The sequence below is a fragment of the Mustela erminea genome, chromosome 12 (assembly GCF_009829155.1).
Source record: "Mustela erminea isolate mMusErm1 chromosome 12, mMusErm1.Pri, whole genome shotgun sequence".
NCBI classification, from domain to species: Eukaryota; Metazoa; Chordata; class Mammalia; order Carnivora; family Mustelidae; genus Mustela; species Mustela erminea.
In genome coordinates, this window is record NC_045625.1 from 2,370,078 (window position 1) to 2,504,677 (window position 134,600).

Below are 134,600 nucleotides of genomic sequence, written 5' to 3' on the forward strand. Positions count from 1 at the left end.
CTCAGGGGGTGCCAGGGATGGTGGATGGAGAGAGGGACTCCATCTGTGCGATGGTGGCGTGGTGGGCGCGTGCCACGGTACTACCGCCTAATACCATCCTCTGCAAATGTGTCTTCACGTTGCTGTGAACCCAAGACTGCTTAGCAAGAAATCTGTTCAATTAAATTCTAAGAGAGAAGCCAAAGGCAAGAAGCCAGAGGGTGGCAGTTCCAGCCACAGGTGGGTGACCGGCCATCTGCACAGGACCGGTGCCACCCAGCACGGCCTGGGATGTCTTCAGTCACGTGGCCTCCTGTGAGGGCCGTGGGAGGGCTGGGGGCTGCAGAGCCACCACGCAGTTTTCCGAGGACGTCACTCACCTCCCTGAGTCAGCGCCCAGGCCGGCATCCGCTCGTTCACCGGAGTGCTGACGGCGTGCCCTTCCTCCTCATGGGCACTGACTCATAGACTCGCTCTGTCCATCAGCCCTTTTGTATCTGAAGAGAAAGCAAATACTGGCTTGAGCCAGCCCCAGACACAATGTCTGTGAACCCTAATTATGGCTGTCAGGATTAATGAGGTTTCTCGGATTCTCATTACCAGGGAAATATTTCAGAAAAGCTGTCCGCAGTACAGTGAAGGGTGAGGGGGGTCTACCACATGCCAGGAAGGAGCTCCTCGCCCAGATGAGCCGTCCAGAGAAGGTCAGGTCTGCAAACAGCCCCTCAGAGGGGACACTGGTCCCCAGCAGAGTGCGTCCAGGAGCTGGCCCGCCAGCTGGAGCAGGGGCATCCTGGCAGGAGCGAGGGCCCCAGGCCTGATCGGCTGGCGTGCGTCCCAGCCTGTAACCCTCGTTTCTTGGGCTACTACCTACAGAGGACTAACAGACATCCAGTGGCTCGTCTGTGCCTTTTAATTAACTAATTCATATCTCTGCACTCACTCACCGGCCATGGGTGCATATTTCAAGTGTTTAATGAACGTCTGCTCTGCGCCAAGCACCTTCATAATGAGCCTACACACTTATTTATGAATCAACGCAACCACAGCCTTGGGGCATTCACGGGGGCTTGGGGCTTGCAGGGACGCTCCTCGGGGCTCTGGGAGTCCAGCTCCAAGAGCGGGGAGGCCGGGCCCCGCCCTCGTCGGAGGGAAAGCTGCCACCGCACGAGTAAAGTTCAGCACCAAGGACAGCGAGCCCTCTGCCGCCCTGCCCCCCACTGGTGACTCCTGGGAGGGAGGGGCCTCTTGGCCTCTGGAGCCCGACGTGCCAGCTGCGAGTTGGGGGGGGCCCATACGTCCATGGGACCTGCTGGCTTGGCCTCCCCACGCCCCGTGATGTGCACAGCGCCGCGGGAGCCTCGAGGGCTCGCTTTACAATGAAATATTCATCACTGCGGGCCAAGCCTGGCCCTGAAACACAGTTTGGAGAAGAAAAAAAGAGTCATCAGGCATTTAATAGTGGTGTTAACAATGCTTTATTTGGAAATGAATTCATTCTGACAGAGTCCCAGCCAGCAAGTCAGGGCCGGGCCAACCTGTCCTGCCAGCTCCAGGATGATCTCTGGTTTCTGTGACATCGAGGAGACGGCCCGCCAGCGGGAGACACACCTGGGCCAGGCACAGATCCTCCGCTTAAGGGGAGCCCATGAAATTTTAACAATATCCTGAGGTTTGCCAAAAGCATCCTTTTACGTGGAAAGCGAGAAGTGCCCTGCGTGGAGACGGGCATCTCCAGTCCAGCTGAGCTGAGGGGGCTGAGGCGAACTACTCGTCTACCAAACCAGCTGCCCCGGGCGGGGGGAGCAACCTGCACCAGCCGCCTCCGTCTCCCCCCACAGCTGCGTGGGTGTCCCCGGGTCACTGCTCCCGAGGCACGTGTGCCCAAACTCAGGATCCTGCGCAACTCCAGCTGAGTCCCTGCTTTGAGTTCTGTTCCCTTGGAAGCCCCTCCCCAAGGCAAAGGCACCCTCGTCCCAAAGCCCTTCTGGAGAGGACCCTCCCGGGCCCATGTGCCCTTTGGAAGTGCTTTTGGGGAGTCATTGGCAAGCAGCGAGAACACAGAAGCACCACGCATTCGGGGTTTGCCATCCGCCTGTCTGGGCCAGCAGAGGTCACGTTTGCTTTCCCCACAGATGGTGCAAATTAACAACCAGACAAGATCTGGGGGAACTTTCAGACGCCGGAGCAGGTCCTGGGGCGCCACCGGCATCTCCACACACGTGGGGGGCACTAATTACCAGTCTTTCTTTCCCTGCCGGCCGTGGAGGTCCGCAAAGGGCAGCCAGGGGCCCCATGTGTGGCCTCTCACGGGGGCTCCGAGAGGCCCCAGAGTGGTCCTGGGAGGGCAACACTCAGAGCAGACCCCATGTCCGAGGGGGTGGCTCCCCATGTCAGACGGTGAAGACACACGGAGACCGCCAGGCCCCGCTACCCCAGGGGCACCTTCGTAATGTGTGCAGAGAAAGGGGACGCAGGCCAGAAATCAGAACCTCCAGGCAGGAACTGGACTCCCTTCTCTTCTCGGCCAAATCCCAGCCCATCTGGGAGACCCGGAGCACAAGACAAAGGGGCCCTTCTCCTTTGTAAATTGTGGTTTCCTGGGGTCAAGACAGAGGGGCCGGGAGAGGAGCATGGTGTCCCTAGAAGGTGTCCTTGAGGCCACACAGCGAGGTTGGACAGTGGGAGTCATGGAAGGCTAAGGAGCAGGCGCCTATGAGGGGGAAGAGGGCAGAGGGGCAGGGGGGCTGGAGGACAGGGACGGAGACAGGAGTGGGCCCTGGGAAACGTGAGCTCGTAGGTGGGCGGGGACATGGGTCAGAGCTACACTGGGGGGCCCAGAGCAAAGTGGAAATGCAGGGCTCTGGCTGAACGAAGTGGGAGAATGGGCCGGTGACGGGCCTGAAGTTCAGAGTTTGCTCCTTTCTTCCACATGATGTGTTTCATTCACTATTTACCGTCGTCTCAAGAAACATCCTAAATGTAAAGTATTAGCCACATTCTTCCTTATCTCTTACCTGATTGTGCATCAGAGCATCTAACTCCCGTGTAAAATCACAGAAATTACACAATTTGTTTTTCTCGGCTCGTTCCTGAGGAAGGCCTCCGCGTAGCTGGACCCAGGAGGGTTGGAAGGAGGAAGAGGGTCCCCCAGGCAGGAGACACCCCAAGGTGCACTCCCTCGGACACTCGAGGTGAGTGCAGGCGAGCCTGGAGGGGCGTCCCAGCTGTGGGGTCCCCCTCCCGCCACTGCCACGGAGGGAGGCACCAGGACCACATCCGAAGAGGGGTGGCCTCTCTGCTCCCCTGGGGCCCCAGCCCAGTGCCACCAGGCGAGTCTGGGGGTACAGCAGCCGCACTCCGGGTTGCCCACCCAGCTGGTCTGGGTTGGTGCCGTGGCTCAGAGCGCGCCCACCTGAGGCACACTGGGCACACACCTACCTCAGGGCTCCAGGGCCCAGGGCCTGCCAGGACAGACGGCAGTGGTGATCCCCAGGGCCAGGATGGGTGGGCGAAAGTGAGACGGGGGTCTGATGGGGAGCCCCGGTGGGGCCTGGTCCTGTCAGTCTCTAGGACACTGGATCCTGGGAGGAGAGAGGAGGAGGGAGAGAGCAAAGAAGCAGCGGAAGAGAGAGGAGGGGACAGGGGAGAGGAAAGAGGGAGGAGGCGGAGGGGGAGCAGGGAGGGAGCGAGGGAGAAAGAGAGAGAGAAACGGTGGCGTGCTGCTCCGGGCAGGAGGGCAGGGGGAGCAGGGCTGGGGAGCAGGGCTGGGGGGAGCAGGGCTGGGGGGAGCAGGGCTGGGGGAGCAGGGCTGGGGGGAGCAGGGCTGGGGAGCAGGGCTGGGGGAGCAGGGCTGGGGAGCAGGGCTGGGGGAGAGCAAGGCTGGGGGAGCAGGGCTGGGGGGAGCAGGGCTGGGGGGAGCAGGGCTGGGGAGCAGGGCTGGGGGAGCAGGGCTGGGGAGCAGGGCTGGGGAGCAGGGCTGGGGGGAGCAGGGCTGGGGAGCAGGGCTGGGGAGCAGGGCTGGGGGGAGCAGGGCTGGGGAGCAGGGCTGGGGGGAGCAGGGCTGGGGGAGCAGGGCTGTGGGGAGCAGGGCTGGGGGAGAGCAGGGCTGGGGAGCAGGGCTGGGGAGCAGGGCCTGGGAGACCAGATGGGCTCTGGCAGGTGCTTCCAGCTCTGGCTCGCACCACGACCCTGGGAGGGACACGTGCATGTCTGAACCCCTCGGGGCACAGGGTTGCCCCTCCCCTGCCATCCTGCGCCAGTGCTGTGGCCTGGACACTCACTTAGCCTCTCCTGGGGATGTCCTGCCTCAGGGTGCTCTGTTTGACGGTGTAACCGAGCCGGGAGGGTGGGGGTGTCTGGTTCTGGGCTCCTCCCCTTGCTGGGAAACCCTTGGCCTGTAGACACGCCCCACCACAGCCCCGACCCTGTCGTGCCTCCCACGGGGGAAGCTTGGCTGCAGACGCCCTGTGTCCTCCAGACCCAGGCCCTGCGCGCCCCCCACCCCACTCTCTCCTGAGACCCGGCTCTGTCTCTACCTCTCCACACCTTCCACTGCCCTATGGAATATTCCTTCGTGTCTCTCCGGCTTGCAAGTCCACATGCCCTGTGAGCGGGAGCACGGCTTTCCCACCCTGGTCTCCCGGCATCCTGCAGGTGCCGGCCTCCAGACAGGTACCCACTCGTGGCCGGAGGGGGCAGTACAGGGGTGGGGGGGCGCGGACGGGGCAGCTCCTGATGAAACCCACCCTCCTGGGCAGCATCGCCAGCGAGCCAGGCAGGCGTCCACACTGGGACCACTGCATCTCTGCCGGGGAGGGGGGCGGTGAGCAAGGAGAGGGCGCCCTCTCCCCATCTGACCGCAGAACCCCTTCCCTGGGAGCGGTCGGACCCCTGCGTCCCCATTTCTCTCATTTCAATAATTCTTTCAGCCCGTGTTGAGTAAATAAAATTATTCTTCCCAAAAAAAATCACGAGCCGGGCCCGACAGTAATTCACGTGCAATCTGTGTAGTTAGTGCACGTAATGCGGGGCGTCGCGGGGCCCGTGTGCTAATCACTCCTCAGCTCCTGGCACATAATTAAACCTCTTCCTGCTCCTCGCCTCCGGGAGCCTCCACGAAGACACAATCCAGCAGGAACGCTGCGGTCATCCTTCATCTTCCGAGATTTTCGGAGGATGCGGTTCCACTGTATCTTTCCCTTTCCTTCCCAGCACCCCCAGCCCCCGCCCCACAGTCCCATCCCCCTGTGACGGTCACTCCTGACAGCTGCCACCAGTGTCTTAAGGGCAGAGGCAGAGGGAGATGTGACACCAGAGAGGAGAAGCCACAGGCAGAGGCCGGAGGGATGTGGCCCCAAGCAGAGGGACGCCTGGAGCCCAGCAGCTGCAGGGGACAAGGAATGAGCCTTGTTCCCCCGAGCCTCCAGCAGAGCGCAATCCTTGAGTCTGGACCCGTGGCCTCAGAACAGGGAGAATAAATCTCGGATCCCTGTTGTGCTGAGCTAACGGCAGCCGTGGGAAACCCATACACCCAACGCATCAGAATCTGAGTGTTAACAAGACCCCCAGGCGCTGGGAGGCTGGTGACAGCTGCCTGGAGCCCGGGGCCACCTTCAGCGGAGCAGGACTTGGGTCTGAGTTCGTGGCAGCTGACACCAGGACTGCGCACTTCCCGTGTGCCTGCCCCCTCCCCTATATGGCCCTCCTGATCCTCACCATCTCATACTGTAAAACACACCCCAGACGGAAACTGAGGCAGGAGCAACACACCTGGCACGTGGCTGCGGGGGGACCTGCACCGGGACTCTGTGTGCGTGCCAGGCCCTTGTCCACAGGGTGTGGGGCGCAGAGGGTAACAAGGCCACCTGTCTCGGCATCCGCACCGTCCACTCGGCACGTAGGAGCTGGGACGGGGAAGCGGAAAGCAGGCAGCTGCACTGGGCTTACGAGGAGAGGGGCAAGCTCTGTCTTCTGAGTGCAGGGTGCCTGAGAAGGGACGCGTGGAAATGAGCCACCGTGCCCCCTTGTCCTGTTGTCGGCTGAGATCAGGTAAGGCGAGTGTCTCCTGACCCCAGTTCCCTCCAGCCGCCCCCGAGACACCAAGCAGATGCTAACCCCACTGCGGTGCAGCATGGCTCCATCCCCCCACCACAGGTATGCTGGGGGGACTCTGTCCCTGAGTCAGAGATGGGTGTGCAGGAGGTTCAAGGTGGGTGGCCCCAGGAGGAGCCCCTGGGTGGAGGGAGGAGGCGGGATCCCCAGAGGACTCAGCTCTGACACGGTCTTGACCCCAGGCTGTCGCCCATCCTGCAGGTGCTCAAAGCTGCCCCCAGGCCCAGGCTCGGGGCCCAGACCGTCCACACCCCACCTGCATCAGTCCGGATGCTGGCCGCCGGCAGAAGCAGCCAGGGAAGGGGGACAGGCTGCTCTCTTCAGCCAAGGGCCGGGCTGCAGAGGGTCCCCGAGGGCCCTTGTTGACTGCCAGCCCCCCGCAGCAGCAGGGGGGTGCAGGGCTCCGCTCCAGGGTCCCCGGGCAGCAGGGCCCAGCACCTGCCACACTTGCTTCCCCACCTTCATCCGGGTACCCTCCGCGGAGCTGCCCAGCACACCATCATGGTGACCCCCGTTCCCAGTCAGCACAGAGGCCCTGGGTCCCCAGAAGAGGGACCATGCAGAGCTCGGGGGTCAGAGCCGCTGCTCGACCTGGCCTGGGGGGTCAGAAGCACTCATGGCCACCGGCCCCCTCACCCTCCACACGCACCGAAACCGGGCGTCCTGCCAAGCCTGTCTCCAGCAATTTCCTCGTGTTAATAATGCTCCCATTAGCCCCATGCAGCAAATCTGTCACAAGCAGCCCCCTTCTGGGCCGTATTTTTTACTTTTAATTATGATCAGATGTGGAATATTGAGTACTTTGATGCATTCTAGGCGCCTTCCGAGAGTTCTTTTTAATAATGCAATTGTAAGACTCTGAAGGCTCGTAGCCTGGGTCGTTACTGAAATACGTATTCGGTGGTGTCAAAGTCGGATATTCCCCCCAACAGGGAAGTTCGGGGGCCGAGTCCAAGGGCCCGACTCAACCAGGTGAGTCACCACTGAGGCCTGGAGCGTCTCAGGCCCCCGAGCACACGCTCCCTCCTGCCCGCGTGGGCGACTGCCGTGATTGCTCTGTGGCCCGCACCAGGACATCAGATCACCTGCTGCCCGGTTCCCCCATTCTCCGCACACGGACGCGCATACCTCCATCAGAGCAGGACAGCTGCGGGTCGAGGGGGCTCTGGGCCAGGCAGGCGTGGGCGTTGGGTGGGTCAGCGAAATCCACCCGCAGCCAGGCCTGGCTGGCGGCAAGTCAGTCCCCCTCCTGGGCCGCCGGCACTGTGCAAAGCAGGGTCAGGAAGCTCAGTGTGGAGTCTGAGCCCCGGGTCTTCCCAGCTCAGGGAAAGATGCGCGAGGCGCCTAGATCAGAAGCTTCTAGGGTGTGGAAGGTAGACAGTGGGGGAGGGGAAGGTCAAGGTCAAGGACACTTGGAACTAAGTGCATCTCTCGGTGCTGCGGGCTGTGTGCCCCAGGGGAGCGGAGTCTCAGGGCCCCTAAAATAGGGGTGTGCAAATCCATTCTCAGGAAGAGGGCCCTGTCAACCCTGAAGGGCGGGGCAACCAGAGCTGGGGGTGAGTTGCTGCTGGCCTGGGAGGGAAGAGGTTTGGTTTGTTCCGGTAACAGAATGAACCTCCCCAGACCCGCCCTCCGCCACCCTCTGGGCAGCTGGCTCAGGTGTCCCGTGGTTGGGGGGGGGGGGTGTTCTGCCCCTGCACCTCCCCAGGGCTGCCAGCCCTCCCAATGTCTCCCACACCCACCCTGCGTACATTCATCATTTAACAAAAACGTACGGAGCACCTACTGTGTGCCGGGCGCTGGCCACCAAGAGGCACATTCTGGGGACGGCGGGGAAGGGCAGACTGTGCCAGTGAATCCCCAGACTGCTGTGGTCCCGGCGGCTCCCCACTGCCCGGTGCACCGGACACCTCGGCGGAGCCCCACCCACCCAGGGCAGAGCCCCGCCCCCGTGAGGTGAGAGCCCCGCCCCTCCAGGTCGGAGCCCCGCCCCCGTGAGGTCAGAGTCCCGCCTTCTCTCCCGGAGGCGGGCTCTCCTGGGCAGCGCCACGCCCCGTCACTAGGGCCTCGGTCTCAGCTGCTAAGCGGCCCCGCGCCCTAGGAAAGGCCGCCAGTAAGACTCAGGGTGCGTGTCCTGGCTGTGACCCAGCGCGCTGGGACCCTCAGGGCAGGAAGTCTCTGAACCATCTTTGCAACTTTTCTATAAATCCAAACCCCGTCCAAAGTACTTTTTAAAAAAACATTCAGTCTTGTCTGAGGAAAACCCCCAGTCTCAACACTAATTGAGAGCCCCTTCCCCTGACTCAGGCCGGGAGGGGCTCCCCGGAGCCTGGAGTGGGGGCTTCTGCTGGCTCCCCGGGGCTCTCCCTCACCCTGTTCCTGGGGGAGGGGCAGCCTCCGGCTTCCCAGGTGAAGGGGCTCTCGCTGCCCCAACCCCCCCCCCCCACCGTGTTCCCCTCTCTGGGGCCCCAAGGGCCTCAATCTTGGGCAGGAAGAGTAGGGGACAGAGAAAACACTGAATAGAAAATGCTTTCACGTGGCGGGACACACAGAGGGTGCACCAAGGTAGTGAGATTTAGACTTTCGATAATTCCACTTAGTCCCGGTGGGAGGCCCAAGACGGTCCCCTTCGGTCAGGAGTTCCCTCTGGGGAAGCATCTTGCCGCAGGGTAGAACCAGCAGATTCCTTGGCTGCGGGTCCCACCCCCTGTGAGCCGGGCCCTAGGGCTTCAGCACAAAGCCCGGGGCCTGGAGCAACCCCGCAGCTCTCCTGACAGTCAACCCAAGCCACCAGCTGGCCAGTCTCCCAGTGAGCAGGGGCCTCTCCAGGGCTCCTCCCCGGCCTGGGTTGCCTGATGGTTGGACGCTGGGTGGTAGCCACAGCTGACTCTTTCCTGGGCCCGTGGGGGGCTCCCTCTCCACCACGGTGGCCACTGGTCCTTGTGGTCTCCCTGCTGGTGCTGGGTGACATCCCCCTCCTGAGTCACATCGTCTTCCCGGATCTTGAGGCCCCTCTGTTGGCTTTAACTTGGGAAACCTGGAGCCATGGCCCTCTCTCCCCACACGCCCGTCCCCAAGACTTCCTTGCTCCGGGCCATACTGGGCAGGCTTCTCCTGAGAAACAGAACCATAAGACAAGCTGCTAGATCAATGACAGACAGACAGACAGATGATTGACAGATTGGTAGGTAAGGATCGGCCCATCTGGCTCGGGAGGCTGAGAAGTCCCACAAGCCGGTGGCGTCAGCTCCAGTCTGAGCGCCAGAGGGGACCCATGTCCCAGCTCAAACAGACAGAAAGCCGGTTCTCCCTCACCCCAACTGTTGTTCTAGTCAGGCCTTCAACTGATTGGACGAGGCCCACCAGCACTGGGGAGGGTCATCTGCTTCACTCAGTCCGTGGATTCAAACGTCCGTCCCATCCCGAAACCCTCACAGACACACCCAGCGTGGTGTTCAACCAGGTACCTAGGTACTGCCTGGCCCGCGAGGCTGATACGTCGCACCAATCCCGTGTCTTTCCCTCAGGCCACAGGCCAACTGGCCAGGCCAATTGCCCCTGTCCGAGAGTCCTTTGATGTTCTACCCTTGGGCCACTTCTCTTCCCACAGGGAGGATGAGCGGATGCGGTGCCTGGTTCTGCTCCTTGAGCATCAGCCCTCACTCCTGCCGTGCCAGGCCTCCCCTGGATGAGCCAGGGGGTGGCTTACCTCTGGGGCCTCTCTCGCCATGAGACTCGGGGCCTGGCCGTGGGGTCTCCGCCGCAGAGCAGGGGCTCCAGCCATGAGAGCAGCGGGGAGCCCAGGGCTTCTGAGGACCGCATCCCTCAGGTCCCACAACCTAGCCTCCTCTGCCTTCTGGGGACCCAGCACATCGGGGGGACCAACCCAGATTCCAGGCAGCCGGACACGGAGGCCACCTCTGAATGGGAAGAGAATGAAGACGTGGCAGCACAAGTAATTGACTGAAGCAGCTCGGCCAGGCCAGGGCCCCCACCTGCCACGCCCCAGTGAGCCAGAAGGACCCCCCCCGCCCTGGGGCTGCAGGCTGCCAGCGCCCTGTCCTCGCTTTCCTGGACGTTAGCACCTTGTTGCAGGCTCTGTGGGGCTGCAGAGGACCCCGCAGGGCGGGGCAGGGCTCCCCAGGGCTTCCCTGTGTGGCTCTGTGCACGTATCTGGGTCTGGGATCCCTGCCCACCTTTTCCTGGCCACCGTCAGCCTTGGACAGCGACCCTGATGCTCGCCTTCAGTTGTGCACAGGGCGGGAGGGCACACAGCCGGACTCCCGCACAGAATCTCCACCCCGTTACGGCTCACAGCAGCAGCCCTTCCCTCCCCCCACCGCCCGCAGCCCCAGCACGCACACGCATGCCGCATGCCGGCTGGGGCACGAGTGAGGCGCTAATAGCTCTAAATACAGCCTCGATTTATGGCTCTTTCCCTGCAAAAAAAGCTGCTGGGCTCCCTGAAGACCCCTAACTTCCTTCCTGCAGCTCCATTTGTCACCCCGCGCCTGAGCACAGCACAGCGTGGCCGCCTGCTTCCCCGCCCCGGGGCTGGCCGGGGAGCCTGCCGCGCTCAGCTCCCGCCTCGCCTCGGCCGAGAACACAGGCTGTCCCCCACTGTTCCCAGCTCCCCAACACCCGGTACTCCACAACAACCAGTCCCGTGCAGGTAAACGGCGCCAAAGGCCGAGCCAAGGCACATGTCCGAGTGGCCGGCGTCCCCGCTTGATCTGTTGGCCCTGGGGCCGTGTGTAGCCTCTCAGGGGCTTGGCTGCTCCCGACATACTCCCCCGTTTGCGCTCCCTGCACGGTGACTGCCATCGGGCCCTTGCCCTGGCCCGGACGCAGTCTCTGCTGTGGCCCCCGGGCATCCTGTCCACTCTTGGGTGAGGCTCTCTCTGAGGCAGGCTAGTGACCCCTTTCCTGGCGGGATGTCACCTCTTCCGATGTGCGCCTGGAGCTGAGAACTGTCAGCCGGGTGTTTATCTGGGAGCCAGTATGACAGTCTCCAAGCGGCCCGCACGCCCTCCGGCCGGCTGCCAACCTGCCCTCCCGCACCTCCGACCCTGTAAGAGGACATTGGGAGTCTGCTGGGTTGGGAGAGCAGGACTGGCATTTCCCTGAAGAAAACGTTGCCGTGTGTTGTGTCCTGGATCCCCCAGAATGGGAAGGACGTGGGTACTCCTCCTGTCACCGTGAGTCAAGCCAGGGGACCCCAGGCCTGGACACCCATGCCTGAGCTGCCCGAGGCTGGGGGCTGTGGCTAGAAACCCTGTGACAGAGAGTAAGGAGTCACACTGCATGCAGCAGGGTTGCAGGGCCCTGTTTGGGGGCAAAGACTCGAGTGGGCTTCTCCAGGAGGGGATCCGGGCTTGGGTCATCTTGAAAGAGCGCTTCCCATCCTCATCCACTTGAAGTGGCCAGGTGACCTCAGGAGAAGGGACAATGCTAGGTGGCCAGCTGGCAGGCTTCCCCATGTCAAGGAGAGATGCCCCACCCATGAGAGATCCTTGGAGGCGGGATCTCCCACACCCACATGGGGGCCCCCAGCGTGTAAGGCGCCCATCCAGGGTACCTCTCTGCTCCTTGCTTCTCCTGGTCTCTGCCGCAGCCGGGTCCTGGGAAGACCGGGCAGGGCTGAGAGCCTCCACGACGGCCCCCCAGAAGCCCCTGCCTCCCATCCAGAGGGGCCCAGAACCAAGGGCTTGACATCAGGTGAGTGTCCAGAGGTGTATGACTATGGGGCCAGACGGCACGAGAGAAGTCCAGGGCATGGACAGGGCAGGTGGGGAAGAGCTTGGCCAGCAAGGGTGAGAAGGCACCAAAGGTCCCCCCCTCGCCTGCCCGGTTCTTTCCGTGAGACCATGAGGAGTCCACACGTTCACCCAGGGGTGATGGATACATGCACTTGGTAGGTCCGTACAACGGAATATGACAGCACCTCTAAAAGGAAGGAAATCCTGATAAAACATGGACAAGCCCGGAGGACACTGTATTCGGTGAAGTAGCCGGTCTCCAGAGCGCCAGCTCTGTAAGGTCCCGTTTACAGGAGTTAGCCGGGGGAGTGGGAGCCGCGGACGCAGGAGGGCGGGGCGGCCAGCTGGGGGCCGGGGGAGGCGAGGGCCGAGTGGATCGGGGACAGGGTTCAGTCTGGGAAGATGGGGCGTCCTGGAGCCCGACAGGGGGCTCACACAAGCAGGCGAATGAGCACGATGCCATGGAACCGCATTTAAAAATAGCCAGAACGGTAGACTTGGTGTAATTCATCCCACCACAACTTTAAACGTTATGTAAACCCATTCCACACGTCTTTATTTTTATCAGAACGTCCCTGGAAGCATGTGTGCCGAATGAGGGCACGCTTATTTCTGGCCGGGCGCTGACGGCTGGCCACGGTCCCCCTCCAGCCCAGTCGCCTGTGCCTCGGTTTTCCACATGAACACACGCGCTCGAGGATGGCAACAAGCCCGCGCGTAGGCCAGTCCGCCCTGCGGAACGGGTGGGGTACAGGCGGCCAGACGGTTGGGGGGACGCGGAGACCAGACCCCGGGGTGCCCAGCATGCCCAGGCCTGCAGGCAGGGGTCTGACCTGCCCCCCCGGGACCCGGTGTGTGACTAAAGCACTGGAGCAAGGAGCAGGGACGGCGACCTTCCCCAGCCGTCCAGCTGCCCAGTCCCCACCCGGAGCCCGGAAGGGCCTGTGGGCAGAGCCAGCTTTCAGCGGAGCCGCCCAGAAGGAACCAACACCTGCAAATTGCTCTCCACCAGCTGGAGCAAGTGTGTCCTCGGGCCATCAATAAATGATGAGTGGTTGCCACGGCAACAGCCCGGCCCATCCTTCATCTCCTGGAGGTTCCGGAGAGCTGAGGCTCTGGGGGAGCCACGAAGGGCAGGGTGGAGAGGGAAGGGGCCTGGACTTTCGCCTTTGCACCAGCCAGACCCAGGGGGCTGTGAGCGCAGGGGTGGGGGGGGGCGCTGCCCGAGATGGGGGGCCAGGGGACAGAAGAGATGGGTTTGGTGCCGGAGGAGCGGGGAGCAGCGCCACTCAGGAGTGGAAGGGGCTGGATTCAGCCCTGGGCCGGCGCCCACTCTGGCCCTCCAGCCGCAGTTCCCTTATCGGTAGAACGGAGATGGGAACGGCGCCTGCCCCGTCGGGTTTCTGCGGAAATGGAACGGGAGGGCCGGGCCCCTGGCAGCACCTAGTGGTGATCTGAGCACGGGGAGAGGAGCCGCGCTGCGCCCCCACGGTCTGCGGCCCGCGCTCCTCCCGGACACCAGTCCTCTTCCTGGATGACGCCTCAGGGCTCCTTGCGGTCAGCCTCTTGGGGACCGGCCCCCTCTGCTCTGTGCCCCTGTCACCTTCGTCTCTGACGGAGCCTCCCCGAGTGTAGACCCCAGGTCGTGACCTCTGTCCTCCCTCCTGGTGTCCATGACAAATCCCTTCTCCACATCGGCCGCCGCCAGTCCGTCAGTCCGTCAGTCCGTCAGTCCGCCAGTCCGCCAGTCCGCCAGTCCGTCAGTCCGCCAGTCCGTCAGTCCGTCAGCCGCCAGTCCGTCAGTCCGCCAGTCCGCCAGTCCGCCAGTCCGTCAGTCCGCCAGTCCGTCAGTCCGTCAGCCGCCAGTCCGTCAGTCCGCCAGTCCGCCAGTCCGCCAGTCCGCCAGTCCGCCAGTCCGTCAGTCCGTCAGTCCGCCAGTCCGTCAGTCCGCCAGTCCGCCAGTCCGTCAGTCCGCCAGTCCGCCAGTCCGCCAGTCCGTCAGTCCGCCAGTCCGCCAGTCCGTCAGTCCGTCAGTCTGCCAGTCCGCCAGTCCGCCAGTCCGACTTGCCCTGGTGTCACAGGCTTGAGTGACAGGCTTGTGATGTGTCCAGCTGGGGTTTCGTCAAGCTCCAGTGCCTGGGGCTCTCCGGGCGTCCCGAATCCGTGGGGTCACGGCTGCGTCAGACTTGGACCCTCATGGGCCATGATTTCTCCCGACGTCTCCTGCTCCCGCCCCTCCCTCTCCCTCGGGGACCCCGTGGCATGTACCTGGGTACCCGACGTGGATCCCCAGCTGCCCGATGGGCCGCTGCTATTTCCGACGGCTCTTCCGCTGTCCCGTCTCCATGCTGCCACTGGGTCTTCGAGTTCACTCATCCTTGCCCTGCGAGATGGAGTCCCATCGGCGTCCTCATCCCAGACACGGCCCTGTGCTCGGAGTCCGACCCGGCCTTTAGCTGCTTCCCCCGCCCCTGGCTCTGGGGACGCCTGGAACACCGTCCTGGCAGCGGATTTCACACACACACACACACACCCTGCCAACTCTAACACCTTGGGCGGTCCTGGGTTGGTATCGCAGACTGGGTTTCTCCTCCTCGGGGCTCGTACTTCCCTGCCTCTGGGGTGCCTGCTCGTTTCTTGTTGAATGCCCAGCGTCGTGAAGTTCCCCTTTTTGGGTGCTGAAGCTTTTTTATTCATATCAATCGACCTGAGCTTTGTTCCGGGACGCATTTACTTTGAAACACTTGGAACGCTTCGCTCTTGCTTTTCGGCTTTAGTACACACGACCGGAAAGTGCTTAATCAGGTCGGTCACTCCCCATGACGAGGAGAGACCCTTCTGAGGTCGCCCAGTGACCCGCGACCCACGAGGCCTCCCCTCCGGCTGGTGGGGACGGGTGCGTCTCCCCGTCCTCTCTGCGTCGGCTCCCGGGGCTGTTCGCTCTTGTCCTCCAGGTAGGGGTCTCCTCCCGGGCCCTGGAAGCTCTCCAGGCGCGCACAGTGACCGGCGCTCGGATGACGGCTCCAGGCTCTCCCACAGTCCTCCTCCGCGCCATGCCCTCTCCTCTCTCCGCCCTCGCCAGGTGCCCTGGTCTCCCTGGGCCCACGGCCTGGGAGCCCCATCAAGGACACGACCGAGCACAGCCAGGCGCTCCCTCATTGGCTTCCGCTCCCCAGAAGTCACCATCCTTTGCTGCCCGGCATCCAAGGTCCTAAAAACTGTGCCTTCCCCGATGACGTCTGGCTTTGGGGAGGGGGAGGGAAGTTGTTGAAGCAGGTTCCTCCCGGGACCACGGGTTGGTCCTGAGTCCCACGCACGGGGCCGTGGAGACCGCGGCGCCGGTCCCGCCAGCATCTGCACCAAAGCTGCCCTCGACATTCTACCCCAGGGCAGAGATGTGCCACTGGCCGCGTCCTCACCCATCCTCACCTCCTGGGGCTCCGGAGAGGGTGAATGGCTCAGGGTCTGCCGAGCCTGCGTGTGAACCAGGGGACCGTGCACACGTTTCCGAGGCCACTCGGAGGAAGGAGCGACAGCCAGGCAGGCTTAGAGCGTGGAAGTGCGTGGTCGCGTCACGAAGACGGAGGTCCATGGTGGAGCTGGACACCCATCCCATGCCCAGCACCTGCCAGACCAGGGGCCGGGAAGAGGGTCTGGAAGCCCCGAAGAGAAGGGAGGGGGCTGTCTGCCCTGGCGCAGAGAGGAAAGGAAGCTTGAGAAAGCCGGGCCTGCGTGCTGTGGTTTCCGTCACGGGCACCGTCGTGTGCAGCCTACCACCCCAGCCGCTCCTTCTCTGCCCTGCCCACCTGGCCCCTGCCGCGGCTGGTCCTTCCCCACCCTGCCCCACCGGTCCCTGCCCTGGCCAGGTCTGCAGGCTGGAGCCTTTGGCGGCCGTCTCTGGACACAGGTCTGGGTACATGCCCGGCCCTGTGTCCCTGGCCATGCCTCTCCCCATGTCCTCGGAGAGACACACCGAGCCACTGACCTCTAGCCAATGGGTCTCTCTAGTAAAATGTTACCGCCGGCCCATGAATGGTGTGAATGCCGTATTTCACTACTAAAACTTGAGAGGAGCCGACCCCTTCTGGAGGATTTTCCTGGATACACAGAGGCATTTTATAGATCAAAGCCATAGAATAAAATAAATACGACCGTCGAGCTGTAAGGAGCGGGAGGTCCTGTCCAGGCTAGAGCTCCTGTGGGTCTGGGGCCATGAGGGGAGCACACACAGGCCTGAGGGAGAAGCAGCCTAGACCTCGGCCCCTCCCAGTGCAGACTTGGCTCCAGGGACAGGCAGCCGGAACCCTGCCCGGGCTCCGAGTGTTGTCCTCAGCCCTCCCGACACAAGGACCGTCAAGCCTCCGATTCCCTGATGAGGAGCCTGAGTTCCGAAGGGCTCCCACGCCCTGCTCACGGCCCCACGGCTCTCTGTGGCCGAGACGGTCTTGAGCCCGTGTGAACCCAAACCCCGCTCCTGCCTCCCATGCCTCAGCCCCCGGGTCGACACCGCAGAGACCCCCGACGTTGTGAGGGAGGCTGAGGAAACGCCGGCCCCACACTTCTTCCCGTCTGTGTGTCCACCGAGCATCACCCTCGTGGCCGTTGGTCCGAATCCTTTGTGCTTGGTTTCAAGAGCAGCGGGGCCCTCGCTGACCGCGGACAGGTCTGCTGCTGCCCTCCCGCCCCGGAAGAGGCCCTGGAGGTGAGTTAAGGACGTGGGCCCAGGACAGGGCGGCCTCTGGGGGCTGGCGGCCTCGTGTCCCCGCACTCGTGTCCACGTTCCGCTCTTGTGCGCCAGACTCCGTAACAACGTCGGACAAAAGACCTTGTTTCCTCCTGCACCGGAGCCCCGTCCCGACACGCGGCAAGGAAGGGTCTCTAGAAGGGTTCCAGCCCCTCCCCGGCTGCAAGGGTAGGTGGGGGGCTAGGGGTGACCCATGGGGGACACAGAGGGTTCAGGGGGCACCGGGAGCAGTGGCTGCTACAGAGGAGTCTGAGCTCTAGCAGAGGCAGACAGCGGGGCTCCCAGCGGCTGTCAGGGTGGGAATGGGGGCGGCCCACAGCTCTGTCAGGGCCGCGGGTGGAGGTCAAGGGACACGTGGCAGCACGGGGTTCCAATCAGACTCGCCTGGGCAGACGGGGCAGGTGCATCTGAGTGCAGAGGGCGGTCTTAGCAGGAGACCTCCCCTCTGGCCTGGGGCTCAGGGGGCACAGTGCCCCCCTTAGGGGTGAAGTCCGTACAGTGCTGGGCCCAGCTCGATAGACCCCGATTCTGAGCTCCTTCTACATGTAGGGGCCTCCCAGAGACCGCAGACGCCGGCCCCCAGCCAGGAGACACACACTCCCACCAAATGAAGCCGGCCCTCGCCTGGCAGAGGGCCCCAGAGATGCGAGACCGGCTGGCCTCTCCCTCCGGGGCTTTCTCTCCACTTGGCACTCCTTGCGAGACCCAGGCGGCAGGTTCAAAGACTCACAGTACAAAAGCCAAAATTAATAAAAGAAATTCGGGCCTTTATGCGTTGTATAAAAGACTGAACTGACCCGAATCAGTTTCCTCCCACAACCCCCCCCCCAGCTCGGGCTCCAGAGAGAGGTGCCCCAACAAGTCCCCTCCCAGAGTCTGCGGGCCCCTCGCCCTCCTGGCGCCTGGACCACATCACCTCGCTGTCTTGTTCCTCTGCCACCTGCCCGCCTGTCCTTGTCCTTCAGGCACCCGACCCAGTGCCCCTCGCCTCCCCACACGAGGGCCCAGGCCGTCACGCCCGGAGCAGCCCTCCCGGGCAAACCCCTGTCCTGCACTCCTGGCAGGGAAGACAGGAGGCCAGATGAGGAGATTGCTCCCCACTGCGGTGGACAACACGGATTCTTGGTGGTCCCCCAGAATCCCAGCTCCCCTGGGCAGCCCTGAAGGATGGGACGGCTCAGAAGGGGATGTCAGCTCCACCAGGGACCAGAAGAGCCCAGGGGCCTGCAATGTCTCCAGGACCTGTGGCCCAGCCCCCAACCTCAGCTGGGGCGTGCCCTGCACTTCTCTGCACTGGGAGGTGGGGCGCCGCCTCCCTGCAGCCCTCCATGCTCCCCAGCAGAGACACCCGAGGTGCCAAGGTACCACTGAGGCCTGACGGGCCCCAGCCCAGCACACTAGCCTGCCCACTGCCTCCCGCCGTGGCAGTTCCCCTCCCCCAGGGCCGGGCAGGGAAGCAGCTGCTAATTCCAAGGCCTTTCTGCTCTGTGTCCTTTCTAATGACGCTCTGGGTCTGAGCCTTTATCGCCACCTTCAGTGATCAGGGGCCAGGCGTCTGCCTCCTCCATGGCCCCTGCCTGCGGCAGATGGGGCAGGTGCATCTGAGTGCAGAGGCAAAGCCGGCAAGAGATGGAAAGGCAAGCCGCCGCCCTCCAGACCGAGGGTGCTTCCATGGGCAGGACACTGTGCCTGACTCCCTGGGCCCTTCTCCCAGCCTCCCCGGCTCAGCAAGGGCTCCATCCTCCCCCAGATGCCCCGGACCCCGTCTCCAGATCTCCCTTCCCCCACCGCTAGCCCGTGGGCCCGATCACCAAGGGGCCTCCTCTTGCCCTTCCTGCCGCCTCTCTGTGACTCAAGCAGACTGTCCCCTTCGTGGACTGTGAGCTCCAGGAAGGCAGGCGGGGCTAGTCCACGGCCATAAACCAGCCGTCCTCAGTGGGCTCTGTGCCCCTCTGGGGGACACTCAGCAACGTCTGCAGACAGCTTAATGTTGTGGGGGGGGACGCGTCCCTGCCATCTAGGGCTGCTGCCACGCACCCTACAACACACAGGACCCACGACCAAGAACGCAGCCCCACAGGGGGAGAAATCCGCCGGAGATGGGCCACTGGGACAGGTCAAGCCCCGAGCAGGAGCTCAACCCCTGAACGGCTGAACGGTCCCGCAGATGGCGAGCGAGCGCGAGTGAGCCCGTCCCAGCCACAGGCAGGGCCTCTGTGCGTCTCACGCGCGCGTGCACATGCACACACAGGCGCGCGTGTAAAAAGCTCACCAGGGTGCAGGGCTCACTGCTCCTACGCCGGGGCCCTCTCCCACCTGTGTCCCTGCACCCCTCGCCCTCCCCAAGCCCCACCCACGGCCAGGCCTTGGGCCCCCCCCACCCCCGCAACCCCGGCTGCACAGATCACAGGTGCCGCAGGGCAGAAGCCTGAGGCCTATCCCTGGGCCCTCTGTGCCAGGGACAAGCCGCCCGCTCCCTAGATCTGGTTTCCACTTCTGTGAGGCAGCCTTGGTCGCCTCCTTGTGGCCTCCCAGGACGGCCACAGAAACAAACCTCCTAAACTGTCAAGTGCGGTGTCCCCAGGGGGAGCCTCCCTGCGGGGCCTTTGGGCTCTCCAGGCCCAGCCCCGTCTCCATCAGGACGAGAGACCCTCCCCCGCCCCCAAATCCCAGACCCCGCGGGGCAGGAGTCCGGGGCCCACGTGTGCCGCTGACAACTGTGCTGGGAGCCGGGCAGCCCACGGGCTCGGGCGCACTCGCTCAGGGAACGAAAAGAGGCAGATGGCTCGTGGGCAGGCTGGTCGCGCCACCCGTGCGGGCGGGCGACGCAGACTTCGTGCAGCCTCCTCCGCACGTATCGGGAGACGCCACGGGAAGAACCGGCCCGGGAGAGGGGCCTCCAGGATCTCAGCGAAGCCATCGTCCTCCAGGAAGCCCTCCGCCATCAGGCTGCATCAGCCCCTGCACTGCCCTCCCCCTCGCCGGGACCCCTGCCACGGGGACAGCCCTCTGGCTCGACCACCAGCCTCTGGCTCTGTGAGCACAGGTACCCAGTTGTCTCCCTCCGGGTCTGTCCCTCCCCACTCGCGGCCCGGGAGTGGCATCGTGACTCGCCCGAGGAGAGCATTTATAGCACGAGGGGCCGGAGGGACAGCTGCGCGGAGGAGCGGCCGACGGAGGCCGGCGGGGGAGTGGGCGGGCGCGCGGCTGCACCAGCACGTGGCTGGACGGGCCGTGGGCGGGCGGACCGACAGACGGAACCATGGACAGGAGGATAGATGGTTGGGCGGGGAACTGGGTGGAGAGCTAAACGGCAGACCGGCGCGTGGACAGACGGATGCATGAGCCCGCCAGCTGGGCCCACGGCGGAGGGCTGATGCCGCAAAGGGGGAGGTAGTCGGGGGCAGGGCCCAGACCTGGAGCCAAGGCCGGAGGCTGGAGGACAGCAGGCCCAGGGAGGCAGGGCGGGGAGCCAGGAGTAATTAAGCCTGTGTGCTCAGCCCCGAAGCCCCAGCAGCCCTGCCTTCATTAACGTGTGATGAGGAAGATCTCCTGAGAACAGGGAGCGAGGTGTGAGCCGCTCCGGGCCCTGGCACCGTGGCCTGACGCACCGTCTCCCCCACAGCCCTGGGGCCACACCACGCCCCGGGACCCGGGGCCAAGCCTGAGCTCTGCACCCCGACCTCAGCTCCCTTGAAGGGAGAGGCTGGAGGCCAAACCCTGTCCGAGGCCTCTTCCAGCTCTGGGGGTGGAGAGCTCCGTCCTGGAGCTGCCGTGCAGCTTCCCCAGAGCCCGCCCGTTTCTGGAACTCTCGGAGTGCAGGACCAGGCGTGCAGAGGGTCAGCTCCGCGGGAGCCTCCAGTGCGATCAAAGGCACAAGAGCCACTTCATGGGAAAAAATTGTGAGTTTGAGCCAGCTAAGGACTTCTTTGCTTGGTGACCCAATTTCTCAAGGTGGGGGGTGGGGATGGGAGTTGTGTCAAGTTAGAACAAATTAAAACGCATTTGTCTTCCATTCGGAAGGAATCCAGCCCAGCGGGGAAGCGAGGCGCTGTCTTATTCCAGTATGCCCGGTGCCAAGTCAATTTACAGGGAGCGACACACTTCTGGCTGGAGGACAGAGCCGCGGACGCTCAGGGCGGGGCTGTGGCCGATCCCAGGCGGGAGCCCGCAGGCCGGACCAAGCCCTGGCCACTGTGCCTCTCGGAAGCCTTGTCCACGCTCTGCCCGCGGCCATGGTGACCCAAGCTTGGGGATGGCACTACCCGCTTCCTCGAGGTGCCTGCTGCCGACCGGGGGACAGCCCAGTGAGTTGCAGGCACAGGGCCAGCACGACGAGTTCTGGCCGTGGTCTGAGCTTGTGCCTGTGGTGGATGAGCTGACCTTGGCAGAGGCCACGCAGAGGGCACATTTGACCCTCACAACAAACACTGCTCCTGCCAGCTTCGCAGGTGGGACACTGAGGCTCAGAGGCCCGGCCACTCCGGGAGGTTCTCTGTTCATTCATTCATCAGACATTTTTGTGTGCCTGGAAGCCGTGTCCGGGCCGGGGCCCGGGGCCTGGGTAGAGCAGACGGCCCCCACCCCCGTGGGCTGCATCGGGGCAGGCAGCATGGGACGTACACACACAGCTCTGTTATTACCTCGAGGCCACAGGGAGTAAGGTCGGGTGCGGGCAAAGCAGATGGGCCTGGATCTAAGCCCATCCTGGGGCCGAGAAACTGCCCTAGGGAAGCGATGGAGAGATCGCAGGAGCCCTGAAGGCCAGAGAGGCCAGCAGCTAAGGGGAGGGCAGAGGGACGTGAGATGGGGCAGGGGGACGCCAGGCGGTGACAGCCAGGATGGACCTCAGAGCTCCACAGCCAGGAAGGAAGTCCCGGCGGCTGCTGCACCAGGAAGGGACCAGGAGTGCGGGACGGGGACACCCTGGACCTGGGCTGGAGTGGCAGGCGGCTAGAGACAAGGGGCAGATGTGCTGGGTGCCCCCTGGGGATGGGTTGGGGGAGGGGAATGCGGACCCACCCCTGCACCACCATCGCCCCCGGAGAAGAGGGGCCCCGAGCTGCTCAGGCTCACATGCACCGAGTGCTCCCCGCACCGTCCTCCATCGGCCTTCTGCACAGGACGGCCCGGGGCTGCCCCAGGCTCTGTGACCCCAGGCCGTCTCCCGGCGTGCCCCCCGCCTGCTTCCAGGAGGACCCCCTGTCCGCCCCACCCACGGACCCGCTCCGACTCACGTCTTGGGCCCCCTCTCAGGTGGGAGGAGCGGCCTCCTCTGACCTCTGGGGCTTCTTTTTCTCACGGAGGACTTAGGACCGCGCTGGGGGCACCTCGCCTCCTCCCTCCCATCCCCCCCCCAATCCCAGCCGCAGCTTCCTGGCCGGGACCACCTCCAGGCCCTGCTGTCTGCGCCCCACCTCACGCCCCATCTCAGCCACCGCCCCCCACCCCGTGAACCTCGGCCCTGTTCCCACCCGTCTCCCCTGCCTGACCCCTGCAAAGAAAACAGACGGCCCCTCGGCCGGGGAGTGGCCCCAAGGCTTCCCGGGTGAACCACAAACACAGACGCAGGCTCCCGAGGGCGCAGGAACCGGGGTTTTCACCGGGCGCCTGGGTCACGCCCATGAGAGCTGGGGCTGAGGGACACAGGGCCGAGGGCAGACCCGGGAGACCCGGGCGCATGCAGGCCGTTGGGGTCCCAGACTAAAAGGCACGGGGAGGGCAGGGCAGAGCTGGCCACCTGCCCTGGGCCCGCCCCACTCCTGACCTGCGCCATCAGGGGCTGCTTCGGCCGCCCTGGCCCACTGCCCCCGGGCCCCCATTTCCGTGTGGACAAGCATGCACCCGCACACTCCCACTGGGGCCTCCTGCACGCCCGCACCCTCCTCCCCGCCCCATCCCCAGGCCACGCGGCCTCCGTGGGTGGGCTCTCAGCGCCCCCTCGTGGGCAAACACAGGCTGACCGGTTGCCAGAAATCCTGGGCCGAGGCCGGCTGTGCCCGCCCCGCACCCCCCCACCCCCCCGGCTGCCCCACACAGGGAGGGGCCCCAGAAGACTGAGGGAAGGTGGGGACGGTCTCGGCAGGGGTGGGATGGAGCTCACAGCGGGTGGAGGTTGGGAGTCCTGAGTGGGGGGTGACCCCCGAGGCTCCCACCCACGGCAGCCGTGATTCTGGCATTTTAGGGCCCCGGGGGCCCCAGGGTCATTGTTCACATGTTCATTTAAGCCGCATTTTACGGAGAACCCATGGTGCCAAGACCTCCATCGGGGACCAGGCTCAGTGGCCTTGCTCATGGAACACCAGTATGAGGGAGACAGAGGTGTGAGCTGAGCTGTGTGGTCGCCCTGGTCGAGAGGCTCACGGGGCCCCACGGGAGCCCCCATGGGGGGAGTCCATCCCGTCCAAACCAGGTCATTGGGAGGGGGGGACACACCAGGCTAGGGGGGCTGCAGGGATCGGGGGCAGGACCAGTGGTCAGCATCATGGGAGTGAGCAGGGAGGGACACTCACTCTGGGAGGCTTGGGGGTGGGGAGCTGCAGGGTTCTGAGCAGAGACTGACGAGGCCAGACTGAGTTCAGGAGAGGACTCTGGTGGCCTGGGGAGGCTCACCGCGGGGGAGGGGACAGTCATGGCGCCCAGGGCTGGTGGGGCACAACCCGGGGCAATAGGGTGGGCATAGCATGCTGTGACGGGCAGGGGCGGGGGGTGGGGACAGCAGTGGGGACCCCGGGCCAGGGCAGGAGCCGCAGGCGAGCTCTCAGGGAGGAAGAGTTGGGGTCATTCGGGTGGCCTGGGGGAGAGGCCCAGGACCCTAGGGCCCCGGCTTGGGCCCAGTGGGGCCTCACAGCCCCACCTCCTGCTGCCGTCACTCTCTCTGACTCGAAGCAGAGACCCCGAGGGCACGGGCTCAGCTCTGCAGTCCACACGCTGCGGCCCCAGCACCTGCCTCCGCACCCCGGCAGGAAAGCAGAGGAGGCGTCGTGTACCGAAAGCATGAGAGCAGCTGAGGTTGGTGTGAGCCCGCCCCCGGGAGCGCGTCCGGTGGAATGTGGGGGCGGGGTTCTGCCGGGACACCGTCAGGGAGGGATCTGTTCCTGTGGACCTCCAGCCGCTGTGGCAGGAGAGGGCCCCCCGGAGGTGTGGCTCCCCTAAACTCTGTTGCCCAATCTCCGTGTGTCCACAGGGACAGCAGCGGCCGGGCTCCCTCACCCAGGAGGACGGACAGAAGGGACCTTCCTCAGTCCCTGAGCAGGAGCAGGAGTCCCTCTGGGAAGCTGTGGGGGAAGCCGGGACCATGAGCAAGGAAAGCCTGTGCGCCTGGGCAGCCATGGGGAAGGGGACACCACTGGCAAGGGGCAGTCACAGGGAAGGGAAAAGACTGGGGAAGGGAGCAGCCACAGGGCAGGGGGCGGCTGGGAATCAGGCCAAGCCTCCCCGCCTGCACTGAGGGCCCCGTCCTCAGCCTCCACCAGAGCCGCACCCAGAGGGCCCAGGACCGAGGACCGGGCACATCCCTGCTTTTATCACCAGCACCTCCTCCGGGGTCTGTCCTGGCTCTTCTCCAGGGCAGTCCTAGGTGCTCTGGCCTCCTGTGCCCGCCTCGCCCCCTCAGGCATTAGATGGGACACTGCCATCAGGCCTGCCCAGCTCAGGCCCGGAGGACTTCGTCCCGATGCTGGGACTGCCCCAGCCTATCAGTCATTCTCCGGAGGCCAGCTGCGGGCAAGCAGGCCAGGCTGCTCTGGGCTGGACACGGGCGCAGAGGCTGGAAGGGAGGCAGCCTCACCACAAGCCGGGGGGCCGGGGGTCCATAGCAGGCACCTGGGCAGAGAGCCTCCCACAGGACAACCAGGGTGCAGGGCCCCTCACCCAACCCCTTGGCAAGACACAAGCCGGTCTCCAAACTCACGGCCCACCCTGATCCTGTCCAGGAGGAGTGACCCCAGCAACACTCCAGGGCCCTCCAAAGCCACCTTTGCTAGGACTTATGCAGGTGACAGCCAGCCCTGCCTGAGCCCAAGACAGGTCACTGCCCAGGCTCCTGCTCCCTATCCCCCGAGGAGCCGGATCCAGCCACTGGCGCTCCACACAGCACAGCACCGGACACACAAGCTTGCTGACTAGTAACGGGAAGCGGTGGGTCCTGTTCCCGGCTTGGCCGAGGGCCGGGCATGGCTCTCCACAGGCCCTAGGGCCCAGACCCCCGAACCCTGCACACTGCAGCCTCGTCCCCAGCCTTCGGCCCTATGGCTCCCCACGCCCACAGCCAGGTCCCTCCACATTGGGACGCTCGTGACCCAAACAGGCTCCACTCTGGGGGTCGGACTTGTGTCATGTCAAGCTACCCTGGACCGAAGGGAAAAGTGTGCTGTTTGGAGGCGGATAGAACCGACCCCCTTCCTAGGCCACTGCCTGTGTGACTGGGACAGACTCCGTTGGCCCAGGCCTGCCCCAGCCGGGGCCTGCGTGCCCCCTCCGGAGACCAAGGCAGTGAGGTCCCCCACATTCCCAGTGTGTGCTCAAACCCTAACCAAGAGGTGACCGAGGGGACAGCCCAGGGCAGGGGTGCCCGTGGAAGAGAGCCAGGACTCTCTGAGAACACTGGCCATGACCTAGGGTAACCCACCCCACTCCCCTAGGCCAAGCCCCTCCCCTTCATCTGGGGGGCGAGGTCCCATCTAGAGACGGAGGGTGGGCAAGCTCCACCAGGGACAGCATGTCCAGAGTGGGATCCTTCTGGCGTCTTCCCAGGAAACCTCCCTTGGGGTAGAAACACCTGAAAGTCCATGCTGGGCCCCCACAGCAAGTCCCGAAGTGGCTGGGAAGCAGGGGGACACCAATCCCCAGATCCGACTTAAACCCTTTCCTCCCTGGCTTGCCTACGCACATCCCAGAACAGGCACTCTGAGCAGGGCACTCGGAAGGGTCTGCCAGATGGGGTCTTAGAGCTAGTCTGCACCCTGAGCTATCGTCTGCCGTCCTGGTGTCCCCACTGGGGCCCCCGCCGGCCCACGCTCAGCACAAGAAAGAGATGAGTGGGGCCATGTCCGTCCGCGGGACCTCCATTCTGGGCAGCCCACACGGGGACAGGGAACCTTCAGCCCAGTGGAGCTGCTCACACCCGTGTCCATGTGGGTCAGAACCAGATGCGCCACCAAATGGACTTTCCAGAAACAGAGACCGGCAGGCCGCCTTCCCACAAGCCGGGAGGGGGACACAGAGCACAACTGACAGACAGACAGGAGGCCCCCGAGCCCCTGACTTTCCCTCCTGTGAAGGCGTGTCTGCGTGTAAACAGATGTCTGAAGGGACCAGCTACAGGGTCACCCTGTGGCCTCGGGCCAGCCTCCCCACCGTGCCTGGTTCTCACCCGCGGACACCGAGCTAGACTCTGGGAAAACCTGGAGAAGACACACAGAACGCGTGGATGCCCAATGGGGCAGCCCGTGTTAGGTCGGTTCCACGTCTTAACCCCAAGCAGGCATCAGGTTCCGGGCGGATGGTACGCACGTCCGTGTGCCGTCCGGACTCACACTCGGACGCGAGGAACATACTCTCCACGGAGCACTTGACAGGTGCCCGGAGCCAGAGGGGACAGCGGATGGGCTGCGCCCTGGCAGAGGGCCGGCGGGACAGCTGAGGACTGACCTCACCCACTACCAAGACCCGGGTGCCACCGGGCCCCCAGAACCTGTGAGCCCCAGGAGAAGCACAAGGGTGACGTGGAAGGCATCGATGGCTCCTGACAAGGGCCGGGAGAAGCCCTAAAAGGGACGCGGTCACCATGCACCATGCGCGGGGTGGGACCCTCGGAGCCCAGGCTGCTCACAGGGGAAGAGGTTCGCCGCCTCCCTGCTGACGCGCGCCCCTGCTCCAGCTTCGGGCTGTGGCACCTGGAAGGACACGCGGTCCTCCCCACTGTGGTCACCACTGTTGATGCTGCCGCAGAGGGAGGGGCTTCCTGGGGGCACACCAGGAGTCCCTGTCGGGTGTCAGAGGCCAGGCGTGCTGGGACGCCTCGCATGGGACACCTTCCCTCGGGGCCTGCTGCCCCCTCTACGGCAGGAAGGAACCACCTCCGGGAGGCGGAGTGCACGCCCCACACACAGCGGGGACCAGGGCAGAGCTGGTGTCCCCAGGCTCACAGCTGGGAGCCGCAGGCCCTCCCACACCCCCGGGCCTGCGCCAATCCCGGCAACAAGCTCAGCCGCGGAGGGGAGGCGGCTCGAGGATGCCATCACACCCGCACCCAGGGCCGCAGCAGCCTAGCTCTCCCCGGCCGCGCTCACAAGCCTCCTGCTTTGCCCAGACTGGCAAAGAGCCACAGTGCAGGGCACGGAATCGGCTTCCAGGGGCTCGGGGCCAACCCAGGCCAAGCAGGGAGAGGGACAGGCTTTGACCAACAAGACACAGGACACAGGAGCCAGCCAGGGGACAGCATCCGTACCTTCCACCCCCGATGGACAGCTCCGAAGCGGGGCTTCCCTCCCCACACCTCGCGTGGCCGCTCCCGGACCACCTGCACCCCACGTGCCCTGCGTCCCCGTCCTTTGGCTCCACGCTTGCTGGCCTGGAACCACACCTCCTGTTGTGGGCCCATCTGGGCAGCCCCGTATTTCTGTGGGAGTCCTGACTCCCAGCACGTTAGGACGCAACTGTGTGTGGAGACACGGTCTTCACAGAGGTGGTCAAGGAGAAATGAGGTCATGAGGGTGACATTCAGCCTGACTGGGGGCCTGCTAGGACAGAGACTAGGACAGAGACGCGCAGGGGGATGACCGTGTGCGGGCACAGGGAGGACACGGCCATCTGCAAGCCCAGGACGGAGGCCTCGGGAGGAGCCAGCCCTGCCCGCACCTCCTAGAACTCCAGCCTCCGGGAGGTGAGGCCAGCCGCGTGCTGTCTGCGCCGCCCTCTGTGGGACAACGTAACCACTGCCCCAGCAGACAAACGACCACCCGATCGGCCTCATCTCCTGCTGCTTTCTAGGGACGCCGGCGCCCTGAGAGGTCTCCGCAAAGCCCCAGGCGTTTCTTCCCGTTGCTGAGAAAGTTCTAGAAATGGGCCTGAGGTCAGACAAGGCAGATCCCTGGGGACTGGGTGCTCCCTCCCGGGTACGGATGGAAGCCTTTGCGGCCTCTGACCGCGCCCTCCTGACGAGGACTCCAAGGACTCCGTGCTGCCTTCCCCCACGGCCGAGTGGGCCCAGCTTGTCCCAAGCCCCTGGAAAGCCACGAAGACAGCGTTGCAGGTCACCCTGTCTCCAGCCCCTGTCTCTCCTCCTCCCCAGGATTTCCTTCACCCAAACCTGCCCACGTGGGCTTCTGCAGAGTCAGCAGAGCTGGGAGGGAGTGAGCTTTATCTGTCAGCTCGGCCACAGGTGCCGTGGGAGCTCTGGGGGTTCCCGGGGCAGAATCTGGGTCCGCACCGGGTCTGAGATCCGGTCTCCTTCTGTTCGCTGCGCCATGTCCCCGCGGCTGAAAGGGACTGCGTGGGCATCTGCTGCCCATGGGACCTCCCTCCACGGCTCCTACCGGCCCCCTCCGCATGCCCCCCAAGTCCCCCGATGTCCAGCTGCCGTCTGCCACCAAGCTAAGGCCTGATGGAGGTGCTAGCGGGGGAGGCCACACGGGTCCGCATGGCAGGCGTGTGCAGCAAGTGTTAGCTGAGGGAGCAGTCCTCATGGGCCTCTGCCCCGACCTGCCCAGCCCAGGCCCGCTGAGGTGGTGGGCCCCCCATGCCCCCTGCACACCTGACACCCTGGGGCTCCTTCTACCTGGAAGCCCCGCCTCCTGCCCTTTCTGCCCACCTAAAAGCTCCCTTCGGGCATCACCTCCTCTGTGAGTCCCGCACTGGACCTCTCACCGGCCTCCAGGCTGTCAGGTGCCCCCTGTTCTGTCCCCACATGATGCCCCCTGGTGATAGGCGGTCACGGTTGCCACATGGTCCTGCCGCTCACCGGGTGCTCTGCGGGACTGGGAACTCACCCAGAGCCCGGCACGGGCCTGCAGAGTCAGCAGCTCAATCTGGCTGTCCTCAGAGCACCCGGCTGCCAGTGCCGTCAGATGTGGAGGGGGGCTGCCTCAGGGAGCAGGGGTCAGGGAGCGGGTTCTGGGAGCTGCCTCCACTGCAGGGGACACGTCAAGGCGTCCTGCCCCCACGCCCTCCTGCGTTGGGAGAGGAGCCCTGCCCAAGGAGCGGGCTGCTCCCATGGGGCCTCGGGGTGCAGTCCTCCTGGGGTGATGGCAGCAGCACCGCCTCCGCAGGCCGACAGAACAGTCTTCCCGGCCCCCGGCTCCCGGGGCAGTGCTGTGCCGCATTTAAAAAGGCGAGAACAAGGGAGAGGAGTTGCAGGAACAGATTCCCTTCAGCCAGGACACCCCGTTCTCGCCAGCGCGACCCCACCTATGTGAACACACTGTGAGCGACTTTGCATTTTCCCTAAGTGGAAAGGCCGAGGTGTGCGGGTCGCTCACACCCACGGTCCCCGCTCCGTCGTCCCATGGAGGGGGCAGCACGGACCAAAGATCCCTCCTCCCGCACCTGCCAGGGGCGAGGACGCGAACCAGAAAAGCCACAGAGGCCCTTTTTGAAAAGAGAAGCGCCTGGTCGATGCCAGGAAACGCAGGAAGGACTTGCTCCGGGTCCCGGAGCTGGATGGCTCAGGCTCGGGAGCCAACAGCCCTGCGCCTCCCGCACCTGGGCCTCTTCCGCCAGACATCCTGGGCCCCAGCGGGTAGAGCCGGCATTTCCGCCCAAGGCCGCTCCTGGGGCTCTGACAGGTGCCTTCAGACCCCGTGGCTGGGGGGTGGGGGCAGGGGTCAGAGGTGTGGCCCTGCAACAAGCAGGTCCAGGGGTGTCACTGGTCATCGGGCCACACCGCATGTTTGAAAGCCACTAGGGTCCTGTAATGATGCAAAGTGACAGACGGTCACCGGACAGCGCCGCAGTCACGCTGCTGTAAGGAACCGCGGACACCACGGACACCTGACATTAACAACATATCATATGCCAATTACAGCTCTAATCTTGTTTAAAAAAACAAAAGGAGCCTCTGGGAAGGGAAGGCCAGCGAGGCACCTGCCTTGAGCACAGGATAACTGAAAACACCAAAAATCTCATGAAGGGGAATTTTGTAAATATATTTAATGTAATTTTTAAATCTAAGTTGATGCGAAAGGATCACACAGGGCAAAATATCAAACGTTAAGTAAATGCGGATGGGCACGCGGCAGGTAGGGGTGGGGTGAGGCCCTTCTCAGCCCCCCGAGATTGCCCTGGGTTCACCCGGCACCAGAGGTGTTTCCAGAAGAAGGGGCGCGTTAATCTGGGGAGATCCCACACGCGGGGCGCCTAAAACTCACAGCTGGGTTTTCTCAGTTCCAGAGGCCAGAAGTCCCAGATCAGGGGCCGGTGAACTTGGTTTCTGGTGAAGCCTGGCCTGCTGGCGTAGGGACACCGCCTCCTGGCCATGGCCTCCCGTGGCCCTTCCTCGGAGCAGGCTCGCAGACACGGGGTCTGCTGTCTCTCTCTCATAAGGACACCGGCCCTGTGGCATCAAGGCCCCACCTCATGACCTCATTTAAGCTTAGGTGCCCGCTCAAGGCCTAGCCATAGTCGCTCTGGGGCTTAGGGCTCCAACCCGGGAGCGTAGACCAGCCGCCGGCCCAGCAGCTGCCTGGCACCCAGCACCCTTTGGCTAAGTTGTGGGTGAAGCGTGGGCCCCGCCGGCTCTTCTATGTCTCTCTCTCTCTCTCTCTCTCTCCTTCTCAAGGGCTCTCCCAAAATGACTGACAGCAGACATTCAGACAGAAACCTCCCCACCCACCTTCAGAGCAGCGCTATTCACAACAGCCAAAATATGAAAACAGCCCAAATGTCCCTCCGTGGGGAGACGGATAAACCCAACAACGGAGTGTCACTCGGCCATGGACAGACCTCAAACACCACGCTAGGGGCAGGAGGGGGACACGGAGGCCACATGTTCTAGGACCCCTGCCCCTGAAGTATGCCCAGAACAAGCCAGTCCCCAGAGAAGGTACACGGGGGCTCCCGGGGAGGGAAACAGGACGATGGGATGTTCCAGAGCCAGAGACAGAACATCGTTGCAGAAACTGTGCCATGTAAAATGCCACGGAATAGTGTTCTTTAAGAAGATTCCTTTTATGTTTCATGAATTTCACCTCAAACTTTTTTTAAGTGCTTTCACTCTTGGAGGGTGCTCTGAGCGGCCACAGGGACCCAGCTTTGAAGGCTGGGGTGATTTAAAGATCCGGAGAGCTCCCGGTTTGGCGGTGCGCTCTGGATGTCACCATTCATTCGCAGTGTCCGGACCTATGATCCCTTCCATCCCCAGACATGAAGGACAGCGTGCGTTCTCTCGCTAGGAATTTTTCCTTGAAGCTACATTCCAGGCTTGAAGACATCTTAGGGACTCACGCACGGTGGCCAAAAAACGTGGCCCCGAAGCCTGTGACCCTCTTCCCTTTGAGCAGCAGGGTCTCTGCCCTTCTCCCCAGAGTGGGGTGGGCTTCCTCCCACAGACGATGGGCAGGGGAGCCACAAGACATGGGAAGCCCTCACCAGATGCTCCTGGAACACCAGCTCTGGGGACGGTCCCTCTGGGAATGGTCCCTCCCTGAACCTGGCCCGGCCGGGAGAGGCCCCCGCCCAGGGGAGCGGCAGAGAGCAGGTGCCCCCACCCTGGGGATGGCTCCCTGCAGGGCCCCGGACGTCATGGGAAAACCATCCCCCACAGCAAAGGCTGGGAGACAGTCACATCAGCTCTTCATGACCAACGGCTGTCCCATCGCTTCCCTTTTGAACAACCCAATACTGGTTCGCTTCCCATCTAGACACTCACGTCTTGCAAATGTCTGAGCTGCCCCGTGTAAAGCCCTCGTGAACAGCGATATCCACAGGAAGTGCAGAGCCTGCTAGAAAAGCTCTACCCTCCACAAGAGGCAGAGATGCAGACTCGCAGGCTCACGCGGAAGGAAGCTTCCAGCAGCCTGGAGGCAGCCTCGGCTGGGGTTCGCAGACCAAGCAGAGGCTCTGGGGCGCTTCTGCCTCCCTCTTTCTCAGGGTCCTGGGATCGAGCCCTGCATCGGGCTCTCTGCTCAGCAGGGGCCTGCTTCCCTTCCTCTCTCTGCCTGCCTCTCTCTGCCTGCTTGTGACCTCTCCCTCTGTCAAATAAATAAAATCTTTAAAAAAAAAAATACACTTAACAGAGGGAAGCATTTGCACCAAAACATGCAAAGCCCTGCTGAAAACCGTTTCACTTGCTGCCCCGCTGTTGGGAGGTGTGGGGTTAGAGAGCATTTTCCTCACCCGCCCGTCCTCCTGTGGGAGGGCCCCTGAGGGCCCGTGCCCCGGCCGGCGGTCCAGCTGTGACAGCAGGGTTGCCGGTCCCCCCTGGGAGTCGGGGCTCGTGCCCTGCCCCCTCGCCGTGCCCGCCAGGCCTGCGCAGCCTTGTTTATCCCACGAAGAGTTGTGGACCACCTTTCCTATGGCAGATCACATCCATCAGCTGAAACTCGCCTTCGGGTTGGAACATTTAAACCAATTAATTCTCCTGGTGCCATAAATCAGTCAGGATAGACGAGCGGCCACCCTTCCCGATTCCAGGAGGCTCTGCCAGGCGGGAGTTCGCTGGGGAGGGGAGCTCTTCCCTCAGTAGTAAACATATGTTTGCACAAAACTATAAAACCTCTTCTATGTCTTCCTGCCAAAATTCAGACGGCCGCTCTGCTTTTCCTGAGAGAGTCACAGAAAGCCGGGTCCCCAGCCGCAGCCCCCCCACCCCGGGGGTTGTGTGGTTTCCCGCCGGGCTCCCCGAGAGGCCTCCGATGAGAACTGCTAGTTGGGCGGGCATTCTTTTCTCAGATGGTGGATCTTTCCTGAGTCTGGTTGGAGGGACCCGTGCGCTCAGCCGGGGGCAGGTGTTTGTGAATCACCTTTACAAAGCGCGTGTCCCACAGGGAGGGCTCCCGCGGGACAGACCGTGGCGGGTGCACGTCGGACCGGCGTCCCCCATCACGTGCATGCCTCCATTTCCCTCATTTTCTCCATCAGTGTGGGAGAAGCCTCGGGTTCCCACTTGGGGCCCAGCTTTGTCATTCCGGACACATTTTCAACAGCCTCTTCCACCCGGCAGGTGTGGGTGAAGTGGCCGGTTGAGGGGAGGGGGATCTGAAGCTGGGGCCTTCCGTGTCCAGTGGACCCTGGAAGGAGCGCTCCCGTCGGAGAGGCCCCCTGGACACGGAGGAGCACATGGCTCCCGGAGAGGAGGCCGGGCCGGGCTGGGCGGGAGCGACGTCCCAGGACCCTGCCTCATTCCTGAGGAACAAGTGTTAACACCAAAGCATCCAGGAAGGAGGAGGCGCGCCCGGTTCTTTTTTCTTTTTAAAAATAAAAATGTAATGACCTGTGTCCTCTCCGTGCACAGTACCGGATGGATTTGTTTAAAGTATTTGCACTTAATTAACTTAATAAGGTGCTCAAAGTAAGTAAGAGTCGACCTGGAATTATCAATGGGGCTGGGGGGGGGGGGCAGGGGGGCCGGGGCCGGGCTGGGGAAGCAGAGAGTCTGGGCAGGAAATACCCCCAGACACCAGCATCCGGAAGGACGAAGTTACAGGGACGGGAAAGGGCGGCACAGGATGCTAACCGAAGGAAGTCTGTGCCGCTCTACTGACATTAGGAAACTAAACTCTAAAAAAGCCAAAAGCATCACTGGAGATCAGGAGAAACGCTTCGAACTGATGAGACCATCCATCCATCAGGGAGATGGAACAATTCTGAATTTTTATGTTCCTAATAAAATAGCTTCAGAATACATAAAGCAAAGACTTCCAAATAAACAAAGAAAAACAGACAAATCTGCAATCATAACGGGAGATTTCAACATATCCTCTCAGTAAATAGAACAATCAGTCAGATGATCGGTGTGGACATTGATCAACGTGCAAACAAAATTGACTGACGTTTTATTACTTCCCATGACTACAGAGTACACATGCCTCTCAAATGCTTCCAAAAATGAATCATAGAGTCTCAAAAAAAATGTGACTGAGATCGTGCAGAGTATGTTCTCTGACTACAATGAGTGCAACAGATCGTATTTTCCAAAAATGGCTACAATGCTGCTTTTTTTTTTTTTAAAGATTTTATTCATTTATTTGACAGACAGATCACAAGCAGGCAGAGAGACAGGCAGCAAGAGAGAGGGAAGCAGGCTCCCCGCTGAGCAGAGAGCCCGATGTGGGACTCGATCCCAGAACCCTGAGATCATGACCTGAGCCGAAGGCAGCGGCTTAACCCACTGAGCCACCCAGGCGCCCCTACAATGCTGCTTCTTTTCCAGAGTTTTCCAGAACCTTGGCACTTCCTATTAAGAGAGAAGCCTAATTCCCTGGCTTTGAACCTGATGGGTCATTGCGGCTGCCTCGAGGACAGGAATCCAGTGGAACTGATGCTAGGGGACACCCGAGGCAAAGTTTAAAAGGTGACCCCACTTCCAGCTGGCTCTTTCTCAGAACGATCTTCCTGTCAAGCCAGCCTGGTTCTGTGAGGAAGTTAAGGACTCATGAGGACACTTGAGAACACCTTTGAAGATGTTCTGCCGGGGACCCCCAGCAGTGGACCGTCAATGGCTAGACAGGGGACAGGATGGACCCATGAGAGGATGCACCCCAGCCTCTGAGTCCCACCCACTGAGCCGCCCCCAAACTTCTAGTCCTGAGCAAAGTCAATGCAATTTGCTGTTGTCATTTTAAACCACCTTTTTGGGATAATTTGTCAAAAGCGACATGTAAACAAAACAGTGAAATTAAGATGGAATTCTTTTATTTACTTATTTTTTTTTAATTTCAGAAATGCCCATGCTCAGAAATTACTATAAAGTTACTAGAAAAATATTTTTAACTGAATGATAATAAAGACCTAATATATCAAAACTTGAGATGCAAGAGCACCTGGGTGGTTCGGTAGGTTAAGCAGCTGCCCTCTGCTCAGGTCATGATCTCAGGGTCCTGGGCTCAAGCCCCAACCTGGGCTCGCTGCTCAGTGAGGAGCCTGCTTCTGCCACTGCCCCTGCTTGTGCGCTCTCTCTCACTCACTCTCTCTTGCTCTTGCTCTCTCTCAAATAAATAAATAAGGAATCCTTAAATTAAAAAATTTTTTTAAAAACTTGAGGTGCAGCTTAGGTCATGCCTAGAAATTTATAGCCCTGGGAAGTATGTAAAAATAAATAAGAAATATTAAAAATTGATGACTAAGCATTCATTTAAAAAAAGAAGAAGAAGAGTAAACTAAGCCCAAAGCAAATGGAAGGAATAATGCCAATAATAGTAGAAATGAATGAACTAGAAAACCACTTCCTAGAAAGTGGACAAAGTCAAATACTTGGTTCTTCCAAAAAATGACTGTAAGTGACACATCCACGGTGGGATCGATATTGAAAACAGAGAGAAGGCACCAGGCACAAGGTAACCAACACTGAAAATGGAAAGGGGTCATCACTTCAAATCTCATCCACGTGCCAAAGACTTACAGGGGTCTTACACCCGCCAAAGACTTACAGGGGTCTTGCACCCAAGCTTTAGTCCGCAAGGTTCGAAAACTACATGACACAGGCAGATTCTAAGAAAAACGCATCTTTCCAAAACTGCTACAAATATACATTCTAAATATTCCTAAAATTCCTTTAAAAAGAAAAAAAGTTTAAAAACGTCCACAAGCTGTTCGAAGACAGACGAGGAACGCACAGGGGGAGAACTGCTCCTCCCTGGTGTCAGGACAGCCAACAAGACGAGCTGGCAGAAAGGCGGACACGTCCGTCTGTGGGATGACGTAGAGAACCAGACACAGACGTAAAACACGCACGACCACCTCCTCTTCAGCCGAAGTGTCAAGGCAGTTTCACAGAGACGGGAGCTTCATGGTGCTAGGACCGTTAGCTCGACCCATATGCTGAAAGAAAGAATCTTGCCCGTACCTTGAACCATGCACGGAAGCTAATTTGGAATGGCTCATAAGCCTAACGTCCAACTTTAAACTCCAATTTCCTCAAGAAAACATAGGAGAAAATCTTAATGTCTCTTAATGGATTTCTCAGGTGTGACATCAAAAGTATAAATCATAAAAGAAAAATATTGCAAATTATACGTCCCCAAAACTGAAAAATATCAGGGCGCCTGGGAGGCTCAGCCTTTAAGCATCTCCCTTCAGCTCAGGTCATGATCCCAGGGTCGGGGATCGAGCCCTGCGTCCGGCTCTCTGCTCTGCAAGGAGCCTGCTTCCCCCTCTCCTGCTCCCCCCGCTGGTGTTCCTTCTCTCACCGCCTCTTTCTGTTAAATAAATAAATAAAATCTTTTTTTAAAAAATGAAAAATGTCAGCTCTTCTAAACACACCGTTAAGCAAGTGAACAGAGAAGCCAGAAGCTGGACGTTTTTGCAACATGCGTAACGGATGGACGACCTGAGTATCCAGAATATAGAACAACTTCAAAGTCAGCGTGAAAACACAACAATTTGTTAACCTTAACACCGGGGGGGGGGACTCACTGAAGAAGGTCGGTGGATGACAGAACAGCACACGAAACGAGACTCGCCGTCTCTTGTCATTAGGAGACGCAGAGCGAGACCGCGGCGAGAGGCTCCGGCACGCCACTCGGAATCACTGAGACCCACGCGCGCGCAGAGGACGGAGGAGGGCGTGGAGAGACTGGAACTCCCCCTCGCTGCCGGGAGGAAGGCAGCTACCCTAGCAGACAATTTGGCGATTTCGTGAAAATGCACCGTATGACCCAATCATGTCACTCTCTGATATCCACCCAAGAAAAGGGGACATAGGGGTGTGTTACTCGTAATAGCCTCAAACTGAAAACAACCCCAATGTCCTCCAGCCGGCGCAGGACAAACGAACATCGATGACTTACCATCCAGCCCGTCCACGGAACGGTCTCGTCGGGCATGCAGAATCACGGGTGGATTTCTGATGTATTGTGCTGAGCAAAAGACGCCCTACTCAAATGACCGCGTAATTGCCCCAAATTAGACTGTCCGTCAGCTGCTGAATGAGTAATTAAGACAGCAATTAAGGAGCCGGGAGAGCGTGGTTTGGTAATCGACTATGGATCCCGGAAACAGCTCGTGGCGAAAGCGGGTAGCGGATTTATGACAAAGGTGCCGCGGCAGAGCACTGGGGAGGGAAGTATTTCTTCAAGTAGTGGCTCTGGGCAGAGAAATATTCATATTTTGGGGGGTGCCTCGGTGGCTCAGTCAGTTGGCATCTGACCCTTGATTTTGGCTCAGGTCATGATCTCAGTGTCCTGGGATCGAGCCCCGCATCCGGCTCGCCGCTAGGCGGGGAGTCTGCTTCTCCCTCTCCCTCTGTCAGTCTCTCTCTTTCTCTCAAATAATTAAAAAAAAAAAAATCTTTAAAAAAAAAATACTCACATTTCTCAAATGTTCACAATCCGTAGCTCACACGGTGTGAAAGCACAGAAATTTCTGTTTGTGCACAGAAATCAGTCCCGCTTCTGGCTTGTAGCACTACACGTGAAAGATAAAAATATAAAGATTTTAAAGGATATTTGGAAAAAACAACTTTTCACCCCCGAGTGGGCCAAGGCAAAAGGAGTCAATCATACAGGGACATACTGAACATTTCAACGACATAAAACAAAGAGCTTCTCTTCACAAAAAGCGGCCCCTGGGAATGAAGCAGCAAGCGAGAGAGTGAGAGAGAAGCCGTTACGGCAAGTGTCGCCCGATGCCGTCATCCTGCGTTATTTAAAGAAACGTTATAAATTAATGAGCCGAGGATCATTCACACTATGGGAGCGCAGACAAGAGACCCGAACGGGCAGGAGCTCTCGCGATGACCACGGATCCGCCCGAGGCCGTGCGGGCATCTTCGGGAGGCCCTGGAGGGGCCCCTGCAGCTGCGGGGAGCCCTCCTGTCCACGGCACCGGAGCAACACATGTGCACAAGGACTCGGGGGGCTGGGACCCCAGCCGCCAGCGGGAGCGGGAGCGGGGCGGCCGCTTTGGAACGCTGCCTGGGCTGCTCGCGGCGAAGAGGCACAGGCTGCGCTTGCCCCCCGAAGTGTGCGAGCACGCCGGCGGGCACGGGAGCCGGAACGTGCGTCCTCATCCAACGGGAGGAGAGTGGGTGATTACGACGTGTGCAAACAGGGCCTGCACAGAATTCCACAACCGACCCCGAGACGACCTGGCTAAAAATAGCAAAGTGCAGCCCACGGACCTTCTGACCTCCTGCGTTCTCCTTACGGACGGCAGATGACCCCGCAAGACAGGGAAACTAGAGGCTCACCGTCAGACATCGCTACCCTGAAACAGTGCTATTTCCTACGCGGACCCTCTCCCTGGCCGTGACCCCCACGGCCCCCCACGGCCCTCCCTGCTCGCCGGGACCCCGCCCCCCTCGGCTTCTCCCTGTGCATGTCTCCTCTGGTCAGCTGTGTGGGCGCTTCACCCTGGGGAGAAGTCGCCCAGCATCACACTCAGGGAGAAACCCCTTGGAGGTGGGCATTTCCTCGACGGTCACTCAGGAAGCACCAGTGGGGGAACCGGGAGGGGCAGTGAGGACAGTGTGCTTCCTCACACGGGACAGGCTGCAGCCACCGTCCTCAGAGCTCTGCCCACTGAGGGGTCCTGACTTGCCACAAGCAGGGGTCCCTTGGCCGCTGACGGGCTTCCTCTCTCTCGGGTTTCTGTCCAGAGAGAACCGTGCCCCGAGAAGCCTTCCTGCAGCTCGAGCCATCTCAGGTCACACTCTGGTGTCTCCAGCCGTTGAGTCACCTTTAAAACTGTGGATTTCAGGGCGCCTGGGTGGCTCGGTCAATTAAGCCTCTGCCCTCAGCTCAGGTCATGGTCCCAGGGTTCTGGGATCGAGCCCCGAGTCGGGCTCTCCACTCTGCAGGGAGCCTGCTTCCCCTCTCCCTCTGCCTGCCTCTCTGCCTACTTGTGCTCTCCATGTCTCTGTCAAAGAAATCAATAAAATCTTTTTAAAAAATTATAACATTAGGGGCGCCTGGGTGGCTCAGTGGGTCAAAGCCTCTGCCTTTGGCTCAGGTCATGATCCCAGGGTCCTGGGATCGAGCCCCACATCAGGCTCTCTGCTCAGCGGGGAGCCTGCTTCCCCCTCTCTCTCTGCCTCCCTCTCTGCCTGCTTGTGATCTCTGTCTGTCTGATAAATAAATAAATTTTTTTAAAAAAGAAAGAAAATTATTTTTAAAAAATTATAAAATTAAAAAATTTTAAACAAAAAAACTATGGATTTCCTACAAATACAACTTCAGCTCATTCAACCGAGGTCCCACCGTCAATTCTTTTCTAGACGGTCCTCTCCCGCTTGGGCGGGGGCCCTAACGACTCAGAAACTCTCGGGTCTCCCAGGGAGGGTCTACGGGTCTGTGGGCCACCGCGGGCCGTCTCTCCGGAGCTTGCGCTCCCTGTTGAATCTGATCGTCACGCGGTCGTTTCTTACCTCCGTCCTCTTCTGCCAGAGGGAGAGATGGGAGCGGGAAAGCGGTGCTATTGTCGGTCCTGCCGTCCAGGCTGCTCTCTGTGTCCCCCACGCGCTGCGTGCAGACCAGCAGCTCTCATTTTGGCTCGTGTCGGCCCGGCTCTCCCGCGGCTGCCGGGAGCTCCCTGACATCCTGCGAGCCGGATCGGCGAGTCGGCCGGCTACACGTCCCACCCTCCGCATCGCAGCGGACGGCGTCGGGCCGGCGTCTTCCCTCCAGCCGAAGCCCTCCTGCCGCCTTTCTGCGCCGCGCCAACGGCCCGCCATTCCCCAGCCTCTGCTGACCGTCCGTCTGCCCGCCTCCTTCCCCGCTCTGCCTGCCGCCTGGACCCACATGCTCTCGGCCCCCTCTTCCGGATCCCGGCTCCCGCCTCAGCCGGCTTTCGCGGCCTGCGGGACAGCCGCCGCGGTCCGTGCTCGAGTCGGTGGGTCAGCAGTCCGGGCTCAGCTGGGCGCTCCTCTATTGGTGCCAGCTGCTCTCAGGCCTCCGCGGCCTGTGGCGGGTTGGCGGCGCCCGGATGACGGCCCTGTCCTCAGCTGGGAAAGCTCCTTCCTGCTCTGGGGCCAGGAACGCTTCAATCTGTCAGCCTGGGCTTCTTCCCACTGGGGTCTGGGGGCTCCCACATCAGCATGATCAGCGAGCCCCGTGTGCAAGGGCGTTCAGGCCCCTGTGCACATCGCCTCTGCTGAGCCCCACCAGCCCACGCAAGCCACGAGCCCGAACGCAGGACTAAGGGGTGGAAATCGACTCCAGCTCAGGCAAGAGGAGCAGCAAAGCCACCTTGGAAGGGGCAGCTGTGTGGGGTAGAAGCCACTCCCGCCCCTGCTTGCAATCCAGCATGCCAGGGGGCTGGCGAAGGGGACAATGTGGACGGCCATACCGCAATGGGAACGGTGAACGGTGGACAAGGAGCTGGTCCCTTCAGGGTCATTTTCAGTCCCAGGTGCCTCCTGGGCATCTAATACCCAACAGAGGACTCCCATTTCCCAAGTGGCTGACCCCTCTTTACCTGGCATTCCTTCTGGGGATCAGCCTCCCCCCCGAAGGCCATTCACCCTCTAAGCACAATTGATTGGAGTAGACACCTGCCCCAGGGACAAGCAACCCACAGAGCGGTCTGTGACCCGTGACCGGAAATCTGGGTTGGAAAGATGAGCCCTGGCAGCCAGACTCCTTCCCTCGGAACCGTCCTGCAGCACCAAGGCCAGAGCTGCTGGCTAGTGGGGGAGCCCGGGGCCGAGCGTCTGGGGTACAGCAAAGGCTAGTCCAGCCTGCCGGACAGGTGTCCTGGAGAGAAGCTGCTCAAGGGGAGTCCTGACCTGGGACACTGGTCCAGAGCCGCCACAGAGCTGCTTAGGGATAGCCCCGTGCTCCTGCAGACCTCAGCCCCCTGCACCTGCACAGCCAGCCCGCGGGCTCCGTTCGGGAGAGAGCCTTGCCCCCTGAAGACGAACTCCCTGTCCTCGGAGCTGCTGGAACGACATTGTGCTACGTCACTGTCCTGAATGACGCTGGTGGGCTCCCGGCTGCCCAGGTCCAAGCTCCTGACACCCAGGTGGAATCCTCAAACAGCCCGCCGGCTGACCTCTCCAGAATGCAAACAAGCACTATTACTTTAATTAGTTGCGGAACGCAACTCAGATGTTTTCGCCGACTGGCGATGAAGTGGTCTTCCCCAGAGAAAGAGGCTCACTCTGGAGGACGGTCCTCCGACCGGTAAGACAGCACACGGCCGTGCTGTCCGGCTGGATTGCACATTTGCAAATAGGAAACGTCACCCAGGGAGAATTCGGGAGAGGGGTGCGAGTCACCAGGCAGGCTGTGGGTGTCTGGTTGGAGGTGGGACTTGACAAAATCACCCCAGGATTTGTTTCCTGGAGTGGGCCATGATGGCTCTTCTCCCCCGTGGGAACAGGAGCGGGGAGCTAGGTACGTAGGGTCTGGTCTGCAGGCAGCGGCGGGAGCCCACAGACTCATAACGGAGTACCATCGACATCGAGCTGTTGCACGGAGGGGAGAGGACGGTAGGCTGAGCCTACGGGATGTGGGCCGCACCATCCAGCCGCTCGGTCCACCTTGGGTGTCCTGGAGCTAAGAGGGAGCCCACTGCAGGGTCCATCGCTCCTCTGATGAGTGTGCAAAGAACGGAATGACTCAGACAGCTTCCAAGAGGGTGGGCGGCTCTGCTCCCTGCTTCTGACCCCCAGGGCCGTTCTGTAAGACCACCTGCCGGGGAAGCTCACTTCTCACCTGGCTACCTTCCATATTAGAAACCTAGGGGCACCTGGCTCAGTCGTTAAGCTTCTACCTTCAGCTCAGGTCATGATCCCAGGGTCCTAGGATTGAGCCCACATCGGGCTCCGTGCTGAGTAGGAAGCCTGCTTCTCCCTCTCCCTCTCCCCATGCTTGTATTCCCTCTCTCACTATGTCAAATAAATAAATAAACTTTAAAAAAAAAAGAAAAGGAAAGAAATCAAACCTAGCCTGTCGCCCCACAGCGGAAAGGGTACTGACTTCACTTGAATGGTAACAACCCCCTTTCTGCGCACGGCCTTCACAACCTAAATTCTCTGGAAAGCCAGCCCCTTGCCCTCCCAGAGATCACCAGGCACTCTGGAACGTGCCAGTAGAGCAGCCTCTCGGGGTCTGGCTTGGAGGAGCCGCATCTCCTCGGACCACCTCCTAGTGGGCAGCCCCAAACCGGGTGGGTCTCCAGCTGTCTGAGCATTCAAACCGCCAGGAAGCCCCGAGACCTGCCCTCAGGGTTTCTGACGTCACTGCTTTCACGGGCAAGGCTGGCTGGAGGCAGAGCTGACCCTGGGAGAGATTCTCAAACAGGTCTGCACACCAGAACCCTAGGGACAGCAGTGACATCTAGGAATCACAGTCCCTCAAGCCCAAGTGCACCTGTCCCTCTAGGCGGTCTGGACAGGGGTCCCAGCGGGGTTGCCGGAGTCAGAGCTCAAGGTGGGGAGGGGCTTTAGAATTCCTAGCCGCTTCCTGGCCTTCAGCCTCAGCCCCTTGCTCACTGTTCCTGTGACTCCGCTGCCCTTGGGGCCACAGCGTGGGGGAGAGTCCCAAGTAGAAAACAGCCTGTCTCTGGGCAGCCGGGTGGGTGATAAAACTCGGATATTTCCGGGCACTGGAAGATGCTGGGGACAGAGAGGAACCCACGTCGGACACACACAGCATGGGCGGGTCTCAGAAACATCACGCCAAGGCAAAGGAGCCAGGCGTCAGAGAACAGCACTGTGCGAGCCTATTTATACAAGCTTCTCGAAGCTGCGGGATGACGGAAGCCGTCCGGGGCTGTGTGACTCCATAAGGAAGGGTCCCCCGTTCTCCAGAGTGGCTGCAGCAGCCTCGCACGTCCCCACCGTGCCCACGGCGGCATCTGAGGGCTGCACCTGCTCCTGCTGTGGCCGTCCCTGTCATCAACCCTGTTCCCCAGTGTAGTTGAGCCCGAATGTTCACAGGGATCCTTTTAAAACCTGCACCTGACTGCGATGCCCCTCATCGGAACTCTCCAGAATCCTTCTGGCCAACGCTGGGACAATTTGAACAAGAGCAAAGGTCATCGTAAAAAAGTATGACACAAAATAACGGTCATGAGTCCACGCTTGCCTAGACGGCGGAAGGGAAAAGGGCAGCCTGGCCTGTCCAGGACGACACTGATAAGGACAGATGACGGAAACGGGAAAACCGCCATCTGACAATCATCACGGTCTTTTTTTTTTTTTTTTTCCTGGCAAGAATCATCAGTGGATGCCAATGCCAGTGGGTAAAAGCGTGACGCGCAGAAGAATTCTGCCTGACACCAGCCTGGCCAGCTGGGCGACCTTCACCCCAGGAACTGGACAGATGAACACATGTGCCTGCGGGGCGGGACACACGGACGAGGACGCAAGCTCGCTTCCACGATGCTCCTCATCACAAGGGAACTTCAGAGAGGGAAAAAGAAAGCAGTCGAGAGCCCGAGCTGGCTCTAGCAGAACTCTCCAGCACCACCAAGGTGGAGAAGACAAAGACCAGGAAATGAGGAATCAAAGTGGGTGAGAAGTGGCGCGGAGTAAAGGACACCCCGGCCTCGGACCATCCTGGGCCCCACAGCGGGCTCCGGCTCGCCCCCGAGGACACGGCTGGGACCGCTGGTGCCATCTGAGTGCCGTCTGCGTGCTGGATAAACGTTCTGCCTCGGTATGAATTCCCGGTTCCCGTCCCTGGGCCGTGCTTGCGCCGAGACAGTCCTTGTGCTCAGGGAAGACCTGTGCAGTCCTGCGAGCGTCTAGGTGTGCAGCTTACTCTCCGCTCCGCGTGAAAACCGTAGTGAGAGAGGGCGAGAGGCAGAAACACAGGTGTGCTACGAGGTTAATATGGGGAAGTCTAGGTTAGGACATATGTGTGCTATTTCTGTAACTTCTCTCTATGTCTAAAATCATTTCAAAATAAAAGGCTTATTAAAATAAAACCTTCAAACAGCCACATAGGGCTCATAGAAGACTGTCAAGGCCTGCTCGATTCGGGCGCTGGCCATCCTTCCTGCCTCCGGATTCCTGCCTTCTGCCGCCTGCCTCTAGCCTCCAGCCTCCCGTCTCCTCACTCTCTCCTTACATGCAACTGGCCCTGACCTCCTTTCTGTGTCCCAAAGCTACCAAACCCATTCCTGCCTCAGTGCCTTTGCACTTACAGTTCCCCTGCAGGGAAAGCTTTCCCTCACACGTCGGAATTGCTCAGCCCCAGGAATGGTTCTGGTCTCCATTCTGACGTCACCCTCCCCGAGCAGCGCCGTCCCTCCTGCCTTGACCCCCTGGCCTTGCTGCGCTGTTTGACGTCATAGCCTGCTTCCCCTCAGCAGAACGTGATCTCTCCCCAGATCGCATTTATTCATTCCTCGGCACCCGCATCTCCTCCCTCCTAGGCCACCCTTGTGTGTTGTCCTCCCCCTGCACTTTCCCTCTGGGAACCCTCTTACCCTGCCATTATCTCATGAGGGGCCAATCTCTCTGCTAGCCTGTGCCTCTCCTTCCTTCTAACCAGCAGGGCCACCATTTGCCCATATAGGGCCTTGGTGTGAATTAGCCTTCCTTGTGCAGTGAGCAACCTACATAACTGAACATGGCCACCCTGCCCCATTCAGCAGCCCAGGGTGGGAGAGGCTCTGATCCTGCGCCTCTACCGCTTAAAGCTCGTCTGCGGCCCCTCACTGCATTCCGACTCAAGCCTGAGTGTGCCTGGCCCCGTGCTCCCCCAGCCTTAATTCACACTGTACTGGCTGATTCTCACCACCCTGATCGCCCCTCCACTGTGGCTCTTGGGGGGCAGGGCTGGACTCCTGCTTTCCCCGCATTGCCGTGGTCTGGCACCCAGAAGGCACGAAGCACATGTCTCCCGAGTCCATTTTCACTTTCTGTTAGGATCTAGCCTACGCCAGGCTCGGAGACCGCGCTGCACATTCACGGGCCTCCTCCAGGCGGGACTTCGAGAATCCCACACACAGCCAAGCGCCGGTTGTAGTGCATGCCAGGAAGGAAGGCGCCAGGCTGTAGAAAGCCTTCGCCCGGGACGAACCCCTGAACCGAGGCGACACTGGAGCCACACATCTCGGCCTCAGGGGCGCCTGGCACCGCCTCGGGCCACCCCGCCATCCCCGCTCCCCAGCACTTTGTGCGGCAGGCAGGCCGGGGAAGGTGTGGAGCTCTTGCCCAGCCCTTTCTGAGGCCCCAGGCCCCTGGGCAAAGTGCAGGGTGGGTGGGAGCTGTTTGTCTAACAGCTTTATTGTGTGTGATCTAACACAGACAGCTGCCCGGTCACCTCCCTGAGCGCGAGCAGGCCTGTGACTTCTAGCGTGTTCTCCACATGTGCAGGCTCGCCACCGCCGACCGATCCGGAACAGTTTCCTCCCCGCAAAGAGAGACCCCACGCCCGCTAGCCAGCGGCCCTGAGTCCTCCGCCACCCACCCCAGCCCCTGGTGACGAAGACTCTACCCTTGGACTCTAAGACATCCCTGAAGATGATGGGCTGCTTGCCTGAATAAGCGCCCGGGCTCGGCCCCGCTCACCCTGAGGCCTCCCGGGTGCAGGTGGAGGCCGGCCCCTCGGAGCCCACGGACCCGCTTCCCCGTGGTCCTGCGCAGAGCGGCAGGTTTCCGTTCCAGATCCCAGTGGAGGGCAAAGCGGGGGTCAACGCCTGCTGGGTGTGTCCTTCCAAGATTCCTGACTATTGTCCGTCAACCCAGCCTTGGAAGTCAGGTTGGGGAGAACGGAGGGCAACGGGCCGTGTGCGCCTGCGCCAGCCTGGCCCCCCGGGACACACTGATCGAGTCTCAGGAGCTTCTGAGCGAGACGGCCGACACCCCAGCCAGAGCTGAGACAGGACAAATCACCATCCGATGGAAGCCAACAGTACCGATGGGACGGGCAGGGAGGCTGGGGCTGGCGCCGTGGGCTCGGGAGGGTCAGGCAGGGAGCTCCGGTCTGAGGGTAGCCCCTGCTCCTCCGTGTCGGGCGCCCGGCCCTGCATGAGAGCTCTCCGCGTAAGAGCTTTTGCCCCATTAGACGTCAGATCTCCTCCGCTGCTGCTTCTTTTACTGCCTTTAAAGGAAACCCAAGTAGGTCCCAGCTCCATAAACTTGCCCTTGTTAAATGTAAGTCCAAATGTGGTGCAGAGTGACCATGATATGAGCACGGGCCTGACTTGGGACACCGACTCCACAGCTGAGATCCTCCCTTGTGAGGGGAGGGGGCTTCCAGATGGACTGCAAAGCCCCTGCCAGGATTTAAGACTCCCCTTCATACATCGGCAAGACCCACACCACACCTCGATGGGCGTGACGACACTCCTGGCTGCCCCCTCCTTCCAGACTCCTCCCAGCCACGGAGTCTGGGCAACGGGCAGGGTGGGTGACGCACGGGGTCAGAGCCCCTTCATTCCTAGAAGTAAGCCAGGAAGAGCCAACGACCCAAGGGGGTAGAAGAAAGGACATGATACACAGACGGGAAGCAGGAGAGAAACAGGAAAAGCAGAGAGACCCAATCCAGAAAGGGCAGAGGGGGACCCACAGGGCCCCCACACGCAAACCAAGAGCATGATGAAGACGGGAATCCTGAAGGCTGCAGGCTGCCTGTGGGGGCCGTGAGCCGCGACACCCTGGGCGGCAGTCTGGGGACCCACAGTTCCAAGGGCTTCCCCTCCGGGAGCCCCTGCAGGTGCAAAGCATGGAAAGACCCCCACATCCCTGGCAGTGAGGAGGGGACCCCCAGAGCCTTCTCCAGCACTTCCTTCCGCTGCAGCTGCTCCGGCGGGGACCCGGCCGTGAGCCATCCTTCCGCTCCCATTTGGTGGCTGGGGTCCTGAGTAAAGAGAGCCCAGCCCGCGATGCCAGCGACCCCGCAGCCCCGCCCTGTTCCCCCCGGAATGGCAGGAAAAACGCGGGGCTCTTCTCGTGGCTGGCCTGTCTTCCCAATGAGGACCCCAATCCTGTTATCCCCGGAGCTGACCAAGTCGGTTTTTAAAAAAAGATATTATGGTGAATTCACAGCTTTAAACTCCTTGTGTGCTTTGGTCCCTTGCAACGGTCTCTACCATAGCTCAGGTCGTCCGGTCTCTGGCCTGTGCGGGCCTCCTCAGCCAGCAGGAGGCGGTTGCGGCTCCTATTCAGGGAGCAAGACCCGCCTCAGCAGCCAGAAGCTTCCGTCGGAGCAGGCACGGCTGTACACTAAGTTCCTACCTTTTTCTCTAGACAGGACCAGAATCCTGGTCACAGCGGGACACACTGAACAAAGCTCTGTCTGCCGTCAGCCTGCCCTTAAACCCCGGGGTCTCCAGGCCCCCGAGGACGGGGAGCCCAACACCAGCTCTGTCTCCAGCAAGGGCCGGTGGGCCCAGATGTTTCTCGGGGGGGACGGTCCGAGAAGCTGGCCTCTCCCGCCATCACAAACACTCCGTTCCCAGTTCCTTGGCCTCCTCGGTCTGGGGGCGGAGGCGGGGTCTCCGAGGGCACTGGAGGTGACTGCGGCGGGACAGAAACAGCAGCGTGGATGCCGTGGGAAGGCCCAGTGGACAGGCGGTCCACCTCTTCTCGGGTCTGAAGTCCAGCCCTTCGGCCACAGTGCTGGGGGAAGCAGAAGCCGCTGTCCAGCCGCTCTTCTCCGTGTCGCCCCAGCTTTCGGGACCCTGGGCTTCTGTGAGGTGCCAGGTAGAGTCCTATCTGCATGAGGCCAGCATCGGGCGGCTGCCAGGGTAGGACCACGCATGGGGGAGCGTCTCAGCTGTGACAGCAGTGTTCCCAGCGGCCCCTCAGCCCTGAGGACCTCGGGGAGGGCAGCGGCTCCCACCCTCCAACCTTTGGTCCCTTACAACGGTCTCTACCATAGCTCAAGTCGTCTGGTCTCTGGCCTGTGCGGGCCTCCTCGGCCAGCAGGAGGCGGTTGCGGCTCCTATCCAGGGAGCAAGACCCGCCTCAGCAGCCAGAAGCTTCCGTCGGAGCAGACAAGGCCATACACTAAGTTCCTACCTTTTTCTCTGGACAGGACGAGAATCCTGGTCACAGCAGGACACACTGAACGAAGCTCTGTCTGCTGTCAGCCTGCCCTTAAACCCCGGGGTCTCCGGGCCCGGAGTAGCTTCTTAGCCACGAAGTTTGCCCAGCCCTCCCCTCCCCTTTAGTCCTTGGGGACAGCAGTGGCCTGGGATCCAACAGGGCCCGACCAGGCGCTGCCGCCTCCCCCCCCAGCCGAGTGACCTGCTTCCAAGCCTGTGTCCATGGTGAGCCCCTGTCCCAGGGTGACTTCCTGTGGCACAGGGTGTCGGGGATAGAAGGGGGTAGCCCACCTGGGCCGTGTGCAGGTGGGCAGCACTTGGGGGATGGGGGGCGTGAAAGGCACCTCGGCCCAAGTCGCCGAGTGAGCAGCTCGTCACTCGGCTGCTGGTCGTGCCCAGCCGGGATGGGGCTCCCCTCTGTCGGGTCATATGGGGACAGAACCCCTCCTCCAAGGAGCCCACAGACTGCGGTTCTGGAATGTCCAGCTCCGCACTTGGCTCTCATAACGGGGCTCGTCCGCTACGGAAGCCGAGCAGAAGGTGCCAGCCGTGAGTGATCACGCCCGCGCCGTCTCCGCAGCGGCCGGGCTCCTGCAGCTTCGTCCTGGTCCCCGCATCGAGGGGGGTCGGGCGGGCGGACGAGCGCACGGGAGCCCGGGCCGCTGGGTGTGAAGAACCACCACGCTCTCTGGTCACACTCAAGCAGGTGGAACGTTGCCCCACCTAGAAGGGACCACGACGCCCAGGGCAACCCCGCGAGAGGAGCCCTGCCCCACGCTGCCCCACGCTGCCCCCGGCTCTGCACCCGCCCGGCTCCTCCTCACCCTCAGCGTCGCACCGGCTCGGTGCTTGGCCCCCTGAGGATTTCCTGGGGTGTGGGGGGGGCAATCTCCCTCCTGTGTGCAGAAATGTGACACACATCCCACGGTGGGGAAGACGGGGTCTGTCTGGGCGGGGGCACGTGCAAGTCAGCCCACCCAGAGCTCCGTCTACACCCGCACGCGGAGAGCTCCCACCGTGTCCCCTCCTGACCGCACAGCCCCACCCACAGCGCAGACCTCTTGACCCTGGTCGACGCATGAATGACAATTCCCGGGGTAGGAATATTCCCACATTCTCCCAAAATGTGCCGTGGTGGAAATATTTCTGAAGGTGGCGTGAGTTTGAAGTTAGGGCCTTTGGGAACCAGGAGGGGCCTGGGTTCTCACTTCTCTCTCCTTTTTCTTCTTCTTTTTTTTTTTTTTTTTTAGATTCTATTTGTTTATTTGAGAGAGAAAGTACAAGCAGGGGGAGCAGCAGAGGCAGAGGAAGAAGCAGGCGTCCCGCTGAGCAAGGAGCTGGATGTTGGGCTTGATTCCAGGACCTTGGGATCATGACCCGAGCCGAAGGCAGACGCTTAACGACTGAGCCACCGAGGCGCCCCTCGCTTCTCTCTCCTGGGTGGCCACCTTTCCACGGGCTTCAGGTCCTGGGTGGGCCTCTGGGGACGTGGAGGGTAGAGCTCCCCTCGCGGACCCTCCTGACCCCCCCAGCGGCCCCCACGGCTCTCTAGGTCAGACCCGGAGTCCTTTACCAAGCCTGCAGGATACCCCTGACCATCCCACGCCCCAGAAAGAGAATACACATTTAGGGACATGAGTAGACTTCTTTACAGACATAAAATTTTAAAAGCGAACAAAATACTAAAAATTGATAAATTTTAGATCTAACATTCTCTACACCGCCTTTCCAAACCTCAGAGAGCGAGCGGCAGATCACCTCTCCTTTCTGCCAAAGGATAAGCGAAACAGCATGTTTTCTGCGGACGGGGACATATTTTGAGCCCTGAGTGGCAACTGGCTCACGTTCTGTGCTTGCTGGTGGCCCGGAGCACGGAGCCCCCTCAGGACGAGTTTCGCCTGAATTTGTTTCTCGCATCACAATTGCCGTCACATGAGAATCCGGACCATTAAAATCCCAGTTCAGGTCTTTATCGCAAAGCGAGATCTACATAAATCTTAAACTTTCTTGACCCATTTTCTGCAGCCTCTTCCACCAGAGCGTGGTTTGGATAAGACGTCTGAGGAGGACCAAGCGCACGGACCAGCCCAGGCCTGGGCCCTGGACACAGCGGCGGGCAGCCTCACTACATCTGGTAGCTGCTTCCCAAGATGAAGTCCAGAGAGGCCATGGCAGACACAGGCAGCTGGCCGGATGCCCATGGGCCGAGACCCAGCCCGAAGGACGCTCCCGGGCCGCAGTCACGCCCTGCATGGGGGCAGCCCACGCGAAGTGGCCCCCGGACAGGGCTGCAGAAACCGGGCCACTCACGTCCCCAGGCCAATCCCTGTTGCGTCCATAGCACACCCACCAAACAGCCCTGCATCTCGAGGGGCGGCGGGGCTCCGCACGGAGGCCTTACACACCCTTCTTGTGTGGAGGGTCGCCTCCTGTCCCGGGGGTCCTCAGGCTGGGGGCATCTGCCTGCTACTGGCCTTTGTCCCTTTTGCCTTTTCTCAACATTCTTCCCGCCTCGGAAGGCTCCCCCACTCATCCTGGCCCCGTGCCCCCAGTCCCGGCCCCAGGTGCCAGAGGCCTCCCGGGAAGAGGACAGGAACCAACTTGCCAAAAGCGCCCACTAAGGGGCTTCAGCACCCGTCTTCTGCCAAGAATCAGAGCGAGAAAATCACGTTCCCCTCGACTCTTGATTTGGCAACTATCCCGGTCCCTCTCGAATAAATGTGAGGTGACGTGTTCTCACCTCACAACACAGGACGGACGCACGGGGTCCCCCGGAACCTCGGCATCTCGGGGGGCTTCCGCTGGGATCTCGGGTCGGAGGCCACCTTGTAAACAGGCCATCCCAGCGTCGTGCTGGCCCCTGAAATGGCAAGTGACACGCTGGGAAAAATTCATGCCGATTCTAAGAACCTGACGCTCAAGAAGTAAAACTGAACGAAGCCATTAAAGGCCATTCCTGAGGTGACAGCTTTTTACAGTTGTCTGGGAGAAAGAGAATTTCCGAAGATGGGCTGCAGCGGGCCGAGCCCCCGTCCCTGGCTCGGGGAGGGACCCGCGGGCCATGTCCGTCACCCCGCACACTAAACACGTCACCTAAGTTCTGTGCATAGGAAAGCCAAAACGCCCATGACCTTGGGATGAGAAGGGCATGAGAGAGGTCAGCAGGAATGGTAGACAGCCGGGCACGGTCCCCACCGCGGGTCGCTCCCCACAGCCTGAGAACAAGAGTCTGTCCGGCCACCTGCTGCCACCCCTACCCACTCCCCAGGGGGCACACGGGCGACCTCCTTTCCCGGCAAGCCGCGTGCCCACGGCGACGTCACGGACCCTGCGGGCGGTCCTGGAGGGTCCGTTGTGTTGATGAGCCACAACAGTCTTGGTAGAGATGCCCCTGGAGGCGTTGTGTGAGCACGACCTGGGGCCAGACGGGGACGCAGCAGGGTGACGGGGTCTCCGGGGGCGGTCCAGCTTCCTCGAGTCGGGGGCACCTCTCATTTGTGTTTATGAGAGCATCAGAGCTCTGTGAAGGGAAACAGACCCTCTCGGGACGGGAGAGGATTTTTGTTTGTTTGTTTGTCTGTTTGTTTTTAAAGAGTGACTGACTGATGTCAGAGACGGGGTGCAAGGGAAGGGGGGCGGCCGGAGAAGAAGAGACGCTCCGGCCGCCTCCATGCTGCTCGCGGAGCCTGACGGGGCGCCGGATCCCGCCCAAACGTCAGGACCTGAGCTGAAACCAGGAGTTGGCGTTTGAAACGACTGAGCCCCCGGGCGCCCCACCAGGACAGTTTCGATAAAAAACAGATGCGCCTTCTCAGCCTTCCCAGGGAGAGGCGGCCGTGCGCAAGAGTGCAGCTTCCAGAAGCGGAAGACACGCGTGGTGCGCACAAGTGCGTGCCTAGATGCATGGGGGGGGTGCGAGCGTGTGCGTGCGTGTGCAGGTGTTGGTTTGTCCGTGTGTGTGCACGTGTGTGGGTGCACGTTGTGTGCGCGCACGTGTGCGGGGGCTGTGCGTGTGTGGGTGGGTGTTGCGCGTGGTGCTACGTGTGTGCTATGTGCACGGGGTGGACGGACATGAGTGTGGGTGTGCGCGTGCATGTATGTGCGCGTGTGGGTGTGCATGTGGGGGTGTGCATACCTGTTTGTGGTGTGGGTGTGCGTGTGTGCGCGCACATGTGTGTTGGTGCACGTGTGCGTGGGTGTCCATGCGTGTGCATGCGTGGGGGTGCGGAGCGTGCGGGCACGCGTGTGTGGCTGGGCGTGTGTCTGCGGGGCGTGCGCACGTGGGGAGGCTCCCTGCGTATTTGAAGGCTGTGCACCAGACAGACATGGAGAAACGCTCTCCCTTTGAAGACACCGACTCTTCCCAGCACAGGTTTGGCTCCTGGGTTCCTCCCATGGACTCCGTGCCCTCGTACCTTACACAGTTCTCGTATTCTGAAATGGACTCCGTGCCCTCCTACCTTACACAGTTCTCGTATTCTGAAACTCAGCCGCCAACAGGTGAACGCTGGTGAAATCTTGGCGTGGTGAAAGCCGCCCTAGGCCTCAACCCAGAGCCAGAGCCCGTATTGGGAAACCCAACGGATCTGGCCGCACGCACATTCACAAGCAGAAGCTGAATTCCAAAGTTAAAAGATGAACTGAAACATCGATGTGACGCCCAGGAGTGCCCGGGAGAGATGGGCTAAATCCCTTCAGGGACAGAGCTCTGGAGTCAGAGGAAGACACAGAGCCCAGGAGGAAAACAAAACGCGCGCGGGGATATGTACAGGCAAGCTCCCCAACAGCCACCAGCAAAGTCGAGATGCTCAGCGTCTCCAGGGCTAAAGGCATGGAATCAAAGCAACAAAAGGCCTGTTCTCCGAGACCAGACGGAATGTGCAGTGCGGCCAGGAGACAAGGGGCTGTGGGGACACAGTGGGGGACACGGCACCAGCTGGCGCCTCTGGAGGGCACCTTGGCAAAATGCATGGTCACCCCTCAGTGTCTGTTTCTGGAATTTACTCAGGCAACTTCCAGTGACATACAGCAGCCCCCACCTCAGTTCCCATGGCTGCCCTGGTCCGGACGCAGGTGACCCTTCTTCCGACGGATGCCCGCCCCCCACCCCACCCCCCCGCAGTGGCCTCCGGCTGCGCCACGCACATGCGCCCCGCACCTCCCTCCTCCCACCATGTGGGCCTCTCATCCTTCATGGTGTCCAAGAAGGGTGAGCCCAGGGTAATGTGGCATCTGGAGAGCGAGACCACAGCCAGGTGACTTTATCAGGGGGCGCGGTTACTGTGGCCCCATTTTACTATCAGCAGCGTGGTCATTCCCTCCCGTGCCTTGTGTACAAGCTGACCTCGACCGCGGCTCTGGCCGTGCAGGAGAGGATGGAGTCCGTATAGGGCTCAGCACTCTCCGTGGTTTGAGGCAGTCGCTGGGGGTCTTGGAACAGATCCCCCACGGATAAGGGGTGGGGGGCAGCGCTACCTTGCCATCGGAGATGTTCATCACAGCACCGCTTAAAAACCGTAAAGAAACATGCCGCAGTAGTTACGGTCGGTATCTCTGCGTAGCTACGTTATTAATGAGATCCGTCTTCTCAAACTCCTTGTGATGAACGCCTATTACTCTCATAGTGAAAACCATGGTTTGTTAAAGGAACTCTCGGAAGCATTACAACAATGCTTTCATGGGTTTCTTGACACTTGGCCCCCAAACTCCCCAGACCCGCAAGATTAGAACTGCCCCCCCCCCACTCCCTGTGAGAAAAAGCCTCTAGTTCTCACCCTGTGAAACCTCTGGAACTCACTAGATGGAAAGGAACCCCAGCAACCTCCCCAGATGCATCTTGGGGGGAGGCCACGGAGGCCAACAGGGACATCCAGACAGATGGTCACCAGCCAGGCTCCCACCGCTCAGGCCCTGGGACCCCCACCAGCCCACACAACACACAGGCTGTGAGCAGGGGCGTCTGAGCCAGGAGGTCCCATGGCCTGGGAAGAGAGCAGAACTGGACCTACCCCCGGGGTGCTTCTGAAGACCAGCTCCCCGCCCCTCTGCAAATTGGCCATCCGCGATGTCTCTTCCACATGCCTCTGCCCGTTTGAAACAGCTGCGGGTCAGTGCACAAACCCAGCCACGCACTGCCCACCCCTCTGAGGCCAGAACCCCAGCCCCACAGGCCTGGCCCAGGGCCCGCACTCCCAGGTGCTCAGAGACCCGCTCTGGAGGGGCTGAGCCATGCTTGCCTTGCCAACTCCTACCTGCCCCGATTCCCTGAGCGGGTTACTGGCCCAGCCTCAGCTTTCTGGGGTTCCTGATCTCTTTTGGGTGAGAGCAAGCGCCACAGCTACGGGCACAGGCAGCTGGCGGCCTGGGCAGCTTTGCTGGAGAGAAAGCCGGCCCTGGAGCAGGCAGCCTGGGCGACGTGGGCTTGGGGGAGCCGAGGTGGGGCGGTTTCCAGGGCCCCCGGCAGGCTCAGCCAGGAGCTCAGGGCACACTCCAGCGCGGGGTGGGGGGCAGGAGGACCGCGCCGCGGGCTCGGGGCCAGGCGCACAGTGGCCACTCGTGGAGGAACTTCTAGTAACACTGCAGCGGGTCATCGCAGCACCGACGTCAGGACGGACCGCCCTCCGGGTCCCCACCTTCCAGCACTCACTGGGCGCGCGCAACCCCCCCCCTTGCCCCGCGCCGCGCCGGCACCCCAGGGACAGGGCGGCCCCCAGCGCCGGCCCCGCCTCCGGCAGGGCGGGCGGGGGGTCACACGTCAGCCACCCCGAACTCCCCGGCGCGGGGGCGTCCCGGGCCCGAGCGAGCGTGGGCGCGCGGGGGGGACGCAGTGGGGGGAGGGGGGGGCGCGCGGGGCGCGCGGGGCTGGACGCCGACCGCGGCGGGGGGGGGGGCGCGGGCGGGGGCGCCCCGCAGCCGGCCGGCAGGTGGGCGCGCGCTCGCGGGCGGGGGTCCGGCGGGCCGCGCGCCTCCCCCGGAACTCGGCCGTGCCATTCCCATGATGCCCAGCCACCGGGCACGGCTTCCGGAGCGCGGCCGCCGGTAGGTCCGGGGAGGGGGCGCCGCCGCCGCCGCCCGCCCCGCCCCCCGGCCCCGCGCGGGCCCGCCGCCTGCCCGGCCCTCCCCTCCCCTCCCCACTCCGCCCTCCCCTCCCTCCCCGGGGCGCGCGCGCGCGCGCGAGCGGCGGGCCGGGGGCGGTGGCGGGCCGGGGCGGGGCGATCGCGGCCGGGCCGGGGGGCGGGCGCGCCGGGGCCACCGCCTGGCCGGGGCGGGGGGAGCGCCCCCGAGGCGGCCCCGCGTCCCTCGGAGGCCGCGGCGCGGGGCGGGCGAGCCCAGGTGCGCGCAGGTGAGGCCCGGCGGCCGGCGCTTCCGGCCTGGCCCGGCTCCCCGCCCCGAGCGCGGCCGCGGGCCCGGCCCTCCGGCGGAAAAGCGGCTCCGCCCCGCGCCGGGCCGCGGCTTCCGGGAGGGTCGCGGGGCTCCGGCCGGCCCCTGGTCCCTGCGGCCCCCGGCGCCCGGGTCCCCGCGCATCCCCAGCGCAGACCCGGGCGCAGGCCGGCCCCGCCCCGCGGGAGGTGCTCGAGCGCACCTGGCCGGGCGCCCCGGGGGCTGGGGGTTGAGGGGGCCGGGCCGGCAGGGAGGTCCCCCCCCCCCCCGTCCCGCGCCCCCAGTCACAAGCCGAGGCCTGGCAGCTTCACCCGGGGAGGGGTCGAGACGACCCCGTAGAGCCTCACCTCCCGGCAGGCCCACGCCCACTGCGGGCTCTGGCCCTCCCTTGGGGCCTGGTACACTGCCCGTCCTCTCCCGCACCCGGGGGTGGGGAAGCTGCCACCCGAGAGGGAAGACCAGGAGCTGAACCGCTTTTTGGTGAGCCGAGAGATGCATCTGGGGACATTCGGTGCAGGGTCCAGCCTGTGCGTGTGACGAGCCCAAGCCGGAGTCGGTCCTCCCTGGGGCTTGGTGTGGAGACTCAGAGGGTGTCCGTCCGGGTGCCCTCCACTGCTTTTTCAACGTCAGCACCACCAGGCTTTGGGGTGCAGGGCTGGGTGCCCCCACAGCCTCCGTGCACACCTGACTCGGGCTCTGGGGGCGAAGCCAGAGCCCCCAGCTGCAGCTCCCAGTTCTCTCCAAGTATAGTTTTGGGGAGTTGTTCAGAATGATTCATCTTCCGTAGTTGATTGTTTCAAAGCCACAAGCTGTCGCTGGAGATTCCCTCTGAATTTTTCACCTCAGTCTTGCACGAGGGGATTTGACAATTCAGAGCTTTGCTCACCGGGAGCCCCGGGGGAGTGCGGGGACGTGGTCCGCAGAGACCAGCCTTCTCCCCCGTCCCACCCCGCGGCTTTGCTGCCTAGTATAGAACTTGCGGCGGCCCAGCGCCTTCCCGTTGATCCCCGGGCCCGTTTTTTTAAAGTCGTATTATTGCTACTTAAGGAGTTAACATTCTCGGTTTAGACCTCACAGACCGAGGCCGACACCAACGTCTCGGAATCTCGTTCACTCTGCCGAGGCAGCTCGAACAATGAGCGCAGCCGCGTGGGCACCGGTCCCCCGGCCCGTGCAGAGACCCTCTCCTGACCCTTGTTGTCCCCTCTGCTCTGTGAATGGGGAACCTCCCCGGAGGGTGACGGCCCAGGAGAGGCCGTGGGCCACGGTGGGACCCTGAGTGTGACAGGGGGCGAGCACCTTCAAGTGTTTCCTCCGGCACCCAAGCTGTGGCCCCGGATAGTGGTGAATTCGTGGCGATTAATGGTCTTCGGTCTTTGGATTAAGTTTTCCCAAACTTGAATTTCAAACCCTTAAATTCATGCTCTAACAAAAAAAAAAAAAAAAAAAAAAAAAACCTTTACTAGCTGAACCTTCAGCCTCTGAAGCAGGTGATTCTGGTTTTCTTTACCGTGGCAGTCCAAAGTCTATTTCAAAAGTGGGCAAAGGATGCTGGGGGGTCGGGTGAATGAAGACAACAAAATCCCTGAAAGGCTTTGCAAACGTTGGCTGCGATGTCGTCCCCCTAAAAGTGGCCTTGAGAATTTCAAGGAATTGCAATAAATGCTTTTACATGACCGTTTCACTCTTTGGGCCTGAATCCACAGTAGCAAAGAGCGCGCTTCTGGATTCACGGTGCCCTCTGGCTAATCGCCGGTGGCACCTGCGTGGGCATGTCTGTGCCCAGGTGGCCGGCCACACTGTCTCGGGAAGGACCGAGTGTGTAGATACAAGATGATGTGCTTATCGGGACAGAAGCTCCCATCGGAGGAGGACCTGTGTCGAAAGCAAAGCCAGTAGGCAGGCCCGCTCCAGCCCACCCGGTGAGGTTGCAAGGGCGGTGACAGCCCAGCATGGCACTGTGATGGGGTGGCGGTCGTTTCCCTGTGCCTGCAGGCGCTTCAGAGCTGGTCTCCGGCGTCCCGTGTGCTCCACATCCCCATTTTGGGGAGGGGGTGTGGGTGGTCAGGAGAGGCAGGAGCAACAGGTTAGGAAGGAATGGTCATGTGACGCGTCACACTTTCTAAGTGACCCTTCCCTGAGCACGCAGCGCTCCCCTCTGCAGCGGCGGTCCTGACCTCTAACGGAAAGGCTGTGTGCGAGCAGGCCTAGACGCTGTTCCCAAGACCGGCCCAGACCCACCTTCGGCCTGAGATGCGGGGCTCGGAGTACCCAGACAGGATGGAAGAGGGCACAGGACAGTGTCCAGGGCCGCTTCTCTGCTAATGAGCTAGACACAGCAGTCCGGGCCCATGACACTGCCTGACGGCTACACCTCTGACATTTTTAATAAAAAGGCTTTAACATGACTGACTCGGGACGTTCGGGGAAGTTGTTTCTTAATGGTTCACCTCACGTCACTTTCTGTTTCAGGAGCTTGTTTGTCGCGTCAAGAATGAAACAACCCTGCAAAGTCTCGCGGCGCTTAGAGTCTCGAAGCCCTTCTTTGTGACCCGAGGAGAAGCTCGTGTGGACCTGATCGCGCGGCACCTCCGGACAGCCTCGGTTGTGACCAGACCCCATTTCCCTTACAGAGAAGATGGACGGCGGGAGCAGGAGCGTGGGCCTGGAGGGGACACCGGCGTGCGGTCCCGCGTGAACACGGTCGGTGCCCGCGGCTCAGAGCGGTCCCGCACTCAGTCTCCGTAGTCGGCCTCCCCCTGCCGCAGAGCACATCAAGGCCAGGAAGCATGAGTGACCTGCCCGGTGCCACCAGCTCGCCTGGCATCAGCCTCTGACCCGGCCCTCTGGACTCTGGCCCGGCGGGTGGTTCCCCCGTGGCCGCGTGGCCCAGCAGAATGGCATCCTACCAGCGTCCTCTCTTTCCATCCAGGATGTGAAAGGGGCAGCAGAATAAAGACCCGCCACTCTGCACGCCCCTCCCCGTCCGCTAGAATGTTCCTCATGAACGCCCCTCCTGTGGTCGCTCTCCAGTCCAAATGGGAGGCCTTCGGCACACCAGGAAGCTTTAGGTTTCCTGGGTGCTTCTCGGAGCCGAAGGAGGGCGTCTCGAGAGCTCCGGTGAGTGCGCAAGTGCGGATGGTCATCAGCGCGCTCCGGGGCGACCAGGCTGCTCCGGGCATGAGCGATGAGCTTGCCGTGCGCAGAAGCCAGAGAGCGGAGAAGGGCCAGGACGCCAGGCTGGCCGCCACCCCGACGTTTACTGCCTGTGGTCTCGGCACTGATTTGGTCCCTTCGAGGGAAAAGGATGCCGCGGACTTTGGCCCCTTGGTGCTGGACTCGGACAGCGACGACTCCGTGGACCGGGACATTGAGGAAGCGATCCAGGAGTATCTGAAGGCCAAGAGCGGGGCCACGGAGCGGGGCGGGCGGCCCAGACCGGAGGTTCCTCTGAGCAGCACCCTGATCGCCCCGTGTCCCCCAACGTCGGCACCCAGCCCGGGAGGCAGCCCTGGGAGCCGCGCGGGAGCCGGCCGAGACCTGGGCTCCGCCTCCCCGGTGAGCGTTAGCAGCGACGACTCCTTCGAGCAGAGCATCCAGGCAGAGATCGAACAGTTTCTGAACGAGAAAAGGCAGCACGAGACCCCAAGGTGTGATGTTTCTGTGGACGTGAAACCAGACCTCAGCGATAATGCGGTCAGATCAGCATTTAGATCCGGCAGAGAGCCGACGGGCAAGACACATCGGCAGGAAGTGATGGGAGCCTGCAAGGACTTTCTCTTCCGGAAACCTCCCAGGCTAGCCAAGGTGAGCGCACGGCCCCGAGGCCTCCAGTCCAAGGCCACTGCCGAGCCAGAGAGCGCGGAGCCCCGGCCTGCAGAAGCAGCCCAGAATAAAGGCGCGGTCAGGAGAAGCGGGGGCCCTGGGCGGAGGGCCAAGCGAGCCAAGAGCGCAGCCCCGGTGTCCAAGGCGTCCGGCTCCAGCAGCGATGACGGCATCGAGGAGGCCATTCAGCTGTACCAGCTGGAGAAAAGGAAGGAGACGGGCGGAGACCTGCCGCCTGGACCGCTGCTTGGAGAGGGGAAGGAGCCTGGCCCTCCCACACGCAGCACAGGCCATGCCACAAAAGGTGCCTCGCCTGAAACCCGCAGGAAAACACCAGGCAGGAAGAAGCCCACAGCCCCAAAGGCCGTGGACCTCAGCCCAGGTGGCCCTGACCCTGCCCACCCTTGCAAGCCACCCAGAGATCCCAGAGCTGCTGAACCCGAGCTTGCGGAACGGCCGCCATGCCGGGCAGACACGTCCGCGGAGCTGATGTGTGCCGAAGCAATTTTGGACATTTCCAAAACCATCCTGCCAGCCCCCGCGGTAAGCAGTGAGAGACCCCTGCCCGCCAGCCCGCTCTCCTGCCCCCTGACCGTGCCCTCCCGCTCTGATGGGGACAGCAGCTCCGTGGACAGCAATGACAGCATAGAGCAGGAAATCCGGACGTTCCTGGCCCTGAAGGCACAGTCAGGAGCCTGGCTGGCCCGAGCGGAGAGCTGCCCGCAGACCACTCTGAGCCCAGCACCGCCACCTGGCCCTGGGGTCCCCAGCTCTAAAACGCTGGGCCTGGTGCTGAGCTGCAAAAGGAAACGCAGAGGAGGCAGCCATGCCGGGCCACCGTCCACACCCAAGAAAGCGAGAGAGACGGCGCAGGAGGGCGCCCGGGATCCTGACCACAGCCCAGCAGGTGCACAGCCTGGCCAGGCCCCCAGGGCAGAAGGCCAGAGCAAGGGCCAGCCCGTCCCCTGCAGGCCACGTGAGCCGGGCGACCAGCACGGTGGTCCCGGGGGCAGCCTGTGGCCCGGCCACGGGAACACGGCCCCAGCGCGGAGCGCCGGTGAGCGGGGCAGCTCTGAGGACAAGAGCAGCTCCCTGGACAGTGACGAGGACCTGGACTCCGCCATCAAGGACCTCCTGCGGTCCAGGCGGAGGCTCAAGAAGAAGTGGAGGGACCCCAGGGCCGCGCGCAAGAGGAAGGTGCGGTTCAGCACCACCGAGCCCCAGTTCGTGCATAAACTCGGCGGCTTCCGGAGAGACTGGACGGACAGAAGCCCCCACCTGTTGAAAAGCTGCCTCTCCAAGCCCAAAAAAGACAGCAGGGAGAACCTGGGGAAAAAGGCCCTGAGCATCTCCTGCAGAGACCCGGAGAGAACCGCAGCGGACAGTGCGGGCCCCGGCGATGTGCCCCCGGCCCCCCCGCTCCGGAGAAGAGCGTCTGAAGGGAATCTGTTCTTCCGTGAAGCCGCCACCTGCGAACTTCAAGGCGCAGCCCCTGGCCCCCAGCCTCCGCCCGAGGACAGCAGCTCTGTGGACAGTGATGACAGCATCGAGCTGGAGATCAGGAAGTTCTTGGCCGAAAAGGCCAAGGAGTCCGGGAGCGGCTCAGAAGCCCCAGGAGGGGGCCCAGCCGCCCCAGGGATGGGGAGTGTGCCCAGGCCAGAGCTGCCGTGCCGGAAGGGGCCGGCGCCCACCCTGGCCCCTCATCCCGGTGTGTGCACGCGGAGCCAGCGGGGCAGGGGCGGTCCTCAACCGGCCGGAGGCCCGGGGGGTGCGGGGAGAGCCTTCCTTCCAGGCGGGAGGAGCGGCCCCCGAAAAGAGCAGGCCTGCCTCCCCAGAGCCGTGGCCAGGCACACCAGCACGGCGGGGTCCCTGTCTGCCAAAGGGTCGGCTGCTGGTCGGCGACTGGTTTGTACCCACAAAGATCAGAGCCCAAGAGGGACTGAGCGTGCCAGGGAACGTGCTCTCGGCTCGCTGCCTGCTCGAGCTGAAGCGGGCACCCGGGCAGAAAGCCCCGGTGTGGCCTTTGCTGTGACGACCCAGGGCCAGAGCCCACGGACTCGGAAGCCGGGAGCAGATGGGCTAGGGAGCCCGCAGGCCAGCCTCGCCCTCCCGTGGGCCAACTTCGCCCACCAGAGTCGGCTGCAGAGCACATGGGCGCTGAGCCCAGAAGGCAGAGAGGCTGTGTGGAGAGGGGGCCTCGGCGGCCAGCGAGAGCAGGGGCCAGAGGGCCAGGACCCCAAGAAAGGCCTGCCCTTCTCGGGCTTCTCCTCCCTGCTGTCCACACAGCTGTTCCACTTTGGGAAGAGCGTCTCCTGGGGCGGCAAGCAGGCCGGCGTCTTCAGCCCGCCCCTGAGTCTGCCCCTGCAGGGCCCAGCCTTCTCAGCCTTCAGAGAAACCCCGGCCGGCCACAGCCCTGTGTTTGGAAGCGCGCCCCTGCTAACAAAGAAAGGGGGGGGACACTGGCCCGGCCGGAAGTCCCAGGCGGCGTGCGGTTTGCACGCCAGGAGGAACTCGGGCTCTGAGGAGGACGTTCTAGACCTGAGGTACAAGCGGGGGGCCACCAGCGGAGGCAGCGAGGCCCAGGAGGCCTTGGGGAGTGACTCCAGTGAGCTCAGTGACACCTCCGTGGAGGAGGGCAGCGGCCCGGGGGCCAAGGGCAAAGCCCTCCAGCCATGAGGCCGCTCGCGGGCTCCGTCTTCCTGGGAAGCAGACCCGCTTGTGCCCGTGCGTGTGTGTGACACTCCCCACACCGGGATGGAACCCGGAGGCTGCTCTGCACCGCCCTGTACATACTCCATCCACTGGGAGCGATGGGGTTACTTAACGGATGTGTCCTGGAATATTTGAGTTTTGTAGCTTTTTTGTAAATTATTTAAGTGCTGTAAAAAATATTTTTGGAAAATAACCGTTGTTCGATTTTGTAGGCCCGGGCCTCGCCGTGGCTTTCCATGGCGTGCAGGCAAGCGTGAGACAAGCGGACATGGGACCATCGTAGCCAGGGGTGACGTGACCTGACTCTGATAGTTCAGGGCAGTTGCGTCTGGGAAGGGCTGGCTGCGCCCGGGAAGGTAGCAGTCGCCACCGGCCCGCCCTGAGAATCACAGAGACACCCGCAGAAGTCTCCACTGGAAAGCTGCTGAACAGCACTTGTAGCATAAAGGCGCCTTGGCCCACGAGGCCAGAGTGAGGCCTCTGGACTCCACACTTGTGGCCTCAATTGGAAAACATCTCAAAGCACAAAGGCCCGTGAGAGCACGACTGGCCGTCCCCTGTTGCATGTGGAAATGCCACGTGAGGCCTCGGCGGCACACGAGGTCCACACCTGAGCCGGTGGTATTTCACACCCAGCCCTGTGCGACCCCTGCGTGATTCTAGCAGCTCAATAAAGCTCTTTTTTATGGGAGCCACTGTTCTCCAGTCTTAGTCACAGATCCGAAGGGTAACAGACAACGTGTGTGTTCTCAATGTCCTCCTCTTGGCCTGGGCACTGGAACACACAAGGATCGAGCCACTTGGCCGGTTCTGGTGCCCAACGCTGCAAGCACCAGGCACGAGGCCCTGCACCCTCCCGGGACCGGGGCCTCATCAAGGTGGGCTCACACCACCCAGCAGACACGCTGGTGGCTTTCCCAGGGCCTGCGTTCCCCAGGCGGGACCAGGGACTGGCCCCGCGCGGTGCATGGTCAGGGGCAGGGCGCCCGGCCTCAAGGTGTGTTTGAGCCGAGCTGCAGCGCCTTGCCGGGTGGAGAGGAGCAGGGCTCCCCGTGCCTTCTGCTCAGAGGCAACCCGTGGGGCGGGCGCTCAGCGGTCACGGCGGTGCCGTGCGGCCGTCCAGCAGACTTCGGCAGTGACCCCAGTCTTCATGGCTCTCCACTGCTGTTTGGCTGTGATGGACTCAGAGCAAGGTTGACTTTGCAGCTCAGTTTCGCCGGCGTTGAACACGCGAGTGAATTTCCCGGGATTTAGCCGCACGGCACCCCTGCACCCACGCTGCAGCCTGCCCGGGACGCGTGGGGGCGCCTTTGCCAGTGCCCGTCCAGTTCTTACTCACTTAGGTGCTTCTGGGAGGAAACAGTTCAATTCATGTAATCCATGCTTTAAATTTAATTTTTAAAGAGTGGTCTTCACACTTGAAAACAAAAATCAGCTTGTTTTGTACATAAGAACCGGGTTTTTAAAAACGCTAATAAATCAAACACTGCTCACGAATCGGCTTTCGAAGCTTGTTTCCCCTGGACTGGCCTTTGTAGGGTGATGTCAGGGGGCCCACCTGTGCATTTAGCCCTGGGCACCCCTCGCCCCTGCTGGGTCTCCCCCAGACCAGGCCCCCTTGGCCGTTGCCTCCTTCCTGCCTCCCGGGTTCCCGTGACCCCCCACGGGGCCGACCCCCATGCTATGTAGTTCCTGGGCAGTGCGGGCCCATGCCCAGGACCCCCGACACCCTCCTGCTCCTGCGCCTCCACCCCAGATCACCTGTGGCGCACGCTGGGGCCGGCGCAGAGGTGTCCCTGCAGCCTGTCTGGAAGCAGGGCTGCAGCGGGGGCAGCGAGTGGAGCCCGGCGCCGCAGCGAATTAGCAGAGTCTGGGAGCTGCAGCTCCCGAACCCAGGGGCTCGCCCTCCCACGCAGTCGGAGGGATGATGCGTTACCAAGTCCAACTGATGGTTAGGATGCCACCCGCTCCCGTCCCTGGGAAGAAGTCTGCGAGTCCGGGGCTACAGGTTCCTTCATTTAAAGAAGGGGAAAGGCCTGATTTTCCCGTAGGGCATCCTGGGACTCACTGCATCTTTCCAGAATGGGCACGGGTGTCTGGGAGGCGGGAGGGGAGGGGCCCTGGCGGTTAGGGTGGGACGCCCGCATGCCCGCGCCTGCAGAGGGGGGGGTCTTCCACAGACAAGGTGCCGACTCTGACTTGTCAGCAGGTTTTCCCAAACTGAGACACACCCGCACTGGGGAGCCAGGCATTTAAGTTGCTAGCCCCGTAGGCGCCCCTGTAAAGACAGGAAAGTCACTGTGCCTCGATTCCCTGTCCCTGCACAGGAACTGAAGGGCCTGCCGAAGGCCCCCACCGTCGACCACTGCAAACCACGGCCGCGGCTGCTCTGGGCGAGGCCGATCGGGAGCGGGGAACAGTTTATTTGCAGGATCTGTGGGGCTTCTGCTTCTCCGTGCTCTCGACAGAGAGGTGCTCCCCAGGGTTGACACGTTTCCTATCTGTTTGGAACCGCTCATTCTGAGTGACTTTAACTGAAAGGCGGAAAGCCGCTGGGGACAAGTCCACAGCGTCCGTGCGCACACACGTCCCGTGTCCCAGGTCGCCGTTTCCACCCACCCATGGCCGCACCCAGGGACCAGTCAGTGAGGCCTTCGGAAGCCCTGTTTCTCGGGGTTTCATCTCGTGGTGGGAAAAATCGGCCACACGCGGCCCGGCCTCCTCGGGGGTGAAGACCGCCTCTCCTGGCCGCGCCGTTGGCAGATGTTGTGCGCCCCGCTCTGCTAACTGTTCTGACTGTGGCGAGAACTTCGAGAGACATCAGGACCCACATCAGAGAGTGGAGGTGTCCCGCCCCCTCCCCGCAGCACCCCCGGGGGGTCGAGCTGACTGGGAACCCAGGGTGCCTTCCTGCCACCCTCCATGAGCCCACCCACCCACACACCCTTCTCCCCGCATCAAGATTCCAGGCGGAAAACATGCTAAAATGGCCAGGGTCCAAAGCCCACAGCCCCACCTCCCTGGGCACATCCCGGGTGGGCTCCAACCCAGGGGCTGCAGGGCTGGGGCTCGCCCCAGGGGATGAAGTCAAAATCCTCCAAAACCCTAGTGGGCAGACAGGAGCAGGGCCACTGCCCCGGCCGCAGGACCCAGAGGCCGGGAACCCGAGCTGGAGACGCTCCTGGTCCTTCGGGAAGACGGGCATTTGTGTTCTATCAAAGGTACTGCTGTTTTCATACCCTTGTTCTACGTAGAGGATCCCGTTAAGGACACCAGAATCAGGCTTCACCTCCTTAGCAGGGGTCCGGGGATTGAGTCCTGCATCGGGCTCCCTGCTCGGCCGGCGGGAAGCCTGCTTCTCCCTCTCCCACTCCCCCTGCTTGTGTTCCCTCTCTCGCTGTGTCGCTGTCAAAAAAAATAGATAAAATGTTTTTTAAAAAAAGAGTGTTTGATTTTCTGCGGAAAACATTTCCATCCCAAATTGGACGTTAAGAGTATTGCCGAAATGTTTGCTTTTGCATATTAATAATAAAAAGGCTTTAATGAAAAAATAAGCAGGCATGAGGTTTAATCTCTCCCCACTTTCATGGGACAAAAATTTTCGTGGATGGGCTGTCATCCGTGGTAGGGAACAATGACATCGCCAGGAGCCCGTGCTTCCCAGGCTTCCCACGACGAACACACCGTAGTCTTGGGAAGGGAGGTGGGGTGCCGGGTCTGCAGGAGAAGACACCGGCCCAGAGAAACCCTCCTCCTGGAGAACCCGCTCGCTACATCCCAGCAAACGTGGGTCAGGAACTACAGAGAGAAGTGGGTCATTCCCTGCCTGCTAGTTTTTTAACTTGGTATGAAAAGGGAAAGTGAACCCCCAGAGAGAAGTCCCACGGACGCATCACCGCCTCCACACATCTGGCCTCCCACGCCTGCCCCTCAGTGGCTCCTGTGGGTCTTCCCCACGCAGCCTCTGTCCTCGCCCAAGGCCCCCAAGCAGGGCACCCAACCCTCCCGCTGCGGCCTCCCAGAGTTGGTGCGGATTTTGGCCAGGGAGCTCTGGAAACGAAACCCACTCCATCACTTGTGATGAGTGTAAGACGGCTCCCGGGAGAGACACGGGGACGGCTACCCGGACATTCCCAGCTCAGGCCATGACGCGGGGCCCAGGACGCCGACGGTCCTGCTCCCTGATTCCCGGTGAGTCAGGAATTCAGGATGTGGCAACATTTTTAATGAAAAGTCGAGCCATTAGCATCTTTTCCATCTTAGACATAAAATAGAACAAACAGAGCCTGACAGCCCCGTCTGCGTGTTTTTCTAATCTAAAGAGTAAAAACGTTTTCAGGGAAAGCAGTGAAGTCTGTCCTACAACTGGGCAGGTGATGAGAGAGCGGGGGTGACGCTTCAGACACCCCGCCGGGGTCAGGAGGCCGGCCAATCACAGATGGACGGCTTGCTGACGTTGTAACTGGGGTGGAAGTTGAACCGGTCGTAGGGGGTGATGTAGTTGTCGGGACCCGTCACAATGCTCTTCTCCATGTAGACGTTGAGGGTATTATTCTGGAACATTCCACCAGCTGCAAGTTGTCTGGAAAATTTACTCGAATTTGGATAAAATACTTTCTGGAAGTGAAAAGGAACACTCGGATTAATGGGGTGTTGGAACGCTCCTGAGTAGTCAGCCGACGGGCATTTCTGGAAGAAAAAAATCTGCAAGAAAATGTCATCTCTGTTCCTAGGAAGCAGAGAAGCCAGGGTGGGGGGGATGGCCTAGTTCGCCCAGACCGTGCTGGTTTATACCCGAGGTCTGGGAATAATCATCGACAGTGCCTGCGTTCCCCGTGGGCGGACAGAAGGATGGCCTGTCCCACGTGACCCCCGGGGTCCTGCTCCTACCAACTGGAGAAGTGACCGGACCTCTCTGAACTTCAGTGTTTTCTTCTGTAAGAGCCATCCGTGAGTCTCAACCCTGACTGCAGCGTCAAATCCCTTTAAGGCTTTAAAACATCTCTGATGCCCCTACCCCACCAGCCCAGGGGTGTGGGGAGGTACTGCCCTTGTGGAGTGAGGCCCCAAAATGGGAGTCGCTACTGTCTTGGGTATCCAGGGGATGCCCATGCCCGTCCACTGGCCCTCCACCTGGCCCAGGAGGGGCATCAGGAGGATTTTAGAAGGGGGTTCTAGACCGCCAGACTGTGAAGTCGACCTCAGAAAGGGGGGTGGGGAGTCCACAAAGGTGCACAGGTCCCCATGTCCACCCGTGTGCCTTGGGCTTGTGTAACCAGATACATGAGCCAGTACTGCCTCTTAAGGTCACAGGTTAATTAAAATCAAGTATTATTCCAGAAAGAAAGCAGCTGTTCTCTTCTTGACCTCAGAACTCACTGCCCTAAGGTGCCAGAGGTCATGGTGCCTGAGTGTGACGGGGCCCAGTCTCCTGGGACGGCTTCACCAGTCCGCAGGCACCTTTTTGATCCATAAAAGCTTTCACTGCCGAAGTCGCTCAATCACTTATTTATCCCCTGCCCTGTTTGGGAAGGATCAGATGTGCCCCCTCCCACTCTGGGATGCTGGGACTTGGGGCCCCTCCCCACTACCCCTTCATGGTGTGTTGCCCTCCCCAGGAATGGGGGGGGGCGCCTCCTCCCGGAGAGGCTCCGGGATGCACAGGCTTCCCACCTACCGGCATCTCGTGCACGGTGGGGGCTCTGCTCCCGTAGGCGGCGTTACTGGTCCTGTACACCGAGACGGCCTTCTTGGTCCTGGCGGTGAGAAACAGCCTCTGTTTGCGGTTCCTCTAAGGACGCCCAGACCGCAGCCTCAGAACGACCGCAGCCTCAGAACGTCTGGTTGCGGAGCTCTGCTGGGAAGGCCACAGGGTGGCCATGCGGCTGTGCACGTGCGCTCCCGTGGGGCTCGGCTCAGCCTCCCCGGCTCGAGGCCACCCCAGCTCTTCCCCAAGGGGGGCAAAGCCCCAAAGACCTCCCGAAGGAAAACGCAGCCGCCGACCCTCCGGCCCTTCTCCTTCCGCCCCCTACTTCTGGGCGCCTGGGGGACACGTCCGCGGTCTCTCGTGCCGACAGAGTTTAACGGAGCGGCTGCGAGTCCCAGGTCAGCTCTGCCTTAGGCCACCGGACCCTGGGGGAACGCTGTCCTTCCGCGCCCCAGCGGCCTCTCTCGGAACGCAAGGATGAGGGGCCCTCGCGCCCAGCGCTGCAGAGGGGACTGGGTGCGGGAGGGCAGGGCCGGTGCGGTGACGGGTTCCCCGCTGTGCGGTCTGAGGTTTGCAGGGGACAGCGTGGGGGGGGGGGGTCGCCGATTCCCATTCCGCAGAGGCTCCCCGCGGCCCAGAGGACGGAGGCTTATCCCCCGCACAAAAGCGCGGGGCTGGGCCCCGAAGCGGGGGGCGGGGCTTCCTGGCCAGCCTTGCCCTTGGGAGCCCCCACCCCGACCCCGCTGGGACGCCCGCAGCATTCTCGCTCACTGGGTGCTAACGGCTGAGCCCTCTTTGACTTGGGCTCCAGGACAGGCTGGGGACCTGGGGACGCCCGCGTCCGGGCCTGGCGAGCGGAGCCTCCGCCCGAGCCTCTGCGAGGTCAGGCGGCCCCTGACGCGACCCCGTCCTCACCCGTAGCCCCGAAACCACGCCGGGTTGTTGAACCTGGCCGGCAGGTCGTCGTCCACGCGGTAGCAGTCGCTGGTCTTCTGCGGGGGCGCGGGGGCGAGGGGGGCCGGGGCCGGGGCCGGGGGCGCCGGGGGGGCCGGGGCGGGGGGCGCCGGGGGGGCCGGGGCGGGGGGCGCCGGGGGGGCCGGGGCGGGGGGCGCCGGGGGGGCCGGGGCGGGGGGCGCCGGGGGCGCCGGGGCGGGGGGCTCGGCCGCCGCCGCGCACGCTCGCGGGCTCGCCTGGGCCATGCGCCTGCGCTCGGGGCTGGGGCGGGAGACCGCGGGAGGCGGCGCGGCGTCCCGTTGCCAGGCGACGGAGAGTCACGTGCCCCCGGCGGCCCGGCCTTAAAGGCGCCGCGCCGGGAGGCGGTGGGCGGTGGGGGCGACGCCCGCGTTCCTCGCCGTCCCGTCCCCCCAGGGGGACCCCAGGCCTCGCGCTTCACCCGCGGACGGCCCAGCGCCAGCTCCGCGCGGCCGCTCACTGCGCGCCTGGGCGCCGCGGGCCCGGACGTCGTGTCCCCGGCCGGCCCGGAGTCTTCATGCGGACTCCGGGCGCGCCCCGTCCCACGGGACGCCCCCTGGGGCAGCGGCGGGCGGTGCCGGACTGTCCCGCGGCGCGGAGGGCGCGGGGGCCGGCGCGCGGCCCAGCTGCAGTGGCTCCTCCGGGACGGCAGGCGGCGCTGGAGCAGCCCGGCAGCGGCGGCGGCGGCGGGAGGCGCGTCTCGGCCCGTCCCGCCGTCCGCGCTATGGCGCCCGCCGTGCCCCGGCTGCTCGGCGCGGGTGAGTGCGCGCGGGCCCCGCGGGCGCGGGCGGGAGGCCGGACGGGGGTCCCGGGGCGGCGCGCGCGTCCCCGCAGCAGGGGGGCGGCGGGACCCGCGGGGACCCCGGCCGGGCGCGCGCCTCCAGCCCGCTCTCTCCGCAGGTGTCTGGTCCCGGCCGCTGCGGCCGCGCCTGCTGCCGAGCGCGACCCCGGGGCGACCCCGGCCGGGCGGCAGGACCCTGGCGAGCGCCGCGACCTCCGCCGTCAGCGCGCCCGAGGGCAGCACCGGTAATGCCGGCCCCTCCCCGAGCTCGGGGTTGAACCCGTCCGCCAGCGGGAGGCCCGGGGGCCCCGGCTTTCGTCCTGACGCCCTGGGCTGGGGTGCGGGCCGGAAGGAAGGGGCAGCCGGCTTCCCTCTCTTGGCCCCGCAGCCCCGCATGGTCCGCGCGGGGTCACCCGCAGCGTAGCGGCGCTGCCCTGCCCCCCCCCCCGCACCCTGATGGGTGGCACCCCTGGGGTGGGTGGGAGGAGGGAGACCTTACCTCGTGGCCTGGCTCCTTGGGAGGTGACCGCAGAGTCCTCCCTGACTCCTGAAGGGGGGACCGTCCTCTGGTGGCTGGGGGGAGCCGGAAGGACCTCGGAAACCAGCCGGGCCCCTCCTTTCTGGGTGAAGACTGGGCCGGGATTCCCCAGGAGCAAAGCGGGGGTCAGACCCCGGCTCCAGGCGGGTCTCCCGGAGAGGACCCATCTGCCGGGCTTCACTGCCCCTCTCCACCCCCATGTTGCTCCCCTCCGCGGTTGGGAGCTGGGGGGGGGGGCACAGGCCATGGCATCCTCTCCCCCCACCCCAGATGTGAGCGACAGGATCCTCAGTGAGCCCCTCAAGCACTCTGACTTCTTCAACCTCAAGGAGTTGTTTTCCGTGAGAAGTCTCTTCGACGCCCGCGTGCACCTGGGCCACAAAGCAGGCTGTCGGCACAGGTAGCGGACTCCCCGGGCGGGGTATGGCGGAGCCCACGGATCTGGGCAGGACAGGGAGCGGCACCGCAGGAGGCCCTCCTGCCTCGGGATCCTTGGGGTCCACAGCCCCTGTTCCGGTGGCATGGAGCGGCCTGAGCGTCATCCCACTGATGGGGCCACTGAGTCCCAGGGAGAAGCGCTCATCCTCAGACTCCACTCTGGTCCCGGTGTCAGGCTTCATACCTCTGAGGCTCCCGGTCCTAGCAGGGCAGACCCATTGCTGGCAGCTCCTGGGAGCGGGGGGCAGGGGACAGGGGGGCTCCAGGATTGCAGAGAGGAGTCTCACTGGGATGGCCACGTTGAGGATGTTTTGGAGGGTCGGGGAGGCCAGGGAGGGAGGTGCTCGGAGACATCTAGGGGGACGGTGATGGGACCCAGCTCCCCGGGGCAGAGGAGCTGGACCCAACCCCCATCCCACCCCCACTGCCTCATGGCGGGCTTGCAGATTGTGCCAGTTCCAGGGTTAGCGAACCCCGGAGGGCACGGGCCTCGCGGCCCCAGGGTTGGCCACAGAGGGCCTCTGGGGCCGCTGGCCAGGGTTGGCTGTGCACACGATCCCACTCTTGGGTGGGTGGGGTCTCCTGCAGGTTTATGGAGCCCTACGTCTTTGGGAGCCGCCTGGGCCAGGACATCATCGACCTGGAACAGACGGCCGTGCACCTGCAGCTGGCCTTGAACTTCACGGCCCACGTGGCCTATCGCAAGGGCATCATCTTGTTCGTGGGCCGCAACCGGCAGTTCTCGCACCTGATTGAGACCACGGCCCGGGACTGCGGCGAGTACGCGCACACGCGCTACTTCAAGGGCGGCCTGCTGACCAACGCCCCGCTGCTCTTGGGCCCCGGGGTCCGCCTCCCGGACCTCATCATCTTCCTGCACACGCTCAACAACGTCTTTGAGCCGCACGTCGCTGTGAGAGACGCGGCCAAGATGCACATCCCCACGGTGGGCATCGTGGACACCAACTGTAACCCCTGCCTCATCACCTACCCCGTCCCCGGCAATGATGACTCGCCCCCGGCCGTCCAGCTCTTCTGCAGGCTCTTCCAGACCACGATCCACCGGGCCAAGGAGAAGCGGAGGCAGATGGAGGCCCTGTATCGTCTGCAGGGCCCAGTGGAGCAGGGGGCCGGGGGCCAGGGGCCGGCTGCTCCTCCTTCCCTGGGAGCCTAGGCCGGGCTGGACCTGGGTCCCTCCACACCCGCCTGCCTCACCCGAGGGAGAGCGGCAGCCCAGCCTGCCGCTACACTGGGAGCCCCTTCCCTGGCGCTGGTCTCTAGCAGGTTCCCTATGGCTCAGGGCATCGCTTGGGTCCCTGCTGTTGGGAAACATTCCGGCAGCTGCCCCCCACCCCCACCTCAGGGCCCCGCTGCAGACCTGCGGGGCCCGGCGGAGACACAGAGAGCAGGCAGCTGGTCCCGAGAGGACCCGTCAGGAAACGTGCTTGTCCTGGAGTCTGAAAAGCCTCGCTCACTCACACTTGAATTCGGTCCTCTTCGCTTTCCGTTCCCCGCCAGTGAATGCCAGGGCCAGGCTGCTTTGTCATGTGAGGCCTCAGGGCAAGATCCCCAGAGAACCCCCTCTGGGCTGGGACAGGCCAGGCCCAGCGGGACACAGAGTCACAGAAATAAAGCTGATGTTTGGACAAACATGTCTCTGTAGCTTGTGGCTTCCACGGTGTGGCTTACATGCTTTTGCTCGTGGATGTGGCATTTGTGATACCCCCGCAGGTCCCACAAAGCCCACGGAACTCAAGCTTTGTGTGTACAGGCCGCTCGGCACTTGGCGATGCCCAGGGATTTCTGGGGCGTTCGCTGCACCACCTGCTGCTCCTGGAGTGAGGTGCTCGGCCCCGTCCCTCCAAGCTCCCGAGAGGCTGGTTCTAAAGAGCCAAGACCTCTTGAAACCCAAACGCGACATGAAATCATCCTGTGAATGGCAGTTCTGGGGCCTGTGCGGGACTCCCACGAGCCCAAGGGGACAGAGAGCCATGCCAGGCTTCAGAAGCAGGCTGTGGAAGGAAGGGTGTCCCAGACTGGCCCCTGAGCAGCTCAGATCTGGGTAGGACAGTGAGCGACACAGCAGGAGGCAAAACACACATGGGGCGTGGGATCGGCCCCCATCCTGTCCTGGTTTAGAGGCTGGGGTCAGTGCGATGGTCCCTACCCCATACCACCAGGGGAATGTACTAATGGCTGGCCTGGCCCTGGCCCTCCGCTGTCCTCTGAGGGTCCCCAGAAGCTGCACGCTGAAGGCTGGTGGACACCAGCAGGGGTGACACCGATTGTTACTGGTCACCACCGTGCGCAGCTCCTGGGAGTACTGGGGGTGCAGCCAGGCAGACGGGGGCCTCTGCTGAGTGAAGACATGAGTGAGCGAGACACCTTCAGGGCGTTGGGGACCCAAAGGCGCGGAGCAGGCTTCTGGGACAGACAGTGCAGCCACTCTAGGAAGATCAGGGAGGCCCCTGGGCCACTTCTAAACTGACCTAGAAGGGTGACCCTGGTGGCAGGGGACCTCCAATCTTGCTACCCTGGAAATGAACCCCAGGAGAGCTCAAAGGAGTCAGTGCGTGTGTGCAAGGCCTGGGCGAGGCAGGGGACTGGCCTCCCGGAAGCGGAGAAAGCGGCCTCCATCCTCTGCACCCCCAGGCTGCTGCAGTGTCTGACCTGCCCCTAGACCAGACGTCCCTGGGCCCCGGCAGGGCACCGTCGTGACCAGCGGCTGTCTGGATGCTGGTGGCAGCCACCAGAGCAAGGGCCTGGGAGAGCCAAGATCACGGATTCGTGACCACAGCACGGTTGAGTGCCCCCAGTGATGGACAGGAAGCACGGGGAGTGTGGGTCCGGGGGGTCTCCAGGACCGGGCGTGGGGAGGCCTGGAGGGGATCCTGCCCCCAAGCCATCCAGGAGCCTCACCACTGGGGCTTTCACAAGGGCTTTGCCCTGTAAGTGGCCATAGTCTCAACCCTAGGAGTCTGGGCTGCTCCCCCACCCCCCTGCCCCCGCTGCAGCCCTGGCCTCGGCAGGTGCACGATCATCCTTCACACACGTGTAGGACGACACGGCCGTCCTTCATACTCTGTTGCCCCTCAGGATAGGGACGGGAATATTCGTGCAGTTTCTGTTGTGGGACCGTCCCGCCTTTGTCCAAAGCTTAGCCCTGTTGTGAAAACGAGTGTGCCCTGACTCTGGACGGGAGCCCGAGATGCAGACAGCTGCACTCACACCCCGAGGAAGCCGGTGGAGCCAGGGCGGCGCCCTCTCCTGTGTCCCCTCTCCGGGTGCACCTGCACCTCCCATGGGAGCGATCCCCGCTGCCGGTCCCACACCTGCTGCACCCAAAAGGTGAGCAGGGCCCCCCGCCCGGCACAGCGGCTCCCCCTCACCTGCAGGCTGTGTGTCTCGGGCGGGGCACTTCCCCTCTCTGAGCCTCAGGTGTCCCGTGGGGACCCCGTGTGCCCCGAGGCCTGACCCCGCACTTGAGGTTGCCGTCGGGCCTGTTGGGTCAGGTTCCCGATCCCGTGGCCAGCCCGTGGAGAGCCTCGTCTCCTCCACGACACGCTCTCTGCCCCAATCCTCGGTATCCTGTGTCTCAGCGAAAGCCGCTTTCCCCGCTGTGAGGGGTTTCACATTCTATCTGGGGGTCGCATCTCGACTGTAGCCAGAGCAGGGGTCCCTGGGGGCTGGCAGAGGGGCCGCGGACCCACTCAGAGACCTGTAGATGCTGTGGGGCTTCGTTCGCTCCGCACATGGACAGGAAGCCCCGTCTAGACAGCCTGCCTAAGTCAGGGAACAGGGCGGACAAGTCTCCCTGCCCCGTGGGCCTCGGTTCCAGGTGGGGGTCCGCCGGGAACCCTGGACTAAAAAGCCCCGGTGGGGACAGGACACTCCGCGGGACGCACAGCTGGCCTTCTCTACATATGAACCTCTGTGCTCCTGACGTCCCAAGGATGAGGGACCCTAGGACGGAGGAGAGCCCCTGTCTCCCCGGTGGTGAGGGAACGCGGACAGGTCGGGTGCACACGTGTGGGGCTGGGTCACGGCGCAGGTGCTGTGCAGGTCCCTTGGGCACACCTGGCCCTCTTGGGAGGGAGGCCCGTGTGCCTGGTGCACCTGTCCTCCACCTACCCCTGGAGGAGCGGCCAAGTTCAAGCATTCCCATGCCCAACCCTCAGGGACAGTTGGGAACCTGGGGTCTAGAGAGGCAGGCACTGGCCCAGGACAAATGAGGGGTACAGAGTCCAAGGAGCGGGGAAGCTCTCCAGTCCTAGGCCAGCTTCAACCCTCCCATGAGGGTCACTTTGGGGGTGAGAGCCCCTCAGATCCTCGGGGTAGCTCCCCACTTTGTCCCATGTGGGGACATGACCTTGGGCATCCCCAGACATGTTCACCTGTGCACGCGTGCATATATGCGCTTACAGGCACGCACACACACACACACACACACACACACACACACACACTACTCTGACTGCCCAGCTGGGGTCAAAAGTAGAGGACACCCTGCGGGGGGGTGGGTGACAAGGGGGAAAGAAGAAAGAGGTCAGAGACAGCTGGGCCATGGGGCAGGGGCATCAGGACCCCTGGCAAGAACCCAGATCCGTAGCATAGAGGAGCACAGTCAGGCCAGGCTGATGATCAGGGGCTCCCCAAGGGGCCCAGGGGGTTTGCCAGGGCACTGGGAGAGGACAGGGTCTGGGGTCTGGTGTCCATCCTGGGCACCTAGAAGTAGGAACAGACACCCCCAGTCCGGATGGGGCTGGCGCATAGAGGGATTCGGCTCACTCATCTGTCAAGTTGGCTGAGGAGGTGGGATGTCCCGAGGGACCCACAGGCTTGTAGAAGAGACTGTGGGCCTTGGATCTCCATCACGGACCCACCAGGCTCCCAGACCTGGGAAAATGCTTGGTACCCCCTCAAGGTGCTTCTGACCAGAGGGCAGGCTGGGGGCTTGGGGGGCTGAGGACGTGGACTTCTAGAAAGTAGCAAAGCACTTAGCCACTGGTCTGGGAACCAACGTCAGCCCCTCGATGTTGCAGCCTCAGAGGCCCCATTTGGAAGGGGCTCCAGACTCTGTGGTCTGCTCAGGGTGAGGAGGGCTTAGAGAGAAACCAAACAGCAGGACAAGAGAGGGACAAGGAAGGCATCTGCGGTTTGCCACATCGCCCCAAGAACTCCCAATTCTGCTCCTGGGAAAGACACAGAGACACACCAGGGGACAAGGTCAGAAAGTAAATTGCAGCCTTCCTACAGGGGCTGGGACACGGGCAGCAGGGGCGTGGCTTCGCCTGGACCCCAGAGCAGACCTGGGCCCCTCTGAGCTGTGTTGCGTGGCCCACCCAGCTCCCCCTCCCTCTTGCATTGCCTAGCGTGTTCACCAGCCTCCTGTGACAGCAGGGATGGAGCGTCTGTAGAGTCCTTCCCCGAATGGCATCCCGAGAAGTAGAAGCCAGAAGATCCCGTGAGGCAGATGGAGAGCCTGGGGAGACCCTGAGAGTCACAGGTCTGTCCGGGGTCACAGGGCTGGGCAGAAGCAGGAACCTGGATCAAACCCAACTCTGTCCTCAAAGCGAGGACAATGGTTGCATCAGGACTCACGAGGGACGTGGGTGGGCTGTGGGGGTGCCACTGTATGGACGGGGCATGGGGTGGAGGGTGAGCCCTGGGCAGCTGGGGGAGGGGCTCTCGGGGGCTCTGCTGGGAGGAGGAAGTCGGGGCAGGGGTCCCCAGGAGCGGTGACCTCACTTCCCTGACCACAGAGCCCAACAGAATTGGAACCCCCATCACCAGGCACCCACATTCCAGGGACGCCCCCCTGCACAGCTCATTGCCTTGGACATCGTCCGACCAACAACATGTTCGCACGTTGCATCCCCAACGCGGGACGCTGGAAGCAGAGGACTGCGCGCTCGGCAAACACTTCCCCTCGCTCGGGAGGTCGTTTCAGGGCTGCCCAACGCCTCTGGCCATTCGGCCGAAAGCAGAGAAAGGTGACACCGGGAGGCCAGAGCCGGTCACACAGCCCCACACGCTCTCATCGACGGGCACAGCCCCGGGTCCCCATCCCCCTGTGTTTGTGTGTGTGTGCATGCGTGTGCGAGCGTGTCTCCGCCTGTCCCTCCCTGGGCCCCTGCTCCTGCCCCAGACCCAGGTCCCGCCCCTGCCCCTCCCCCTGCCTCCGCAGGACCACTGCTCCTCCCTTGGCCCCTGGCAGGGCCACTGGCTCTTCCCCTGCCTCTGCCTGGGCCCCTGCTCCCGCCCCACACGCAGCTCCTGCCCCTTCCCCTGCCCTTTCCCTTGCCCCTGCCTGCACTCCTCTTCCCGCCCCTGATCCGGCGCCAGCCCTGCGTCCTGCACCGGCCGCTCCTGCTGACCCTGTCCCTCCCCTGGCTCCCGCTCCTGCCCCGGTCTCTGCTCTTGCATCTGGCCGTGCTCCTGGCCCGGCCCTGGCCCAACCCCTGCCCCTACACCTGCTCCTGCGGGGCTCCCAGAGCCCCCTCCACAGCCCCCCGCTCTGCAGGGAGAGCTCCCTGGACGGTTCCCCTAGTCCCATGCCCAACCCCGACGCCCCGCCACCGCCCCCGTGTTTCATCCCCTCCCCCGTGTTCTTTCCCTCTCGTACAGTGTCACTGTCATTGTCGCTTTCCATGTCCTCTACGCTCTCTATTATCTCTTTTAAATAAAATGCGTCGTTTTCCGTGGATCTCATGCTGAGCGCTCAGCCCATCCCCGGCGCCCTCCCCCCACAGCCCAGAAGTCGCTGGGGAACACCTCCTTCCTCAAAGGGGACCCTGAGCCCAAGCCCTCCCTGCCCATGGCTCTCCCAGCCCGGCCCCTCGCCATGCCTCAGCTGCTTTCTCTCTCGCTTCCTTCACCTGTTCTGGACGTTTCTGGGAGGGGAACCACCCAGCAGCTGCCCTGGTGTCTGCCCACCTCTTTCCAAAGGGGACTGGGTTTTGTCCTGGGTGTCTTGGACATAGAACTTCGCTTCTGCCACACCGAAACCCCAGATGGATTCCCGAGGAGATGGGATCGTGGAGGCCCCTTGAGTGGATAGGGGCCCAATGTCGGGGCCGAGACCCCTGTTCCTGTGGGGACACTCCGGCCTGACCCCAAACACCACACGGCTGCTTCCTCCCGGGGCCCGCACACACCAGGGCAAGGCAGAGAGCTGGAAGACACACCACACACGGCCAACGCATCACTCACCACCCAAGGCCAGAGAAAGCTTTCCCCGGCCTCCGGTCCCAACCAGGCTCCACGTGACCGGGTCCCACAACAACACAGACCGAAAGCTGGGGGCGGATAGGCACGCGGGGAACATACATCAGTGATGCGGGAGCTCCCGGGGGAGGCCTCTAGCAGAGGAAACCCTCTGGAGGTAGCGCGGGTCCCTCTCAGATCGGCAGGTGTCTGGCCCGGGGACCAGCAGCCCTGGGGAGAACGGGAGGACACGGAGGTCCAGGGCAGGTCCCCGGAGAGAAGGGGGACGGGCACCCCTGTCTGGGACAACAGTGGGCAGCGCCCTTCCCAGGCCGCAGGGGCACCCAGCACCTAGCAGTGCTCGACCTGGGACTCAGCCCGGAAACTCCGGCGCGGTGGCTCACGCCCGAAGGAGAGAGCACGGAGAGACAGTGGGGCCAGCTGGGAATGGAACCGCGCTCGTGCCCAAGGACATGGACGCCATCCTCGGTCCCGTCCTCAGGAGAGCGTGTCCTGGAGCTCCTGTCCCAGCGTCGTCCGGGGCACGGGATGCGGGAAGCCCCTCCTGAGACGCCCTCCTGCCCCCCTGCTCCTGGGAACACTCAGAATGATGGGAGGTGGCGGCGGACAGGATCCAGGATGACAGAGGGCCCAGGAGAAGGAAGGGCAGGACGGGGAGGCACAGATGCACGTGCCCTGAGCCACCGTCCAGGGTCCGGACTGGGACGCCCTCGGACCTCCCTCCAAGCAGGACTCCTGATGGATGCGCCGCACTTCTGTGCGTTCACGGCCTCCCTCCCAGATTCCGTCCGTCCGTCTGTCCGTCCATCCGTCCGTCCCGCCCTCCAGACCTTCCTCTTCTTTCCCTCCCTCCTCCCCTCCCCCTCCCCCAGCCTGACTCCTTCCCCCCTCCCTCGTCCAGCAGAGGATCTGGGCCCGCAGCTGGGAACTGAGCACGGCAGCTTCATCCGGGAGCACCCCCCAACCACGTGGTCCCTGTCCCCGTGGCACTCACGGTCACTGTGGGAGCTGACGGCTGTCGTCTTCCCTGTCTCCTGCCTCTTCTGGGAACCTTCAGGGGCCTCCCCCGCCACGGCCGCCCTCGCCAGGACTCCCCATGCCCCGTGGCCAATTACCTGCATCCCTTCCTCATCCAGGTCCCAGGAAGAGACCAGTGACACCAGTAAGTGAGGTAGTTCTGGGGGTCTTGAGGGTCAATGAGACCATCCGGTGTTTTTGCCTGGGGAAGCTCCTGTCCCCTGAACCCTCAGTCTAATGTCTCTACTGGGCCGGGGGACATGCCTGAACAACCCGTGGCTCTACTGGCAGAGATCGCCAACCTGATCTGTGCACACCTGCAGAGACCCCGGCCACATCGTGAAGAATCCCTGGAAACAGGAGGCATCTCAGTGACAGCTGTCCTGGGAGGTCCATATTCTAGCTGCCTGAGGGAGGACTGAGCCCCAGAGCAGCATCCTCAAGGAAGACCAGAGAGAGCCCTAGCAATCTGCATACTCCTGGCTCCGTGTGAGGCCTCACATACATGCAGAGGAGACATGAGAAGGTTGGGAAAGCGGTCCATCCAGGGCAGCTTGGTAAATGGTGACCACTTTGAACGTGCTCCCATACCTACACCCAGATCCACTGGCGAGTAACAGATGCCTTCCTGCCTGAAGGTGTTTGAATCCAACATCTACATAAGCTCTCTCCGATCACCAGGAAGCCAGAACCCAAAGTAAAAACAGAATTAATGTAAACCATGTTTAAAGAATTAAAAGAAAGTATGTTGATAAGGACTCACAAATTAAGAAAATAAAGGCACAGGAATTATCCAAAAGAATCTAATGGGAAGTTTGACGTTGAAGTGCACTGTAGCGTCTTTGGAAGATTTACTGGGAGAGCGCAAGAGGACGCCTGAGATGGCCGAGAAAGGAATCTGCACATTCAGAGCAAACTGAAGGGGGAGCAAGAGAAATCCTCTGATCTGAAACGCAGAACAAAATGAAGAAAAAGGAGCAGAGGATCCAGGCTGCAGAATACCGTCCGGCACAGCTACCCTCCCAGCCCGAGAGAGAGGAAGCAGAAATTATGGAGCCAACTCTCTCTGTAACACAAAAGAAGACAGTAGAGAGGAACCGAAGACTAAAACGACAGGAGACACAGAGTGAACGGATAGCGGAGGGGCAGGCACAAACCCAGCCACTGGGTGTTACATGCAACTGATGAATCACTGAACTCTACCTCGGAAACTAGTAGTACGCTATCAGTTAATTAATTAAATTCAAATAAAAGAAAACTGCCAGCTATTTTAGCAGCAAAAAAAAATTTTTTTTAATTCATTCCACTAAATGTAAACAGGTTAAATGCTTCAATCAAAAAGCAAACACTATCAGACTGGATGGAAAATACCATCCAGCTCCATGATCTACAAGAGAAACGCTGCAGATTCAAGTCACAAGGAGGTTAAAATAACATGATGGAAAAAGAGACACCATGCAAAGAGTGAGCATGAGAGCTGAAGAAGTTTTATTAAAATCAGAAAAATAGACTTCAAGAGAACAGAAATTTTACTAGAGACAAAGAGAGATATTTCATCACAAATGAACCATGAGTCTTCAGAAAGATAAAATAATTATAGATGTCTATGCATTCAACAACAGGGCCTTCCAAATTCATGCAGGTTCTAGCCAGTACACTATGATAAGAAACAAAAACAAAAGAAAACGACAAAAAACAAGCTGCAAAGCCAAAACCAAAAATGAGAAAAGAAAGAGATCAAAGTTCCCAGTTGGAAAGGAAGGAGTGAAACAGTCTCCTCATAAACAGCATGATTCTGGGTAGAAGATTCCTGGGAATCAACAAGAACCTGTACAAATCAATGAAGGAGTTTGCACGGTCTCAGGATACAAGATCAACACGCAGGCTTCCATTGTGTTTGCACTGACCAGCAATCAACAACCTGCAAATGAAAGCAAGACGACAATTCCAATTGCAACAACCCCCAAAAGAATAACATGCTTAGAAATAACTTCAACAAAAGAAGCCCAAGATTTGTGCACTGACCTATAAAACAGTGCCAAGAGCTCAGATGTTATAAGAAGATGGGGAGGTGTTCTGGGCTCATGGATCAGAAGACTCAGGATTGTCAGGATGACCAATCTCCCAAAACCAAGAGATAGAGTTGATTCAATCACTGAGAAAATCCAAGTGGGATTTGGGGGTTGTTGTGTGTTTTCTTTTCTTTAACATACAAACTGATCTTGAAATATACATGGGATTGCAAGGGACCTGAGTAGGCAAAACATGCTTGAAAAAGAACAATGTTGGAGATCCTCCACTTCTCATTTTAGAACCTCCTTTGAAACCGCAGCAATCAGGGGTGATGGCACACTGCTGTAAGGATAGACATGTAGGTCCATGAAATAAGTTGGAGCACCCAGTAAGAAGTCCAGGTATTTATGGCTCATTGATTTGGACAAGGTGCCAAGACAATTCACCAGTGATAGAGGAACATTTCCTACTAATTCTCCTGGGATAATTGCGTAACCACTGGCAAAAAGATTAATTTTTTTGCACCTCAGAGCATATGAAAAGTAACCCAAGATAGAGCCTAAAGCTGAAGGCGAGAGCTAAAGCTATAAAAGCTCGAGAAAAAAGAAAAACCACAGGAGAAAATCTTCATGATCTTAGGTTGGCCAGATTTCTTAGATATACACCAAAAGCATGATCCATTTAAAATATGACAAATTGGACGATCAAAATTAAAAAATTTTGTGTTTCAAAAAACACCATTGTATCTGTAATACCTAAGAAGCTTTCTTAAAAGGTTAAACTATTAAAAAATAAAAAACCTTGAGTAATAATAATAATGAAGAAGGAGAAACCATAAAAATGAACAGCTCACCTAAAAAAATGGGTAAAAGATTTGATATGCATTTCATCCAGGAAGATACACGAATGGCCGAAAGCACGTGAAAAATGACTTGACATCATTAGTCATCAGGGAAACAAATCAAAATCGCGGTAAGAACCTCCTCACACCTACAGAATGGCATCAGTCAGAGACTGGGCACTAACAGGTCTTATCAAGGATGGGGCGGGGGGGAAAGCAGGACCACCGTATGTTGTGAGCAGGAATGTGAAACAGTACAGGCACCACAGAAACACCCCGGAAGTTTTCCCAATAATTAAAGAGTCGCTGGATGAGCCCGGAGCCCGCTCCTCGCGCCACACGAACCCAGGAGAACCGCGGAGAGACGTCCATGCAGAGTCCTTTACAGCAACGCTGCCAGCAGTGTCATCACAAGGGAGCGCCCCAGATGCCCATCAGCTGGGGAACGCAGAGACAAAATGCGGTCTGTCCACGTGATGGAACAGAACGGTATTCAGCCATAAAGAGGAACAGAGCACCAGCACCCCACGATGGCGGTGAGTCTTGAAGACATGATGCTGAATAAGAGAGATGGAGCACCCAAGGCACCTGCTGGGAGATTCCCCTTTTATGAAACGCCCAGGAGAGAAAAATGTGTAGTGCCGAGTGCTGGTTTTCCAGGGCTGGGCGGTGGGGGGGGGGCGGGTCCTGGAGATTGAGGTGTGAGGGCAGGAGGGACCTTTCTGGAGAGGTGGAAATGTTCTAAAACTAGATTTTGCAGAAGGCTGCACAACCCTGAAATGTGGGAAAACCATCCAACGGAACCATCGCATCTGGATGAACATCAGCCGTGAGAGGCCGTGAGAGGTACGTGTCGACAGAGCTGCCGGAAGGCGGTGTGACCTCCGCGCCGTTCTGTCCCTTGACGGAGGCAGAGGAAGGAGAAAGAACCGGGAAACAGTTCCCAAACCAACTCGGCAGTCGGATCAGAATGTTGCCGCCACCGGGCCCGGGGCAGATTTCCAGGGGAGACGCGTCCCTGAGAGCCCCAGCTTAGTCACCAAACCCACAGAGTCCTGGCAGCCTCTCCACTGTCACCAGCCACAGCTCCCCCTTCCCCCAAAACAGAACAAAATCAAGACAAAGAGAGAAGTCCCTGCTCTCTTCAGCCTCCAGGAACGTGAGAACCACTGCACTGACCCTGGGAAGTCCCCAAGTCACCAGGCCCGTCCCCCTGCGGTCAGAGCTGGGGGCTGCAGGTCCGGCACCGGCCCACTTCCCCATGGTGTGGCCAAGCCCGCTGAAGCCCACATGCACGTGGATATTGATGTTGGCTTTCCGCATGCGGGGTGGACCACGTAATTGCCTGGTGTTCACTTCCCCGCGGCGTGGCCAAGCCCGCTGAAGCGATGTGGACACGGATATTGATGTTGGCCTTCCGCGTGCACGGTGGACTGCGTAATTGTTTGAGAGCGAGGACTTTGGAGACAGGCACAGGCCGTCTCTGGAGTCTGAAAGGTCAGCTGTTCTAGTTTTAGAACACATCCTGCTGCTTTGTCCGCAAGCCTACTTCCTCGTCGCTAGAATCCAGGGATGCCAAGCCGTGCAGAGCCCCCATCTCACCAGAGCCGACCTCTCACAGTCCAGCACCTGCCTGGCCTTGACGCTGGCGCCACCGTCACCCACACCTCCCCCCACCACCTTCGCCATCCGCCACCCACGGCTGGATCAACCTGGCCGTGCTTCGGCTCGCGTGGCCGGAGTCTAAGCTGAGGCCACTGAGAGCCTGGGAGCTTTCCATGTCTACTGCAGGGTCCACAGGGTTGTCTCATCCTGGCAGGGCTCCTGCTGTGGCTCTCAGACATCTTCTGTCTGTCTCTGCCCACGTCTCGCCGACTGTTTCCAGAGGATGGGGTCCCTGAGATCAGCCAGACCCACCATGGGGCGGGGAGAGCAGTCAGTGCCCGTGGGAACAGCTGTTGAGCGACCTCGCTAAAGGGCCCCAAGGGCTTCATGGAGCCCCTAACGTCCCACACTCACATTGCTCCTGGGTCCCCACAGCCTGATGGCACTGTTAGCACTTCTCACTGGTCTCTCTGAAACCTCAGAAAACCAGAAACGATGTGTTCGATACCCATGAAGAAATACCCAGCTGCCCCCCAGGGCCACGGGGTTGCGGACCAGATGCAGAGCAAATGAATAGGGGAGAAATCGTGGTGACAGTATGGTTATCCCCAAATTAATGTTGTACCTAACGGCAAACCTGTTTTGGGGGGAGGGTGTGAGTCATAGGCAATTTACCTATCTTCTTAAAAGGATAAAATTACAATACAGATATATTTGCTTCTATTGGGGGCAAATGACCTTTTTTTAAAATTCTGATTCTGCGGTTGGCCCACGATCAACACGGATTTGAAGTACATGGGTTCTCTTACACCCAAATCCTTCTCAGTAAACGCGGCCGGGGCTGTAAATGCATTCCTCTGCCTCGGGATTTTCCTACCAACATTCTCTTTCCTGTAGCTCCCGTATGATAAGCACAGCCTGTGACGCGCAGGACACACCACCTGTGAGTCAGTCGACGTTTGATCGGTACGCCTTCCGGAAAACTGCGCACTATTAGGAGTTTGGTTCCGAGGGCCTCCAGAGGTAAATGTGGCTATTGGGCTACACCAGGGGTGAGGTCAGGGTCCCTTACCCCTGCGTCGTTCAGGAGTCCAAGACACAAAAAGCAGAAAGTGCTAAAAATTCACAAGTGGGAGTTAAAATCTCCCTTGGTCAGCCCCACCCCGAGGACAGTGTTTCCATTTTCGGTTTATGGTGCGGCCACCCGGCATGTGGTTACATCCAAGGGCTCAAAAGCCAGCACAAGAGAGAAAGGAAGAAGAGACTCCAGGGTGTGGGTATTCAAACCCCCCGTCCCTGGAGCGGTCCCGTGGGAGCCCCAGTCTGCACCAGCCTCTGAGGTCCCCACCCCCGCTCTGGCCTCACCATCCCTTCCATGAAAGGGGACAAGAGTCACGGCTCCTCCAAGGTCAAGGCCAGTGGCCCCCATGTGCCTCCCTGAAAGCTGCCCGGTGCTCTTGGTGTGAGCGAAGCTTTCGTGTTTGCCGGTGAGGGAGGCTATGATTTTCGGTGGGGCACGTGGAAGTCGTGTTAGTGGTAGAACAGGGACATGCTCTTGGAACATCGCCCGCGTGGGTGGTAAAGAAATTCTGGACGCTGTTGGCTGCCAGGCGCCCTAGGGAGGGACTGCGGGCGGCACGGGTGCCGGGGGACGGCGACGGGACCATCGCTGCCTCGTCAGTGGGCGCTGGCGGCGACAGCAGGTCCCTGCGCTGCTCATGTGTGAACTCTGCCTCCCCCGGGTCTTCAGTAAATTCCGATCTCCAAAAAGCCCGGCAGGACCATGTGTGGTTCCAGACCCTGTGGTCATCTCCTGGTTTCTTTATGGCCCCCATGCCTCCCGTGAGACTTGCCAAGCGGCTGATGTCCTAAGTATTGACCTACCTCTCTGAGCTTTCGCCGAACAGGACTTCCTGAGCAGAGCTGTGGTGTCCGGCCGCAGAGAGGAGCCTCGCGGCGCTCAGCGGGCGTGTGGGCAGAAGAGCAGGTGCTCGGGTCCCAGGACAGAGAATACGGCCTCCCGCACTCGGCGCCTGGCCTCGGGGCCCTCCTGGGTCGTCTCCAGCGACCCCCCAGTAGCTGGGGTGCGGGGCGGCAGCGCGGGAGGCCCTCGGGGTAGAGGCCAGGGCCTGGTTCTGCCCTGCTGGGCCCAAGAGCCCCGGGGGCACACAGGGGTGGTCTCCCTCAGGGGCTCCAGCTCGTGGCACCTCCCTTCCGGCTGCTCCCGGGCCTGACTCCGGGTCGCTAGGGAAAGTGCCCGGACAGTCGTCCTGTAGTTCAGAGGGTGTTTGGGGCACTTATTGGGCTGAACCTCAGGCCCCCTGCTCCGAGCCCTTCCCAGCTGCGGAGGGAGGGGTCCAGGCCCCTAGGAGGAAGCCTGGCTAAGAGGTTAGCGTGTCCATCATGAGCCCCCTGCACTGGCCGCGGACAGAGCCCATGCTGCCCAAGGCCCATCTGGCAGGACCCAAGGGCTGACCGCCTCGGGGAGGCTGCCATGGCTCCGGGACAGCACCTGTGATCCCCTTCTCGGGTGAGGGGGTGAGGAGCTGTGCGGAGCTCCTTGTGCTGGGGGGAGGGGGAGAGAGAGGTTGGCGAGTCCATGTCCGCTGGCATCGACCTAGTTGCCAAGAGAGGAGGACACGGATCTGAGGTGGCCCCAGGCACACACCTGTTCGTGTGACATTCACGGTGACACAGAGCAAACCAGTGGAACAAAGGGGTCCTGTGTTCAGAAAAGCCAGGCACCCAGCAGGAGCTCAAGGAAGAGGAAGAGCTAGATCGCAAACACAGCCGACCTTTCCTGCAGGCGGCCCCCTGGCAAACACAGGGCCCTCGGGCTGCCTGGCTGCTCCCTGGGGCTCTGAGGTCAAGTGCGGCTCAGCTCCAGCGGGCTGCCGCCGGGCCAAGGCCCCTTCTGGCCCGGGTCCTGAAGAAGCGCGAGAGCCAGATAATGGAGGAGGTGGAGTGGAGCCGACCTGGGGACGAGGCTCCTTCGGGGCACGACCGTCAGCTGCGGCGCGCAGCCCCGTGTGGACGCTGCGGCCAGCCCCTTCCTCCCCAAGAGAGGGTGGCCGTCCTGGGCTTCGCGGGATGGCAGAGGCCAGAGGGACACCGGGAGGAAGATGGACAGCCCAGAAGGCGGGGTTTGTGGGGTCGATTGCAGGGCCCCGGGGGCCAGTCAGGTGACTAGGAGGTTCAGCGGAGACAAACGCGCCCAGACCGGACGGAGAGCAGAAAGAAGGCAAAGTCTGAACCTCAACCACACATGAAAACAGGTACTTGTGTGGAGCGCGGAAAAGCATTAAAAACGCTAAGTTTGACAAACCTCTGAGATCTGAGAAATCTGAGAAAAACCGTACAGTCTGATTAGCTCCTGCCTGCACACCCCGTGAAACGGCGGCGTCCGCTGTCTGATAGCCACTGGCCCCGACGGCTGCTTCCTCAGACACCGACTTCCTCCTGTTTCCCGTAAGAGAAAGAGACGTCGGCCTCGGCCCCAGCAAGGGGCACCGGACCCCCATCTCACGCCCGTCGGCCGGGGTGCGCGGTGCTCGGTCCCGTCCAGCACCGACGTGCTCTCTGGGGACCGCTGGCCGGCGCGGCACGTCAGCGAGGCCTGACCGAGTCCACCTGCGGCGCTCACCGTCCAAAGAGCGTGGGTGTGGGAAGCGCCCGGCGGTTTCCGACAGCGAGGGCTTGTGTGGAGACGGACCGTCCGCAGGAAGGGAACGCTGTTTCCCGGCGTCTCAGCGCAGGGCGCAGACAAAGCTGCCACACACCCGGGCCAGGCTGCCTGGAGCTGAGCTTGCCCCTCATCCGAGACCCATCCGCTCACCTTGGCGCGGTGACCCGCAGCCGACGGTCCTAGGGGGACGCCAGGGCACCAGCACAGAGGGCAGTAGGAATCCTCCCAAAAGCCGTGACAACCCTGGGAAGCCAGCCACAGCCCTACACACTCAAGTGACCGTCCCGCCGTCCCACTGAGCCCCAGACACTGCTGGCCACTGTCCGTGGCCCCACCGTGGGGCGGCGGTGCACGCCAGCGGCCTGGATGATAATTCCCACGCACCACATGCTGGTGATGCGTACCCTGACGGGGCGCTGCGGCCAGATTTCCTTTGCTCCACACCCTGCGTCTCACCGGAGCGCCCCTCATGCCCCTGCAGCCCCCAGGCGCCCCAACGCCCAGCGCCCCTCGCACCCTTTGCCCAGTGCATGGAGACGGGCCGTCCAAGGGAAAGGCCTAGTCCCTGGTCCCCGTGGGCCGGGCATCATACAGAAGCATCGCATGTGCCCATGCTGTAAGCCTGTTCCTCTGCTCTGGTTGCCTTTAACCGCCATTTGTACTTTTATGGCATTTCTCGTGACCCCAGGACCTACCTCCAGGTCATCACGGTACTAGCTCAACTTTTCTTTTCGGGTCGCCAAAGCCTTGCTTTCCATAATGACGCCTCGCCGTCTGCCTGGAGCGCGTGCGTGCGTGTGAGCGCGTGGTGTGAGGCAGGGACGTCGGCCTCCGAACCTTGTCCCTGCGGGCGGACTCCGTCCAGCCCCGCCCCCGCACGGACCTTCTCGCTGCGCTTCCCACCCCGCTCAGTTCTGGTCCTGGGCTGTCTCCTCGATTTTCAGGGTCCGTCGGGGCAGCCCAGCGACAACACCCCACTCTCCTCGAAGCTGCGGCCCCTCCGGGGGTGCTGAGCCCCGCCCGCGCAGGGGCTCCCTCTGCTCACCGCTCGAGCGTCTCCTGAGCCCCAATCTGAGCGCCTGTCGCCGTCTCATCCCGATGCTGTTTAATTGCTTTTCTCGTTTTGCTCACCCGTCTGGCGGAAAGTTTGTGGTCATGCACTGTTCCCAAACAACCAGCTTTAACCATTTAAAAAATATTCTCGTTGTGTTCTTTATAACGTCTTGGCTTCTCGTTTCTCTAGGCTGCTGGCATTACTGCTGGATTTAAATGCGCAGCTCACAGGTTTCTGTCGTTCCGCGGCTGTTTGAGAAAGGCAGGCGGCGCCCGGGGTGGCTTCCGTGGTTGCCCACCGAGGGCACAGGCCGGCGATGCCCTCTCAGAGCTCGGAGGCGGGGAGCCCAGGATCGCGACGCCCGTGGATTCGGGGTCTCCTCCCTGGCCGAGGTCTTCTCGCCGCGCCCTCACCTGCTGGAAGGGGTGAGGCTGGGCTCTGGGTCTCTCGGCAAGGTCAGGACAAGGTCAGGAACCCTGTCTGTGGAGGCCCCTTCCTCAGGACCTACTTACCCCTAAACCCCACCTCCTCGCCCATCTCACTGGGACTAGGAGCCCAGCGGAGAAACCCGCGGGGCCGCACACATCCCGCACACAAGCTCTCGGGACGCCCGGCTGTTTGCAGCGCCGCTGCAAGTCCTATATTTAACCCGCGATTTCCTCCTCGAAGCATGAGCCGGGGGAGGGCTGGGCTGCGGGTGGCCTTTGCACACCGCAGTGCTCCCCGGCTCCAGAAAGGGGGGCGCCTGGTATTTCCCACGTTACCTGGGACGTGGGCCATTTTCCTGACTCTTCTGGGCGCATTTTAACGGAAAGGAAGTCTTCAATGGCCGGGGCAGGGTCTTCGGACGCACGGATGATGTCCTTCTGGTCTGGCGTCTTCTGCGTTGCTGTGCGCTTTTAAACCTGGGACCTCTGCGCCTGGGGCTGCCTTATCGTCTCCCACTGGGACCGTGGGTTCGCCAAGAGCCCCAGGTTCTTCCCGCTGGTTTCACTGCTTGCGTTTCGACACGGCCGGCTTTCGATTTCTTCACTGTTCTGCCTTCTTGCTAGACTGCTCCCTGCGCTGTTTTTCTATTGGTCCCTTTTTGTCCCGACGCAATGCTTCTGACCTTACATTGTGTTTGGTCCTGGCCCCTGGGGGGCTCAGTGGGTTAAGCCTCTGCCTTCGGTTGAGGTCATGGTCACAGGGTCTTGGGATCGAGCCCCCCATCGGGCTCCCTGCTCAGCGGGTGCCTGCTTCCCCCTCTCCCTCTGCTGCTTCCTCTGCCCGTGCTCTCTCTCTCTCTCTCTCTGAAATAAATAAATAAAATCTTTTTAAATAATTGTGTTTGGTTTGCCCTGCTCTGCCGTGATGTGCGGGGAATCCGAGATGACATCGTCCGATCGCAGGCGGCTGGTCTCCCTCTCTCTGTAGGCGGGTTCTCTCCCATCCTGATAACATGTGTGCGTGCGCACGGTGTCCTGTGTGCGCGTGTGCATGTGATGCCATGTGCGTGATGTCCTGTGTGCGTATGTGCTGTGATGTCATGTGTGCACGTCTGCTTGTGATGCCTTGTGCGCGCATGGTGTCATGTGTGCGTGTGTACTTGTGGTGTCACGTGTGCATATGTGCACGTGTGTGTGTGCGCGTGCTGTCACGTGTGCTACACACCTATCTCCGCCCATCGCGGTTCTCCCCTTCTACTGCGGATCGATTCTGCTGTGTACACACAGCAGACAGGCTAGCTCAAGCTGCCCGCTCGGCCGGAGTGTAGATGAACTCCTTAAATTCACGCGGAAGTTCCCTTCTCGATGCTGAATTCAAGGTTAGGGAGCCTGCCCGGGATGCAGGAGGGTCACTGAGACCAAGCCCACAGCCCCCGGTCTGACCTGCACCCTTTCTCGGGCAGCCAGCACGTCGGCCCCGCCGGTGGGGACGGAGGCGGCACGCCCTGGCACTTCCTGCGACCCCTGCCGGCCTCCCTCACAGAGCACCCCCGCCCCCGGCACTCAGACTCGCTTCCCCCCCAGATAAGATCTGCAACTCTGTCCTCTGGCCAGTGGCCCTTCTCTGATGGTCCGTGGCGGTTAACAAGATTTGTTCGGTCTGACAATAATGACATTTTATCCGCTCCACTGCAGAACTGGCCGCTGTTGGTGGCCAGGAGGGGAGTGGCCGGCCGTCTGTGCCAGGTCTCCTGGGGGCCCTGGGCCGAGGGGTATAAAGGCCACTGTGTGAAGAGTGGGCACAGCCTGTCTGAGCCCCAGCGAGCGACCTGCTGGCAGCCACGAGCCCAGGCCGAGAGATGGCGACCCTGCTGCTGACCGTTGGGCTCAGCCTCATTGCTGTCCTGCGGGCCCAGGACCCCCCAGCCTCAGAAGAGTACCCCGTAGATGTGAGGCTCCGATGGGGCAGGGGGTGCTAGAGGGGGCTCAGGGAAAGGGGAGACGTTGGAGGGTCAGGCACTAACCCCTGTCCCTGAGGGAATGGTCAGAGCCAAAGGGGTCTGTGCCAGATGGTCCCCAGGGGACAGGGGGCCCTGGAGAAGGCTGGCCGCAGGTGGGTCTGGGAAGGGCACGGGGCATTTTCTGGGGAGGGTGATGGGCTGAGAAATCCTCGTGTCTCCAGCCCTGGGGGGGTGGGGAGAGCCTGGGGCTGCAGAGCAGGACGGGGACCCCGGAGGGGGGCGGCCTGAGCCCTGAGGAAAGGGAACCTTCTCCAGTTGTCAGGGAAATGGTACCTGAAGGCCATGACTGCAGACCAGGACCTGCCCGAGATTACACCCGAGTCAGTGACTCCCATGATCCTCACAGTCCTGGACGGGGGTGACCTGGAAGCCGAGATCACCATGCTGTAAGTGCAGCCCAGGGGCCTGTGGCCGCCCCCAGCCCCCCCCTCCACATGCCGGAGAGCCAGCATCTGGGTGGGACGAGCAGGGCAGGCTGGTGCCCTCATAATCCTCGTAATCCCGCCTCACACTCAGCACTGGGCAGCGTTGGGGGACCCTGCCATGGGGGCTGCCTCACTGTCGAGGCCACGGATTAAGGGGAAAGCCCCCAAGGGCCAGAGTGGCTGATTGAGACTGCGATGGCCCCGTCTCCTCCCCTGGGGGGAGCCCTGGGGAGTTGCCCCACGCGGCATGTGGGTCCAGCAGGGACTTAGGGTGGGCGCATCCCCACGTGGACCCTGTGTTCTAGGATAAACGGTCAGTGCCAGGACATGGAAGTGGTCCTGCAGAAAACTTCTGAGCCCGGCAGATACACGGCCTGTGAGTCCTGGAGGTCGGCCAGGCCTTGCCCACCCCACCCTCCACAGACAGAAGGCTTCCCGCCTGAGAAGTCTGCTCCTATCTGACCCCTTAAATCATCTGTCTCCTCTCATGAGCCAAACTGCCCTACAGACATGGACGGGCCCCAGTTCTAGGGACACATTTGTCTCCAGGAGGGACGGGCCTGTCCAGGGACTTCCGGTGACGGCTGTGCCCATGTCTGGGGCCAAGAACACAGCCATGTTTGGAGGTCAGGGGGCTGAGTGCCCCGTGCCCCAAGCTCTTCAGACCCCAGAGCCCAAGACTTCTCTGGGACCCACGTGAGGGGTGCGGGGTGTGGGGACTCGGGGCAGGGTGGGGAGCCCAAGAGAGCGCGTGGGGGCTGGGCGGTCTGCCCAGCCGAGCCTGAGTGAGCAGCGGGTTCTTTCTGGAGAATCCTGTGGCTCTTCCCGGACGTGTGCTGCTGTCCTCCCACAGACAACGGCAAGCGGGTCGTGTACATCCGGCCGTCGCCGGCGAAGGACCACTATGTCCTTTACTGTAGCGGCGACTTCCACGGGAAGCAGGTCCAAATGGCCAAGCTCGTGGGTAAGGGTCCCACATCCCTGCAGACGCTCCCCCTCCCCTCGGTGCCTTCCAGCCTCCCTCCGGCTGCCCTCACTCCCACTCCTGGGCCTCGGGACCTGGGTGCACAGCCCGGGTCCCTGCCGTGGGAGCCCAGCGGGAGCAGAGAACTGCTGTGGGCACAGGGACTCCCGTGTCAGGATTGGCCCGGGGCGGGGGGCGGGGGGCAGCTCCACCTCCTCCCTGGGGCCCAGACCTCCAAGTGCATGGGGTCCTGCCTGGGAAGGGAACGCCTCTGGGGCGGGGCAGGACCGCAGCTGCTCCCCTCCAGGGACGTGCCCAGGCGCGTTCCTCCGTCCCCGCTTGATGCTCACAGCAGCCCGGCTCCCCTCCTGGCCCAGGGCCCTCGGTGCCACCCCCACGCGGGTGTGCGGGCTCCCGCCCAGGCTGCGGTGGAGATGCCTCCCGGGTGTGCCCCTCAGCCTCGTGTCTCCTGGTTCTCCCGACAGGAAGGGACCCCGAGACCAACCAGGAGGCCCTGGAGAACTTTCAGAAGTTCGTAAAAGCCAAAGGACTCAACCAGGACATCTTGGAACCCACACAGAGCGGTAGGAAGGAAGCCCGCCCAGTTGCCCTCCCACCCGCCCCAACAGTGGGACCATCAGCTGATGCTTTCGGAGAACACATGGCATCTGACTGTGGCTTTGCTCTCTCCGGGGCTGGCTGACACACTGGCCGGTGAGGGCCTGGGGTGCTGACGGGTTCCCCGGGATCTCCTGGATCATGTGCGTCTCCTTTTTTCCCACAGAAACTTGTTCTTCAAGAGGAGACTAGGGTAAGTGGACAGTGGCCGGGGACACATGCAAAAATGGCCTTGGAGCCCGTGGGCTCTCAGGAGGCACGTGGTCTGCCCCCAACCCTGGGTCCCACCTGGGCCAGACAGACACGGCCACCAGCCCGGGGGGCATCGCCTGCATCTGCTTCCTAGAGCAGCCCCCGACCCCAGCAGCTGGAAAACCCCTTCTGAGCGGTCGTGCCACGGGGTGATGTGCAGCCGGGCGACGGGCCTCCCGACAGGCCCCAGGGTGTGAAATCCCTCCTCATCCCAAAACGGTCATTGTGACTCTGTTCACACGATGAGTTGCTTCAAAGATCCAGAAATACGGCGTGTGTGTGTGGGATGCTGCACATCTCCTGGGTCCTTCCCTGGCTGTGTGTCAGGAGTTTTGGGGACCCCCCCAGTTGCTGTCAGAGCCAGAATCGAGAACCGCATCCCGGCTCCTCCTCTGCCCCTCCCCCAGGAGGGCAGACACCTTGTCGCAGGCTCACACTCCGGCTGGGAGCCTCGGGGAAGCCCACGGGAAGCTTCTCCTTCCTCTGCTCAGACGGGCTCTGCAGCCCCCGCGAGCCCACCCCGGCACCCCGTGCGGCAGCCCCCGCCCCCGGCCTCACGACACCCCTCCTTCCCAGGGCAGGAGGCACAACCATCCACTCCGGCAGCCCCGGGACAGCAGCCCCAGGACCCTCCGTCCTGCAGGACGTGGAAGGAACCACGCCCCGGGGACCCGGGCCCGCTCCACCCCTCCTGCCAGACCCGCTCCCCGCCCCCTGGCCCTCCGCCCCACTCCTGTGTCCACATAAAGGGTTTCTGCAGTCCCTGGTGGCTCTGTCTGTCTGTGGGGTCCCTCGGGTGGGCAAGCCAGGGCGGGAGGAGGCAAGGGCCCACCAATGTCCTGGTTCTCGGTGGCAGGGCCGCCATCCAGCGGGCAGAGGGGGGCGGCTGCGGCTCTGCCGGGGGGTCCCATGGAGGCTTTTCTGCAGGACTGACGCCCACGCAGCTCAGCTTCTGGGTTGTCTGTGGTCAGGGGAGGGGCTTGATCCACGGAGCTACCCAAGTAAGGCTTGTCAGGCTTAGAACAAAGGGAAGCCTCGGCTCAGGTCTGGGTGTGCAGAGTCCCCTGGGCCCTTGGCATTGGTCCTGTATCCGAGCAGCCTGCACGGGGCAGCAGGAAGGTGGGAGGGGCCAGCAGCTCAGGTCAGGGTATGGCTGGGGTCTGGGCCATGTCGAGGCCAGGGAAGCCGGCCCCTGCTTCTCGGGCTGATCCACTGGAGCTCCTGCCCTCCCTGGTGCGGCTCGAAGCTGGTCGCTCGGGTCCGGGCAGGTTTGGGAAGGCGAGTTACGCCCCCGGGGCAGAAGAACCACAGGGATCTGTTCAGACGCCTTTGCAGGTTCCTGGTGTTTTTTAGACTCGATCTCCGATGGCCCAACACGACACAGTGAGACACAGTGACACTTGGACATGAGAGCGAGAGCGCCCGGCTATGAGGCTCTGAACGCGGAGGGCTGTTGGGCAGGACCAGGCAGGGGCCGCGCCGGGGACGGGGTCCCAGGGGCTGGTGATTTCCCCCTAATGCACGTGGAGCGGGGTGAGCCGGCGTTTCCGGGCTCCCTGTGTGGACCGGCTGCTGACACAACCTGGGGGGCCTTGGGGTAATTGGGCTGCGCAGCCGAGGGCCTCCTTGGAGCGGACACTCCCGACACCCAGTCCGGGTCCAGTCGCCAGGCTCCCAGGTCCCCTGTGGCAGGTGCACGGACACCCAGTCCAGGCTCCGAGGTCCCCTGTGGCGGTGCACAGGTTTCAGAGTAATGTTTCCCCTTCATGACTCCTGTGGGGCCACGGGAGTCAGCTCAGAGCCTGGAGGGCAGTTGGAGTATGGGGTGTTCGACCTTCCGTCAGTGAGGGCACTGAATGGACACGAATGCCAGTGCACTGTCCCTCCAGGCAAGCGTCACTGCACTTCCGTGGTGGCTCACAGAGCGTCTCCGGACCAGCCTGGGGCTCGGTTGTGTCTAAGCCCCCACCCCCGTCTCAGCCTCTCCACTTCCTCCCGCATGGTGGGCAGCACCAGACAGACACTGGGACCCAGTCCTTGTCCCAGGCCCTCGTCCCAGGGCACCTGGGGAGAACATTAGTTTAGATGTCCCTCGTAAGTCCCCATGTGCCTCTGGTAGCCCGGCTGTCCCAGCGGGCGGCGTGAGGACGAAGGGCGTGCTGCCAAACACAGCATCTCGCCAAGGCTCGGGCTTGGAGGGACGTCCACTCACAGAGAGTGACAGGTGCGTCGGGCTCCAGCACGGGGTCCCGAGCCTGTGCCCTCAGACTGGCCAGGCCGACGGAGCCAACTCTGCCCGGACTCAGCCAGGCACCTGGCGTCACCTCCATGGGACCTTCCCCGAGCTGGGGTCTGACCAGAGCCTCCCGCAGCACCGCCAGAGCCTTGCCAAGACCCCCGAGCTCTGTCCCGGGGGCAGCAGGGCTGGGCCTGCTTTCTGGGGGTTGAGGGACATTTTGGAAGTGGGGGTGTCCCTCAGGCTGGTGGTGAAGAAAGAAAAAAACACACGGCCAGGTCTCAGGGCATCTGAGAGACCAGAGGATCCACAGGAACCCCCCCCCCCCAGTGCCACCACCCATTCCCATCCATTTCTGGCTCACTCAGCATCTCGGCGGAGCTGTCTGGGGCCACAGCATGCGGGCTCTCCCGAAATGCAGAAACCTTACGGCCGCGCGCACCCCTTCCCCCCAACTCCCCGTGGGGGCCCGCTGGCCAAACAGAGGCACCTAGAGGGGCCGAAAGGGCAAAGCAGAGCTTCCTGTTCCCCTACCTGCCCCCCACTCATGGGGCCCCGACCGCCACCCGGACGCGGCCCGGCCCGGAGCCCCCACACCGCCGCGTGACCCCTTCCCAGCGTTTTCACTTCGGCTTCTCTCCGGGGAGGGTAGCGGCTGTGCGAGTCCGGGCGGGCTCCTGCTTTCTTTCCAGCCTTTACGGACCTCAGCCCACCGGCTTCTGCCCCCGGGGGTCCCTGATGAGCGCCGACGCCTACCTGACCTCGTGTCCCCGTGTGCCGCGTACCGCGTCTCTCTGACGGTCTCCGGTTTCTCTGCGCGTTTGGTCCCTCTCTCTATAAAACGAAATAAATAAAATCTTCAGAAAAGGAGCGTATGGACTTTACCCTTTTAAACAGGCATTTACCGGGGCGCCTGGGTGGCTCAGTGGGTTAAGCCGCTGCCTTCGGCTCAGGTCATGATCTCAGGGTCCTGGGATCAAGCCCCGCATTGGGCTCTCTGCTCGGCGGGGAACCTGCTTCCCCCCACCCCCGCGCCTGCCTTTCTGCTTGCTTGTGATCTCTCTCTGTCAGGTAAATAAAATCTTTAAAAATAAATAAATAAACAAACAGGCATTTACCTCGTCTGGAGCCCAGCTTCACCCTGAGGTCCCTGCACGGCGGGTTAGCCCTGTCGCCCCTACGGGGCGGCTCCACGTCCGCAGGGCTCATGTTTCAGGGTGAGCCCCAGATTCGAACCTTCCGCCTGCGGTACTTGGGGCTCTGACTCCCTGGCTCCTTTCTTTCCAGGATTTCTCCCTTCCCTTTCTGGCCGCCACGATGGCCCTGTCCCCTGATCCCCTGGTTCTCAAGCCGGGAGAGGCACGGCGTTTCTGTGGGAGACCAGGCCTGTCTTCGGGACAGAAGCAGCGTGACCTTCCTCCCGGTGCTGACCGACCTCCCTCGGAGCGCTGTTTCCACACTTTGTCCAGCGTTAACCCCGCGCCCCCGGGGGACAGCAGGAGGTGGAGCGCGGGCAGCGGGTGAAGGACCAGCACTTGACAATCCCAACAGAAGAGGGCGTGCGGAGCTGAGAAAGGGCCGCTGTCCCCAAATCCTCGCGGGGTCCTCGGAGTGCTGGGAAATTTGACCCGGCTTTATGAGGCGAAGACAGAATGTGGGCGTCCCAGGCGGGGTTCCTGGGGCGTGCAGTCTGCTCATGCCCCCCAGGTTGGCGGGGGTCGGTGGAGGGCTAGCGCAGGGCACGAGTGGCCGGCAGTCCTGCGGTACCCCGGCTGCTTGGGGTGTGCTCCTGCCCCCAGGAGAGCCCAGCGGGGGCTCAGAGGGACTCTTAGTCGGGCAAGATGCCTGAGGCCCCGCGTCACTGCGTCCCTGCCTCTCCCCCATGCCTCAGACACCCAGATAGCCACCCACCCAGGTCGCCGCTCCTCTCTCTCGGCTCCAGGCCGACACTGGTCCTGGCGAGCTGGGGGACTTGCTGCCGCTGGGTAGAGCAGAAGGGGGCTCCCGGGGGCTCCCCTGCTGGCGCCGCCCTACCCGGGGACAGCCATGACGAAAGCCTCAGACCCAGGCGCTTGGGACCCCCAGAGACCAGCGTAGGGATGGCCCCTCCGGCAAGTGGCCTAGAGAATGAAGGGAACCCAGAATGAAGCTGGTTCCCGGGAAGCCATTGCCACCGCAAGGCCTGACGCTCGACCCGCTGCCCTCGCACGTGGGATCCAAGTGCAGGCCTGTGGGCGGAGCGCGGCCGGGAGGGCGCCCAGCCCGGGGTCTGCCTCCTCCCCTGCTCCTCTCTCCTTTCCCGGAGACACCTGGCAGCAAGCAAGACACCCAGCAGCCTTCACCCACGGGCGGCTTTCTGGAGAGTTCCACGGGTACCCCAACCCACCAGCCCCAAGCCCGGCGAATGTCTCTCCCCTCCAGCGGAGTCTGCCTCCCGTGGTGTCTGCTCCTGGACGCGGTCCCGGGCCTCAGCCCCGGGGGGACCCACTGGTCCTCTCTGATGTCCGTCCTTTAAGTCCCCCTCCCTACGGCCAGTTACGAATTCTTCACGTTGAGCTGGGCGTGGGCTCTCTCTCCCGAATCCCGACCCACTGACGCGGGACCCTTCCTTTCATGCTGAAAGCGGTTCTGGAAGGGGCGCCTGGGGGGCCCCGTGGGTGAAGCTTCTGCCTCAGGCTCCGGCCATGACCCCGGGTCCTGGGACGCACTCCCACGTGGGGCTCCGGGCTCCGCGCAGAGCCTGCTTCTCCCTCTCCCACTCCCCCTGCTTGTGCTCGCTCTCTCGCTGTGTCTCTCTCTCTCAAATACATAAATAAAATCTTTAAATAAGTAAATAAGCAAGAGTAGCTCCGGGATCGCAGCCTCCCTGGACGGCCCACAGGGCAGGCCTCAGTCCGTGTTGGAGGACGCCCCCGGCGGCCCGAGGCGATGTGACAGTCCAGCCTCTGGAAGCCCAGGCAGACGGGTGACTCGCACACAATTCAACACTGAGGCCGGCCCTCTGAGCCCCTCAGAATCAACATCACACGGCGCCTTGGCCGAGGGTTCCCGGGACTGGGAAGCCAGGTGCTCCCGCAGGGCAAGAGGAGCTGCTCCTGCTCAGGGAGGGGCCCCCGTCCTCGCCTTCACCTGGACCGGGGCTCCCGTCCGCATCCCAACCGTGGGTGTCGCAGGCCACTCCTTCGTCATCTCCCCGACTCTCGCAGGACAGACCTGGCAAGGTTTGAGTTCCACCCCTGGCGCACTCCCACAGCCCACGGCATTGCGCTGGGGTCCGGAGTCAGGCCCCTGTGTCCCGAGGCTGCTGGAGGTCACAGCGCTGCTAAGGCCCTTACAGAAGATCTCTACTGACCTGAACCCCGGGGTTCGACGGTGCCTTTCAGAAAGCTGCCGTCAGCCGGCCACCTGTCCCACAGGGTCCCCAAAACCTCGCTTCCAGCAGGGGCCGTGTCCCAGCTGTCACCTCGTGCCCCACGCCGGCAGGGCCCTGTCTGCCACCGACAAAGCGGCTTTCCTTGTGTTCTGGGCAAACACGAGCACACACGTGGGGAAACCGCCACCAGAGTCCTCGCAGCCGGAGGGACTGGAGGAATGACACTGGGCGCACCGTGCGCTCGGCACTGGCGGGGAGGGTGTTGAGGAGGCAGGTTCCCCGGTGGGGCTGGGGGCGCGTGGTGGCCCTTGTCCGCCTCCACCGGCAGCATTTTCACATACAGGCCTGCGAACGTCCACTCACGCATAGATTTGCGTAGCCACCAGCGTAGTCGGGACGTAGAGCCGTGCCAGGCCCTGACACTACGGGCAAAGCCTCTCTCCTGCGGCCTCCCCCGCCCCCAGCAACACACTGATCTCTTCTCCAGCGGCTCTACCTTGTCCAGAAGTCACGGAAACGCAGTCGGGGTGCCAGTGAGGCTGGCTGCCCTCGCTCTGCAGCCCACCCGCTGTCGGCTTGGTCCACTCCTCACTCCGTTTCCTGTCATTTCGCACGTGGAGGGGCCGTGGTCTGTCCGACCGGCTCGAGGGGAAGGCCCCGGGGGCATAGCTGGCTCTTAGCCGTCATGATTAGAACTGCCATACACGTTTGCAGACACGCAGCTCCGGGTGTTCATTCCTGCTACATACAGAGCTGGGAAAGGTCGCCCCGTTGTACGGGAGAGTCGAACCGGATTTGTCAGAGATCGCCGAGCCACTCCCCAGAGCAGCTGCGGAAGAGGGTCCCGCTCCGTGTCGCACACTCCAGTCGTGAAGCGCGTCTCCTGGACGGTGTGGCTGACCCCGTTCGTGGCCAGTGGCACCGCACCCCAGCTCCAGGGCCCTTTGCTACCCAGATGTTCGCTTCGGGGAAATGTCTGTTCAAGTGTTTTGCTCATTTTTATCGGGTTGTTTGCTTTTTTACTGCTGAGGTTTGAGATTGTTTCAAATGTGTGCTTTTCCAGATTATGAAATTTACAACTGTTTTTCCCAGCACATAGCTTTTTATTTTTTCTTTCATTCTTTTAACAACTGACTTTGTAGAGCAGAAGTTTTGGGTTTTTATGACCTCCAATTCACTGCTCTGTCCTTAACGCACAATGCTTTGTGCGCTGCATCTAAGAGTGCTTTGCCTGACACCAGCTCCTGAGAATTTCTCTTGAATTATGTTACACTGAGGCCTGTGATCGATGTAGCCACTTTCGTAAAGGAAGGCATGAGGCTTACGTCAAGGCTCCTTTATTTGCGTGTGTCTGTTCGATCGTTCCAGAACATTTGTCAAACAATAAACTGGCCCAATTACGTGGCCCCAAGTCTGAACTCTCTGTTCTGCTCCACTGATGTGTGTGTCCTTCCCCAACAGCCACATCACACCCACAATTATAAGCGTGTGCGTCAGGTGACGCCCACCTGGAGGGCTGGCCCACCGTCCTCCGTGGCCTGCCAGCGTCCCCCAGGGCCCCAGAGTCCCAGCAAACCTCAGCTGGGCTGTGGACACGCGCTGCCTCTCGGGCCCCTTGGTGCCCTTGTGAGGGTCAGTGCCAAAGTCTCTGCAGAGCTGGGACATCCAGGGGTCTAGGGGACCCCTGTCCTCTCTGTGATGTGGTGGGGCAGGGATCGCACCTGCCCCTGGCAGAAGCTCAGCACACACAGGGAACAGGAGAGCCTTTCTCGAAGCCTGGACATGCCTCCTGGTCTTGGGCCTAAAAGGGCATTGGGCCCTCCCCTTCCCCATCCTGGGGAGGGCCGGGCTGTGCTCCAGAACAACTTCCGGGGGGCAATTACCAGGGTAATTACAGTGACACGTTCAGTTCCATCACCCAGCAGAGAGCATGTGGGGGAGGGGCTCTGATGCACAAGGACACCTTCATGAGGCCCGGAAACACCCGCCTGCGGCCCTGGCCTCCTGCTGCGGTCAGCTCTGGGCTGCACGACACACGCTCCAAGCCCGGGACCTGCCCTGGCCCTGGAAGGAGCACAGGGTCCTTACTCAGAGGTCAATGGGGGCTCGACCACAGGGTCCAGGCTTTGGTGTCTGAGCCTCTCAGCTGGCTGCGTGAATCGGGGGCAGTGGGGCTGCCCCCCCAGGGCTGTGGGTCAGACCCCATGAGGGAGGGGAGCACTCAGCAGGTGGACCTGGGGCCGCCGGGGGAAGGACGGGGCTCCTCGGGGCTCAGCTCCTCCCTGCCCTGCGGGGGGGTCCCGGGGCAGGCGCAACACGTGAGAAGACAAAGACACGCGCAGGTCCCTGCAGAGAGGGAACATGGCGTGCTGGGCTGGAGGGCGACCCCCAAACCATACGCTCGCCTGGAGCCTAGAGCCTGATTCGGAAACAGGGTCTTCGCAGAGGTGATCGACTGTCACAGACCATGAAGTCCAGTCAGCCTGGACCCGGGCTCTACACCCCAGGGCCGGTACCCAGAGGAGAGATGTGGGTCACAGGACAGAAGCCGCAGAACTCAGCAGAGAGCTGGGGCCTCCAGGAGCTGGGAGAGTCAGCAGGGACCCCCGACCCCACTCTGCCCCACTACCTCCTTGAGGCCTTACCGGGGGGTGAACCTCAGTCCAGTGACACCTTGCTCTCAGACTTCTGCGCACCCAGCCTGGGAGTAACTAAGTTTCCGGGCTCTGAGTACCAAGCCTGGGGTACTTTTTCACAGTAGCCCCAGAGGAAGCACAGAAGTGTCCCACAGACCCAGCAGGACGGGAGGAAGGCGACATTCCCATAGCGCATCCGGGGCCTCTCCCCAGGGAGGCATGGTTGCAGCTGAGCTCTGAATCCCAAAATAGGGCTCTTTAGGGGACGATCCAGGGTGCAACGCAGCAGGTCCGGGAGCTGCAGCTTCGGGGGCCCCCAAGGAGGTGAGGGCAGGCCTGAGCAGACTGTGGGTGGCCCAGGATGAGCTGAGGGGCGACACTGTTGGTTTTCTGCCTGAGGCTCCCATTCAGAGAGCTCTGCCCCCCCATTCCGTGAGCCTCCTGCTACAAATCACGCCCCACTGGGAATGTGTGACCCTGGGAACACAGGGGCCTGAGGGCTTAATGAGCTGTTATTCCAAACCCTAGGCCCTCCCTGCCAGCTGGCCATGGATCCCAGGTGGTCTGTGCCAAGTCCCTGGGGACCCGGGGCCAGGGTATAAAGGGCGGCCCCAGAGACAACTTGTTGGGCAGCTGTGACTGCAGAGCCCCGGAGATGAAGACCCTGCTCCTGGCCACGGCCCTCGGCCTGATCACCGCGCAGGCCCAGGACCCCCTGTCCTTCCCGGACCCCGATGTGCGGCTCGTGTGGGGTGGGCGGGGGTGGGCTGGGCTGGGGCAGCAGAGGGTCCGTGGTCAGGAGTTAGACCCATTTCCAGGCTCAGCCCTGACCCTCTGCAGGCTATGGTCAGGGAGAGCAGGAAGATTCAGAGCCAAAAGGACCCCCGTCTCATCGCCAACACCATGGGACTCGGGGCTGGGGCTGGGGCAATGTGCTGGAATTAGGAAGGGACCCGGAGAAGTCAGGGGAGCAAGTGTCCCCGAGAGCCTCAGACGTGCTGGTGGTGTCTGGTGGGGTTCGGAGGTGGAATTATGGAGGCACCGGGGCCCGGGAGAGCTGGTCCCACGTGCGACGTTGCCTACTGAGGACGTGTGTCTTTCAGATTTCAGGGAAGTGGTACATCAGTGCTTTCATCTCAGAGACGGGCTCCCCAGTGGCCCAGGCGTCCCCCATACTGTTCACAGTGCTGAGCAGTGGGGACGTGCGTGCCTCCGCTGTGTATCGGTGAGCACGAGCCGGGCCACGCAGCGGCCTCCCTGTCCCCCGGCCCCAGCTCCCCCCGGCCCCCCCCAGCCCGCCTGTCCGGCCACAGGTGTGGGGTGACAGCAAACACCCACCGAGCCCTGGAGGTAGAAGGGCCCCGGGCAGGGTTGGGGTCCCCTGTACTGCTCCAAGGTTGGGACGTGGAAGTGGACACCAAGCCCTCGGCCAGCTGACGTCTGTCCCCTCCTCCAGGATCGACAATCAGTGCCATGAAGTGGAAGTCACCCTGGAGAAAACCAGCACACCCGGCAAATACAGAGCCTGTGCGTCTCCGATGCTCGGGGGGGCGGCGGGCGGTGCCCCCCAAGAACCAGAGCGTCCCGCTCCCCAGGCAGACTTCCTGCCCTGCTCCCACGGTCCCGGTCAGGTCCTATACCCAGGACTAGGGGCCGTGGTGCTGGTGACCCCAGTCCTGGGGCTCAGGTCAAGAGGGGAACCTGGGGATGGGCGAGGGGACCCCAGGGGGTGGCCGTCAGGGGGGCCTCTGTCGGGATCAGGATGGTCACGTGCCCCCTCCGTGGCCCCTGCAGTTGGAGGCAGGAGTTACGTGCAGGTAGAGGAGGCTCCCGTGCGGGACTACCTCATGTTTTACTGCGAGGGACAGCGTGAGAGAAGATTCAGAACAGCCAAGCTCGTGGGTGAGGTTCCTGCCACTGCCACGTGCACCTTCCCGTGTCCTCCCCGGGTCCGCGCCGGACACCGTGGGCTCATCTGCTCTCCTCACGGCAGGCAGACGTCCCGACGTGAACCCAGAAGCTCTGGAAGCATTTAAGAAATTCGCCCAGCGCAAGGGCTTGCCAGAGAAGGACATCCACATGCCTGAGCAGATGGGTGAGAGATGGCTCTGCCGTGTCCCCCGTGCCCCTCTCAGTCCCCTCCTCCCTGGGGGAGAGACCAGTGCAGCGACATGCCTCAGGGACACCAGGGGCCCCTCTGGGTTTTCATGGCCGAGTGTGAGCCACGACAGCCATGGGGGCTGCCCTTGTCTGGAGGGTCTCATCATTCGGGCTTTCTTCGTTTCTGCAGAAAGATGCGTTCCCACACCTTCCCACACGTGATGAGGGTGAGTGACCCTGGAGGAAAGTCGGGTCCCCGGGGGTGCCCCAGCATGCAGGCAGGAGGGACCCCGCAGACCCCCAGAGCCTTCCCCAGAGCCGCTGGGCCATCCCGAGTCCAGTGGGCGTGATGTCCCTGCCGGCCCCTCCCCAAGGCCCCAACTGCTCAGCCCACCTCCCGTGCGCTGTGAGCATCTGCCGCCAGGATCTCCGTCATGCGGCTCGTTAACATGGAGCTGGAGGTGTCCTGAGGTGCCCGAGGCCCCCAGATCTGCTGTGAGCCCAGCCCAGATGACAACAAAGTAGGGGTCCTTCTGGGGTCCCACGACGCCCGCCCCACAGTCACACCTTGGGGGCATCTCCCTCACGTGCACAGAGCCGTGGTTGGGGGCAGATGGAGAAGGATCTTCTTCCTCTGCTCAGACGGGCTCTGCAGCCCCCGCGAGCCCACCCCGGCACCCCGTGCGGCAGCCCCCGCCCCCGGCCTCACGACACCCCTCCTTCCCAGGGCAGGAGGCACAACCATCCACTCCGGCAGCCCCAGGACAGCAGCCCCAGGACACTCCGTCCTGCAGGACGTGGAAGGAACCACGCCCCGGGGACCCGGGCCCGCTCCACCCCTCCTGCCAGACCCGCTGGGGTCTTCCCCACTCCTGTGTCCACATAAAGGGTTTCTGCAGTCCCTGGTGGCTCTGTCTGTCTGTGGGGTCCCTCGGGTGGGCAAGCCAGGGCGGGAGGAGGCGAGGGCCCACCGATGTCCTGGTTCTCGGTGGCGGGGCCGCGGTCCAGCGGGCAGAGGGGGGCGGCTGCGGCTCTGCCGGGGGGTCCCATGGAGGCTTTCTGCAGGACTGACGCCCACGCAGCTCAGGTTCTGGGTGGTTCTGTGGTCGGGGGAGAGGGATATGAGGAAGACAGGTTCAGACCAGAGGTGGGGACCCATAGATGTTGGGCTCACCAGGTCCCCCATTTCCCCACGGGCTGGAGGCCGTGGCAGGAGTGAGGGCGCAGACAGGATGCCAGGCTTCCCGGGGCCCACTGGGATGCAGGCAGCAGGACACTGGGACCCCCGCCGGGGCCCCACTCTGCCCCCGCCCCCTCCCTCCAGGCCCGGGGAGGGGGCACAGCAGGAGGAACTTGCTTTCACACTCTGGTGCCAACACAGCAACTTTCCGAAATCACTGACCCCAGCAGCTTTGCAGCGAATAGCTTGACCCACAGCCCGCGGGGTCTCCCCTGGGGTGGGAAGGGCGGGTCGGGCCAGCCCCCGCCGTAGGCAGGAGGTACACGGAGCCGTTTCCCAGATCACAAGTGTCCCTGGGCCTCTCCCGTGTGCCCCCAAGGCCGACGGCAGGGCCCAGGCAGGAGACACGGGGCAAGGGGTCCCTGCTACAGAGCAAGACCCCTGCCGGTCCAGGGGGCGGAACAAGAGGGCCTGGCCTGGCCGGCCTTGGCCTTGGCGTTGTAGGTCCGGCTTTCTGTAGCGACAACGCTCCTCAGCCCACTTCCTTGCGAAAGCATGAGGCCACCGGCTGGGCACCCCACAGGGAGACCCCAGACATGCTGTCCCATCCACGGTCCCCTGTCCTGGGAGCCCAGGGCCTGGTTCCGTTTGTCTACCCGGTGCCTGCAAGTAGCTGGTCCCTCTCGTGGAGCTGCCCCAAGGGCCAGGGAAGGGGCTCCAGGGTCCTTAGCGGTCTGGAGCTGAAACTCAGGCCATGGGCGCTAGGATCAGATCGGCCCCGGGAGGAGGACGAGTGGGCAGAGCTGCAGGGGGTCCTGGGGCCCAGCTCTGGGCTTCTGCAGAGCCTGTTTTGGGGTCATCTCCCCAGTGGAGAGGCAGCAGAGGCTGTGGTACAGTCACTTTCCTGCCTGGACAGCCCAGCCCAGCCCAGCTCCTGCCCCGGCACCGCCCCCTCCCAATGACCCCAGCCCTGCCTGAAGGCCAGCCAGATGCCGGCTCTGCGCTGTTCATTGGTTCTCGAGGAGGCCTGGACCCAGGAGGCCCAAGTGTCCCGGGGAGGACAGTCACTGGCCAGGTGGGGCAGGAGCCAGATTCCACCTCCGTGGAGGCCCAGGAAGCCCTCCCCTCCTGCCCCCGGCAGGCGTTTGCCCACAGGGGCTGGTCCGAGCCAAGTCTGCCACGCACGCTCAGCCTGCACCGACGTCCGCACTCTGTTCCGGAAAAGTCTCCATCGCTGCCCGCGCTCCGAGTCTCCAGGCCAGCCGGGCGGACTCCTCCCTCCTTCACTGAGGCGAAATTCATGTAACGAAACACGGACCGTCCGCCCGAAGGGAACAATTCGGAGGCACCCGGGCCGGGCCGTCGGCAGCGCTGGGCAGGCCGCACTCTCTCCGGTCACAAAGTGTGTTCATCCCCGCAAAGGAGACCCTCCCCCACCCCCAGCCCATCAAACCCCAGTCTGCGCTGTCTGGGAATCTGCCGGCTTCTGAGTTTTGTAGGCGAGGAGTCACGCCAGGCGCCCCTTGCGGCCGGCCTCTCTCAGCTCACTGTTCTGTTTCCAAGGCCCCCCACGCCACGGCGGGCCCCCCGGCTTCTCCCCACGCCCCCTTGTCTGGAGCACGGCGGGGGCCCCCCGCCCCCGCAGGAGCCGAGCTGCTGGCCGTGGCTCCCGCAGAACACGCGTGCTGTCGCCCTCGGCGGCCTCACACCCGGGGCCTCCCGGTCCCCTGACCGTGGCTCTTCCTCCATCAGCAAGGCTAGGGGAGGCCGGGGGAGCCCTCCACATGCGGCCCCCTCGGCTGTCCCCCCGTCCTCACATCTGCCACGTCCAGGACTGTGCACACGCTGGGCCCCCCTGGACGGGGAGGAGCGGCTCCCACTCGGGGGGCCTGACGGGCCCCTCGTCCATTCACGTCTCTGCCAGGAACCACAGGGACGGACAGAGGCTGGTCCTCGATGGGTGCAAAGGGAACCAAGACCGGGCCATTGGGAGCAGCTGGACGCGCCGCGGGGAGTCCAGAAGGTCCGGGGGGAACATCGGCCCCAGGGTTAGAGTGAGGGGAGGCAGGGCCTGTCTGGGGCTCCCAGGGCAGGCACTGTGAGGGCCTGGAGGGCACACAGAGGCTACCCTCTCCTCTCCCAGGCTCCTAACTCGGAGATGTGCGGCTTCCTGCTTTGGTCACACTCTCCCTTCCAGACGGGGCTTCTCAGAAGGAGCCCAACCCAAGGGCTAATTATACACAATTAAGAACATCCATTCGTAGGATCCAAGCAAAGCTATTTACCCACCACCTAAACTGCAAACCCCAGGGGCCTTTGTGAAGGGGACAGAGGCAGGACCGTGTCTCTAGGTCAGCCCATGGCCAGGGACGCATTGGCAGCCAGGAGCAGACGGGAGGGTCCCCAAGCACGCTGCTGGCCCCGTTGGCCATGGGGCTCAGCCTGCTCGCCAAGGCCTCCAGGACCCAGCTGCCCGCGGACCCCACGTGCCTCCTCCCTGTGTCCTCTGGGGGCACCAGCGGGAAGAGAGGCCGGGCAGGAGGACCTGGGGCCCACACCCTTCTCTTCCTGGCCCATCAAGGAGCTGGGGCAGGCCCTGCAGAGGTGGGGTCTCGGGGGCTGGGAACAGGGCTGAGCAGGACAGAGTCCAGTGTGGGACAGTGACGACAATGATGATGACCACGTCCTGGGGACGGACGGAGGGGACGGTGCCCAGCAGTGGGAGCGCACTGACGCCCCTGGACGGTGCACTTAGAAACAGTGAAGACGGCCACATTACATCGTGTGTATGTTCCCACAATAAACAATTTTCAAAAACTATTCCACTGATAATTTTTTAATGGGGAAACCTTATTACGGGTTTTCTTCTACAAAATCGTACACCCTCATTTATTCGAGTTGTCGGTGGGTCCCCCACGTGTGTGTTTTCAACTTCCCCGATAAAGTTCCTGGACTTGTTTTGTTTTCTTGCTGTTTTATCATCTTGTTACTCTTCCCAACAAAGCCTTGGCTTTCCTGGCGACTTGTGACCGTCTGATGCCGGAGCGGGGCTGGACGGGAAGGATTTTGCCTCTGCCCTCGCAGCTGGCTGCGTGTCCGGGCTCCTCGGGCTTTCTGCACCCACGGTCGAGCCCTCTGCCTGCCGCGGTCACCCTGCTTCCCGGCCGCCAGCCTGTAAGCTGCTGTTCTATTCTCTCGTCTGATCGTAGGAAGCAGCGTGACTGGCTCAGTGGCAACGGTTTTAGTGGGCGAGCTTGCGCTGTGTCTGGGACTTGGGCCTCCGTGCACGGAAGCCGCCGGCCGTGCCTCCCCTGCCCTCCCCAGCTCCTCCCTTCCGCACCGGACGCTCCCCTGCCTGCAGCTTCTGCTCTTTTCCTAGAGGGACGACTAGGCCATGCCTGCAGCTGGTGCCAAAACGGCGTTCGGTGAAAAGCTGTGCGGCCCCCCGCCCGCAGGCCTGCGCCTCTTAGGGAACTACAAGTAGGAAGTTTCCTTAACCTTTCAGGACAGACACAGCGGCGGGGAACAGGGACACGCAGCCAGGGCGGGATTCGCGGCTGCGCGGGCGGCCGGTACGGGGGAGCAGGGAAAGGGTTTGGAGCTGCCAGAGCTTGGGAACCCCGGTGTAAGACGTGACGACCCTGGGGGCTTGAAGCCATTTTGATCTGGGGACCCCACTCTCCCGGTGCACATTCGCCAGGCCGTCCCCTTTGAGAGTGATCATGGGTTGGTTTTGTTTCTGTTTTTGTTTTAATGCGGAAACTCACGTGTGCAGAGACGAGGGGACGTGTGCTGATGACCCCCCTCGGACTGCGCCCTCCACGGACCTGTCACTTCCCTTCTGTCGTTGGTGGAACGTTCTGGAGCCCCACCCGGCCCTGGCCTCTGTAACGAGAACAGCTCCGCTGCTGGGCTGGCATTTTAAACGAGGCCACGGGCCACACGCACACCTCTCACAGCTCTGGGGACCATCTCCCACCCGGGCCTGATGGGTCCGTCCCTGCCTCAGCGGGTCTGAGAAGTTCTCCAGGAGATTGCAGTGAACCTCTAGGTTCCTAAGTAAGAGGGACTGTCGAGGTTCGTCCCTTCTGGCTCCTGGAGAGGGTGAACGGGAGCACGTCAGCATTTGAGTCCCTGCTCCTACAGCCCAGTGGGGCAGGGGCGGCAGCCGGAAATGGAGGCCCTCGCAGTCGTGCTGTCCACTAACAGAGTCCCTGTGGTCCGCACGTCCAGAGACACTGCTGAGAACGCCCGAGAGAAGGCGATTTAAGAGGTCATTCCTGGGTGACATCACCAAGGTCGTTTGAGTGCCCACGATGAGCCCAGCTTCCCAGTGGGGTGCTGCAGGGGTCCACGGCGGGGGCGGGGGGAGCTGCGGGGAGACAAGCAGGTTCAGCTTCCTCAGAGGAAGTGTTCCTGCCGCCGGCGCCAGCCCGCACCCACCCGGCCCTGGCCCCGGAGCCTCCCTCTGGGGCTGCCAGCAACTGTCCAGGCTCCGGGCACACGGGGACCTTCCTGTTCCCACTGAGAGGGAAAAGGCCTCCTATTGTCCTGGGGGAGGAAGCCCTGGGGCTCTGGGGAGGGGCCCCGGGGGATTCGGGGAACCGCGTGCCCGGAGGGCCGGGACGGGGCTGGCTTGCAGGCTCCCGGCCCCCATATAAGGGCCCGAGCCCGCTGCCCGGCCTTCCTCACTCCCGGGAGCTCAGCGTGTCACAGCCGCAGCCATGAGGTGTCTCCAGCTCGCCCTGGGCCTGGCCCTTGTGTGTGGCCTCCAGGCCATCGACATCCCCCAGGCCACGAGGAACATGGACCTGCAGAAGGTGGGAGTACGGTGGGGGCGGGGCGGGGCCGGGGCGGGGCGGGGGTGGGGGGGAGCCGCAGGCCGGGCAGGGCAGTGGGGACTCGGGGGGCCACACAGGCACGAGCCGGACCCTTGAGGTCGGCAAGCCACCCCTGCCTCTCTGTCTTCGGGGCAGCTTGTCCCTTGGTTTCCCAAGATCCAGAAGGTTCTAGAGAACGTGTCTGATGTGTATCCGGACCCATCTGGGGAACACTGGGGTGTTCTTTCCAGCGAGGAAATCGTGTAGCCCCGTGTCTGGTGGACGGTCCAGGGTCCTCCAGAGCCCACTGACGGCCGCCCCAGTTAGACTGGGCCTCTGCCCGGGTGGGAGGCAGAGCCCTGGGGGGACCGGGCCCCTTCCCGCCCCCCATGGCACTCAAGGCCCCGTCCCCAGGTGGCTGGGATGTGGCACTCCATGGCCATGGCGGCCAGCGACATCTCCCTCCTGGACTCCGAGACCGCCCCCCTGAGAGTGTACATCCAGGAGCTGAGACCCACCCCCGAGAACAATCTGGAGATCATTCTGCGCAAACGGTGGGTGTGCCCCCGCCCGGGGTTGGGGCCAGCAGGGAGAGGGGTGGTGGATAGGCCGGGGGGCGGGCAGGGCAGGGTCCTGATGGCAGCCGGCTCCCTCTGGCTGGTTCCAGTGCCCTCGTGACCCCACCCCGGGCTCCGGGCCGGCAGGCCCACCACACAGGGTGGCCTCAGGTCCGTGGGCAGAGAGGCCCGTGGGGAGGCCGCTGGGCAGCCATGGGGCCGGGGCCCTGGAGGCCTGGGCTGGTCCTGCCATGAGCCCTGTCTGCTATGAGGGACCATAGCGAGAACAAGTTCAGCGTCACCCCCTAATGCTGTCACCACCCTTCAGGGAAGACAACAAGTGTGTTGAGAAGAAGGTCTTTGCGGAGAAAACTGAGTGCGCAGCCAAGTTCAACATCAAAGGTAGGCGTCCCCAGTGCCGTCCCCGGGAGGCGACCGTCCTGGCGCCGGGAGGGTGAGGTGGGCCCATGCGCGTGCCCGGCTCTCACACGGGCCGTGCTCTGCCCAAGCTCTGGGCCTCCGGCCTCCAGCCTCTCGGGTGTGGTGTGCAGCCCCCGCCGCGAGAGTTTCCTCCCCCACGACTGTCCTCGGAGCGTCTTCTGGCTCACACGGAGCAGCTCCCGCTCGCTCCGGACGGCTGGGACGCGCAGCTCCCGCCGAGCCCCTGGACTCCGCTGGAGGAGGGGACGCGGCGCACCGTCGGGGGCGGCGGGACGGACGCCAGCACGTCCTTCTCTGCATTCTCTGTCGCGGATGGCAACGTTCGCGGGGGCTGGGGGTGAATCATAAAACACACAAATGGAGAACTTAGTGGTAAAATAGAACAAAGGAGGCACTGAAACGTCTTGTGGGGATCCCCCGGAAAATTCTACTTGTTTCTCTACTTCAGCGTTGCTCCAGGCCACCCTGACCCTCCCTGTCCCCTCCAGAACCCACGCCTCTCCAGGGCCTGGGCCTTCTGCCCCCTCCTCCCGGGCCCTCTCCTCCCAGTGCTGGTCGTGCCCCCCCCGCCCCCGAGCCCTCCTGCCCCACGAACGTGGTCTGTGTGCAGCCTCTGCTTTCCAGCCCAGTCCCGGTCCGGCCACACACGCCGCCTCTCGCCCGCCCCAGGGGCTTCGTGCTCCGGGGCTTCGCCTCTCCTCTCCCTCGCCTCTCCTGCCGCCTCTGGCCGTGCCCGCGCTGGTGCCGCCCGGGGGTGCTCTGGGTGCCCGCCAGCACGCGGGAGGGGTGCTCCTGCTGGACAGGACTCCATCTCCACTTTGACCCTTCTCTTCGCCCCCAGATCTGGAGGAGAACCAGCTCTTCGTGCTCGACACCGACTATGACAACTACCTTTTCTTCTGCGTGGAGAACACGGGCACCGCCCCGCCGACACTGATGTGCCAGTACCTGGGTAGGCGCTGGCCATGCACGCGAGGTCTCCCTGAGTGGGACCGTGGCTGAGGACCCCCTGCCGGCACCTTGGGCACCCAGAAAGCGGACAGCTCAGTGCCCTATGGGCTGGCGGGCCTGGGGGTCCCCATTTTTCCCCAGGGGTGGCCCAGTGCACTCACTGCATCAGAAATCGAAAGGGGCCAGGAGGGTGGCTCCTCGGTCAAGGGGCTGGGCTTAGTGTTCCTGGCTTGGTCAAAAGATTAATACTAATTAGAAGCTTTTGTTAGCGCTAATGTTCTTAATGAAATGCAAGCCAGGAGAAGCCATAGCACAAGGCAGAGACATTCCAGGTTTGCCCGAATGAAGCACTTTCTGGGGGCTCAGCTATGTTGCTGAGACCCTGGCCTAGGGGGCTGGGCCCTCTCCTCCTGTCCACAAGCCATCCCGGGAGGAAGGGGAGGGGACAGGGACCCTGGAGCCCAGGCCTGACCCGCCGCCCCCCACAGCCAGGACCCTGAAGGTCGACAACGAGGTCGTGCAGAAATTCGACAAAACCCTCAAGACCCTGCCCGTGCACATCCGGCTCTTCCTCAACCCGACGCAGGTGGAAGGTGATTCCCTCCACACCCCTCGTCCCCGCTCGCCCCCGCGTGGGCTCGCCCATCGGACAGCCGCCAGCGCTGGGCCCCCCTGCCTCCCATGGTGGCCCCCCGCTTCCCAGACCGCCCAGGATGGGGGAGTGGGAAGAGCAGAGCCCCCGAGACGGGGTCCTCCCGCCCCAGCCCCTCTGCCGCACCCCTCTGGGCCCAGGGCTGTCCTGGCGACCTGTGACCCCCCCACGGCTCTCCCCTCCCCCACCAACAGAGCAGTGCCGCGTCTAGGGGAGCTCCTGCCTGACCTGCTCCTGCGGTAACGTACCATCCCTGCCCCCACGTCCTGGGCACACGCAAGGTGGGGGGCGTCCCAGGGGACCCCCAGCTCCCCTCCATTGGGCCCTGGTCCCTCTGTTGGTATGGCTGGAACCTGGTGTCCCTCCTTGAGACCGCAGGGACCAGGCTGGCCATGCCGGCCTAGTGCCTGGCTCTGTCCCAGAAACACTTGGGTCCAAGCACGTGCTCTGCTGAGGACCCCGTGATTTCTGTGGGGTCCATGCAGTTGTTTGAAGAAGGTGGAGGAGAAGCAGGACGGGGAGGGGGTTGGGAATGGCTGGGTGCAAGAGAGAGCTGAGAATGTGGGCGCCGGGGCCCCATCCTTAAGGGTGGACGCCATCCCCGCCCCTGTCCCCTCCCCCGACAGCACACTCTCTGCCTTCGTCTGTCTTCGTGACCAGCAAAATCGCATTGCTCGCCTCCCCCTCAGGAGAGACCAGCCCAGCCCCCCACCCCACCCCAGAAAGCAGAAGTTTCCTTGTCCTTTCGAAGAAGCCGGCCACCCGGTCCCGCCCCTTCCTCCCTCCTGGGTCCCTGTGCTCGGGCTGGAGCCTGCGCTCTGAGGGTTCCAAATAAAGCCGCAAGATCTCCCTTCTGTGAACTGTTGTTGGGGGCCTCTGGGGTTCGGGCCTGGGGCTCTGCTGGCGTTCTCGGGGGGCTCTGGGCGACATCAGCTCCTGGGGGCAATTTCCTCTGGTTTCTCATCCACAAAACAAGAGAATCCACTTGTGCAAAATTTGTAAAATATCTAGGAAATACCAGCATCATCGAGCTAGGAAGAAAGCTCAAAGCCCTTAATCTTTAAATTAGTTAGCAAAAGGAAACTAAAATAAATGAATCTGCGATCAATTTAGGTTAGAAAAAAAGCATTAAAATAAGGAAAGTAACGTGCCTGTACCCCCAAGGTGAGGGCAGGGGGGGAGGCTGGACGGGCTTAGCTCAAAAAACAGCTGGGAAAAACCACAGATACGACATTTCTGGAACGATCAGTGAGCACAGACGGAGAGAGATGTGATTAAAAGCATCGTAAGGGATTCAGCTGTTTGGCTGTGACCCAAGAGACTTAAAAACTCCCAAATGGAAAATTTCACAGCAAATGTCGTCATCCCAAACCAACCCAAGAAGACTAGAGAAAAAGTCGACGGGTCCCATACCAAGGCAGACGGACGCACAGGCGCGGAGGCCCCACCACCCGCGCCGCTCCCTCCCCCGCCCTGCCACCGGCATCAGGAAGGTTAGACAGGTCCTTCAGGAACAGGAGCGAGCAGCTCCGGGTCTGGGAGGCAGGCGATGCATTCGCACACCCTTACATCCAACAGCCAGCACAGCGGAAGGAGGCCACCACGAGAACAGGGTCCCCTGTACTGTCCCAGGCGGTCCCTTCATTCCCGTGGCCACGCGGGAAGTGCCTGCAGGAGGCCGGCACCCGGCACTGTTCTCAGGCAGCACAGCGAGCTCTACCTGCCCGATCGGGGGGCCATGGTGGGGGACAGCGGCCTGGCGACAGTGCACACAGCCACCCACCTCCCGCCCTTCCCGCCAGGACGGCCACGCAAAAGCCCGTGAGAGGCATAGTCACCCCTGCGTTCCGGCAGGGGAGCATCTGTGTATATGTCAAACGAGTTTCCAGCGGACCCTGTTCAGAGAGTAAAGGAGGAAGAATGACTTCTCTGTAGGTGGCGACGCCGCTCAGCCTCCTTCCTCTAAGTTCTCTAGACTGACGCGGGAAGACGGGCAGGAAGGATGAGCGGACCTGCGCGAGCGAGTCTCCGGGCAGGGGGCTGGGGACGCGGGCGCGGAAACCCGTGGGCACAGATTTTCAGGCGACTTTAAGTTTTGAGCCAGTTCGAATCCTATATATTTTAGGTGTAAACTAAAATAAAAAGCCGAGGGATGCCTGGTGGGCTCAGGGAAGCGTCTGCCTTCGGCTCAGGTCATGACCCCAAGGTCCCGAGATCGAATCCCACCTCGGGCTCCCTGCTCAGCTGGAAGCCTGCTTCTCCCGCTCCTTCTGCCTCTCCCCCACTCGTGGCTTCTCTCTCGTGCTCGCTCTCTCTCAAATTAATAAATAGATAGATAAAACCTTAAAAAATGAAAATAAGATAAAAACTGAAAGGCAACAAGCCATAAAACAATGAACACGCAGAAACAAATCTAACTTCTGCAAAATTGCCCATTTCAGAGAAGAAAGTGTCGATTTTTAAATTTTTATTATTATTTTTGCCAGTGACAGGCTTTGACGCCCCACGGCAATCCAGCCGTCACAAAGCGGGTCATTTCCAGCATGAGGGGGCGTAGACGGGGGAGATCTCACCCAGATCTCGCTCAGATGCCGCACCCTCTCTGGTCACCCCCCGTTCACTGTGGGGCCTGCGCCCACCCTGGGGTCTGGCCCCCCGCGACAGTGTCCCACTTACTCGCACTTTGATCTTTCACAGACTGTATTCCAGGGAAAGAGAAAGCTTAAGGTCAACCTAGTAGTAACACTCGTGTTGGTGACAATATTGGTGTTCTCATCAGTCAGAGTCCAAATCGAAACAGATGGGACTTGAGAAATGGCTTTGAAGGAGGCTCTGTCTGCAGGCAAGGAGGGAGGGGGCTGGGGCTAGTGGTGCCAACCTCTTCCGCGCACAGTAGCAAGAAGGGACAGGGAAGGGTTCACGTTGTCATCGGAATAAACCCGAAGATCAGGGGAGCAAAATAGGGAGATGAGAAATTTGTGTAGGAATTTGGTGGACAATGCAGGTGGGGTTTCAATTCAAAGGAGAAGTAAGTCTCATTTAATTAATAACACATAGGCAGCCTGTAGTAGTGCGTGTCTCACAGCATGAGTGGGGAGTCACTTCTCGGCTTGCGATTTCTGGAAGAGTTTACGCAGGATTCGTGTTCCTGCTTTCTTAAATGGTGGATAGAATTTAACGGTGAGGCCAACTGCGGTTTAAGATTTTAGCAAGGGCGGGAGAGATTTCCATCCACAAAATCAATGTCTGCAATAAATCTGTGCTGAATCGGGCTGTCCATTGCTTCTGTATTAGGCTTTGATAATTTGCATCTTTCCAGGAATTTATGCATTTTGTCCAAGTTATTAGAATTATTTCAATAAAGTCATACAAATTTTCCCTTAATAGGAAGAGGGAGAGAAAGAGAGAGAGAGAGCGTGCACGCAAGCACACGTGAGTGGGGAGGGGGCAGCAGGAGAGGGAGACAGAGAATCTCAAACTGGGGCTCAGTCTCACAACCCTGAGATCATGACCTGAGCCAAAACCAAGAGATGGACACTTAACCGACTGAGCCACCTGGCACCCTTTTTAGTTAGCTAGCTTAGTACTGGTTTTAGCAACCTCTAATATCATTTTTGTTTCCATAAGATCTGTACTGATGTCTCATTCTTCATCCCTAATAGTGATACATGTCCACTAATCAGGATTTTCCAGTTTTGTCTGCCTAAGGTTTATCCATTTTCTTGATCTTTACAAAGATCAAAACTTTTTTTAAAAAAGATTTTATTGGGACGCCTGGGTGGCTCAGTTGGTTAAGCGGCTGCCTTCGGCTCAGGTCATGATCCCAGCGTCCTGGGATCGAGTCCCACATCGGGCTCCTTGCTTGGCGGGGAGCCTATTTCTCCCTCTGCCTCTGCCTGCCACTCTGTCTGCCTGTGCTCGCTCGCTCTCTTTCTCTCTCTCTCTGGCAAATAAATAAATAAAATCTTTTCCAAAAAAGGTTTTATTTATTTATATGACAGAGAGAGAGCATACAGTAGGTAGACCAGCAGGCAGAGGGAGAGGGAGAAGCAGGGAGCAATTTGGGGCTCCATCCCAGGACCCTGGGATCATGACCTGAGCCGAAAGCAGATACTTAACCAACTGAGCCACGCAGGCATCCTGCAAATCTGTTTTTGATTTGTTCTTTTCTATAAGTTTTCTGTTTTCTATGTCATCGATTTTTGCTATTACATTATCTCTTTCCTCTTGCTTGCATTAGTTTCAAGTTGTTCTCCTAGTTGCTTAAGCTGCAGGCTTAGATTTTACAACTAAGTGTGTTTATGTGGCCTAATATAAGCATCCGTGGCACAAATTCCCTTCAAAGTGTGAACCCACATATTTTAATATATTTTGTTCTCATTTTTAGTTAATTGAAAATACTTTTCTGAGAAGGATCAAGTCGTATCTTTGTCTATTGAATTCTTGGTGCTTATTGATTTGCAGGAGCTCTTTATATATTAAGGAAATTAGATATTATTTGTGCTATCAATTAAAAATAATTTTCCTCAGTTCATTATTTTTCTTCTTACTTGGTTTGTGGTGTCATTTCAGTGTGTTTCCTCTATGTGGTAAAACTCACCAGTGTTTCCTTTTGTTGCTTCTGACCACTGTTTCAGGGTTTTGATCATCTTGAGAGAGGCCTCTTATATTCTCATACTGAATTCCTGAATTTTCATTGTTTCAATGTTTTCATTGTCCAGTCTTTTGCTCCATTAGGAATTCGTTTGTTTTAATTCATGAGTTAGGACTCAAACTGTATTTTCCAAATGTCCATGATGTTCTCCCAAAAGCATTTATTAACTACTGAGTTTCCCCACATTCCTGATTCTCATGTGTGTCTGAGTCTGTTCAGAGACTTTTCATCCATTCTATTGGGCTGTGTGCAGGAACCCCAGTGGTTTGGTTTTGTTTGCTTTATCTTTGAAGCACAGTTGACCCACAATGTTCCATTAGGTTCAGGTGTACAACATAGTGATTCGGGGTCTCTACATGTTCGTGTGCTCACCATATGCCCCCATTCTTGCTACTGCGATATCACTATGTTCCCTGGGCTGCACCTGTCATCTCCATGACTTACTCATTCCATAGCTGGAAGCCTGGATCTCCCACTCCCCTTCACCTATCTTGTGTTTCCTGCCTCTTTTGGCAACCATTAGTTTGTTCTCTGTGTTTATGGGTCTATCTCTGCTTTTTGTTTGTTTGTTTTGTTTTGTTTTTTAGATTCCACATGTGAATGAAATCATATGGTATTTGTCTTTCTCTGCTTGACTTACTTCACTTAACATAATACCGTCTCGATCCACCCATGTCATTGCAGATGGCAAGAGCTCATTCTTTTTCATGGCTAAGTAATATTCCATGATATATATCACATCTTCTTTATCCATTCATCTATCAATGCCACTTGGGCTGCATCCATATCTTGGCTATTGTAAACAATGCTGAAACAAACAAGGATGCGTATATCTTTTTGGATTAGTATTTTCATTTTCTTTGGGTAAATACCAAGCAGTGGAACTACTGGATCATATGACCTTTCTATTTTTAATTACTCCATACTGTTTTCCACAGTGGCTACACCAGTTTGCATTCCCACCAACAGTGCATGAGGGCTCCTTCCTCTCTGCATCCTCACCAACACTTGTTATTTCCTGTGCTCAGGAAATCTCAGAGGGGTGAGATTTTAGCCAATCTCAGAGGGGTGAAGTGATGTCTCATTGTGCTTTTGATTTTCATTTCCCTGATGATGAGGGATGTTGAGCATCTTTTCATTTACCTGTTGGCCATCTGTATGTCTTCTTTGACGAAGTGTCTATTTGGGACCTCTGCCCATTTTTAAATGGGTTTTGTTGTTGTTGTTGTTTTGTTTTGTTTTGCTGTTGAGTTGTTAAGTTCATTTTGGATATCAACTCCTTACCAGGTCTATCATTTACAAATATCTTCTCGCACTCAGTAGGCTGCCTTTTTATTTTGTTGATGGTTTTGTTCACTGTGCAGAAGGTTTTTGCTTTGGTGTGGTTCAGAACCCCAATGTTTTAATTATTTTATCTTAACATCTGATGTGGATAATTCATCCCTATTAGTCTTCTTTAACAGAATTTTGTTAGTTATTCTTACTTATTTAAATCTTCAAATATACTTTAGGATCAAATGGTCTGGTAAAAAATATGGCTGATATTTTTATGGACTTGCATTACATTTATGGGTTGACTTGGGGGACAACTGACATGTTTATGAAATGTTCCATAATTGTGACATGCATTCTCTTTGTTTGTGTCCTCTATTGGGTCCTCAAGAGTGTAATTCTTTTTCACATGGAGTTTGTATAATTTTTGTTAAATTTATTATTAAAAATAATTTTGAATTTTATCAGAGCCTTGATAGTATCACCAGAAATGATCACACAATTTTTCTCTTGTCATCTATTACTATGATGAATTTATCAATAAGTTTACTAATATGAATTATGCTCACAATGCTGAAATGAAGCTCTTATGTATTACCCTCCGATAGCATTACTGTGCTCTATTTGATAATATTTTAATAATTTTATATTGATATTCAAAACTGAGATCAATCTGTACATTTCTTGACAGGTTTTGGAAACAAAGTCTGAAATTCATAAAAATGATTTGGAAAGTTTCCTTATGTTTTTAGCCTTCAAATTAACTGTTCCTTAAAGGTATGTTAGATTTTCCCTGTAAAAGAATTTTTGAAACTGGTATTTCGGGGGGAAATACCTCCTTAATAACTTATTTTTCCTTTTTCTAGTTTTTTTCTAGGAGATTAGTCCATTAATACTCTATAACTCTCTCACTGTCAGGTTGGGTAACTTATATTTTTCTAGAAACTCCCTATATTAATCCAACTTTTTATTTATTCCATGAGGTAAAGTAAACATTTCCCTCCAAATGGTTCTTTACTTTCTTCTCCTTTTATGGTTATTTTCCCAATAGCATTTATTACTCGATGTATACTCTTCCCCTTTTTCCTTGATTAGGGCACAGAAGGCTCTGTATTTTACTGGTATTTCTCAAGAACCATCACTTGACCAAATATACCATTTTTCTATTTTCTGATTCAATAATTTCTCTTTTATATTTCCAGTTTCTTCCTTGTCCTTTCTTATGGTTATGTGGTTTCTCCCCCTAACATTTGAGTGATATTGCTAATTAATTCGCTTTCATTCTTTTTATTTATTAAAATTATCTTTAGGACCCCAGAGCTGCTTTACTTGGGTCTCTCAGAATCTGAGGCACTATGTGTTCATTTCCATTTTCTAAATAATCTGCAATTTTCTCTTTCATTCAAAGGTTGTCCCGCAATCTCCATATTCTTGTGGTAAAAAGAACCATAGACGGGTCTAGCTCATAAAGAGGGTAAAACCCAACTTTGATCATCCTAAAACATGAGTTGAAGTGTCAGCAAGTGTCTGTCCTGGTTTGTCCTCTGGATCAGGTGTTTCTGGGTGGGTGGAGAAAGCCTGAGGGATAACAGGGCCACGTTCAGGATTCTGAATCCAAGTTTTCCTTGTAAATATTTATCAGCACCACCTTAGTACCCTAATTACCACTTGCAGCCCTAACACTGAATGGTGTTCACCTCTTTCCTGCCCCACTCAGTTAATTATCAGATCCAGCTGTCACTTGGGTTATTGGGAAGTCCCAGATGGAGCCAAGAATGGAGCCTGTGAGACACAAAGATCCATTGTGAGCCAGGGCCCCAGGACCCTACACAGTCTGGCAGGTGCTGGGCTCACCCTGGGTTCAGGAAGGTGGCCCAACACCACCAGGTCAAGGAGGGCCCTGGGAGCTGGATGTGACGTTCTGTTCCAGAACCATCTTCTGGCTGACTTCAACAGCCCTGGACACAAGGCCAGCCTTGGTTACTAACTTCGTGAGTATAGGTCAGGGACTTGGCACATTCCAGCTCATTCTTGACATCTACACAGGAAGCTGATTGGGAGGGGTCAAAAGTGACAATGGACATGAAAGCACCTTGGAAAGTTGCAGAGCTTGAGAGAATGAGAAATTAAATGGCCTGTGAGTTAAGAAAGCCATGCATCCATCCATCCATCCATGCATCTAGCCAACCTTCCATCCAGCCATCGGCTACCCGCCACCCGGCCATCCAGCCATCCGTCTATCCATCCATCATCCACCATCCCTTATTCCTTTTCTCGAACACCATTTGTGGTTCTGTGTGCCCTGTTTTTACAATCTTTGCTATCTCAACACTGCCTCAGTAGAGCCCCTTGGACAGTCAACTCTGAGATAAAGTCTGCAGAGATTTACTACATGGAATACGGGTAACTTTCAAAATGCAAAAACAGTTGTTTCTGCTACACAAACATGGATCAGATGGCATTATCGGTGCTGCCGCAGATGCATGTGTCAAGCAAGGCTGGCAGGTACAGCTGGTAAGAACCAACAAGCCCTTCTTAGGTTCAGAAACCGTATTATGCACATTGACAGCAAGAGCAAGATAAGCAAGGGTGCCAACCCCCATGTCCCCTGTCTTACAGGATGACAGCAGGTCCAGAAGGATCTGGATACGGCAGTGCAACCACGGTGGTGGGGTGTCCTGTTGTTGAGAAGCCCCTTCCCAACAAAGCTGAGTAGCTTCTCCCTGGGAGGCAGAAGCCGCAGACTGCATCGGAACCCGGCAGGAGAAGCACTCTCCCGTGGCAGCCTCCTAGGAAGGTGTGGGGCAAGTGGGAAACGCTCTCAGAGCAGCCTCTCCCAGGCCTCCCCTGGTCTATGTTCCAGAAGGGTCACAGGGCATCTGTCAAGGCTCCTGTTCAGTAGGGTGTAAATCTCCACCCACCTATGGGGTGTGTGCAAGGCGGCGAGCGTGCTGCAGGGAAGCCTGGCCGTGACGGCATGGGCCCCCAATACGTGGGACCTTCAGGAATGCCCTTCTCAGAAAGCGGTCCCCAAGCCTGGCCTTGCACAGGGAGGGTGGTTTTGGCAGCCGGCGTGCGGCGGAAAGGCATTCGGTGGGAAGGTTGTCGCTCTGTGGGGGTACCAGGGTGGGCTCCCGAGCTGCAGGTATGGGCTTGGGGCAAAATTCAAAGGTGAGACAAGGAATGCAGGAGGGTAGGCCCTAGACGGGGGCGCTAGGGAGTCAGCATCTACAAATCTCGAGAGCTGGAGACCCCGGACAGCCCCACAGACTGTGAGCCCTGCTGGGGAAGCTTTAACCCGCTTGAATCCGAATCAGAGGTGGGGAGAGGCAGCCAGTAAAAGGACCTTCTCAATCCCCAAACCCAGAAGTTCTGCCCTCAGGACTGGAAGGAAGGCCAGATACACACCGTCCTGTGATCCTGATGCGCGTTCCGCCCAGAACGCTTCCCAGCACGGGGGCGCCCGCCTCCGCTCGTCTGTGTTTCAGGATCAGCAACACGATCCCACCGGCACGTGGGGCTTTTCCCGCTGCGGCGCCTGGAGCGAGGCGAGGGCAGGGAAGCGGCGCTGAGAGCAGAGCAGTGGGCGGGGACGATGTACAGCGAGACGCGAAGATCCGGTGGAGGAGGAGGAAAATTCGGGAGGACTCCCAGGCCCCCCGCGGAGACGTGGGGAGAGTCAGGTCTCTGGGAAAGGAGCCGGGTCAGAGGTGCTTTGGTGGGAGCTGGGGATGTCCGGGCACGGGTGCCCACTAGGGTGCTGACCTAGGATTCAGGAGACTCACGGCCGAGATGAAAGCTAGAGGTCCGGCAGCCCAGACGCTGGGGAGCGGGTGAGACGCGCAGCAGCTGAGCACGAAGGGCGAACGCTCTGGGCGTGGGGGAGCGACCCCAGGGCCGGGAGAGGTGCCCCACGGGAGCCAGGACTGCTCAGCAGGCCGCCCTGGTGCAGGGGTCACCAGGGACGACACCGGAGACCACCTGCGCAACCGCGGGGCCGAAACCAGACTGCGTGGCGGAGAGGGCGGGGGGCAGGTCGCCGTCGCTGTCGCCACCCAGACCCTGGGCCGAGCAGCGCGGGGCAGAGAGAGCCAGCGAGGGAGAGGGCGGGCGGACTGGAGGGGCGGGTCACGTCCTTTGTTCGAGGGAACGTTTCGCCCTCGTCGTGACCCCGGTCGCCCTTTGCAGGGAGGCCGTGGAACAGGCTCCAAGACAGACACACACAACGCTCCAGCTGACGGGCTGGCACCACTGCCTGGCGCGCTCCCGTGGCCATCGTGGCAGGGGGGAAGCGGGCCCCACTCCAGGCTGGCCCAGAGCTGGGGACAAACGGGAGGCCGGCGGAGTGGGGGGCGGCAGAGAGCCGGCCTCCTGAGAGCGGCCTGCGCCTCCCGTCTGTGCTGGCCACGAGGGGCCCCTCACGTCCTGTGTCCCCGCAGAGGCGCGAGCCTGGGGGCGGCCATGGGGACAGCCTTCAGCCGCTTGGGACCAGTTTGCACAGCTGGACAGCATCGGCTGCCTCACGCCCACCACTGCAGCTCGGAGCCCCAGGGGGACACTATCCAGAGCTCCCCCCTCGCACCTGTGTGGGGTCTGCCGCGGGGGGTCCCCAGAAGTGTGAGGTCTCCCGCAGAGGAGGCCCTGGAGGTGTGGGGTCCACTGCAGGGGGTACCCAGCAGTGCCAGGCAAGCTCCCCGCAGGCAGAGCGGCCATCGTCCCGCCTGCTCCATGAGGCGCGACAGAGAGCACGGTGTGGGTTCTGTCGCGGCCTGTGTCCCTCGGACACGCCGTTTCCCCCACTGGGCTCGTGTGTTATCCGAGTGTGGAAGGAATCCCTCCTTTTCCGGGTTTTCACTTGGCAAGGGCAATGCATGGGGGTAATGGAAAACCACATTCTTGTCAAGAATTTGTGACTTTTAGAAATCCATGGAATTCGGGGCCCCTGGAGGGCTCAGGCGGTGAATCATCCGCCTTCGGCTCCCGTCATGATCTCGGGGTCCTGGGATCGAGCCCCACATCGGGCTCCCTGCTCGGTGGGGAGCCTGCTTCCCCCTCTCCCTCTGCCGCTCTGCCTACTCGTGCTACTCTCTCTGTCAAATAAATAAATAAAGTCTTTGAGGGGGAAAAAGAAAAGAAAGAAAGAAATTCATGGAATTCTCAGAACAAGACATAAGGTCTGCAAATGCCTTGGTCCACCCAGGCCCCGGTCACCATTCTCTGCGGGGACCGTCACACCTCACCTCCCCAAGCCCTCCGTCCCCTTGTCGGGGTCCCCGGCATCCCCAGCACCTGGGCCTATGGGACTGTCTGACAGGCCTGGACATGAGGACCCTCGTGGTCCCTTCTGGCTGACCAGCTCCCACACTGGGCCGGAGGCAGAAACGGCTTTGTAATCAGGGGCTCATAAAATGTCACCGGAGCAACCAGCAAGTCGACCAACGCAGAGTTCGTGAGCCCCGATGAAGTCATCAGGAGGAAACTACCAGAAGGGTCCTCGCCAGTCAGCCCCAGACCAGCGGGGTGTTTCCTCTTCTTCTCTTCCCTGAATCATGGAATTACTCCTTCCCTCGCTCCCAGCACCACCCCTTCCTCTGGTCCCCCGGAGCCTGTGCTCCCTGAGCTGCCATCCGAGACCCCCAAATAAAGGCCTGTGTTTTTTCCAGTTTGGGCTCCTGATCGACAGGCCCCCTGCTGCGTCCCGGGTCCCCTGGTCCCCCTTCCCGCCCACTGGGTCCCCACGTCTGCCTCCCTCTCTGGAGCCAGTCAGCTCGCCAGCCATGCGCGCTTCCGCCTGGACCCAGGGGCCCGCCCTCTGCCTTCCCGCCACTGCGGCCGCCCGGCCCCTGCCCCCAGACCTGCGAGCAAGGTTAAGGAAGCTGGTGCCCGTGCTTTGGGGCACTGTGAACCCACTGAGGGTAGCTCTGGACAGGAAGCGAGGGCCGTGGGCGTCCCGTCGGCATCCTCTGGACACTCCGCATGCGAAACAGCTGGGAGCCAGCCTTTGCCACGAGACAATGACGTGTGGGCCCGGGCGGCCGTGCAGGGGCAAGGAAGGGTCCCCATGGGGCAGAGCAGAGTGCACGGCCACGTCCAGCCCCAGGGCAAGCATGCTCAGGACAGCTGTGTGAACGGGGTGGCCGCAGGAAGGGACCGGGAAGGTGACAAAGTGTGCCCCTTGCGCAGGACAGATGACCACCCATGGGCACGTCGTCCACGGACCCTGGGGCTGGCATGGGGCTCTCCCACCTTCCCGGGCACAGCTGTCCTCCGTGCTGATTCTGACCTGCTGTAGCCCACGTTTGTGACCCGGGACGTGTTCCTGCCGCCGGCGCCAGCCCGCACCCACCCGGCCCCGGAGCCTCCCTCTGGGGCTGCCAGGAACTGTCCAGGCTCCGGGCACACGGGGACCTTCCTGTTCCCACTGAGAGGGAAAAGGCCTCCTATTGTCCTGGGGGAGGAAGCCCTGGAGGTCTGGGGAGGGGCCCCGGGGGATTCGGGGAACCGCGTGCCCGGGGGGCCGGGATGGGACTGGCTTGCAGGCCCCCGGCCCCCATATAAGGGCCCGAGCCCGCGGCCTGGCCTTCCTCACTCCCGGGAGCTCAGCGTGTCACAGCCGCAGCCATGAGGTGTCTCCAGCTCGCCCTGGGCCTGGCCCTTGTGTGTGGCCTCCAGGCCATCGACATCCCCCAGACCACGAGGAACCTGGATATAAGAAAGGTAGGGGCCTGTGGGGTGGGTGCTGGGGGCCAGGACCAGGGCCGGGGCCAGGGTGACTGACAGAGGGCAGGAGGGCCCGGCTGCAGACATCTAAGGGCAGACACTGAAGCAAAGAGCTCAGGCACGTCTCTGTCCCCTCGAATGCTGGCTCCAGCCACCTCCCTGTCCCGCTCTCGCCCCCGGAGTGGAGTCACGTACGACGGGGCCACGCCTTGAGTGGGAGCTTACTCAGGACAGAGCTGGGGTGGAGACGGTGGGAGTTACGAACATGCAAGAACCCCGCGTGGGCTTCGGCACGGGGCAGGGACCCTCAGATGTGCCAGGTCCTAGCGCACTTGCAGGGCTGCTGGGAAATGCGTGCAGGAGACCACCCAGCAGGGGGGTGGGAGGGGGAGCCCTGGGGGGGCCAGGCCCCTTCTTGTCCCCCATGGCACTCAAGGCCCCGTCCCCAGGTGGCTGGGATGTGGCACTCCATGGCCATGGCGGCCAGCGACATCTCCCTCCTGGACTCCGAGACCGCCCCCCTGAGAGTGTACGTCCAGGAACTGAGACCCACCCCCGAGAACAACCTGGAGATCATTCTGCGCAAACGGTGGGTGTGCCCCCGCTCGGGGTTGGGGGCAGCGAGGGCCTAGCTCCGCCGGGTGGGGCAGGGGGGCGGGCAGGGAGGCGTGGAGGGGTGTGGGAGGGCAGGGTCCTGATGGAAGCCGACTCCGTCTGGGTGATTCCCGGTGCCGTGGGGACCCTCCGGGCTCTGGGCCAACAGGCCGACCCCACAGGGCGGCCCCAGCTCCGCAGGCAGAGCGGCGGCCGGCGCTCCAGGAACTCTGAGTGTCCCCATGACGAGGTCCCTGGAAGTGCTGTAACCCAGCCCCTCCCAGACAGGGTCAGTTTTCTGACACGGGCTCTCGGCCACCAGCAGGTGTCCCGGCCAGCCGGCTTGGTCTGCCCCATTGCCCACTTGACCACGTCACCTGATCAGGGCCAGGGGCCGCTCACATCCGGCCACGCTCTCACGGCACTGCCCTCAGCCGGCCCGGGGCCAGACGAGGCTGGGCGTGCGCGGGGCTTGTGGACGCTTCCTGGAGCCGCTCCTGTCCCCACACTGGGGTTCATGGACGACCCCCCACACTCTGGCTTTTCAGGGAAAACAGAACCTGTGTTGAGGAGAACATCATGGCCCAGAAGACCGAGGACCCCGCCGTGTTCACCATCGACGGTAAGTGCACCGACTCCACGCCTGAGGGCCCCCCGCGCCCCCAGGCCTCTCCCCTCGGGCAGCTCTGGACAAGCAGTGTCCCCTCCCACGCTGGGCACTGGGGGCTCCTCGGAAGCCCCGCATCCCGGCGGCAGGAAGGAGTCGGGCCCTGCTTCTCCTGCGCCTACGCCACAAAGGCCATGAAGGGCACTCCCGAGGGGTATGAGGCCTGGGGACCCCACTCCGTCCGGGACTCAGCCTCCTCCCGGCCCCTGCGCTCCCTGCTGGGCGTGGGAAGACAGCAGAGCCGCATCTGGCTCGCTGTGGCGTCTGTACGGCCGTGCAGGTGGGGGTCCGTGGGGGGACGCGTCTGAGGGCGGGTGTGAGGGGACCCCCCTGCTCAGGGACCGGCAGCCTGTGGCTCCTTGGACGTTCCCCCAGGCCCGACCTCTGGCTAAACACACTGTGCATTTGCCTCTTGGTCCTGGAACCTGCTTCTGGAACGTTCTGGACCTCACCAGCCTCGGTCCCTCCTTTCCATACCGCACTGTCCCCTGGGTCCAGCAGACCCCCGCCCCACCCTCGGCCTCCTCTGGGACAGACGCCGGGCCCTCCCCATGGCTGCCAGCCCTCCCCTGCCACCACAGCCCACCGGCTCTCTGCCGATTCCGTGGGGATCTCGGTAGCAGCTGTGGAACTGAACGGAGGGGAGACGAGGCCTGGGAAGGAGGGGGCGGGCCCTCGGCTTTGGGGAAGTGGCCGTGCCAGCGCGGGAGGCCCCAGGGGCACACAGACAGACGTCGGGCCTCTGTTCCCACCTCTGTTCCAGACCAAGGGGAAAGAAGGGTTTCCGTGCTGGACACAGACGACACCCACTACCTGTTCTTCTGCATGGAGGCGCCCGTGCCCCGCGCTGCGAACGGCATCATGTGCCAGTACCTGGGTGCGTAACGGGAGCCCTGCAGGGGTTGGGGGGGCTCCCGAGAGGGGGAGGGGCCGCCCCAGCCCCCGGGGCTCCCGTCAGCACCGGTGTGGGGGACTCAGGGACGAGCGACAGGCCGAGGGTGTGTCCACGAGCAGAGGGGCTGCACGGGGCAGTGGGTAGAACGCGTCAGTAAGAATCCGAAACCAGCCAGGAAGGAGATTTCTAGTGGTCTCAGAACTGTTCCGACCTGAACGCAACTCTGGAGGGCGACATTCGGACGCACCCTCGGAAGCTCAGTACCAGGCTTGCTGCTGTGCTTGGGCGTCTCTCCCCGAGGTCCCCGAGGGGCCCACGGCGCTGAGGCAGCTGAGGCTCCCGGGTCCATAAGTCAGTGGCTGCCGGTGCGGGGAGCCCTCTGTTCCCAGCGCCGTCACAGGAGGAAGGGGAGGGGACAGGGACCCCGCAGGCGGGTGGGCTGAGCCCCGGATGCCACCTTGGGAGCTGACCGCAGGACGCTTCCCAGCACGTCCTCCGGCAGTCACTCCCTGGCCGGGGCCCCCGCAGCTCCCCGAGGTCGTCAAAGCCCCACGGCCCGGGGACTGACCCACCGCCCCCCACAGCCAGGACCCTGGAGGTCGACAACGAGGTCATGGAGAAATTCGACAGAGCCCTCCAGACCCTGCCGGTACCCATGCGGATCATCCTGGACCTGAGCCAGGGGAAGGGTGAGCTCCGGCCTGCCGCAGGCCCTCCCCACCTGCGGTCCCAGCTCAGGGTGCCTGTCAGGGGTTCCAGAGACATTGGGACAACGTCTTCCTTCCCTGTGGCCCTCATTCCCCGGGATCGGGAGGGTGAGAGGTGCAGAGCCCCCGAGGAGGGGTCCTCCCGCCCCAACCCCTCTGCCGCACCCCTCTGGGCCCAGGGCTGTCCTGGCGACTTGTGACCCGCCCACGGCTCTCCCCTCCCCCACCAACAGAGCAGTGCCGCGTCTAGGGGAGCTCCTGCCTGACCTGCTCCTGCGGTAACGTACCAGCCCTGCCCCCACGTCCTGGGCACACGCACTGTGGGGGGCGTCCCAGGAGACCCCTAGTTCCCCTCTATCAGGCCTTGGTCCCTCTGCAGGAATGGCTGGAACCTGCCGTCCCTCCTGGTGACCGCAGGGGCCAGGCTGGCCACGGACACCCTCTCTCCCGTGGCCTTCCTGGGATGTCCTCCCCATGTCCCAGTCAAGCTCTCGCACAGATGTCCCCGCGGCCTCTTCTGGGCAAGGGTGTGGGGCCTGGCGTGGGCTGCCCACCACTCAGCCTGAGGCGGAGAGGCCGTCCCACAACCCCAGGCCGGGAGGGGCTGGCGAGGGCCCAGCAGGCTCCCCGGGAGTCACAGGGGAGTCGCGTCCGTTTCAGGTCCCAGAGATGACATCGTCCCCTTCCTGCCCCATCAGAGGAATCAGGAGGGACCGAGCCCACCCGGGGCTCCCAGACCTGCTCCTGCTCAGGCCGCGGGGTCCTCGGGGCCCCTGCTCTGAGCCTCCTCCTCCAGCAATAAAGGGATGAAGCAGCCGGCAGTCTGCCTGGGTCTTTCTTGGTCGTCGGGCGCGGGATGCACAGCTTGGGGAGTGGGGTGGGGGCGGGGTGGTGTCGGCGTGGGTCCCAACAGGGCCCCTTATCATCCCCGCCCCAGCATAAGGAGTGTTGGCCACAGTCCCCCGTTACTGTGCGTGGCACCTCCCTCGCCCCAGGACCGCGGAAGCCCTGTGTGCTGACAGGGAGACACCTGGAGACGCATAAGTTTTCGGTTCCATTTCTTGAGAGAGAAATGTCTCGGGGGTCTTCTTGGTTCCTCCTGCTGTCCCTCCGTCCTGGAGGTGGGGGTGTTGTGTCTCCAGGGTGGGGAGGGGACACAGCCTGCGCTGGGGACAGACAGATGCCGAGACAGCAGCATCACAGGGCCCCCTCCCCAGCCCCGCCTTCCAGTTAGGGCTCCGGGCTCCCAGCAGGGGAGCCGCTGCAGAGGGGACCCGCTCCCCCCAAGAGACCAGTGGCAGCTGGAAAATGTCCCGACCCTTGCACGCCGAGGCTGTGAGGGCCTTCCTTGAATCCTCACCAGCCCTCGGAGGGCAGCCGCCCCCCGCCCCCCGTCCACCCCGAGGGAGGGTGGCCAAGCAGCTCCCAGCCTCCAGGGCACACAGCCCGGTCAAGGCAGAGTTGGACGTGGACCCCTGCCCCCACCCCCAGGCCCCGCAGTTCCAACCCTGCTCTAACACCGATAAAAACGTCCTCTGAAGGGTCCCACCCAGGTTCCAGCCCCGGAGACACAGTGATGGGGTCCGACCACAGGTCACTGGATGTGCGGGGCGCCCCGCACAGAGCCGGGGTTCCACCCTAGTTAGCGGTCCTCTGGGTCACGCAGCCGATGGTGCAGTGAGGTGTGGGTGCTGTGGCCAAGAGCGCGGACTGCAGGCCGGCCTGTGCGACCTGCTTGCTGGGGACCTGGGCAGGCCCCCTCGCCGCCCCGTGTCTGCTCCTCCTCTGCCCCGTGGAGAGGACGGGAGTGGTGGGTGGGGGTCCCGAGAGCTCAGGCTCCTCCAGCTGCCGGCCACCGCCGCCGCAGTCTCACGGTCCCGCCTTCGTGGCCACCGCCACCCCCTGCCACGGGGGCCTCAGGACCCCACATCAGGGCCAGCCTGAGGTCTGCGGACTGCCCTGCTTCCTGCTGGGTCCTCCTGCCGCCACCCCTTGTTGAAAGTCGGCAACGCCAGCTCCGTGCTCCTCCGGGCTGCCCCACAGATACGAGCCCTGGACATCCCACCAGCCTGGCAGGGGGACGAGGAAGGCCATGTGGTCTGGGACCTGGGATCAGACAGTGGCAGGCTGCCCTGGGCGCCCCCACTGGAGAGAAGGGGACCGCGCCCCAGCGTGTCCTAACACTGGCCAGGTAGCAGAAGGCAGCCCAGGGCGGCTCATTCCCTGCCTGGATCAAACAAGAGTCCCTCCTGTGACACCAGGTTACCCAGTGCCCTGGCCAAAAAGATCCATGGGGCCCCTCCCACGGGAAGCCGCCTCTGGACACCACCCCCTTCCACAGGAGGCCGGGCCTGAGGCTGGGCTCATTTCAGAATCAGGCTTCACACACACCGAGCACCCAGCTTCGGTGCGAACCCCGAGATTATTTGGCATAAGAGGGTTTTCAAAGGAGGTTTCAGGGCAAGCCACCCTGGCCTTTCTGCAGAAGAGCGGTCGGGGCCACAGAGAAGCATCTGCCTTTGGCTCAGGTCATGATCCCGGGGTCCTGGGATCCAGCCCCGCATGGGCTCTGGGTTCGGCAGGAAACCTGCTTCTCCCTCTCCCCACTCGTGCCTGCGCGCTCTCTCTCAAATGAATAAATAAGAAATGTATAAAAAACAAAGAGACACTGTTTGGTGACACCCCGGGGGCCCCTTTGGCTCACTACAGTGTCTGTTCTGCGACAGCGACATCAGCAGCAAGACGAGCATCCGCTGCGCGGGGGGCCGGGCCGCGGGGTCCTCCCGGTATGCCACGGATCCGTGCAGGGAGGGAGCCCGCACCGGGAACGGGGCTGTTTCCAGGAGAAAGGGACCCACAGCTGTGCAAGCCTGGGGGCATCGGGTGTCGGCCCCACGGTCACACCCAGCAAAACGCAGACTCCTGTTCCTGAGCCACGCAGACGCCTGCTGGGGGAGGGGTCCCCGGGAGACAGGGCGGCGCATGCAAGAGGGGCTCTCACAGAATAAAGTCCCACTGACCCTCCCTGGCCCCGGGAGTTCAGCCTAAGAACGTTAACTCCCAGCTCCCGCAGGGACAGGCCTGCTCTCCGACCCCACTTCCAAATCACGGGGAGTCCCAGGGGCGGGGAGCAGGGGGAGCGCCTGCAGGGCCCAGTCTCCTCCCAGGCCCCACTGGCTGGGGCAGCGACCTGGGAAAGTGGGACCCCCAGGGCCTGGGTCTCCCACTCCCCAGACAGCACAAACCGCGGGAGGCCACGTGTCTCTGCAGCGGAGCTCCGCAGAACACCGTTTCTGGACAGACAACTGTCTGGCCCCGTGTTGGCCCCCACAGGCAGGAACACGACAGCACCTCCGAGCCCCGTGCCAAGCAGATGTTCCCGTAGGTGGTGGGACCTGCGCCTCCCAAGTTCACCAGAAAACGGCGTTGGCTTCTCACCGGCGGATCCGTCTGGAGGCCGGGTGGGATTAGGAGCGCAGCCTCCCGCCTCGCAGCCGCGGCACAGGGGACGCCTGCCAGAGCCACTGGGTCCGGCCCGCTGGGGTCTGCGGTGGACAGAAGCCAGTTCTCCCCCAGTTCAGAGATCCAAAGCCCAAGGTCAAGGTGTGGACAGGGCCATGCTCCCTCCGAAGGCCCCAGGGAGGGTCCGGGCCTCTTCATCCCCAGGCGCCGCGGCGATGCCAGGCACCCCCTGTCTCTGTCCCTCCAGATTCTGGCTCCGTCGTCACACGGCCTCCTCCCTGGGTCCCCACTGTGTCCATTTTCTCTTAAAAGGACACTAGACGTTAGCCCCTGCTCCCATGGGCCTCATCGGATGTCATCACAGCTGTACAGGACTTGTTTCCAAATAAGGTCACATTCAGAGGTTCCAGGGGGACACAGGTTTTGGGGGGACGCCAGCCCACCCACTGCACTGCCAGTGGCTCAGTGCACACCGTGAACACGCTGACCGTGGCAGGCTGTCCCAGGGCTGCAGGCGGAATGGGAGGGCCGGGGGGGCTGCTGTGCACAGGGTGCCCCTGCTGAGCCCGCCAGACGCCCGCCTCACTGGGCAGCAGGAAGGTCCGTTCCTCCACCCTTTGCTCAACCCCCACCCAAGTGGAACCGTGGTCCCCCGGCGCAGAGCCTCCCTGAGCAGGAGCCACGCCCACATTGAGACCTGCCACCTGCCCCAGGAGACGCCGGGGTCACAGGGCTTGGATGCCACCGGAGGGCCACACCTGAGTGACCGCCTTGTCCCCGAGTCAGGAGCCCAGTGGGCCCAGGCCCACCATCCCGCAGGAGGGGTGGGCTCCCTCCTGGCACAGGGACACCTGGTCCCCACGGAAGAGAACCCAGAGCTAGAGCAGAAGCGACCTTATCCTCCAAGACGCGGACGGTGATGACACGGGGGCACCGAGGCCCCGAGCACAAGCTGTGGGCCACCCGGGAAGGCCCAACACTTCTGGGCATCAGGAGAGCGAGGCTGTCCCTCTGTGGGACGCGCTGGAGGCAGCTGTCTCCCTTGCTGCTCCTTCCTCCGCCCTGAAGCCCGCCTCCCCCACATGAGCAGGTTAACCGTCGGGCGTGTCGGGCTCCGCCTGGGACACGGGGCGCCCATATCCCCTGCGGGGGCTGCCCGGACAACAGGGGTCAGCGGGACACGTTCTTCTGCCAGGGACACCCCTGGAGCTCCTGGGTCCCTGGTGACAGCTCACACAAGGAGCCCCGGGAAGCGCGTCAGGAAAACGTGGGAGCGAGCAGATGCGGGATTCCCACCGTGTGGCCTTCACCAGCACACAGAGTCACGCGGAACCTGCCCGAGCTGCCCGTGCGTGCACCGCCCCCCGAGGGGCCACCACGCCGATGCCCGCAGCCGCCGCCCGCCCGTCGCTACCCGTCCGTCGCTGTTACTCAGCATCCCATGTTCGCAGAGCGCTCGCGGCTGGCCAGGCCCATCCTCGGGGCCACCAGAAGCCGCCCGCGCCCCTTCCTGCCATGGGTGGGTGCGGTGACCAGGGAGGAGCGGAAGCCTGAGGGGAGAGTGAAGCAGGAGAAACACCAGGAAGGACTGTGACCTTCAGGGAGGGCAGGCACGGTGGGTGGCCCGGGGATGGGGGCGCCAGAAAGGAGGAGGGTAAAGGTGTAGGTGACGTCTGTCCCTTGCGCAGGACAGATGGCCACCCACGGGCTCATGGTCCACGGACCCTGGGGCTGGCCCAGCCTCCCGGGCACAGCTGTCCTCGGTGCTGATTCTGACCTGCTGTAGCCCACGTTCGTGACCCAGGAAGTGCCCGCACCCACCCCCCGGCCCTGGCCCCGGAGCCTCCCTCTGGGGCTGCCAGGAACTGTCCAGGCTCCGGGCACACGGGGACCTTCCTGTTCCCACTGAGAGGGAAAAGGCCTCCTATTGTCCTGGGGGAGGAAGCCCTGGGGCTCTGGGGAGGGGCCCCAGGGGATTCGGGGAACCGCGTGCCCGGGGGGCCGGGACGGGGCTGGCTTGCAGTCCCCCCGGCCCCCATATAAGGGCCCGAGCCCGCAGCCCGGCCTTCCTCACTCCCGGGAGCTCAGCGTGTCACAGCCGCAGCCATGAGGTGTCTCCAGCTCGCCCTGGGCCTGGCCCTTGTGTGTGGCCTCCAGGCCATCGACATCCCCCAGGCCACGAGGAACATGGACCTGCAGAAGGTGGGAGTACGGTGGGGGCGGGGCGGGGCCGGGGCGGGGCGGGGGTGGGGGGAGCCGCAGGCCGGGCAGGGCAGTGGGGACTCGGGGGGCCACACAGGCACGAGCCGGACCCTTGAGGTCGGCAAGCCACCCCTGCCTCTCTGTCTTCGGGGCAGCTTGTCCCTTGGTTTCCCAAGATCCAGAAGGTTCTAGAGAACGTGTCTGATGTGTATCCGGACCCATCTGGGGAACACTGGGGTGTTCTTTCCAGCGAGGAAATCGTGTAGCCCCGTGTCTGGTGGACGGCCCGGGGTCCTCCAGAGCCCACTGACGGCCGCCCCAGTTAGACTGGGCCTCTGCCCGGGTGGGAGGGAGAGCCCTGGGGGGACCGGGCCCCTTCCCGCCCCCCATGGCACTCAAGGCCCCGTCCCCAGGTGGCTGGGATGTGGCACTCCATGGCCATGGCGGCCAGCGACATCTCCCTCCTGGACTCCGAGACCGCCCCCCTGAGAGTGTACGTCCAGGAGCTGAGACCCACCCCCGAGAACAATCTGGAGATCATTCTGCGCAAACGGTGGGTGTGCCCCCGCCCGGGGTTGGGGCCAGCAGGGAGAGGGGTGGTGGATAGGCCGGGGGGCGGGCAGGGCAGGGTCCTGATGGCAGCCGGCTCCCTCTGGCTGGTTCCCAGTGCCCTCGTGACCCCACCCCGGGCTCCGGGCCGGCAGGCCCACCACACAGGGTGGCCTCAGGTCCGTGGGCAGAGAGGACCGTGAGGAGGCCGCTGGGCAGCCATGGGGCCGGGGCCCTGGAGGCCTGGGCTGGTCCTGCCATGAGCCCTGTCTGCTATGAGGGACCATAGCGAGAACAAGTTCAGCGTCACCCCCTAATGCTGTCACCACCCTTCAGGGAAGACAACAAGTGTGTTGAGAAGAAGGTCTTTGCGGAGAAAACTGAGTGCGCAGCCAAGTTCAACATCAAAGGTAGGCGTCCCCAGCGCCGTCCCCGGGAGGCGACCGTCCTGGCGCCGGGAGGGTGCGGTGGGCCCCTGCGCGTGCCCCGCTCTCACACGGGCCGTGCTCTGCCCAAGCTCTGGGCCTCCGGCCTCCAGCCTCTCGGGTGTGGTGTGCAGCCCCCGCCGCGAGAGTTTCCTCCCCCACGACTGTCCTCGGAGCGTCTTCTGGCTCACACGGAGCAGCTCCCGCTCGCTCCGGACGGCTGGGACGCGCAGCTCCCGCCGAGCCCCTGGACTCCGCTGGATGAGGGGACGCGGCGCACCGTCGGGGGCGGCGGGACGGACGCCAGCACGTCCTTCTCTGCATTCTCTGTCGCGGATGGCAACGTTCGCGGGGGCTGGGGGTGAATCATAAAACACACAAATGGAGAACTTAGTGGTAAAATAGAACAAAGGAGGCACTGAAACGTCTTGTGGGGATCCCCCGGAAAATTCTACTTGTTTCTCTGCTTCAGCGTTGCTCCAGGCCACCCTGACCCTCCCTGTCCCCTCCAGAACCCACGCCTCTCCAGGGCCTGGGCCTTCTGCCCCCTCCTCCCGGGCCCTCTCCTCCCAGTGCTGGTCGTGCCCCCCCCCCCCGCCCCCGAGCCCTCCCGCTCCTCCCTGCCGCACGGACGTGGTCTGTGTGCAGCCTCTCCTCCCCGCCCGGTCCCACCACACACGCCGCCTCTCGCCCGCCCCAGGGGCTTCGTGCTCCGGGGCTTCGCCTCTCCTCTCCCTCGCCTCTCCTGCTGCCTCTGGCCGTGCCCGCGCTGGTGCCGCCCGGGGGTGCTCTGGGTGCCCGCCAGCACGCGGGAGGGGTGCTCCTGCTGGACAGGACTCCATCTCCACTTTGACCCTTCTCTTCACCCCCAGATCTGGAGGAGAACCAGCTCTTCGTGCTCGACACCGACTATGACAACTACCTTTTCTTCTGCGTGGAGAACACGGGCACCGCCCCGCCGACACTGATGTGCCAGTACCTGGGTAGGCGCTGGCCATGCACGCGAGGTCTCCCTGAGTGGGACAGTGGCTGAGGACCCCCTGCCGGCACCTTGGGCACCCAGAAAATGGACAGCGCAGTGCCCTATGGGCCGGCGGGCCTGGGGGTCCCCGTTTTTCCCCAGGGGTGGCCCAGTGCACACTGCATCAGAAATCGAAAGGGGCCAGGAGGGTGGCTGCTGGGTCAAGGGGCTGCGCTTAGTGTTCCTGGCTTGGTCAAAAGATTAATACTAATTAGAAGCTTTTGTTGGCGCTAATGTTCTTAATGAAATGCAAGCCAGGAGAAGCCATAGCACAAGGCAGAGACATTCC

The 134,600-nt window shown here is 61.7% G+C and overlaps 9 protein-coding genes and 2 long non-coding RNA genes across 14 annotated transcripts in view; 8 read left to right on the top strand and 3 right to left on the bottom strand.

Annotated features, from left to right (window-relative positions):
- Positions 1–7,177: 7,177 nt before the first annotated feature.
- LOC116570391 lies at positions 7,178–29,567 on the top strand. The gene is made up of 3 exons (XM_032307434.1): positions 7,178–7,188; positions 16,201–16,204; positions 23,680–29,567. The coding sequence occupies exon 3, from the start codon at positions 26,391–26,393 to the stop codon at positions 27,375–27,377; it is 987 nt and encodes a 328-aa protein (XP_032163325.1). The 5' UTR covers positions 7,178–7,188; positions 16,201–16,204; positions 23,680–26,390; the 3' UTR covers positions 27,378–29,567.
- Positions 19,120–23,689, top strand: LOC116570390 (synaptojanin-1-like). The gene is made up of 3 exons (XM_032307433.1): positions 19,120–19,642; positions 20,222–20,498; positions 20,620–23,689. The coding sequence occupies exons 1-3, from the start codon at positions 19,378–19,380 to the stop codon at positions 21,257–21,259; spliced, it is 1,182 nt and encodes a 393-aa protein (XP_032163324.1). The 5' UTR covers positions 19,120–19,377; the 3' UTR covers positions 21,260–23,689.
- Positions 29,568–36,050: 6,483 nt separating the features above from the next.
- On the bottom strand, positions 36,051–37,435 carry LOC116570393. The gene is made up of 3 exons (XR_004277416.1): positions 37,264–37,435; positions 37,060–37,155; positions 36,051–36,673 (listed from the first exon to the last, which is right to left on the bottom strand). It is a non-coding gene; the product is annotated as an uncharacterized LOC116570393 (long non-coding RNA).
- Positions 37,436–54,652: 17,217 nt separating this feature from the next.
- PPP1R26 (protein phosphatase 1 regulatory subunit 26) lies at positions 54,653–63,108 on the top strand. 2 transcript variants are annotated; one of them, XM_032307432.1, is made up of 2 exons: positions 54,653–54,732; positions 57,547–63,108. In XM_032307432.1, exon 2 carries the CDS (start codon positions 58,069–58,071, stop codon positions 61,573–61,575), a length of 3,507 nt encoding a protein of 1,168 aa, XP_032163323.1. In that variant the 5' UTR covers positions 54,653–54,732; positions 57,547–58,068; the 3' UTR covers positions 61,576–63,108. The 2 variants fall into 2 exon arrangements, with proteins under 2 accessions (XP_032163323.1, XP_032163322.1); XM_032307431.1 differs by lacking the exon at positions 54,653–54,732 and adding an exon at positions 54,990–55,554.
- Positions 63,109–65,814: 2,706 nt separating this feature from the next.
- Positions 65,815–68,809, bottom strand: C12H9orf116 (chromosome 12 C9orf116 homolog). The gene is made up of 4 exons (XM_032308456.1): positions 68,779–68,809; positions 68,234–68,354; positions 67,289–67,367; positions 65,815–66,228 (listed from the first exon to the last, which is right to left on the bottom strand). Exons 1-4 carry the CDS (start codon positions 68,807–68,809, stop codon positions 66,028–66,030), a joined length of 432 nt encoding a protein of 143 aa, XP_032164347.1. The 3' UTR covers positions 65,815–66,027.
- Positions 68,793–71,697, top strand: MRPS2 (mitochondrial ribosomal protein S2). The gene is made up of 4 exons (XM_032308204.1): positions 68,793–69,048; positions 69,191–69,316; positions 69,880–70,009; positions 70,636–71,697. Exons 1-4 carry the CDS (start codon positions 68,808–68,810, stop codon positions 71,219–71,221), a joined length of 1,083 nt encoding a protein of 360 aa, XP_032164095.1. The 5' UTR covers positions 68,793–68,807; the 3' UTR covers positions 71,222–71,697.
- Positions 71,698–77,157: 5,460 nt separating this feature from the next.
- On the bottom strand, positions 77,158–100,552 carry LOC116570599. The gene is made up of 3 exons (XR_004277486.1): positions 100,541–100,552; positions 90,319–90,322; positions 77,158–77,345 (listed from the first exon to the last, which is right to left on the bottom strand). It is a non-coding gene; the product is annotated as an uncharacterized LOC116570599 (long non-coding RNA).
- Positions 89,777–92,949, top strand: LOC116570598 (major allergen Can f 1-like). Its single transcript, XM_032307884.1, has 7 exons — positions 89,777–89,866; positions 90,194–90,324; positions 90,669–90,739; positions 91,217–91,327; positions 91,813–91,911; positions 92,112–92,138; positions 92,774–92,949. Exons 1-6 carry the CDS (start codon positions 89,777–89,779, stop codon positions 92,135–92,137), a joined length of 528 nt encoding a protein of 175 aa, XP_032163775.1. The 3' UTR covers position 92,138; positions 92,774–92,949.
- Positions 100,553–108,381: 7,829 nt separating the features above from the next.
- Positions 108,382–111,989, top strand: LOC116571019 (beta-lactoglobulin-1-like). The gene is made up of 7 exons (XM_032308693.1): positions 108,382–108,542; positions 108,957–109,096; positions 109,428–109,501; positions 110,382–110,492; positions 110,980–111,084; positions 111,338–111,382; positions 111,833–111,989. Exons 1-6 carry the CDS (start codon positions 108,447–108,449, stop codon positions 111,352–111,354), a joined length of 543 nt encoding a protein of 180 aa, XP_032164584.1. The 5' UTR covers positions 108,382–108,446; the 3' UTR covers positions 111,355–111,382; positions 111,833–111,989.
- Positions 111,990–123,586: 11,597 nt separating this feature from the next.
- LOC116571018 (beta-lactoglobulin-2-like) lies at positions 123,587–127,468 on the top strand. Of its 2 annotated transcripts, none has more exons than XM_032308691.1 (7): positions 123,587–123,786; positions 124,239–124,378; positions 124,932–125,005; positions 125,814–125,927; positions 126,530–126,634; positions 126,886–126,930; positions 127,313–127,468. In XM_032308691.1, exons 1-6 carry the CDS (start codon positions 123,691–123,693, stop codon positions 126,900–126,902), a joined length of 546 nt encoding a protein of 181 aa, XP_032164582.1. In that variant the 5' UTR covers positions 123,587–123,690; the 3' UTR covers positions 126,903–126,930; positions 127,313–127,468. The 2 variants fall into 2 exon arrangements, with proteins under 2 accessions (XP_032164582.1, XP_032164583.1); XM_032308692.1 differs by having other exon boundaries at positions 127,351–127,468.
- Positions 127,469–132,174: 4,706 nt separating this feature from the next.
- LOC116570409 (beta-lactoglobulin-1-like) overlaps positions 132,175–134,600 on the top strand; it is a 3,524-nt gene continuing 1,098 nt past the window's right edge. For both annotated transcript variants that reach the window (XM_032307517.1, XM_032307519.1), the window contains exons 1-4: positions 132,175–132,316; positions 132,730–132,869; positions 133,202–133,275; positions 134,163–134,273. In XM_032307517.1, coding sequence (XP_032163408.1) covers positions 132,221–132,316; positions 132,730–132,869; positions 133,202–133,275; positions 134,163–134,273 — 421 coding nt within the window. In that variant the 5' untranslated portion in view covers positions 132,175–132,220. The remainder of the gene's footprint in view (positions 132,317–132,729; positions 132,870–133,201; positions 133,276–134,162; positions 134,274–134,600) is intronic.

Coding starts and splice junctions, on each gene's coding strand:
- LOC116570598 (XM_032307884.1), top strand. CDS start 89,777: ATGGCGACCCTGCTGCTGACCGTTGGGCTCAGCCTCATTGCTGTCCTG. Junction 90,325..90,668: donor GAAGCCGAGATCACCATGCT/GTAAGTGCAGCC, acceptor CCTGTGTTCTAG/GATAAACGGTCAGTGCCAGG. Junction 91,328..91,812: donor CCAAATGGCCAAGCTCGTGG/GTAAGGGTCCCA, acceptor TTCTCCCGACAG/GAAGGGACCCCGAGACCAAC.
- LOC116571019 (XM_032308693.1), top strand. CDS start 108,447: ATGAGGTGTCTCCAGCTCGCCCTGGGCCTGGCCCTTGTGTGTGGCCTC. Junction 108,543..108,956: donor GGAACATGGACCTGCAGAAG/GTGGGAGTACGG, acceptor CCCCGTCCCCAG/GTGGCTGGGATGTGGCACTC. Junction 109,502..110,381: donor AGCCAAGTTCAACATCAAAG/GTAGGCGTCCCC, acceptor CTTCGCCCCCAG/ATCTGGAGGAGAACCAGCTC.
- LOC116570390 (XM_032307433.1), top strand. CDS start 19,378: ATGGCTCGTGGGCAGGCTGGTCGCGCCACCCGTGCGGGCGGGCGACGC. Junction 19,643..20,221: donor CTCTGGCTCTGTGAGCACAG/GTACCCAGTTGT, acceptor TCTCCCCCACAG/CCCTGGGGCCACACCACGCC. Junction 20,499..20,619: donor CCACTTCATGGGAAAAAATT/GTGAGTTTGAGC, acceptor TCCATTCGGAAG/GAATCCAGCCCAGCGGGGAA.
- LOC116571018 (XM_032308691.1), top strand. CDS start 123,691: ATGAGGTGTCTCCAGCTCGCCCTGGGCCTGGCCCTTGTGTGTGGCCTC. Junction 123,787..124,238: donor GGAACCTGGATATAAGAAAG/GTAGGGGCCTGT, acceptor CCCCGTCCCCAG/GTGGCTGGGATGTGGCACTC. Junction 124,379..124,931: donor GAGATCATTCTGCGCAAACG/GTGGGTGTGCCC, acceptor CTGGCTTTTCAG/GGAAAACAGAACCTGTGTTG.
- PPP1R26 (XM_032307432.1), top strand. CDS start 58,069: ATGTTCCTCATGAACGCCCCTCCTGTGGTCGCTCTCCAGTCCAAATGG.
- LOC116570391 (XM_032307434.1), top strand. CDS start 26,391: ATGCGCGGGGTGGGACCCTCGGAGCCCAGGCTGCTCACAGGGGAAGAG.
- MRPS2 (XM_032308204.1), top strand. CDS start 68,808: ATGCGGACTCCGGGCGCGCCCCGTCCCACGGGACGCCCCCTGGGGCAG. Junction 69,049..69,190: donor GCCCCGGCTGCTCGGCGCGG/GTGAGTGCGCGC, acceptor CTCTCTCCGCAG/GTGTCTGGTCCCGGCCGCTG. Junction 69,317..69,879: donor CGCGCCCGAGGGCAGCACCG/GTAATGCCGGCC, acceptor CCCCCACCCCAG/ATGTGAGCGACAGGATCCTC.
- C12H9orf116 (XM_032308456.1), bottom strand. CDS start 68,809: ATGAAGACTCCGGGCCGGCCGGGGACACGAC. Junction 67,368..68,233: donor GCGTGGTTTCGGGGCTACGG/GTGAGGACGGGG, acceptor TCTCACCGCCAG/GACCAAGAAGGCCGTCTCGG. Junction 66,229..67,288: donor CCACCGTGCACGAGATGCCG/GTAGGTGGGAAG, acceptor TTTCACTTCCAG/AAAGTATTTTATCCAAATTC.